Here is a 144,179-nt window from a genome sequence, read left to right as displayed (position 1 = left end):
CTTCTATGCCTGCCCCATCATCCCTATTCTGGTGTGCATGGCCCCTTCATCCCTATCTTGGCAGGAATGTTCACCCTCATCCCTATCCTAGTATGCATGGCCACATCCCTATCCTGGTATGTAGGGCCCCCATCTTGTCCAAATATGCATGGTGCCATCCCTATCCTGGTATTCAGGGCCCCATCTCATCTTAGTATGCATGGCTCCATCCCTATCCTGGTATGCAGGGCCCCCATCTCATCCTAGTATGCATGGCCCCCATCCTTATGCTAGTATGCAGGGCCCCAATCTCTTCCTAGTATGTATGGCCCCATCCCTATACTGGTATGATTGGCCCCATCCCGCTCCTGGTATGCATGGCTCCATCCCTATCCTGGTATGCAGGGACCCATTTCATCCTAGTATGCATGGCCCCCATCCTTATGCTGGTATGCAGGGCCCCCATCTCTTCCTAGTATGTATGGCCCCATCCCTATACTGGTATGATTGGCCCCATCCTGCTCCTGGTATGCATGGCCCCATCCCTATCCTGGTATGCAGGGCCCCCATCATGCATGGCCCCATCCCTAACCTGGTATGAATGACCCCCATCTCCTCCTAGTATGCATGGCCCCATCCCTATGCTGGTATGCAGAGCCCCCATCTCCTCCTAGTATGCATGGCCCCATTCCTATCCCGGTAAGAAGGGCCCCATCTCATCATAGTACGCATGGCCCCATCCCTATCCTGGTATGCAGGGACCCCATCTCGTCCTAGCATGCATGGCCCCATCCCTATTCTGGCATCATTGGCCCCCACCCACATTCTGGTATGCATGGCCCCATCCTTATAACTGGCCCTCACCCCCATCCTGGTATGCATGGCCCCATCTGAAAACATTAAAAGAAAAACAATTACACTTACCTTCCCGGTGCTCCCTCGCAGCATCCTGCTCCGATGTCAGCAGCTGCTTAATGCTTGTAAGCAGCTTATGGCAGTGATGTCATGCGCTGCTCACAAGCAGAGCACAGCTGCCGCAATACTTTGCGTGCAGAGAGCAGTGAGTATTCGTTGCTTTTCTAAGATAGTTGTGTGTAATAATGATATGGAATGGAAGGCGGCCATGGCTGTAAGGGATCATGTAATCGTTACCATGACTATGAAAATGCAGGGCAAAGCTTTACACCATGTTCCAAATTATTATGCAAATAATATTTTTTTCAGATTTTCCTAATTGGTCGGTGCAAATGACAGTCATCTAATAAAAATCATCACCCGTTAGAGTATACATCAAATTTTATTGAAGAAACCTCCCAACGATAACAGTATAATCTCCAAAATGAATAAAATGAATAAAAACTCAAAATGCACTGTTCCAAATTATTAGGCACAGTAGAATTTCTGAACATTTGATATGTTTTAAAGAACTGAAAATGCTCATTTGTGGAATTTGCAGCATTAGGAGGTCACATTCACTGAACAAGAAAGCTATTTAACTCCAAAACATCCAAGCAGGCCAAGTTACATGCTAACATAGGAACCCTTCTTTGATATCACCTTCACAATTCTTGCATCCATAGAACCTGTGAGTTTTTGGAGAGTTCTGGTTGTATTTCTTTGCATGAAGTCAGAATAGCCTCCCAGAGCTGCTGTTTTGATGTCAACTGCCTCCCACCCTCTTTTGCTTGATGATACTCCTAAGGTTCTCTATAGGGTTGAGGTCAGGGGAAGATGGTGGCCACACCATGAGTTTATCTCCTTTAATGCCCATAGCAGCTAATGACTCAGAGGTATTCTTTGCAGCATGAGATGGTGCATTGTCATGCATGAAGATGATTTTGAGGGCACGATTCTGCCTTTTATACCATGGAAGAAAATTGTCAGAAACTCTATATACTTTGCAGAGGTCATTTTCACACCTTCAGGAACATTAAAGGGCCCTTGTAATGGCTTTTTAGCAGCTGCTCTCTTAATCCGATGAACTTGCCTGGCAGAAACCTTCCTCATTATGCCTTTATCAGCACGAACACGTCTGTGCTTAGATTCAGCATATTATATTTCGGGAAATATCTAATGTTTTCATCCCTTGACCAAGGCATTGCACTATTTGATGCTTTTCGGCAGCAGAGAGATCCTTTGTCTTTCCCATGTTACTTAAAAACTGTGGCGTGCTTAATAATTTGGAACATCATTTTTAAGTAGTTTTCCTTTAATTAGAATCACCTGGAAAAATAATTACCACATGTGTTTAAGATTGATTTCAGTGATCCATTGAGCCCTGAGACACAATACCATCCATGAGTTTATTTGAAAAACAAAACAATTAAATCTTTATGACACTTAAATCCAATTTGCATAATAATTTGGAACACGGTGTATAATGCAGCAGTTGCCTCTGCTATGAATTGCGCCATTATGTATATAGTAGTAGCACGCACTGTAGGATCCTTACTAGTATCATCTCTGTAGCCCATGTTTGAGATTCTCACAGGTTCGGCTGGAGCTTGAGGTGTTCTCAGCACCTTGAGAAAATATGCTGAGCTCTTGCATTCCTTCTGCGCCCATCCCTGGGGGCCCAGCCCAGGCATGCAGCAATCTGTCAGCCAAATACATCCTAACACACCCTGATCCCCGGGGCAAATTCCACTTACATAGTGCTAGCTACACAAAAACATGACATGTTTATACCAAGCACGAACAACTGCCGTGTACAACACATAATCCACTGTACAAATATGCTATTCCCTATATTTTACCAATGTATAGTCTGACAGAAATCCATTATTACTGTCAGAGATAGCAGTGTATTTCCTGCCCGAAAATGATTGATAGGAATAATCCCTCATTATTTTCAATAAAGAAGATCTGCATCAGCTACAGGATTTATTATAGTGTTCTGCAGCATCTGAGATGTATAATGGTGTTCTCCAGCAGCAGAAGTTTGTACAATGATGTTCTGTAGCAGCTGGAGTGAGGAGTACTTTATAATACACACCATGGCTGCTGAAGAGCTTCTTCCTAAAGAGAGACAGAGGACTACATGTCAGTCGATCAGTAGTTCTCACAGGCGTGAAAAACGATTATTAAAAGCAACAGCTATAAAAATTAAAGATCTCTTTCAGAACGAGAAAACATTTTCTATAAAAATTTGACTGATGGAAAAAAATGTTTGCGCCTCACCACTTAACTGGCAATAATTAATGGACTTTACCACCGTCACCCACTCACACTTTATATGATATGCTAACTTGTATGAAGCTACATGTTATCAAAAGGACATAGCATTCATTACAATACTAAACCACTTTGATGTTGCATGAACATTTCCATCATTAAAAACATACAAAATCGACCACTGATTTCTCCCATTTTTTGCATTACTATATATTTGATATGACGATGATGGAAACAGTCAGAATATACACTGCTCAAAAAAAAAATAAAGGGAACACAAACAACAGAATATAACTCCAAGTAAATCAAACTTCTGTGAAATCAAACTGTCCATTTAGGAAGCAACACTGTTTGACAATCAATTTCACATGCTGTTGTGCAAATGGAATAGACAACAGATGGAAATTATTGGCAATTATCAAGACACCCCCTATAAAGGAGTGGTTCTGCAGGTGGGGACCACAGACCACATCTCAGTACCAATGCTTTCTGGCTGATGTTTTAGTCACTTTTGAATGTTGGTTGTGCTTTCCCATTCGTGGTAGCATGAGACGGAGTCTACAACCCACACAAGTGGTTCAGGTAGTACAGCTCATCCAGGATGGCACATCAATGTGAGCTGTGGCAAGAAGGTTTGTTGTGTCTGTCAGCATAGTGTCCAGAGGCTGGAGGTGCTACCAGGAGACAGGTTAGTACACCAGGAGACGTGGAGGGCAACAACCCAGCAGCAAGACCGCTACCTCAGCCTTTGTGCAAGGAGGAAAAGGAGGAGCCCTGCCAGAGCCCTGCAAAATGACCTCCAGCAGGCCACAAATGTGTATGTGTCTGCACAAACGGTGAGAAACCAACTCCATGAGGATGGTCTGAGTGCCCGACATCCACAGATGGGGGTTGTGCTCACAGTCCAACAACGTGCAGGACGCTTGACATTTGCCACAGAACACCAGGATTGGCAAATTCGCCACTGGCGCCCTGTGCTCTTCACAGATGAAAACAGGTGCACACTGAGCACATGTGACAGAGTCTGGAGACGCCATGGAGCGCGATCTGCTGCCTGCAACATCCTTCAGCATGACCGGTTTGGCAGTGGGTCAGTAATTGTGTGTGGTGGCATTTCTTTGGAGGACTACACAGCCCTCCATGTGCTCGCCAGAGATAGCCTAACTGCCATTAGGTACCGAGATGAGATGCTTAGACCCCCTGTGAGACCATATGCTGGTGCGGTTGGCCCTGGGTTCCTCCTGATGCAGGACAATGCCATACCTCATGTGGCTGGAGTGTGTCAGCAGTTCCTGCAAGATGAAGGCATTAAAGCTACGGATTGGCCCACCCGTTCCCCAGACCTGAATCCGATTAAAAACATCTAGGACATCATGTCTTGCACCATCCACCAACGTCACGTTGCACCACAGACTGTCCAGGAGTTGGCGGATGCTTTAGTCCAGGTCTAGGAGGAGATCCCTCAGGAGACTATCCGCTGCCTCATCAGGAGCATGCCCAGGCAATGTAGGGAGGTCATACAGGCACTTGGTGGTCACACACACTTCTGAGCATCATTTCCTTGTCTTGAGGCATTTCCACTGAAGTTGGATCAGCCTGCAATTTGATTTTCCACTTGATTTTGAGTATCATTCCTAATTCAGACCTCCATGGGATATTCATTTTGATTTACATTGATCATTTTTATGTTTTATTCTTCTCAACACATTCCACTATATACTGAATAAAGATTTGCAACTGGAATATTTAATTCAGTGATATCTAGGAAGTGGGATTTTAGTGTTCCCTTTATGTTTTTGAGCAGTGTATTTATCACTTGGGTAAACAGAAAGGAATGATACGCTGTTATATTCCAGTCATTAAGCTGAATGGAGATGAGCATGATATGGGGACTTAAGAACACCTTGTGTCATGCCCACTCAGAACCTTCAGTTTTTTGGAGAAAGCCCATACAACTACAGTCTTCAAGAATATATTGCCCTGATTATTTCCAAAGCTTTGACGTCAGTACAATATGGTAGCACTGCTTCTGAGCAGCTATGACAAGACTTTGTCATGAATGTATTGTGAGAGCATTTATACCTCTTGGGCATCCGAGACAGGCTGGCCTCACACATCCATGTTTCGTGGTCCAAGTACAGAACATAATAATAATAATAATAATAATCTTTATTTATGTAGTGCCAACATATTCCACAGCGCTTTACAGTTTAACAGTTTCAAACGCAAGTCATAAGTAACAACGTTAACAATACAATAATTAAAGCACAACACAATGTTTGGACAGGCCATTGGTCTCCTGACCCAAATTCAACAGCTTAATCTATGCCTATGAGGCTGTCAATTTTAGGTCAGAAGACCCATGTCTGGTCCATATATCACAGTCTGTGTTTGGGCCATGAAATATGGATGTGTGAAATCAGCCCAATGCCACCAGTCATATTCACCGCATTTAAACTACATGAAGATGTGATCTCTGATGCTTAACTTGGACCTCAAGGCAAAATCTGTGATGGATCCTCCACCTACTATGTCACATTTATAATACTGGTGGCTTCTATGCATAACTTGGTCATTGAGCCCCCTAAAGATACCGAGGTCCATATGTAACCGATATCACTGCATCTCTAGAACTCGCTCTATGTGACCTCAATGAAATGAGCAGTTTACAGCATACGCAGAGCCATATTGTCTACATAGTCTTGTAAGATACAGAAACACTTTTGGAAAGAGTTAATACCTACTACTTTACTCTCCCTTTTGGCTCCCAAGCCTCTGACTCATGGTGCAAATAACTCCCACATTAAACAGGTTTCTGCAGGTCAGCCAGGTCCTCCTCCCAGCATACCACATATAGGGGAGGAGGTGTGAGAACTCGTGCATACAGCAGAAAACATCCATGCCTAAGCTCACATTTTGGTTCAAAATTTTATTAAAATTTTACATTTTTGTTATGGGAGATAGTGATGTGCAAGATCCTTTTATCATTCATTGTAACGATCTCCACTTTAAACTGTAGTCCAATATTTATCATATGTCACTAAAGTCGCAAAATGTGTTGCAGCGTGTTCTGACTCTGGTCCTCGTATTCTTTGGTAACAGTTACATGGGACCCTGGTGTCATTATAGAAGGATACAGAGGCAGAAGTTGAATCAAGACACTGATGAAGCTATAGGAAGGTACAGTCGGTAGCAGTATTTATTTCCTGGACCCTGGTGCAGCTATAGGTGGGTACAGAGGTAGTAGTAGTCACAAGACCCTGGTGAAGCTATAGGAGGGTAATCTCAGTAGTAGTTGCTCCCAGATCCTGGTGCAGCTATAGGAGGGTACAGAGGTAGCAGTTGCTCCTGGGCTCTAGTAGACAGTACAATTTTTTTAAGGACGCAAAGTTTCACTTTCTAAAGCCTGAATCCCACATATAGAATTTCCAACAGTTATCTGTGTGCTTGCCACCCTTCGCACACTTTAACCTAGGACCCAGCAATTACCAATAACTAAGCCAACAAACAAATTGACAATAATAATAATAATCTTTATTTATATAGCGCCAACATATTCCGCAGCGCTTTACAGTTTAACAGCTTCAAACACAACAGTCATAAGTAACAATGTTAACAATACAATAATTAAAGCAAAATAAAAAGACCCTGCTCATGAGAGCTTGCAATGAGGTGGGGGAGATACAAAGTACAGGTGTGTATTTACAATGATGGTCTAGCAATCTTGAGGGAGTGGGGGATAGGTGGAGCTAGTGAATGGGCTACCCACACACACTTACACATAAAATGACTTAAAATGTGTTTTGAGGGAGCGCCTAAAACTATGCAAGTTGTTGCAGTCCTAATATATTGGGGTAGAGCATTCCAGAGGATTGGCGCAGCACGGGACAAGTCTTGGAGTTGGGAGTGGGAGGTTTGGATTTGTGCAGAGGTTAGCCGAAAGTCGTTTGCAGAGCGCAGCGGTCGGTTAGGCCGATAGACTGAAATGAGGGAGGAGATGTAAGGGTCCGCCGCACTGTGGAGAGCTTTGTGGGTGAGCACAAGTACTTTGAATTGGATCCTATAATGAATGGGCAGCCAGGGTAACGACTGGTGAAGAGCGGATGCATCCGAGTAACGATTAGCTAGATGGATGACCCTGGCTGTTGCATTAAGGATAGACTGGAGAGGGTAAAGTCGAGTGATGGGGAGGCCAATTAGTAGAGCGTAACAGTAGTCCAGGCGGGAGTGGATCAGGGCGACAGTGAGGTTTTTTGCTGTTTCCATTGTGAGAAAAGGGCAGATCCTAGAGATGTTCTTTAGGTGTAGGCGGCACGAGCGGGCAAGAGATTGTATATGGGAGGTGAAGGAGAGATCGGAGTCAAACATAACACCCAGACATCGAGCCTGCTGCAGGGATGTTATTATGGTGCCATCCAAGGAGAAAGAAATGTCAGGTTTAGGGAGGTTGGTAAACGGCGGGAGCAGAAGAAGTTCAGTTTCAGAAAGGTTGAGTTTCCGATAGAGGGCGGACATGATGTCGGATACTGCGGACAGACAGTCACTGGTGTTCTGTAGTACAGCGGGGGTAAGGTCAGGGGATGACGTATATAGTTGTGTGTCATCAGCATAAAGATGGTACTGAAAGCCAAATCTGCTGATGGTCTGTCCAATTGGGGCCATGTAGAGAGAGAGAAGGGGGCCAAGGACTGAGCCATGAGGTACCCCGACAGTTAGATGAAGAGGAGATGAAGTGGAGACAGCAAACAAAACACTAAAGGAGCGGTCAGAAAGATAGGAAGTGACCCAGGAGAAAGCAAGAAGTTCCCCATGTGACAAGTGGCTATTTTCTTGCACCCATGAGTAAACATTACCAATATTGTGGCCACCATAGTCTATCCAAGCCTGGATGGTGCTGTAATTCTTTGTATCATTCCATGCACAAACTCTGGGAGGTTCCATCAGAGGAAAAGGGATTATATTAATACTGGTCAACCTTTCAAATTCATTTTCCATGCCATCCTGCCATAACTCACAGCCAATGAATTGTGTTTTATTGCTTCCTATATGATAAAAGGATAACTCAGTGCATTGGACATGGGCTATGGTTAGATGCAATGGTTCCGCAATGCATGGCAAACAAATTTTATCATAGCGTGAATTAGAAGTGTTGTCCAATTGACAGAAAATCTAATTTAATACATGAAAGGAACCAATTCTAATTTGTGCCCTCTGTGTCCTTTTCAGGCCTGTATGGAGGATGTTCATCTGATGACTACAAAGGAAGAAAACATTTTGAAAAACAGAATGGTGGGTAAAAACGGCCTGTGTAGAAAGACTAGTACCTGTGTCCACAGTACCAAATAGCAAATCAAAAACAGTTCCAGGAGAAACAACTTGATTTACAGGTTGCAAAACCCTAAAAAAAACTGTTTATGGGATGCAGGATCTCCATATGTTTGACAAGTGTAATGCATTATAATGTTTTGTTTTTCTATCAAACCCAATGATCTTGGACTGAAGTCTTTGTGCTTGTACCGATTGGCACCATTGTGTGACACACGCATACATTTTTCCCATAAATAATCAGTAAATCTTAGGAATATACCCTAGCTGTAGTTGAAATGATGAGTAACGATAACGACCAATATGGATGCCATCACAGCTCCAACAAAGCTCCTGAATGGCTAGCTATGTAACACCTCCACTATGTACATATTGCTGGATGACAGTCGCAGTGAGGACTGTAATATCTGTCACCTTTGTTTCCTAAAATCAATTCTTTCTAAGAAAAATCTAAATATAATATTTACAAATCTGATAGAAACCGGAACTTTATGAATAGGATCACTCACCCTGTCATTACTATGGACAGTAATAAATCTTAGTAATTTTACCAAGGCATTCAGCTCCACCGGTTCATAACCCCAAATCCAGGTAAACTATTCCCCACCAATTCAACTCCCCCCACTGTTTTTACATTTGCAATTGCTTATTTTTTCATGAACTTATGAACTTTTGTCCTTTTTTCCAAAAATGTTTTATAGGGTCACATAAGTCTTGCATTGGTGACCTAACCCCTTTCATTGTTCATGCTTGTACGATGGAAGTAAAGCTGAACTTTGTGATCCTAAATGACGCAGCAACAAAAGCATAAAAAAAGCCAGCAAAACCTGATTTTTGTCTGCAGATCGTTTACTGTCAAGAGATCAGGTTATATCTGTCGAAAAAAACAGCAAAAAAGCAACGTGTGAACATAACCTTATACAAATCTTACCAAAGATTTTCTTTAAATGAAATATTTGTGGATGGTTTCCGTGCTGCTAGATCAACTGAGACGTATACTCCGGTATAATGAGTGAAAAGGTAGTGGTTTATTCGACGCGTTTCGCAGTACAAAATTACTTCTTCCTCAGGATGGACCACATACATGTGTTCACTGAACATTGCGGGTTTACCATATCCAATATATTCTATTGTGGAAATTGACATCCTATGGCTGGTAAACCCGCACCGCATGTGAGCTTGCGCAGCGGTAAATAGAAGCACAGTGGGCACGGGATTTCTATGAATTCCATCCACTGTGCCAATCTAGAACGCATTGTTTTGGACGCAGCACAGGTCAGCTGCGTCCAAAACGCTGCTTTTGCAGATCGTGGGCACATACCCTTAGGGTATGCTTCCACGTTCAGGAAACGCTGCGTTTTTGACGCTGCATTGAGCCGCAGCGTCAAAAACGCAGCGTTCAGATGTTACAGCATAGTGGAGGGGATGTAATAAAATCCCGTCTCCACTATGCATTAAAAGACGCATGCGGCATACCCGCGAAAACGCACATGCGGCGCATCTTTTAAGAACGCAGCATGTCCTTACATTGCAGAAAAACGCAAGGACAGCGCAGGTGACCTGCCAGTGACCTCAGATGCAGATTTGGTCAGGATTTTACCTGCATAAAATCCTGACAAAATCCTGACCAAATCCTGAAGCAATCCTGAACATGGACACATACCCTAACAGTGCTTTTCCTGAAGCGTCTTTTTGCTGACTTTGATTCCTCTTTTTGACGTTGCCATTTTTTTTTACTTATTTCTACAGAATATTTAGCAGTTTCCAAAAGGAAGGCTCCTGAAGAATGCTCCACTCACTTCTGATATCCACTTTGCATCTTTGCACACCTCAAATGGTTAAAAGAAGTTCCAAAGACTGAACATAGACACAGCGGGTCATTTTTACATTGCTGTGCATTTGTTCAACGTTTTTAATGTTTATTAAGATTTTTTTCAGAGGGTGTACAGAGCGTACCTGCCTGAGAAAGACAGATCTGGGCATGTTGCTGAAGTAAAAGGTTGTATGTTCCGAGTCCTATGTCCATATCTGTATTGAGAATAGAAGAATTAGAAAAGTGTCGCTCTGTTAACTATGTAGATTCAGCACCACACATGTGATGCCTTATATCCACTGCATTGTTCCAGCATGCTAGTTCAGACTGTACACAGAATACCCACAAGAAGGCGCTCTCGAGTGCAGTCTACAGTCCTTGGTGGAATAAAGTGTAGAACGATTCGCTCACATCTGCGTACAGAAACTCGCTGAGATTCTCAGCCGGAAGAGTTGGAGAGTGTTATGCGTTTTTCTTCTCACCTAGCATCCGTATGTTGTGCGAGTGTGTGCTTTTGTCCGTAAGGGCAGAGACAGACCGCCGTATTTCTCCTGTGAGAATCGCATTGTAAACCTCGTACTGGCTGTCGGCCCTCCTGACCTGAGCTTGACAGCTGCATAGTAATCCATCACGCTGTCTGGCTCAGGTCAGGAGAGGTGCCGGCCAGTGCGTGCAGTGCCGATGCGATTCTCACACGAGTTATACGGCAGTCTGTCTCTGCCCTATGACATTATTACGACATGTGTATGCAAACCATATACAATGCATTTGTAACATCAGCCAGCAGTGGGCCCCCTGCCTGTTATCGCAGGGTCAGCTGTACCGCCATTTAGCTGATACAGCTGACCGCAATGATGAGGGAAGAAGCGCTGCGCTCCTTCCCCCATCATCCCACTGTCAGCGTCTGACGCCGCTGACGCTGACAGAGGGCGCGATGAGTCACTGCCCGGCACCCGCTGTCAGGAGACAAGCGGGAGCTCAGAACAGCGCAGGAACCAGGAAGAAGAGGTGAGTATTTATTTATTTTTTCAAGGGGGGCTGTCTTATACTACAGAATCTGCCTATGGGGTGGGGGGTCTGCCTAATACTACAGGGTCTGTCTATGGGGGGTCTGCCTATGGGGGGCCTGCCTATGGGGGGTCTGCTTAATACTACAGGGTCTGCCTATGGGGGGTCTGCCTAATACTACAGGGTCTGCCAATAGGGGGGACTGCCTAATACTACAGGGTCTGCCTATGGGGGTCTGCTTAATACTACAGGGTCTGCCTATGGGGGGTCTGCCTAATACTACAGGGTCTGCCTATAGGGGGGACTGCCTAATACTGCGGGGTCTGCCTATGGGAGGGGTCTGCCTAATACTACAGGGTCTGCCTATGGGGGTCTGCTTAATACTGCAGGGTCTGCCTATGGGGGGTCTGCCTAATACTACAGGGTCTGCCTATAGGGGGGACTGCCTAATACTACAGGGTCTGCCTATGGGAGGGGTCTGCCTAATACTACAGGGTCTGCCTATGGGGGGTCTGCTTAATAATACAGGGTCTGCCTATGGGGGGTCTGCCTAATACTACAGGGTCTGCTTATGGGGGGTCTGCCTATTGCTACAGGGTCTGCCTAATACAACAGGGTCTGCCTATGTGGGGTCTGCCTTATACTACAGGGTCTGCCTTTGGGGGGTCTGCATATTATTACAGGGTCTGCCTATGGGGGGTCTGCCTTATACTACAGGGTCTGCCTATGGGGGAGTGCTGCCTTATTCTACAGGATCTGCCTATAGGGTACTGTCTTACACTACAGTGTCTGCCTATAGGGGAGCTGCCTTACAGTACAGGGTCTGCCTATGGGGGTGCTGCCTTATAGTACAGGGTCTGCCTATGGGGGTGCTGCCTTATACTACAGGGTCTGCCTATGGAGGGGCTTCCTAATACTACAGGGTCTGCCTATAGAGGTGCTGCCTTATAGTACAGGGTCTGCCTATAGGGGTGCTGTCTTATACTGCAGGGTCTGCCTATAGGGGTGCTGCCTTATAGTACAGGGTCTGACTGTAGGGGTGCTGCTTTGTACTACAGGGTCTGCATGTGGGGTGCTACCTTATACTACAGAGTCTGCCTATGGGTGCTGCCTTGTACTATAGAGTCTGCCTATGGGGGGTGCACTATACAGTATAGAGTAGGCCTATGGGGAGTGCATTATACTATACTGAGGACTATCTGGTACATTATACTATATTGAGGACTATCTGGTGCATTATACTATATTGAGGACGATCTGGTGCATTATACTATATGGAGGCTATCTAGAGGGGCATCATACAGTGTGGTGATTACAGTGTTGGAGCCATCAAACAGTTTGGTGGCTACTAAGTGGGCATTAGGCTAGGGTCACATTGCGTTAGTGCAATCCGTTTAGCGCTAGCGCTAGCGGATTGCGCTAACGCAATGTTTTTTATGGGGCTGCGGTCGGGGTCGCGGTAACGTCCCCGCTCTCGCAGATCCCCGATCTGCGAGAGCGGGGAACGGACCGCGGGCGCGCCTCGGACGCTGCAAGCAGCGTCCGCGGTGCGACAGGAATCACCGGCGCGTCGCTAGCGCGTGCCGAACATGGCACGCGCTAGTGAAGCACGTTCCCATTGCCTTCAATGGGCGCGTTAACGGCCGCGTTGCACGGCGTTAATTTCGCCGTGCAACGCTGTCCGTTTAACGCGGTCCCATAACGCAATGGGAACCCAGCCTTATACTGTGTATAAGAGAGCATCATGCTGTTTATAGGGGAGCTGTACAGGAGGCAGACTCGGGACATTATTAAATGTAAAGTGGGCACTTATTGTTATAGGAGAACTCAGGTTACTGTAACTATCAAAGGGGCACAGAGGGCAATATTACTTTCTGGGGGGCAAAATATGGGCACTGTTTTCTAGGGTACTTGCACCCGGCATAACTATAATATAGAGGGGTGCCTTAGAATTTAGAAGCCACACAGAACCACACAGCAGGGGCAGTAATAGGGACACATAGGGCAGCAGCGGCTCAGTATTGGGGTATCAGGGGCAGTAATAGGGACACATACGGCAGCAGCGGCTCAGTATTGGGGTTTCAGGTGCAGTAATAGGGACACATACAGCAGCAGCAGCTCAGTATTGGGGTATCAGGAGCAGAAATAGGGTCACATACAGCAGCAGCGGCTCAGTATTGGGGTATCAGAGGCAGTAATAGGGTCACATACGGCAGCAGCGGCTCAGTATTGGGGTATCAGGAGCAGTAATAGGGACACATATGGCAGCAGCGGCTCAGTATTGGGGTATGAGGTGCAGTAATAGGGTCACATACGGCAGCAGCGGCTCAGTATTGGGGTATCAGGTGCAGTAATAGGGACACATACAGCAGCAGCAGCTCAGTATTGGGGTATCAGGAGCAGAAATAGGGTCACATACGGCAGCAGCGGCTCAGTATTGGGGTATCAGAGGCAGTAATAGGGACACGTACGGCAGCAGCGGCTCAGTATTGGGGTATCAGGAGCAGTAATAGGGACACATATGGCAGCAGCGGCTCAGTATTGGGGTATCAGGTGCAGTAATAGGGTCACATACGGCAGCAGTGGCTCAGTATTGGGGTATCAGGTGCAGTAATAGGGACACATACAGCAGCAGTGGCTCAGTATTGGGGTATCAGGTGCAGTAATAGGGTCACATACGGCAGCAGCGGCTCAGTATTGGGGTATCAGGTGCAGTAATAGGGACACATACGGCAGCAGCGGCTCAGTATTGGGGTATCAGGTTCAGTAATAGGGACACATACGGCAGCAGAGGCTCAGTATTGGGGTATCAGGTGTAGTAATAGGGACACATACGGCAGCAGTGGCTCAGTATTGGGGTATCAGGTGCAGCAATAGGGACACATACGGCAGCAGCGGCTCAGTATTGGGGTATCAGGTGTAGTAATAGGAACACATACAGCAGCAGCGGGTCAGTATTGGGGTATCAGGTGCAGCAATAGGGACACATACGGCAGCAGCGGCTCAGTATTGGGGTATCAGGTGTAGTAATAGGGACACATACGGCAGCAGCGGCTCAGTATTGGGGTATCAGGTGCAGTAATAGGGACACATACGGCAGCAGCGGCTCAGTATTGGGGTATCAGGTGCAGTAATAGGGACACATACAGCAGCAGCGGGTCAGTATTGGGGTATCAGGTGCAGTAATAGGGACACATACAGCAGCAGCGGCTCAGTATTGGGGTATCAGGGGCAGTAATAGGGTCACATACGGCAGCAGAGGCTCAGTATTGGGGTATCAGGGGCAGTAATAGGGTCACATACGGCAGCAGAGGCTCAGTATTGGGGTATCAGGGGCAGTAATAGAGGCACATACGGCCCAAGCGGCTCAGTACTGGGGTACCAGAAGGATGAGGAGCTTGTGTAGGTTGGGAATAGATGGTGATGGAACTGGAATGTACGAAGAGAAACGTGTCTTTGTAGTAATCTTCACAGCCGAGTCCTGGCTGGAAGAAGTTGTCATGTCGGTCTGGGCCAGATGGAAAAGACGGGAAAAGTGACGACTCCATCATAAAGAACGTCAGCGGTAAGACATTATCTGTAACTGTGCTGTGATCTCTTATATGTTCTGTAGGACTGGTATCTACCACTGACCATATGGCGGTAATATCCATGTTGGTCGTTATATAGAGATTATCTTCAAGCGCGGTCATCTGCTGAGGTTCTCCTCCAGTATTAAGGTGCGTCACCGAGTTGTAATCAAGATTACCTGGTTAGGGACCCACTCAGAAGCTTCGCACCCCTGAGCCAAAACCCTAGCTATGCCTCTGGGGCCCATATACACTGGATCATCATATATGGGGCCATCATACACTGGAGCATCATATATGGGGCTCATTATATATTGAGCATTATATGGGCCCATCATACACTGGAGCATCATACAGTATATGGGGCCCATTATATATGGAGCATCATATGGGGCCGATTATATATGGAGCATCATATGGTTTCCATTATATATGGAGCATTATATGGGGACTATTCTGTATGGAGCATTATATGGGGCCCATTCTGTAAGGAGCAATATATGAGGCCCAACGTATACTGTATGGAACAATATATGGGGCTCATTATACTCTATGGGGCCCATCATATACTGTATGGAGCATTATATGGGGCCCATAATACTGTATGGAACAATATATGTGGCTCATTATACTGTATGGAGCATTACATGGGCCCATTATACTGTATGGAGCATTATATGTGGCTCATTATACTGTATAGAGCATTATATGGGGTCCATCATATATTGGAGCATTATATGGAGCCCATCATATACTGTATGGAATATTATATGGAAGCCATTATATATGGAGCAACATATGGGCTTCATTATTCTTTATGGAGCATTATGTGGGGCCCATTATACAGTATGGAACAATATATGGGGCTCATTATACTGTATGGAGCAATATATGTGGCCTAGTATACACTTTATGGAGCAATATATAGGGCTCATTATTCTGTATGGAGCAATATATCGGGCTCATTGTATCAAGCATTTCTGGACTCCATTATTCAGTATGGAGCAATATATGGGGCTCATTATTCTGTATGGAGCAATGTATGGTGCCCATAATACTGTATTGAACAATATATGTGGCTCATTATACTGTATGGAGCATTATATGGGGTCTATTATTCTGTATGGGGCAATATATGGGGCTCATTATTCTGTATGGAGCACTATGCGGTGCCTATAATACTGTATGGAGCAAAATGTGGTGCCCTTAATACTATATGGAGCAATATATGGGGCTCATTATTCTGTATGGAGCACTATGTGGTGCCTATTATACTGTATGGAGCACTATGTGGTGCCCATTATACTGTATAGAGGACTATACTGTCCGGTTTCTGAGCTAATGTAGAATGTACAATAGATATCGCTCATGTAATGTAAGAAGTAAGTGAAATCTTTGGCATTGTACTCTACCTTTATTTCTCTGCCGTATCTGTGCATCATGAATTGTGGTATGTGTTAAAGGAGCCCACTGAGACTCTTTTGCCCGAGGCCCATGAAAGCCGTGAGCCGGTCATGCTTTATTCCAGTCCCCCAATTGCAGAGTAAGCTGCCTAATATTGTCTGGCTGAAACACAGGATACACAGGATATTATGCTTTAGCAAATGTAGAATTTGTGAGACAGGTGTGGCAACAGGAACTTCTATCAGTCTTATGGCGTCACCTACTGGTGAAAAATATGTTCTACAAAAAAAACTGACTATTAGATGAATTTTTGTACTTTTGCTGCCATCTAAAGGCCACTTGTGGGGTAAAATATAGATTGGCATTATCGAAATTGATAAATGATGTGAAGAAATTTTGCATTGGGGATCAGGAGATTTAAGTTGGGCATCTAGTTTGCTGACACATTGTGCACCATAAACTCCTATTAGTAAATACAGCTGAAAAGTATGACTCAGCCATAGACAAAATATTATGTATGGCCCCCCAAGTCAAGTCTTATTTGTTGTAAAAAAAAAAAAAAAAAATGTCTGAAAATGTTGCTGTTTTCCAACTTTGACTTTTCATGCCCTTAAATCACAGAAATATGTCACACAAATTACTTAAGAAAGTAACATTTCCCACATGTCTACTTTACATCAGCACAAATTTGGAACCAACTTTTTTTTGGTTAGGAAGTTATAAGGGTTAAAAGTTGAGCAGCGATTTTTCATTTTTCCAGCAAAATTTACAAAACCATATTTTTAGGGACCACACCACATTTGAAGTCACTTTGAGGGGTCTATATGATAGAAGATACTCAAAAGTGACACCATTCTAAAAACTACACCCCTCAAAGTGCTGAAAACCACATTCAAAAAGTTTATTAACCCTTTAAGTGATTCACAGGAATTTTTTGAAAAAAAAATAACAGTTAACTTTTTCTTCACAAAAAATGTACTTCAGATCCAAATTTTTTTTATTTTGACAAGGGTAACAGGAAAAAGTGGACACCAACATTTGTTGTGTAATTTCTCCAGAGCATGCCGATACCCCATATGAGGGAGAAAACCACTGTTTTGGCGCAGGGCAGAGCTCGGAAGGGAAGGAGCTCTATTTGAATTTTTGAATGCAAAATTTTCTGGAGCAATTGGCAGATGTCATGTCGAGTTTGGAGAGCCTCTGATGTGCCTAAACAGCGAAAATCCCCCACAAGTGACACCATTTTGGAAACTAGAACTGATCTAGATGTGTGGTGAGCACATTGAACCCTTAGGTGCTTCACAGAAGTTTATAACGTTGAGCCATAAAAAAAATCAAATTTTTCCCACAAATATGTATTTAGCACAAAACATTGCATTTTTATAAGGATAACAAGAGAAATTGCACCATGCAGTTTGCAGTACAATTTCTCCTGAATATGCCGATACCCCATATGAGGGAGAAAACTACTGTTTGGGTGCATGACAGGGCTCAGAAGGGAAGGAGCACCATTTGACTTTCTGAATGTAAAATTTCCTGGAATCATTAGCGGATGTCATGTACCATTTGGAGAGCCCCTGAACTGCCTAAACAGCAGAAACCCCCATAAGTGACCCCATTTTGGAAACTAGAAACCGCAAGGAATGTACTTAGATGCGTAGTGAGCACTTTGAACCCCCAGATGAGCCGCAAAAATTACACATTTTCCCCACAAAAATGTTATTTTGGCCCCAATTTTTGCATTTTCATAAGGGTAACAGGAGAAATTGCATCATACAGCTTGTTGTGCAATTTCTCCTGAGTACGCCGATACCTCATATTTAGGGAAATACTTCTTTTGAGGCACAGTACAAAGCTCAGAAGGAATGAGGCGCAATACTGGAGTTCACATTTTGCTGGAATGGTTTGAGGGTGCTATGTCACATTTGCAGAGTCCCTGAGGTGCCGGAACAACAGAAACCCCCATATGTGAACTCATTTTTCCTGAGTGCGCCAATACCCTACATGTAATTGGGAAATATTTTTCAGCCACAGTACAAAGCTCAGAAGGCCAGAAGGCAAGGAGCGCCAGATGTTACTGTTATTGTTTGCAGGTGCCATGACCCACTGGGAGAGCCCATGAGGTGCCAGGGCAGCAGAGCCCCCATAAGTGACCCATTTTACGAACTACACCTCTCAATGAATTCAGCTAGGGGTGCAGTGATCATATTGACACCACGGGTGTGTCACTGAATTTTATACCATTGGGCAGTGAAGAAAAAAATAACTACATTTTTACCCCCAATATTTTGTTTTAGCTCCAGATTTTACATTTTCACACAAGAACTGGGTAAAAATGGCACCAAAACTTGTCCCACAATGTTTACTGACCATGGCAATACCCCATATGTGGCCTACAGTACTATTTAGCCACACGGCGAGACTCAGGAGGGACAGAGCGCTATTTGCAGATTTTCGTAGAATACGGTAGTTTGCGGACTCCATATACATAGCTCATAAGTGCTAGAAGTGCAGAATCCCTCTCTCAAGTGCCCCCATTTTGGAAATTATACCCTGTTAGGGTTGGGGGAACGCACCGAGTATATATATGTGTTATAATGGGTGCGTTCGCAACCCGGAGTCCACCGTGAGAAGAGAAACCTGCTGCTAGCAATTGTCGGCACTATATGGCGGTAAAAGCAAACTCTGTTATTTCACAGTATCACTAAGATAGGAAAACACAGAGGATCATAGCTACCTAACAGAGCAGAGAGCAAATAGTGGTCATGCAGTCAGCATAGCACACGAACAACTCCTCTCCGGAGGAGCCAGAATTCTAGTGGCTAAAAGCCAGCCCTGAATTCGTAGACACAAAACTCCTCACCGGAAGTGCCGGTATTCTAGGGGCTTATTTCAGCCAACCCTGACTACATGCAAACATGACCACAAAGTAGCAAAGCTCATGACATAGGTTGATACTAGCGCATGGCCGTGCGGCCATGCAAACCTTTTATAGCCACAATTTGTACAGAACGTGGCAATACCCCATGTGTGGCTGTACAGTACTGCTTAGCCATACGGAGAGACTCTTAAGGAATGGAGCGCTATTTGCCTCCTGGAGCGCAGATTTTCCTACAACAGTTTGCAGACTCCATATGCAGAGCTGCTAATTGCTAGAAGAGCAGAATCCCCCCTCAAGTGACCCCATTTTGGAAACTATACCACATGGGGAATATATCTACAGGTGTAGTGATTATTTTGACTCCATGGGTATTTTCCAGAAACAAGCAGCAATAAATGTTGCTGAGTGAAAATTGCAAACTGCCGTTGTAGTGACCAGTACATTGCAGGCACCAGTACGTTATGACCAGCCCGTACATCTGGAGGCCTGGAGGCATGCACCCGTAAGTTAGGCTGGCTCTCATCGCTTCAGAAATGCCAAAACATATGGACGCTAGATGTGGATGGCGATTCCACTCGCAGCTGTTAGGGGCACATGTCAGCTGTTCAAAACAGCTGACATGTGCCAGGAAAGATATGGGCTCACCACCGGAGCCCATATCAAAGGGAGAGACACGACAAGTGCTGTACTAGTACGGCGCATGTTGTGAAGGGTTAAAGGTGTTGATTCTTCTTCTGTCTTATTTCTTTTAGGGTCACTACTCCAAATAATGGCCAACCTTCACCAGTGACCATCGACTGAGCCTCAAGTGACCTGATGACTCTCAATTTCAGTGGGAATGTTGCGTGGTTCGTTTAAAGTTTTGTTTCAGTTCCCACAGTTTACCAGTTATATCTGTCGCACTTCATATATGAACCGTATATATTAATTCAATACGTTTCACCAGTAGGTACCACATTCACACTGGTGTGACACATATCTCACTGTGACTGAAATTCAGGCAGACAGCTACGCCTGGATATAGCACACGTAATTGTAATACAACACTGCCACCTAGTGCACGAACGAATATCACACCATGAAGATCCTGCATTTGTAGAACAAAGTCACTTTATGGTATTATGTGCTTGATATGTTTTCAGTAAAATTTCTCCCTTTCATGAGCTATAGGTCCGTGTAATGGAACTCGAGCATTGACTGTGGACTTCCCAAAACATGGCATAGGTCCACATCACTGAGGAGTGTGACTAGTGGGAATACAGAGGTAAGAGTATCACTGAAGTCCTGGTGCCTGGGGGAGTACAAAAAAACCTCAGCCAAAAACAGACAGGTAGTATTAGGCTCTGTTCACACAGCATGCTCAGTACATCTTTATAGTATGCACAGGGGAAGTCTGTGTGCACGTCAGCCTTCTCCAATGGTCCTCGTTGACTAGCGAGAGGTGAAAGGTTGTCCATTCTGCCTCTGTCAGGTTTTATTATGTTCCACACCTTTCTTTCTGTGCAATACAGCATATTTGGTGCAATTTTCCTGGAGCAGAAAGGAGTAAATAAGTTTATCTTTTGGTTTATGGGCACCTGTGAGAAGTGTTGGACTGGCGAGCCAAGGGCCCACCAGTAACATTGACTCTGGGGGCCCACTGTTCTACTATATGCAGTTATTACATTATCCTCATGCACAGGCTTGCCTCTGCTTCTATATATTAACCCCTTAAGGACCAGGGCCATTTTACCTTTTTGCATCTCTGTTTTTCACTCCCCTTCTTCCCAGACCCATAACTTTTTTATTTTTCCATCAATATGGCCATGTGAGGGCTTGTTTTTTGCGGGATGAGCTCTATTTTTGAACGAACCCATTGGTTTTGCCATACAGTTGTAAGGAGTGTACCAGGACTGACGTGTACCCCACCCCTCTGTAATGATCTGTAATGGACATAACTGTATATAAAGTGTTGTACAATATTATGCTGTAGTTTAGGGTAAGTGCAATACCTCAAGGTGGACACTAGATTCGGGTACACTAGTGACATAGTTTGCATAGGAGGAGTATACTGTGGGTAAGCCAGGAGTATTTCCTGATTATAGTTAGTAGGGCCAGGGAGCCCAGATAGCCCGTGACAGCACAGTGACCCCGCAACATTCACAAGATGAAAGCCCGGCCGTCCAAAGTCAGCAGGCCAGAGATTGCAGCAGCCTAAGAATGCAGGTGGCTCCATTATGTGGCCGCTTACTGCGTGGGCAGAAGCCCTTATGTCTGGGCAAAACGGACAAGGGAACTCCTAAAAGTAGTGAAGCTGGACAGGGAGTATGCTGCGGTCCTGGACAAGACACGACAAGGGTACACATTGAAGGACATGAGGGAGAGCACAGGGAAAGAGAAGAATATCAGCTGTGTCGATATGTCGATGCTGTAATGGATTTGGACGTGCTGCATATGGAATCAAGTAAAGTTGTCTATTTTAAGTTGAACTTGGACTCTGTCTCTTTATGCGTAACAACGCCAGCAGCAGAATTTCAGCAGCCCCGATGGGACCCATGTGACGGGAGACCAGGGCGCACGTAAACAGATATTCTCAACCACGACTACGGCCCTGTCTCCCTTAACACAGTGTACTGGAAACAGGAAAAATGTTATTTTACCATGTTCACTAAATGCTAAAACTGACCTGCTATCATGATTCTCCAGGTCACTACAGTTTCGTAGATAGCAAACATGTCTAGGTTCCAGAGGCGTAGCTAGAGTTTTGGTCCAGGGGGGGGCGAAGCTTCTGAGTGGGCCCCTAACCAGGTAACCTTGATTACAACTCGATGACTACCCCTAATAGTGGAGGAGATCCTCAGCAGATGACCATGCTGTTACTGAACCAACATGGATATATATGGTCAGTGGTAGATACCAGTCCTACAGAACATATAAGAGATCACAGCACAGTTATAGATAATGACTTACCATTGACGTTCTTTATGATGGAATCGTCACTTTTACTATTTTTCCATCTGGCCCAGACCGACATGACAACTTCTTCCAGCTACAACTCATCTGCAGAGAAAACAACAAAGACACATTTCACTTCTCCCATCACCATCTATTCCCAACCTGCACAAACCCCTCATCCTGCTGATACCCCAAGACTGAGCCGCTGCTGCTGTATGTGTCCCTATTACTGCCCCTGATACCCCAATACTGAGCCGCTGCTGCCGTATGTGACCCTATTACTGCACCTGATACCCCAATACTGAGCCGCTGCTGCCGTATGTGTCCCTATTACTGCACCTGATACCCCAACACTGAGCCTCTGCTGTATGTGTCCCTATTGCTGCACCTGATACCCCAATACTGAGCCGCTACTGCCGTATGTGTCCCTATTACTGCACCTGATATCCCAATACTGAGCCGCTGCTGCCATATGTGACCCTATTACTGCACCTGATACCCCAACACTGAGCCTCTGCTGCCGTATGTGTCCCTATTACTGCACCTGATATCCCAATACTGAGCCGCTGCTGCCGTATGTGTCCCTATTACTGCCCCTGATACCCCAATACTGAGCCGCTGCTGCCGTATGTGTCCCTATTACTGCACCTGATACCCCAATACTGAGCCGCTGCTGCCGTATGTGTCCCTATTACTGCCCCTGATACCCCAATACTGAGCCGCTGCTGCCGTATGTGTCCCTATTACTGCACCTGATACCCCAATACTGAGCCGATGCTGCCATATGTGTCCCTATTACTGCACCTGATAGCCCAATACTGAGCCGCTGCTGCCGTATGTGTCCCTATTACTGCCCCTGATACCCCAATACTGAGCCGCTGCTGCCATATGTGTCCCTATTACTGCACCTGATACCCCAATACTGAGCAGATGCTGCCATATGTGTCCCTATTACTGCACCTGATACCCCAATACTGAGCCGCTGCTGCCGTATGTGACCCTATTACTGCACCTGATACCCCAATACTGAGCCGCTGCTGCCGTATGTGTCCCTATTACTGCACATGATACCCCAACACTGAGCCTCTGCTGTATGTGTCCCTATTGCTGCACCTGATACCCCAATACTGAGCTGCTGCTGCCGTATGTGTCCCTATTACTGCACCTGATATCCCAATACTGAGCCGCTGCTGCCGTATGTGACCCTATTACTGCACCTGATACCCCAACACTGAGCCTCTGCTGCCTTCTGTGTCCCTATTACTGCACCTGATATCCCAATACTGAGCCGCTGCTGCCGTATGTGTCCCTATTACTGCCCCTGATACCCCAATACTGAGCCGCTGCTGCCGTATGTGTCCCTATTACTGCCCCTGATACCCCAATACTGAGCCGCTGCTGCCGTATGTGTCCCTATTACTGCACCTGATACCCCAATACTGAGCCGCTGCTGCCGTATGTGTCCCTATTACTGCACCTGATACCCCAATACTGAGCCGCTGCTGCTGTATGTGTCCCTATTACTGCACCTGATACCCCAATACTGAGCCGCTGCTGCCGTATGTGTCCCTATTACTACACCTGATACCCCAATACTGAGCCGCTGCTGCTGTATGTGACCCTATTGCTGCACCTGATACCCCAATACTGAGCCTCTGCCATATGTGTCCCTATTACTGCACCTGATACCCCAATACTGATCCACAGCTGCCGTATGTGTCCCTATTACTGCACCTGATACTCCAAAACTGAGCCGCTGCTGCCGTATGTGACCCCATTACTGCACCTGATACCTCAATACTGAGCCGCTGTTGCCGTATGTGACCCTATTACTCCACCTGATACCCCCAATACTGAGCCGCTGCTGCCATATGTGTCCCTATTACTGCACCTGATACCCCAATACTGAGCCGCTGCTGCCATATGTGTCCCTATTACTGCACCTGATACCCCAATACTGAGCCGATGCTGCCATGTGTCCCTATTACTGCACCTGATACCCCAATACTGAGCCGCTGCTGCCATATGTGACCCTATTACTACACCTGATACCCCAATACTGAGCCGCTGCTGGCATATGTGTCCCTATTACTGCCCGATACCCCAATACTGAGACGCTACTGCCGTATGCGTCTCTATTACTGCACCTGTTACCCCAATACTGAGCCGCTGCTGCCATATGTGTCCTTATTACTGCACCTGATATCCCAATACTGAGCCGCTGCTGCCGTATGTGACCCTATTACTGCACCTGATACCCCAACACTGAGCCTCTGCTGCCGTATGTGTCCCTATTACTGCCCCTGATACCCCAATACTGAGCCGCTGCTGCCGTATGTGTCCCTATTACTGCACCTGATACCCCAATACTGAGCCGCTGCTGCCGTATGTGTCCCTATTACTGCCCCTGATACCCCAATACTGAGCCGCTGCTGCCGTATGTGTCCCTATTACTGCACCTGATTGTTATGACCTGGTGGTTAGGAGCACCCGGAATGACCTGATAGTTAAACCTCATACAGGACGAGCTCTGGGATGTGGGAGCTCTGCTGACCGCAAGCCCTAATCCTATCACACACACTAAAAATAGCCGTGGAGCGCTCCTGACCAGACCTAGGCGCCTCGTCACAGCCTAAGAACTATCTAGCCCTAGAGATAGAAAATAAAGCCTACCTTGCCTCAGAGAAATTCCCCAAAGGTAAAGGAAGCCCCCCACATATATTGACTGTGAGAAAAGATGAAAGTCACAAACGCAGAAATGAAACAGGTTTCAGCAAAGGGAGGCCAGACTTACTAAATAGACAGAGGATAGGAAAGGTAACTTTGCGATCAGCACAAAAACCTACAAAAGACCACGCAGAGTGTGCAAAAAAGACCTCCGCACCGACTCACGGTGCGGAGGGGCCACTCTGCATCCCAGAGCTTCCAGCTAGCAAGACAAAATCATGAAAACCAGCTGGACAAGAAAACAGTGAACAAATAATGACTATCAGGAACTTAGCTTCTGCAGGAGAAGGTCAAAGTCACCAGAGAAATCCAGGAGCGAACTGAACCAATGCAAAAACATTGACAGCTGGCATGGAGTAACGATCTGAGAGGAGTTAAATAGAGCAGTCAACCAAAGGATAAACCACGTCACCTATGTAAGGAACCTCAGAAGCAGCAGCTTCACTCACAGCCACCAGAGGGAGCCCATAGACAGAACTCGCCGAAGTACCATTCACGACCACAGGAGGGAGTTCGACAACAGAATTCACAACAGTACCCCCCCCTTGAGGAGGGGTCACCAAACCCTCACCAGAGCCCCCAGGCCGATCAGGATGAGCCAAATGAAAGGCACGAACAAGATCGGCAGCATGAACATCAGAGGCAAAAACCCAGGAATTATCTTCCTGACCATAACCCTTCCACTTGATCAGGTACTGGAGTTTCCGTCTCGAAACACGAGAATCCAAAATCTTCTCCACCACATACTCCAACTCCCCCTCGACCAACACCGGGGCAGGAGGATCAACGGAGGGAACCATAGGCGCCACGTATCTCAGCAACAACGACCTATGGAACACATTATGGATGGCAAAAGAAGCTAGAAGATCCAAACGAAATGACACAGGATTAAGAACTTCAGAAATGTTATATGGTCCAATGAAACGAGACTTAAACTTAGAAGAGGAAACCTTCATAGGAACGTGACGAGATGACAACCAAACCAAATCCACAACACGAAGTCGGGGACCAACACAACGCCGGCGGTTAGCGAAACGTTGAGCCTTCTCCTGGGACAATGTCAAATTGTCCACCACATGAGTCCAAATCTGCTTCAACCTATCCACCACCGCATCCACACCAGGACAGTCCGAAGGCTCAACCTGCCCTGAAGAAAAACGAGGATGGAAACCAGAATTACAGAAAAAAGGAGAAACTAAAGTAGTCGAGCTGGCCCAATTATTAAGGGCGAACTCAGCCAAAGGCAAGAAAGACACCCAATCATCCTGATCAGCAGAAACAAAGCATCTCAGATATGTCTCCAAAGTCTGATTAGTTCGTTCGGTTTGGCCATTAGTCTGAGGATGGAAAGCCGAAGAAAAAGACAAATCAATGCCCATCTTAGCGCAAAAGGACCGCCAAAACCTCGAAACAAACTGGGAACCTCTGTCCGAGACGATGTTCTCTGGAATGCCATGCAAACGAACCACATGCTGGAAAAACAATGGCACCAAATCAGAGGAGGAAGGCAGTTTAGATAAGGGTACCAAATGGACCATCTTAGAGAAGCGATCACAAACCACCCAAATGACCGACATCTTTTGAGAAACAGGGAGATCAAAAATAAAATCCATGGAAATATGCGTCCAGGGCCTCTTCGGGATCGGCAAGGGCAAAAGCAACCCACTGGCACGAGAACAGCAGGGCTTAGCCCGAGCACAAATCCCACAGGACTGCACAAAAGAACGCACATCCCGTGACAAAGAAGGCCACCAAAAGGATCTGGCCACCAAATCTCTGGTACCAAAGATTCCAGGATGACCAGCCAATACTGAACAATGAATCTCCGAGATAACTCTACTAGTCCATCTATCAGGGACATACAGTTTCTCCGTAGGACAACGGTCAGGTCTATCAGCCTGAAACTTTTGCAGCACACGCCGCAAATCAGGGGAAATGGCAGACAAAATTACCCCTTCTTTAAGAATACCCGCCGGCTCCGGAACACCCGGAGAGTCAGGCACAAAACTCCTTGACAGGGCGTCAGCCTTCACATTCTTAGATCCCGGAAAGTATGAAACCACAAAATCAAAACGGGAGAAAAAGAGCGACCATCGAGCCTGTCTAGGATTCAACCGTTTGGCAGACTCGAGATAAGTCAAATTCTTGTGATCCGTCAAGACCACCACGCGATGTTTAGCTCCTTCAAGCCAATGTCGCCACTCCTCGAATGCCCACTTCATGGCCAACAACTCCCGATTGCCCACATCATAATTGCGCTCAGCAGGCGAGAATTTTCTAGAAAAGAAGGCACAGGGTTTCATCACCGAGCCATCAGAACTTCTTTGTGACAAAACAGCCCCTGCTCCAATTTCAGAAGCATCAACCTCCACCTGAAAAGGGAGCGAAACATCTGGCTGGCACAACACAGGGGCAGAAGCAAAACGACGCTTCAACTCCTGAAAAGCCTCTACAGCCGCAGAGGACCAATTGACCACATCAGCACCTTTCTTGGTCAAATCAGTCAACGGCTTAGCAACACTGGAAAAGTTAGCGATGAAGCGACGATAAAAATTAGCAAAGCCCAGGAACTTCTGCAAGCTCTTCACAGATGTCGGCTGAGTCCAATCATAAATGGCCTGAACTTTAACAGGGTCCATCTCGATAGTAGAAGGGGAAAAAATGAAACCCAAAAATGAAACCTTCTGAACTCCAAAGAGACACTTTGACCCCTTCACAAACAAGGAATTCGCACGAAGGACCTGAAACACCATTCTGACCTGCTTCACATGAGATTCCCAATCATCCGAAAAGACCAAAATGTCATCCAAATATACAATCATGAATCTATCCAGGTACTCTCGGAAGATGTCATGCATAAAGGACTGAAACACAGATGGAGCATTAGAAAGCCCGAATGGCATAACCAGGTACTCAAAATGGCCCTCGGACGTATTAAATGCTGTCTTCAATTCATCACCCTGTTTAATTCACACAAGATTATACGCAACACGAAGATCTATCTTGGTGAACCAACTAGCCCCCTTAATCCGAGCAAATAAATCAGACAGCAGCGGCAAAGGATACTGAAATTTGACTGTGATCTTATTAAGAAGGCGGTAATCAATACAAGGTCTCAAAGAACCATCCTTCTTGGCCACAAAAAAGAACCCTGCTCCCAATGGTGACGACGACGGACGAATATGACCCTTCTCCAAGGATTTCTTTATATAACTCCGCATAGCAGCGTGCTCTGGCACAGATAAATTAAACAGTCGGCCCTTAGGAAACTTACTACCGGGAATCAAATTAATAGCACAGTCGCAATCCCTATGAGGAGGTAAGGCACCAGATTTGGGCTCTTCAAATACATCCCGGTAATCTGATAAAAACTCAGGGACTTCAGAAGGAGTGGAAGGCGAAATTGACAGCAATGGAACATCACCATGTACCCCCTGACAACCCCAGCTGGACACAGACATAGATTTCCAATCCAACACTGGATTATGGACCTGTAGCCATGGCAACCCCAAAACGACGACATCATGCAGATTATGCAACACCAAAAAGCGAATATCCTCCTGATGTGCAAGAGCCAAGCACATGGTCAATTGAGTCCAGTACTGAGGCTTATTCTTGGCCAAAGGCGTAGCATCAATTCCTCTCAATGGAATAGGATACTGCAAGGGCTCCAAGAAAAAACCACAGCGCCTGGCAAACTCCAAGTCCATCAAATTCAGGGTAGCGCCTGAATCCACAAATGCCATTACAGAATAGGACGACAGAGAGCAAATCAGAGTAACGGACAAAAGAAATTTAGACTGTACCGTACCAATGGTGGCAGACCTAGCGAACCGCTTAGTGCGCTTAGGACAATCGGAGATAGCATGAGTGGATTCACCACAGTAAAAACACAGCCCATTCCGACGTCTGTGTTCTTGCCGTTCAGCTCTGGTCAAAGTCCTATCACACTGCATAGGCTCAGGCCTATGCTCAGAGAATACCGCCAGATGGTGCACAGCTTTGCGCTCACGCATGCGCCGATCGATCTGAATGGCCAAGGACATAGACTCATTCAGACCAGCAGGCGTTGGAAATCCCAACATGGCATCCTTAAGGGCTTCAGAAAGACCCTTTCTGAAAATTGCCGCCAGGGCACATTCATTCCACTGAGTAAGCACAGACCACTTTCTAAACTTCTGACAGTACACCTCCGCTTCATCCTGACCCTGACACAAAGCCAGCAAGATTTTCTCTGCCTGATCCACTGAATTTGGTTCATCATAAAGTAATCCAAGCGCCAGAAAAAACGCATCAACATCACGCAATGCCGGATCTCCTGGCGCAAGGGAAAATGCCCAGTCTTGAGGGTCACCACGCAACAAAGAAATAATGATTTTTACCTGTTGAACGGGGTCACCAGAGGAGCGCGGTTTCAAAGCTAGAAACAGTTTACAATTATTTTTGAAATTCAAGAACCTAGATCTATCCCCAGAAAATAAGTCAGGAATAGGAATTTTAGGCTCTAACATAGGATTCTGAACCACAAAATCTTGAATGTTTTGTACCCTTGCAGAGAGATGATCCATACAAGAGGACAGACCTTGAATGTCCATATCTACACCTGTGTCCTGAACCACCCAAAGGTCTAGGGGAAAAGAAAGACAAAACACAGTGCAAAGAAAAAAAAATGGCCTCAGAAGTTCTCTTATCCCTCTATTGAGATGCATTAATACTTTGGGCCAGCTGTACTGTTATGACCTGGTGGTTAGGAGCACCCGGAATGACCTGATAGTTAAACCTCATACAGGACGAGCTCTGGGATGTGGGAGCTCTGCTGACCGCAAGCCCTAATCCTATCACACACACTAAAAATAGCCGTGGAGCGCTCCTGACCAGACCTAGGCGCCTCGTCACAGCCTAAGAACTATCTAGCCCTAGAGATAGAAAATAAAGCCTACCTTGCCTCAGAGAAATTCCCCAAAGGTAAAGGAAGCCCCCCACATATATTGACTGTGAGTAAAGATGAAAGTCACAAACGCAGAAATGAAACAGGTTTCAGCAAAGGGAGGCCAGACTTACTAAATAGACAGAGGATAGGAAAGGTAACTTTGCGATCAGCACAAAAACCAACAAAAGACCACGCAGAGGGTGCAAAAAAGACCTCCGCACTGATTCACGGTGCGGAGGGGCCACTCTGCATCCCAGAGCTTCCAGCTAGCAAGACAAAATCATGAAAACCAGCTGGACAAGAAAACAGTGAACAAATAATGACTATCAGGAACTTAGCTTCTGCAGGAGAAGGCAGGTCACCAGAGAAATCCAGGAGCGAACTGAACCAATGCAAAAACATTGACAGCTGGCATGGAGTAACGATCTGAGAGGAGTTAAATAGAGCAGTCAACCAAAGGATAAACCACGTCACCTGTGTAAGGAACCTCAGAAGCAGCAGCTTCACTCACAGCCACCAGAGGGAGCCCATAGACAGAACTCGCCGAAGTACCATTCACGACCACAGGAGGGAGTTCGACAACAGAATTCACAACACCTGATACCCCAATACTGAGCCGCTGCTGCCGTATGTGTCCCTATTACTGCCCCTGATACCCCAATACTGAGCCGCTGCTGCCGTATGTGTCCCTATTACTGCACCTGATACCCCAATACTGAGCCGCTGCTGCCATATGTGTCCCTATTACTGCACCTGATACCCCAATACTGAGCCGCTGCTGCCATATGTGTCCCTATTACTGCACCTGATACCCCAATACTGAGCCGCTGCTGCCGTATGTGTCCCTATTACTACACCTGATACCCCAATACTGAGCTGCTGCTGCTGTATGTGACCCTATTGCTGCACCTGATACCCCAATACTGAGCCGCTGCTGCTGTATGTGTCCCTATTACTGCACCTGATACACCAATACTGAGCCGCTGCTGCCGTATGTGTCCCTATTACTGCACCTGATACCCCAATACTGAGCCGAGGCTGCCGTATGTGTCCCTATTACTGCACCTGATACCCCAAAACTGAGCCGTTGCTGCCGTATGTGACCCCATTACTGCACCTGATACCTCAATACTGAGCTGCTGCTGCCGTTTGTGACCCTATTACTCCACCTGATACCCCGATACTGAGCCGCTGCTGCCGTATGTGTCCCTATTACTGCACCTGATACCCCGATACTGAGCCGCTGCTGCTGTATGTGTCCCTATTACTGCACCTGATACCCCCAATACTGAGCCGCTGCTGCCATATGTGTCCCTATTACTGCACCTGATACCCCAATACTGAGCCGCTACTGCCGTATGTGTCCCTATTACTCCACCTGATACCCCGATACTGAGCCTCTGCTGCCGTATGTGACCCTATTACTGCACCTACTCTGTGGTTCTCTGTACCCTCTAAATTCTAAAGCACCCCTCTATAATATAGTAATGCCGGGTGCAAGTGCCCTAGAAAACAGAGCCCACATTTTGTCCCCTAGAAAGTAATAATGCCCTCTGTGTGTCCCTTTCATAGTCACAGTAACCTGAGTTCCCCTATTACAATAGGTGCCCACTTTACATTTAATAATGTCCCGAGTCTCCCCCTCCCCCGTACAGCTCCCCTATACACAGTATAATGCCCCCTAACTGTATAATACCACCCACAGTATACTGACCCCTTAGTAGCCTTCAAACTGTTTGATGGCTCCAACACTGTAATCCCCACACTGTATGATGGCCCCATATAGATAACCACCATATAGTATAATGTGCCAGATAGTCAATATAGCACAAGGCAGCACCCCTATAGGCAGACCCTGTAGTTTAAAGCACCCCCCATAGGCAGATCATGTAGTATAAGGCAGCACCCCCCATAGGCAGATCTTGTAGAATAAGGCAGCACTCCCCCCATAGGCAGATCCTGTAGAATAAGGCAGCACTCCCCCCCTATAGGCAGATCCTGTATATAAGGCAGCACTCCCCCCCATAGGCAGATCCTGTATATAAGGCAGCACTCCCCCATAGGCAGATCCTGTAGAATAAGGAAGCACTCCCCCATAGGCAGATCCTGTAGAATAAGGCAGCACTCCCCCCATAGGCAGATCCTGTATATAAGGCAGCACTCCCCCCCATAGGCAGATCCTGTATATAAGGCAGCAATCCCTCCCCTATAGGAAGATCCTGTATATAAGGCAGCACTCCCTCCCCTATAGACAGATCCTGTATATAAGGCAGCACTCCCTCCCCTATAGGCAGATCCTGTATATAAGGCAGCACTCCATCCCCTATAGGCTGATCCTGTATTTAAGGCAGCACTCCCCCCCATAGGCATGCTCCAGCTCATCTGACAGCGGGCGCTAGGCAGTGACGTCATCGCACCCGCTGTCAGGCGTTGTGGGGGATGATGGGGGAAGGAGCGCAGCGCTCTTTCCCTCATCACTGCGTTGAGCTGTATTGGCTAGATGCCGATACAGCTCACCATGCGATGACAGGCAAGGGGCCCACTGCTGGCACCGGCCCCCCCCCCCCCCCCACCTGCTCAGGGGCCCCATAGCGGAAGAGCAGAGAGATCGATTCTCCCTGCTCTGCCGGTGATGTCATCGCACATCCGCAGCGGCACTGTCAGAGGCAGAGTGGGGAATGATGGGAGAGGGAGCGTCAGGTGATGTTCTCTCCTCCATCATTGGCTTTGAACTTTACCAGCAGACGCCAGTATAGTTCAATGCAGCGGCGGGGGAGTTGGTGCTGGCGACAGGCAGGCCCCCCTGCCTCATAGAGGCCCATAGCTGCTGCGTGATGTGCAGCTAGCTGAGGGCCCCTGGGGGAGCGGGTGCCCTAGGCAGCTGCCTGTCCCTAACACCGGCCCTGAATGGGCCCCCCTGTCTCGCCAGGGCCCCGCCACTTGCCCAGGTACGCCGGGTGCTGACGCCGGCCCTGCAAATACGTATGTGGTTATGTCTGTGGACCACCTTTACATACTTTCTGTGGATACCCCTATACTTTTAAGAAGCAGATTGGACTGATCATAAAATACAATTCTGCATCACGTCCCTTCAGATGGAGTCGGTACAATACAGAAGTATTCTGCCCCACAACTGCACCTCCTAGTGGACAGTGATGAAAACTACATCTAAGTATTTTCCAGTCATTTTCCTTCTTCTGTGCCAATCACTAATTGATAGACATGAAGTAACGTAAAGTGTAATAGGGTCTACCAGGGAATACATCCTGAGTAATGATGCGTAAGTGTAGTCCTTGCTTGGGTGACCTCCGAGTATTTATGACTGCTCGGAGATTTACTTTTCATCGTGGCAGCTGAATGATTTACAGCTACAAGCCTGCTTGATTACATGTGGGGATTCCCTAGCAACCAGGCAACCCCCACATATACTCAGCCTTGCTAGTAGCTGTAAATCATTCAGCTGTCGCGATGAAAACTAAATCTCCGAGCACTAACAAATACTCGGAGGTCACCCAAGCAACTAGTACACTCGCTCATCACTAGTCCTGAGAACTGGGTGGCAACAAGCCAAGTTTTCAATACACAAGGCTAGGACACCTTTGCTGTCCATCAAAGCAAACCTTTCATCATCCCCGGTGTATGTGGTACAGTTCTGTACCCCAGCTGCTGCAGAACCTCATAATGCACGCCGTAGCTGCTACAGATCTGGTGGAGCAGGATCTGTAACCGGCAGCTATATTACCACACAGACAAGTGCAGAGTAATTACCACTGAACAGGATAATCTTAAAACATCCGAGCAGCAAAAACCGTCCCCACAGGCTTCACATTGACAGCAAGATTCCAGGCACGTGCCATGAAGATTTACAGAACCACTGCAGGCTGCAGAAACTAAAGAAAAGCCGGAGTAGCAGTCTGTGCCCAGAGAAGTCCTGAGGGGCAGATGCCAGGCTTTGTGCATGTGGCACCATCATGCGCGTTATCACATTAGTGGCCTGGGAACGCAGAGTCATCACAGTAATTTAATAAAGTGTAAAGAAAAAATATATTAAATCTATTATTTTAAGCATTCATTGACCCTTGCCTTCCTTCCAGTGTGGAAGGGTTAGGGGTTAGACTGCTTTATCTCTGACCTAAAAGTAGCTTATTGCAGAGGAAACCGTCTGGCACTACCCTGTCTGCAATGGAAGACAAGTCAAGGTCTGTACATCTCCTCACTAGTGAGGGGCTGTGATAACCCCTCTCCCCAGGAGTCACAAGTGGGTCTGTGATAGATACGGAATCCACATCCCCTTATGCATAATGTGCCAGCCGGGCTCTACATTAACAGGTTTCAATGATTTGCCTCCCTGATGTGGAAAAATACAATAGATCTGTACCGTTTGACCCTTAAAGCACATCTATCATCAGTTCTGCCCACCAAGTCTGATTGACAGCTCCTCAGGGTCCCTCCTCCCTGAAGCTTCTGAGATCTCACACATCTCAGTACAAGCTGCAGCAGTCAGTCAGGCTGGGAGGGCAGAAGCTGAATAAACTTGCACTCTGGAACTATTTAATTCTATAGCTAGACTTAATAAAAAGCTTCAAATGAGGATTACACAGCTATTCTGACAAGGTTTTAAAAATGTACACCAGTCTCATCAGGTCGATGAGATCTATTAAAAAATGAACACAGTTTGTATTGTGATATCTGGTGACTGATCCGCTTAACCCCTTACCGGCATCGGACGTACTATACCGTCCGATGCCGGCTCCCCTGCTTTGATGCAGGGCTCCGCGGTGAGCCCGCATCAAAGCCGGGACATTTCAGCTGTTTTGAACAGCTGACATGTGCCCGCAATAGGTGCGGGCAGAATCGCGATCTGCCCGCACCTATTAACTAGTTAAATGCCGCTGTCAAACGCAGACAGCGGCATTTAACTACCACATCCGGCCGGGCGGCCGGAAATGACGTCATCGCTGACCCCCGTCACATGATCGGGGGTCGGCGATGCTTGTATATTGTAGCCATAGAGGTCCCAGAGACCTCTATGGTTACTGATGAGCGGTGGCTGTGAGCGCCGCCCTGTGGTCAGCGCTCACAGCACACCTCCATTTCTGCTACATAGCAGCGATCAGCAGATCGCTGCTATGTAGCAGAGCCGATCGCGTTGTGCCTGCTTCTAGCCTCCCATGGAGGCTATTGAAGCATGGCAAAAGTTAAGAAAAAAAGTTTAAAAAAATGTGAAAAAAATAAAAAAAACATAAAAGTTTAAATCACCCCCCTTTCGCCCCAATCAAAATAAATCAATAAAAAAAAAATCAAATCTACGCATATTTGGTATCGCCGCGCTCAGAATCGCCCGATCTATCAATTAAAAAAAAGTATTAACCTGATCGCTAAACAGCGTAGCGGGGAAAAAATTCAAAACGCCAGAATTACGTTTTTTTGGTCGCCACGACATTGCATTAAAATGCAATAACGGGCGATCAAAAGAACGTATCTGCACCAAAATGCTATCATTAAAAACGTCATCTCGGCACGCAAAAAATAAGCCCTCAACCGACCCCAGATCATGAAAAATGGAGACGCTACGAGTATCGGAAAATGGCGCAATTTTATTTATTTATTTTTTTTAGCAAAGTTTGGAATTTTTTTTCACCACTTAGATAAAAAATAACCTAGTCATGTTAGGTGTCTATGAACTCGTACTGACCTGGAGAATCATAATGGCAGGTCATTTTTAGCATTTAGTGAACCTAGCAAAAAAGCCAAACAAAAAACCAATGTGGGATTGCACTTTTTTTGCAATTTCACCGCACTTGGAATTTTTTTCCCGTTTTCTAGTACACGACATGCTAAAACCAATGATGTCGTTCAAAAGTACAACTCGTCCCGCAAAAAATAAGCCCTCACATGGCTAAATTGACGAAAAAAAGTTATGGCTCTGGGAAGGAGGGGAGCGAAAAACGAACACGGAAAAACGAAAAATCCCCCGGTCATGAAGGGGTTAAACATTCATGAGCGGCCATTTTGTCAAGTATACTCTTAGTAATATCTTCCTAGGTGTGCACTATCCAGAGTGTGAAGTCAGCATTATGTCTAGCGCAGACCCTTCTCTTACTCCTAGGGGGCAGGATTATCACGCCCCCGAATAGTCATGAGATGCACTGCTACTGCCATGGCAGAAGACATTCTTGGGAGATTATTCCTGCATGGAAAGCTATGGAGTGGCAGCTGTCTGACACAGATGGTCAGGAGGAAGAGGAGGAACATGTTTCACGCTCTGTAACTATTTGTGACCCAGTAATCTACAATCTATTAAAGAACACACAGAGAATAGACAGGGATGCAGAGCAGAGACTTTATTGAATACACCACAATGTAGACCGAAGCTCTCATCCTTGGAGCCTTTAGTTTTTGACCTCAGACGTCTCTTGCAAACTAGTTGAGGACACCACTTTTCCATCTACCATTTCCTCGACAACTGTCCTCACCTTCTTGATTGTGGTTGTGCTGGAACTTTTGGCTTGTTCCTTGCTGATAATTTTGACACCTGAAGAAAGATAAATTTAGGGTCACAATGGGATGATCCAGGATGATAATTACCAAAGGGTGACAGCAGGATCATCATCCTTTCATTTAAAGGGGTTGTCCAAGTTTGGGATGTTACAGTCTGCGTGTCTATAGACTTTTGAATCCTAACAGCATATGCACCACACACTGTCAGGATTCTCCAATGCCGGAGGTGAAAGCAGGCGGTCACTTGACCGTAAGTATGCGATTTGCATGTATGCAGTCACGTGCTGACTACATGTGTGTAGAGTCGCTCCAATCACTACATTGACTTCTAGTCAAATATGGCAGGGATTCACTTTAAGGCCACCTTCATGTGTTCAGTATTTTACCTCAGTATTTGTAAGCCAAAACCAAGAGTGGATGATAAATACAGAAGTGGTGACATGTTTCTATTATACTTTTCCTCTGATTGTTCCACTACTAGGTTTGGCTGAAACATACTGAGGTAAAACACTGACCAAATACTGATAGTGTGAACGTGGCCCAAATTACCACTCTGGGGATAGAAGTAGAGAGACAGCCATGTTGGATTAGTTGGGCCAACCTCCACCATAGGCGATCTCTCCCTCTATGACATTCATACGGCCTGTTTGGACATCTCCAAGGGTTGTCCTGATCATCTCCTATATGATATACACATCATACTTGATGGCAGTGAATACTTACTTTTCTGTGTTTCCAACTGTGAAGATCCTAAAATGCTTTAAAAAGAAAAAAAAAGCTATCAATAATGATTCTTTTGTGGCCATGTCGTAATATACAATTATAAACAACATTTTTGAATTATTTCAACAATTGATTCAGGCACTTAAAGGGAATCTGTCAGCAGCTTTTGTTATGAAATCCGAGATCACCATAATGTAGGAGTAGAGACCATGATTACAGGGATGTGTCACTTACTGGGCTCTGTGTTGCTGTTTGAAAACAGCCAGCGTTTTATCAGCAGGAGATAATCACTACAGGACGGCTTGGCACGTGCAGCTTAGTCCAACCTCACCCCCAGCACTGATTATCAGATCTCTGTCACTATTCAATGTACACAGAAAGCTGTGGTGTGTGTGGGGTTATGCACAGCTCGACAACTGAGCTCTGCTGGATCTGCAGAAGAGAAAACTGTGACTGTATCGTAACTGCTGCACCCAGTATACTAAGTGATACATCACTGGAATAAGGGTCTCTGTCCCTACCTCATGCTGCTGTCAGATTACAAAGCAAAAACCTGCTGACAGATTCCCTTTAATAACAAAAATACACCGTGCTTGTCCTGACCCCTTACCTAATGTCCTCCCCTTCTAACAGTCTCCTGTAGGTGGCAATTTCCTGCTCCAGTCTTATTTTGATATTCAGCAGTCTCGTGTACTCCACCGAATGATTCTCATAGTCGGATCTCACTTGCTGGAGGTCAAGTTCAATTTGGGAGATCAGATTCTGAATTTGGGCAAGTTCTGCTCCATATCGACCTTCTGTCTCAGCAAGCGTGCCCTCCAGAGCTCGTTTCTGGAATACAGAAAAAGAGAAGCAATATTAAAACCAGAACATAACACCAGTGCCTTGAATGGAAGGGTTTGAGCCCTTTAAAGTTTTAGTAACAAGTTTGTGACTCATGTACTGTGTCCTATCTTCCAGGTTTTGGACTGTTGATTGTCATTGTACAATCACAGCCAAAAAAATGGAGGCTCTTAAGGAGCAAGTGTCATTTAAGACATCGTTGGGGCTTTTAGCTTCTGGAAACCTACCAAAGTAATTTGTCTAAATGAGACCTTTTAAAACGGGTAACTGGTATAGAAAACCCACTATTAAGTAGCAAATAGAATGTCATCACTTGTTGAGACACCACATTTCTTGGCCAGACTAAAGAGTGGCAAAAGAGCATCCCTGTCTCTAAAGGACCTCTGCTGCCTTGTATTAAACAGAAAGTGCATTGATTTTAATGAATAATATGTAATGCTAAATTTCTCCTGTGGAGGCGCTGCAGGGAAATCAAACCCCGTATCTAGGTGCCCTACAGAGTACAACTGATTGCTGGGGGGAGCAGTAGAAAAACAAGGTTGGTTCTGCTTGTTTTCATTGAATCTTCTAACAAGTATGGATTGTCCATAGTAGAGAACCTCTAGAATAACTAGGATCATCTAACATGGCAATTTAATACTAAATGGTCTACTGCCCAGGCAGAAACCTCATGGACAGTTGTACATATATGGATGTATAAATGTATGAATTGAGACCTCCAGACTCACCATGTTCAGCAGGGATTGTAGCTCAAGCTCCAGGCTCTGGAACCTACGTTTCGATTCCGTGATCTCTGTCTTAGAAGACTCAAAACTGTGTTTGCATACGGCAACTTCCTTCCTGAGGTTTTCACTCTGTTGGAAAAAAGTATCAGGAATCAGGGAGACTGAGGTAGGTTTACTTCGAGACCTCTGACATTTCATCTAAATGAAAATCAGCCTACCTGTGTTCGGTACCAGGTCTCCACCTCCTGACGGTTCTTCTCCACCACCTCTTCATACTGCTCTCTCACTTCTGCAAGGATCTTGGACAAGTCAACTGGTGGAGCAGAGTCTAATTCTACATTGACCTTTCCTCCAATCTGTCCCTTAAGAACAGACAGTTCCTATAAAAGAATAAGTCATATATATAGAAGTGCAACCAACTATTTTCAGGCGCTTAGGTAACTCTACTCAGAATGTCTCCAAAAGAAAATGTCACGCAAGAAAAAAGCTGATAAAATATTAACAGTAAAATTTAAGGAAGGTTGATGGAAAACCTATCCTGAATTTGACCATAGATAGTAATACCTCCTCGTGGTTCCTCTTTAGGAAGATCAGCTCCTCTTTCAGGCTTTCAATCTCCAGCTCCAGATCAGATCGGTTGATAGTCAGCTCATCAAGGGCCTTACGTAGTCCAGTTATATCACCATCTACTCCAACCCTAATGGCCAGTTCTGTCTCAAATCTGAAGGACAAAAAGGGCAGACATTAGAAGAATTGTCCATCTTCATCAAACAACAGCCCCAATATGTGATAATGCGCCTTGTCTACTGGTCTAAAAGCATCACAGAAATACATATATTAGTGGTTAAACGGGAAATACACCTTCAACAACTGTTGATAAATCAATAGCACAGGCAAATCTAAAAACTATATACCGTATATATTTTAGAAATCAGTTTCCTTGTTGACTTATTTGCCCCTTCTTTCCATCCACCTGCATCTGGAAGTCCCCATCCATTCTGAAAAACCCAACTCATCTTCCTGCAGCTCAAGACAAGGGAGACTGACAGCACAGTGAGGAGTCAGGTTACACCTCCTGTTGTACTCTATTGAGAGGGAAGGAAAGTAAAGAAACCCTTTAATGTCTCTTACTTAATTTTGAAGTCATCAGCAGCCAGTTTTGCATTATCAATCTGCAGAATCAGCCTGGCATTATCGGTGGTGGCATTTAGGATCTAGGATTAAAGGAGGTAAACATTGATAAATTAGCCTAAATAAATCTAAGAAGTGGTAAAAAAAATATAGTGCAATCTAAAGAATGAAATCATAATAAATAATACTATGATAGTGCTGCCTAGTAGTAACATTTGGTAGAACAACATCTATGAAGACACATTACTATATAGGTAAAAGCAATATTACCTGAGCCCGTAATTTGCTAATGGTCTCATAAAATCCACTTGGGTCAAACGCGCTGATGGCAGACTTTCTCTCATAGAACTCACGGATTTTAACTTCCAGATCGTTGTTAACTTGTTCCAAAGAGCGAACCTGAGAAACAAAAAGATAAGAATGAGAGCAAAATCAGTAATCCTAAATATATAGATAATAATTGTAGATTGTGAGCCCTCGCGGGCAGGGTCCTCTCTCCTCCTGTACCAGTCGTGACTTGGATTGTTTAAGATTATTGTACTTGTTTTTATTATGTAGACCCCTTTTCACATGTAAAGCGCCATGGAATAAATGGCGCTATAATAATAAATAATAATAATATATTATGGACACCTCATATGCAGGCCACACCCAACATCAGCAGAATGGACTCCCACCGTACACCGTTGTACTTACCCGTTCCAGGTATGTAGCCAGACGGTCGTTCAAGTTGTTCATGGTCTCCTTGCTATTGTTACCAAAGGAACCAGCATCTAGACCCCCACTAAACACTGGGCCCCCCATACTAGCCATAGTGGCACTTGCAGAGGACATCCTAATGCTACCAGCACCTCCCGCCACACTGCGTGCCCTCTGTATGCCAGCACCACTAAATCGGCCAGACTGGGAGATATTATGGCTGGAGAAACTCATCATTTTCTTTCTTTTTAAGATACTGGACTTGTAGAGAATGTGCAGGAAAATGAGCTGAATCACTGGCCCCTCTACCCTGACTTATATACCCAGTGAGGGGGATGGGAGACTTCTCAACAGCACAGACGACCTGCATGACAACATGTACACAAAAGAGCATTCCTGTAGTTATACGGGCGTGACGTGATGTCAAGATTCCCAGAAATTCCTGCAAAACTAGATTTGAAGCCCTCAAAACTTCAGCGTATTTGCCAAAGAAAATGATTTATTTCAAAATCATTGTATTAATCTTGTGTCACAAGAGGTTCTGCAGCAGCTGTCAAGGCTGATTGGAGCTATATAACTGTTTTGTAATTACCGTATGTAAAAATGTTACTAATTAATTTATTTTATGGGCCTCTATCACAGTTACTGTAGTCCCCCGCCACCCGAAGCGCAATTTGTAATGCAACTGTCGTCCTGCGACAGAAAATCCAACACATTTGGAGACATTTGTCCCTCTGTGCCGCAGGTGCAGCATGACGCAGGTCACATTGTGACACCATAGGAGACCATTGCATCCAATTTTGCAATGTGTTGCTGTGATTTCAGTGTCACATGACAACGTGGCTCTTGGCTACATGGCGACAATTTTACCACTATATTAAAGGGGGTGTCCACTACTTTAAAAACTAAGGTGGAAACATATATTAGACCTGGCCTGAGAAAGACATCCGTCGGATGTTGAAACGCGTAGCCCTGTAATCGTTTAATAAATTCTTATCTGGATATTAGCGGCCTGTCAGTCACACTCAGCAGCGCTTAGCTCACCCCTTTTTTATTTTAATTTTTAAACTATTAATCTGATACCTGGTGGTTCCTGCACCAGACCATCACTTGGGACAAGCTGTAGCTGATACATCCCATATTTGCCTTTGCACATCCCTCCAAGGTGAGCGTGCTACCATATGCCCTGTCTGCCCCTACCACCTCCACTTTATTAGGATTTCGGCACTATGGAGCGCCTTGCCATTTTCTTCTTTTTGTAGGTTCGATACACATTAGGCTAGGGTCACATTGCGTTATGTGAACCCGTTTAACGGACTACGTTACACCGCGGCATAACGCCGTGTAACGTAGTCCGTTAATGCCGCCATTGTTTGTAATGGTGAACGCATCGCTAGTGCACGCCCACATTGGGCGTGCGCTAGCGATGTGCCGTCATTTGAGTGACGGACCGCGAACGCTGCTTGCAGCGTTCGCGGTCCGTTCCTCACTAGCGCAGATCGGGATTGGCAAACGCGATCCCTTTTGGGACATTGCATTAGCGCAGTCCGTAGCACTATGCGCTAAACGGACTGCCCTAACGCAATGTGACCCTAGCCTTAGATACCTGAAACCTTAAGGGTATGTGCACACGTTGCGGATTCCATTGCCGATTTTTCCACGCGGATTCTGCAGAATCCGCAGGTAAATTGACTTGAGTTTTACCTGCGCATTCCCTGCAGGTTTACTGCAGGTTTTGTGCAGATTTTGTGCGGATTTCACCTGCGGTTTTACACCTGCGGATTCCTATTATGGAATAAAATGCTGCGGATTCCGCACACAGAACTGACATGCTGCGGAAAATAAACTGCTGTGTTTCTGCGCTGAGTTTTCCGCAGCATGAGCACAGCGGATTTGGTTTTCCATAGGTTTACATGGTACTGTACGACGCATGGAAAACTGCTGCGGATCCGCAGTCAAATCTGCAACGTGTGCACTTACCCTAAATCAGCAGATAACTCCCCTAGACACATGAGCGCTCACCTGAGGGCTGAAAACAAAAAGGATCAGGGTTGAAATTCCAACTACCTGATCCTTATCTACCCTCTTCTTCAGTCTCCTGCAAAAATTGTCAGGTTCAGCTGACTTTCATTTAATTTGTATGGGCACGTTGTGAATAAGTCCAATGTGGGGTACCAAATAAAAAAATACTCATATTCACGTCCCAGACCGACCGGTGTCAATCCGCCATAATTTCTGATCTACAGGTCACGTAGCATTTGAGAAGCAGTTACTGTAATATGGTAAGTTTCAATGTAATATTCAATAAAAGATTAAAAAGGAGAAATGCAAAAACCTTGAACTTTGGGAAAGTTGATTTCAAGAAATTAAGGGAAGATCTTAATCGTGTAGGCTGGGACCATCTCATGGTAAGTGGGGATCAGGGCCGTATTTAGAGTTTCTGCGGCCCTAGGCACTTTTAGTGCTGCTTCCCCCATTGGTGAGTATGACACTATCGGCACAGACTTTGGCAAGAATCGCTGATGTGAAAGTCGCCTTTTGCAGCAGATCCGGCAGTTTTTCTGCATCTGCCGTGTAACGGATCACTTACAGCCACACTGCATTCGGACTCATTCATTCCCTATGGGATTTGTGGCACTTGCCGTGAACTGGCAAATGTGGTACCATACCTCCCAACTTTTGAAGAAGGGAAAGAGGTATAAAGTTTTCGGCGCACATAGTGCGTCGCGGCAAATTTTAGGCCACACCTCTGACCACACCCATTTCACAACTAGTCACACCCATATCCACATCCCAACCACACCCATTTAGCACTGCTGATCACACTGTTTCATATACAATAATTATAAACAATAATAAATATAGCCACACAGTGCTCCATACTATATAATGGCCACACATGATGCTCCATACTGTATAATGGCCACACATAATGCTCTATACTGTATAATGGCCACACATGATGCTCCATACTGTAAAATGGCCACACATGATGCGCCATACTGTATAATGACCCCACATGATGTTCAATACTGTATAATGGCCCCACATGATGCTCAATACTGTATAATGGCCTCACATGATGCTCCATACTGTATAACGGCCACACATGATGCTCCATACGTTATAATGGCCACACATGATGCTCAATACTGTATAATGGCCACACATGATGCTATATACTGTATAATGGCCACATATGATGCTCCATACTGTATAATGATCCCACATGATGCTCAATACTCTATAATGCCCCCCTCCCATCTTGTATGCATGGCTCATCTCCCTCCCATCCCATATGCATGGCTCATATTCCCCCCCTCCTCCTGTATGCATGGCTCATATTCCCCCCCTCCTGTATGCATGGCTCATATCCCCCCTCCTGTATGCATGGCTCATAATCCCCCCCTCCTGTATGCATGGCTCATATTCCACCCCCCCCTCTTGTATGCATGGCTCATAATTCCCCCCCCCCACCTCCTGTATGCATGGCTCATATTCCTCCACCGTCCCCCTCCTGTATGCATGGCTAATATTCCACCACCGTCCCCCTCCTGTATGCATGGCTCATAATTCCCCCCTGTATGCATGGCTCATAATTCCCCCCCTGTATGCATGGCTCATATCCCCCCCTCCTGTATGCATGGCTCATAATTCCCCCCCCCCACCTCTTGTATGCATGGCTCATAATCCCCCGTATGCATGGCTCATCTCTCCACCCCCCGCTCCTTCTCCCATGGCTCTGCTCTGGGCTCCCCATCCTCTTTCTTCCCCCTGTCCCTCATACTCACCTGTCCGACACCGCGCGGCCGCGCCGACATCCCTCTGGCTCTGTCCCGACTCCCAGCTCAGCACCTTCTTCCTGAGTGAGCGGTCATATGGTACCGCTCATTAAGGTCATGAATATGCGCACTCAGGACGCGCTACAGACGCTGAGACCAGGCATCGCTGGAGCAGGGTGAGTATCTTCTTCAAGGAGGGTGGGAGACAGGCAGGCAGGCGGGGGGAGGGGGAGGCGAGGGGAGGGGGGCGGTAGGTCGGGAGGTGACCCAGGACTTTTAAAAAAAAAAAAAACCTTGCTCAGGTGCCGCCCCCCCGCATTGTCCCCGCCCTAGGCACGTGCCCTCAAGTGCCTAGTGGCAAATACGGCCCTGCTGGGGATACCGACCATAAATGGGGCATGTTTAAGGAAATACTACTAGAATCCGTTGTAGAAAACTTATACCCTTGGGTATAAAATGTCCAGTAATAAAAGAAACCATTATCTACTATATAATTGTCTAAGGGTCACTTCCGTCTGTCTGTCTGTCCCGGATATTCATTGGTCGCGGCCTCTGTCGGTCATGGAATCCAAGTCGCTGATTGGTCTTGCCAGCTACCTGTCATGGCTGCCGAGACCAATCACGACGGCCACAGTCCGATTAGTCCCTCCCTACTCCCCTGCAGTCAGTGCCCGACACCCGCTCCATACTCCCCGCAGTCACCGCTCACACAGGGTTAATGCCAGTGGTAACGGACCGCGTTATGCCGCGGGTAACTCACTCCGTCACCGCCGCTATTAACCATGTGTGACCAAGTTTTTACTATTGATGCTGCCTATGCAGCGTCAATAGTAAAAGGATCTAATGTTAAAAATAATAAAAAAATAAAAAATCATTATATACTCACCTTTTGCCGCCTTTCCCGCTCCTTGCGACGCTCTGGTAACCGTTCCATGCAAGCGGCAGGTTCCGGTGGCAAGGATGGTATGCAACAAGGACCTGCCATGACATCACGGTCATGTGACCGCGACCTCATCACAGGTCCTGCGCGCCTGTGCAAGAAGGACCTGCTATGACGTCACGGTCATTTGACCGCGACGTCATCACGGGTCCTGCGCTACCAACCCTAGGACCAGAAGCTGCCGAGTGCACCGCACACAGGCGACATGACTACAAGGGCTCCCTCGGAAGGTGAGTATATGTTTATTTTTTATTTTTTAACCTGTGACATACGTAGCTGGGCAATATACTACGTGACTGGCCAATATACTACGTGGCTGGGCAATATACTACGTGGTTCTGTGCTGTATACTACGTCACTGGGCAATATACTACGTAACTGGGCAATATACTACGTGGCTGGGCAATATACTACGTGGCTGGGCAACATACTACGTGGCTGGGCAATATACTACGTGACTGGGCAATATACTACGTGGCTGGGCAATATACCACGTGGCTGGGCAATATACTATGTGACTGGGCAATATACTACGTGGTTGAGCAATATACTACGTGGCTGGGCAATATACTACGTGGACATGCATATTCTAGAATACCTGATGCGTTAGAATCGGGCAATCATCTAGTGAATAAATAAGACAAAAAGTATAATAAGACAAAAACAAAGGGCATTCAATATCTTGAAGGTTGAGAATACTGAAATAGCATTTCAGGAGTATAAAGATCTAAATAAGAAATGTAAAAAGAAATCAAGATAGCAAAGTTATCTACAGAGAAACAAATCGCCAGCGACATTAAAATAAATTCCAAAATTCCAAAATTTTTATCAATACATCAATGCCAAAAGAAAAAAAAAACATGGTATTAAAAGATTACAATATAATTATAGCGGACAAAGAAAAGGCTGAGATATTAAAGTCACTTTTCATCCGTGTTCACCAATGAACTGACTGTTCCAGAGATCAATCAACAAGGCAAAAATCAAAATTCACCACCTGATATAACTAGTTCAACACAAAAAGAAGTACGACTGTGGAGCGCCCCCGTTAGGACAGTGGGGTACTCAGAGTCGGGCCCTTCGGTTCTCAAGGGGATGTCACAGTGGCTGACCCTGTCCGTGGCTCTAGGGGCATCCATTGATAAAATGGGGGAAAGGTCTTTAAAGCGATAGTGTTCGTGACGCCACCTGTGGTATTCGGTCAGGGTGACCGACGCTACTTAGGGGTCCGCTGGGGTGATGTTATGGCAGCTAGATGGTATACCTTCCCACAGGTGAAGTATGTCCCCAGGGCTTCCCAGTGTGTGTCGATGATGGATGGTGAAAGGCGCAGTGAAGAACGAGGACACAAGGTTGCAGTCTCTTTACCTTTTTACTGAAGGCTTCAGCGTCCTCAGTCCAGAGCACCAGATCACAGGGTAGGCAGAGTCCGGCCGGTCTGAAGGCAAATCTAGAGTTCCCTTATCCAGGTGGAAATCAGTAGCCTTCCTCTAGCGCCTGATTGTTGTAGTCCCTCCCTGCTGAGCTTCTCAGTAAGGTCCTCACAACTGTTGTAGATGTTACGTCTCTTTCTCTCTGTCCCCCTGATGGCAACAATAGGACAAACCCATATAATTGATGGCCTGAGGCTTTTTACAGGGACACTATCACGCCCCAGCCCCCACAAGTTGCCACCGTGCCTCCTGGGTGTAGGGTCGGGCAACTAATATGGAACTAGCTGTCCTGCCGGTCTCTGGAGCCAGGCTTGGAGACGATGACTCCCTCGGTGTTCCGGCTACCGGCTTCTGCACCTCTGAAAGAGGCAGGCTTTTACAGGGCAGAACTCCTTCTGGTTTCCTCTCCTTTTGCTATGACTTCATTTCTCACTCTCAGCAACGCAATTCCCTTCAATGTCTCTCTCCTTGGATGCTGCCGCAAGTGGGGCAGGAGCAGCTCCGTGGCCTTCTATCTAGGTCCCTTACAGGATCCCACCTCTGTCAGGGACCCACTACCTGAGAGGAGCTCAGATAGCAGCTCACTGGGTCAAGCCCAGCTTACTTCTCTCTAACTTCCTGTCCAGACTACCAGTTTTACCTAATTGTGAGGAGGGCCCTAATAGATAGAAGCATGGCTCCCCCTGGCGGCCTTGAGTGTGAAGTGTGTTGTGTGGTTTGTGATGCCTGGTAAGGTGATCTCTTTTATTGCCTTCAGACGTAACATCACTCCCCCTGGTGGAAGAACGACATTACTGCAATGTCCAGGACCCTGGGGCGCTGCAACTGCATCTGAGCAAATTAAACATTGACAAACCCCCAGAACAGATGGCATTCATCTATGGATACTAAGGGAATTAAGCTCAGTAATTGACCAATGTAACTCATAATCTTAGACTCTCTTGTAACGGGGTGGTGCTACTGGATTAGAGGATGGCTGATGTGGTACCGAAATTTAAAAAAGGTAAGAAGGTGGATCCAGGCAACTACGGTCTGGTAAGCCTGACATCAGTAGTGTGCAAAGTTTTTGAGGGCATTATAAGAGATAACCTGCAGAGATATTTTGCAGAGAATAATATAATAAATGTCAACCAGCATGGATTCATGAAAAATAAGTCATGTATAACCAACATGTTGGGTTTCTATGAGACCTTTACTGGCCAGCCACGCTGTGGAGTAGTTGGAGGCATGTGAAGGAGCATTGTCCTGCATGAAAATCATGTTTTTCTTAAACGATACCGACTGTACCACTGCTTGAAGAAGTTGTCTTCCAGAAACTGGCAGTAGGGCTGGGAGTTGAGCTTCACTCCATTCTCAACCCGAAAAGGTCCCACAAGTTCATCTTTGATCATACCAGCTCATACCAGTACCCCACCTCCACCTTGCTAGCCTCTGAGTCGGAGTGGAGCTCTCTGCCCTTTACTGATCCAACATCTGGCCCATCCATCTGGCACATTAAGGCTATGTGCACACGTCAGGATTTCTTGCGGAAATTTCCTGAACAAAACCGGACATTTTCTGCAAGAAATCTGCATGCCTTTTTTTGCGTTTTTCTCACGTTTTTTGCGCTTTTTTTGCGTTTTTTTCCCAATGCAATAATATAATGGAAAATCCGCAAAAAATCCGCAAAATTAACATATGCACAAAAATTGCAGAATGCATTATAAATGATGGGATGCATATGTATGTGTTTTTTAAGCGTTTTTATAGCAAAAAAAACGCGAAAAAAATGCGAAAAATCCTGAACGTGTGCACACAGCCTAAGAGTCACTCTCATTTCATCAGTCCATAAAACCTTTGAAAAGTCAGTCTTAAGATATTTCTTGGCCCAGTCTTGACATTTTATCTTATGTTTCTTGTTCAAAGGTGGTCGTTTTTCAGCCTTCCTTACCTTGGTCATATCCCTGAGTATCGCACACCTTGTGCTTTTTGTTACTCCAGTAACGTTGCAGCTCTGAAATATGGCAAAACTGGTGGCAATGGCATCTTGGCAGCTTCACGCTTGATTTTCCTCAATTGATGGGCAGTTATTTTGCACCTTTTTTGCCCAACACGCTTCTTGCGACCTGTTGGCTATTTGCCATGAAACGCTTGATTGTTCGGTGATCACACTTCAAAAGTTTGGCAATTTCAAGACTGCTGTATCCCTCTGCAAGACATCTCACAATTTTGGACTTTTCAGAGCCCGTCAAATCTCTCTTCTGACCCATTTTGCCAAAGGAAAGGAAGTTGCCTAATAATTAAGCACACCTTATATAGGGTGTTGACGTGTTAGACAACACCCCTCCTCATTACAGAGATGCACATCACCTGATTTACTTAATTGGTAGTTGGCTCTCAAACCTGAACAGCTTGGAGTAGGACAACATGTATAAAAAGTATCAAGCGATCAAAATACAACTTGCCTAATAATTCTGCACACAGTGTACATTATTTTCTACATTTTTGCCAAGCTTTTGTTACGTATTTTTCCCCATTAGTACTGGAGAAATACGCTGCAATAATTGAGATTATGCAGATTTTAATCTGCTGCAAATCTGCAAGAAAAAAATAAGTAATGTGTGCATGAGACTTCAGTGATCTCATTCACTTGTCCTGCACTGTAAAACCTTGCGTACTTTCTGTGTGCACATAGTTACAGTACAGTTACCGTATTTTTCAGACTATAAGACACATTTTTCCCCCCAAAAAATGTGAGGAAAATGGGGGGTGCGTCTTATAGTTCGAATGCAGGCTTACCAGCAGTGGTGTGGCGGCGGCAGAGATGCGGGGATGATGAGGCATGGTGAGCGGTATGGCGTGAGCAGGGTCCCTTCCACAGGTGAGGTGACGCCGTGGCCCGGTATCCAAGGCAAGCAGCAGAGCCGGGTGAATCACGGCTTTCTCAGTGACGGCGGTCATCCTCCTGAGGCCGCGTATGCGCAGGTTGAGTTCTCTGCTCCCCGGGGCTTCAGGAACATGGCCGCGGGTGGCCGCGCATGCGCAGATTGAGATTGCAGTGGCCATTTTCCTGAAGCCGAGTTTGTAGATTGAGATCTCGGCTTCAGGAAAATGGCTGCCACGATCTCCATCTGCGCACGCATGGCCTCCCGCAGCCATTTTCCTGAAGCCCCAGGAAGCAGAGCACTCAATCTGCGCACGCTTGGCCTCAGGAAGATGGCAGCCACCACTGAGAAACCGGTGATTAACCCAGCTCTGCTGCTCACCTTGGATACCGGGCCCTCACCTGAGGAGATGACCGCGCCTCTGCCGCCGCCACAGCACTGCCGGACTTTTTTTCTGCAATTTTTCACCCCAAATTTGGGGTGCGTCTTATGGTCCAGTGCGTCTTATAGTCCAAAAAATACGGTAATTGGGGAGAGTCACAGATTGAATAGTTTATATTATTGGCGGCAGAGATTATAGTTAATGGGGGTCACAGTGCTGCTTATTACTTTAAATTACTTTATATGTTTAATGGTGTGTGGCTAATAGTATACTAATTTAGGGGTACATATCTGTATTCAGGGGGGAGATACATGTATGTATACAATGCATGTGACCTTGCTATTCTCGGCTGCGATGATCATTGTGATAAGACGAGTCATGGCTGGGAGATGTCGACATGAAGGTCTGACCAGATGGACAAGAAACAGGAGAAAATGTCTCTAATCACATGAGACGTCAGCAGTAAGTGCTTGGATGTATTATTCTGTATCTGCACTGTGTGACGTGGAGTGACAATGTTTTTTTGTAAATTTCTTTATTCTACATTCTCACATTTGTGTGAAATGTCCATGTGCTTCCACATTTTTTTATCGGATGGCACATGGACTCATAGAGTTTTATAGGTTCATTCACACATATATGAAAATCACGGATCTGAGAATGAGATCCATGAGGGTCAGAGAATGTTTTGTTCTGATGCAATTTTGAGTATCAGAATAGGACATGCTCAATGTGTCTGTAAAAGCGGACAGCACACCGACACTGCACACGGATACAGCAATGTAGCCTTATTATGTAAAGCATAGTCCTTTAGTATATAGTGTACTCACTTATTATGTCTAACACAGTCTCTTAGTATATAGTGTACTCACTTATTATGTATAGCACAGTCCCTTAGTATATAGTGTACTCACGATTTTGTATTTATTTTCTGAAAAGGAGAAATAGTCAAAATATCAAAAAAAGCATCAGGCTAGGTTCACATTGCGTTCAGTGTCTACGTTTAACGGACCACGTTACACCGCAGCATAACGCAGAACAGCATGAGGAACAGGGGAATTGGTGTGGACACAGTATGAGGAGCAGTGGGTGGATTGTTGCTGTGGACACAGTATGAGTGGGGGATTGGTGCTGTGAAGGAGCGGGAAAGATTGGTGCTGCGGACACAGTATAAGGAGCATGGTGGATTGGTGTGAACAAAGTATGAGGAATGGGGGGATTGGCACTGTGGACACAGTATGAGGAGCAGTGGGGGGATTGGAGTGGACACAGAATAAGGAGCGTTGGGGATTGGTGCTGTGGACATAGTATAAGGAGCCAGAAAGTTTGGTGCTGCAGATAACATGAGGCATGGGGGGATTGATGTGGACACAGTATGAGGACTGTAGTGTAGAGCAGATATTTTTAGCACTATAATCACGCTTCTGTTTTTAAGATCACCAGGTCGAGATGTGCTGCAGTAGACAGGAGAAGATGGAAGTCTGCAGAGATGAGCTGTAGATGTGAAAAGTCATCATGGCACCTGAAAAAGATGAAGACGAAATAGAATGACTCCAATCAGACTGGCTGCCACCTATAAGGTACCTGAATGTAAATGTTTATTTGTGATACTGAGAGTGAATTTGCTGTCATCAGTACTGTGGTCCCAATTTGATCTGACAATGACTGGTAACAACTGCCAGTATCACCTTACCATTGTTAAGGACATACTGGGAGTTTTATATTCATGTAATACAATTGTATATCGGGCTGACCTGACATTACAATTGATTGCTACACTAAGATTGGTGATGTATTTATGTACTGATGGTAATTCTGGTGATATATTCATGTACTAATGGTGGTTCTTCTGATGTATTTCTGTACCGTTGGTGGTTTTGCTGATGTATTTCTGTACCGTTGGTGGTTCTAGTAATGTACTTCTGTACTGATGGTGGTTATATTGATATGTTCATGTACTCATACCTCCCAACTTTTAAAGAACAGAATTAGGGACAGATTATGCAGCACATCTAGCATCCCGTAGAAAATTTTGGCAATGCTGCTGGCCCCACCTCAATCCATGCTCATTTACCATTTCTTTCTTTCCCGGCAGTATGAGATGTGAGACAGATGCTGGTATTGAGGGACATTCAGCAGACGCAAGAGACTGCAGGGCATAGACATAAATCCAGGACTGTCCTCTGTATCCAGGACAGTTGGGAATAGAGATGAGAGGATCGATTCACGAGTCTCTGGTCAAGCATCCAGGTCAATGGTACCGGGCAGCTGGATGGGAGGTCACAAATCTCTAACCTTCCAGCGTTCCCAGCACAGCTTTTGATTAGTCAGCGATGCCGTGACATCATCTGTGCGCCATTCTCATCTGTAGTTGGGACCTATGGCTTTATCATTTTGTTCATTCACGGTCGGATCCCCCAGAACTTTCTAATCTTTATGTATCTTCACTATACACCATCTGGCTTTTTTGTGTCTGTAGGCCGTCTTGACATGTTGCAGAAATACTGTGCTTTTTGCTTTTTGTTTTCTACAGGAGTGTGTACCAAACTGCCCAATAACAATCTTCTCCAACTTATTTGATGTGTTTCTGGTGCAGGTGTGAAGCTGCTTTTTTTAATGTGTTTTTTCATAGAAGAGAAAAGCTTTGACTCTGCACTTAAAAAAGTAACTGCAGTTTTTTAAATGCATTTTTTAGGCTCCACATGTAAGACAAGAGAGGAAAAAAGCACTAAAACCACAAAGTTCTACAGTTTCTGTAGACCACAGAGGAGAAAAGTTTTCAGTAAATCACATCCACTTTCTTTGGACAGTTAAACACAGCAGAATTTTTGTGCAAACAAAGCAGCAGAAAATACGCAGCATTTACTCTACATGTAGACAAGGTTTAAATTTCGAAGCAAAATGGACTTGATTCTATGAAATCTCCGCCCTCGGTGCATCTAAAGACGCTGCTGAACACTGTGGTCTTGGTGCATTTTTTTCTCTATAGGCTTCTTCTGAACAAAAAACGCTTGAAAAAAAAACACTTGCGTTTGCACCAAAATCACATCATGTAAGGGGGAAAATGCATAAAAGAAACACAGCAAACACGCATTAATCAGAGAAGATTGTTATTGTGTGGTGTGTTCAGGACACCTGCAGAACAAAAAAGCAGTAGAAAGCATTTACGCAACATGTGAACACGGCCTCAGAGTAACAGTTTTATTAAGTTTTTTATGAGTTCAATAGAGGAAAAAAATGCATTTTTTTAACGACATTTACCGATCTCCATAAAAAAATCTGACCTCTGTGTTGGGTGGCTTGTCACAATTAAAGGGACATCAAATAAGTCTGTTATTTGCTGATTTGTGATGCTTATTATTTTTAAAAAACACATCAAAATGACACAATGTTTTTCAGTATTATTAGTGTTTTTCATTATTATTTTTTAAGAAATTTTATAGGATGAAAAAAATCTGTTATTCGCCCTCTAGAAAACAAATACATATACCGTATAAACTCGTGTATAAGCCGAGTTTTTCAGCACTTTTTTTGTGCTGAAAACGCCCCCTCGGCTTATACACGAGTCACGGTCCCAGAAAGCCGGTGGGGGAGGCGGAGCAGCGGTTTAGAGAGGTCGAAGCTGGCAGCTGTGGCTAAAGCCTGTGCCGCTGCTGTAATAGCGCACAGTGCCAGCCGCAGCTGCCGTCTTCCAGCACTGATCATACTCACCTATGGCGCACTCTCCATGCTGGCACAGCATCTCATTCTGGCCGCCGGCACCTGCAGCTCTTCCAGCCGAGCGATCACATTGCCCCGCTCATTAAGGTAATGAAAATGCACACCTGTCCACTCCAATAGGGTGTTATGTTTGACACCAATCTCTCCTTCACCTCCCATATATAATCTCTTGCCCTCTCTTGCAGCTTACACATAAAGAACATCTCTAGAATTGGCCCTATGCTCACTGTCGCCCTGATCCACTCCCGCCTGGACTACTGTAACGCTCTATTAATTGGCCTTCCCCTCACTCGACTTTCCCCTCTCCAGACCATCCTTAATACAGCAGCAAGAGTCGTCCACCTGGCTAATTGTTACTCGGACATGTCCGCTCTTCGCCAGTCATTACACTGGCTACCCATTCATTATAGGATCCAATACAAAGTACTTGTTCTCACCCACAAAGCTCTCCACAGTGCGGCACCCCCTTACATCTCCTCCGTCATTTCTATCTATTGGCCTAGCCGATCACAGCGCTCTCCAAACGACTTTTGACTCTGCACTAATCCGTACCTCCCACTCCCGACTCCAACAGCCATGCATACCAAGATAGGGATGAGGGGACAATGCATACCTGGGTTATACTCAAGTCAATAAGCATACCCAGTTTTTCATGGCAAAAGTAGGTGCCTCGGCTTATAATCGGGTCGGCTTATACTTGAGTATATACGATAAATCCACTGCTGTGCACAATTTATCAGTACAATCTGCCTGTGGAGTGAGAGCCTGCAATACTGATCAAGTGCACAGAATTCTCCTTATTACATCATCAGATGTGAAATGTTACATAGAGAGAACAGGAAAAGCAGCTCATCGGCACGTGACTGTGTATGCAAATCACATTTAAGTGGTCACATGACAACTACTAAAACAGTTTGAGTGGGGGAGGAGTGAGGGGAGTGTCAAATTGGATTCTTGCCCCGAGTGCTGAAAAACTGGCTAGATACACCTGTGTGTAATGTAACACACTGAAATCTGAAAGACAGATTTCCACTGGTCAGAAATTATTGTTTGGGACATGGGATGTCCAAGCTCATTCACACTATGGAAAATTAATTAAATTTTGTCTTACTTGCAAATCAAAGGACAATTTAAGGTTACTTACAGGTGCAAGCTGTATTTTAAGCATAATTTTGATGTGGACCCATAGTATCTGGCCTTAACATCCCTATACATATTTGGCAGCTGTCGGCCAAACGATCATTCTTCTGACAACTATCTCCCTGTCTTCTCCATACACAGGAATGCTCAGCTTGGTCTGTGTCTGTGTCCTGTTATGTATGAGACTCCTCTGGAAGCAGTTATCTCCTGGAGAACAAATGGGTCGGACCTTGGAATTCCAGCTTGCCGATCCTTCTCTCCTCCAGCATCATGTCTGAGGAGAGTCAAAAGAGTTGAATATACAGACTTCTGGCTGATCCCAACTATATCGGCCAGTACAGCTGAGTTTAGTCTTATATGTATAATGGCCTTTAAGCAAGTTTATCAGAGACTGGTCACTATGCGATCAGTGGGGGCAGCACAATTAGTAGTCCCTTGACTGCATTACTGTCCACATTGACATTCATAGGTGTTACAGATGTGTCAGGTACTCTGCTTAGCATTATTCACCACTCATGTGACCACCACTGGTGACAAATTGTGGGTAATAATTATAAATATGGTAGACAAATTCACAAGATGAAGAGTTCAATCTTATATAAACCAAAAAATAACACAATAAATCAGCAGAAATCCTAATTACTTCCATTGTATCCTGGAATGCTGGCTTTTAACAGGACATTACAAAGGAATTTGGAGTGTTGTCCTTACATTCTAGAAATGAAACAGGTTAGACCATCCAAGCAAAACAATAAAGGTATGAATTAGCCCCTATAATGAAGGGTCTAAGATAAAGAAGATGATGTCCTCTTAAGTGAAGGCTTCAGATAACAGGAACTGGTTCAACCTGAACGCATCTCAGAGACATCTGAAGGACACTCATAAATGGGTTAGCAGATTGGAATAATTTAGGGTATGTCATGATCCGTTCCAGAGTTTAGTTCTGTCTGCCTTTTCTCTGGGTGGATCATGTCAAGGGTTAACTTTGATCTGCCTCATTCTGGACTCGGGTTTGCTATTTAGCTCCCAGGTATCCTGAGGGTGGTGTCAGCTATAGCTCTGTCTTTGGCGTGTGAACCTGACTCTGGAAGCCCTTGATTTGTCCTACTGAACCCTGACATGTCCTGTGTCTGTTATCCCCCCGCCTGCCCTTTCCCAGTGTCTCTTTGTCTGTTTATCTGCTTGACTCCCTGGTTATGATATCTTGGCTTGGCTCTTTGACTCTGTTTCAGTTTATCCCTTTGGTACCGTATTTTGCCCGTCCTGGTTTATTGATCCCTTGCTATATCCTGACTATCCGTTCTGTCTGAATCCGTTTGTACTGTTGTGCTCTGACTTGGTTTTCCTGACCTTGCTCTCGCCACTAGGTGGCGTCTGTTCAGTTGCTCTGTGTGTGCAGTCTGGCTTCACTACCAGGCTCCCCCTGGTGGAGGTTGCGCTGTACTGCACTGCAGCTGCATGACAGGGTACATGAGTTTCATAACTGGAATCTCCCAATTGGGATCCCATTCTTGCTGCCCATGCACTTACATGGAATTGTGTAAGGTCGTTGTTCAAGACAACCCTCTTTGATAGATTAGTGTTTGGTTTTGAATCTTTCATAAGACTGGCCATAGGCTTGTCTATCCACAAATGATCCCTTATTGACCAGAATTCACCACATTAGAGGCAAATCCTCCAGCAATAACCAATGAGAACACATATTACAAGAGCTTGCCTTTTGAAAGCTTCCCCTCCTGTATGAGACAAAGTAGGAAACCTATAAAAAGAGCCATTTTGACAGAATTGATCAATGTATTGCATGGCTGGCTATTAATTTGAATGACTGACTCTTGTTGTGGTGGCAGTGATAACTAGGGTACTTGCCTAAGTCATTCTTAGCATCCATGATCTCTTACATAAGGGTTCGCTCACTCCACTGTATAAATCAGATGAGTGTTATCCGATTTCCTATCAGATAATACACTAACCATATTATTCAATGAGGGAATGCAGACGGGTTTTTTTTCACTGACAATCTGTCTGTGAAAAATACCGCAGCATGTGATTTAACTCTTAAAATTGGATTAGACTCACCCATTCAAGTCTGGGTGCGAGAAAAAAAATCGGATGCTACAATATGGCACCCGATTTGTACTGATACATTGCAATTCAAGAACTTAGGAAACTGCACATGGACCTGTAAATTATTAATAGGTGCAACTGTAAATAAACGGACTGAATACGGATGACAAGTGAGAAAAAAAATTGCCGCACTTTTCTGGATGAGAAAGGGACCGATTTTTTTTTTTTTTTTTTTTTATACTGTCGTGTGACCCTAGCCTAAATAGATCTTTGATGTTGTAACCTATACAAAATATACAGTATAAAGCACACTGTTGTGGGGTCACCTAAGAAGGTGGACTCTCTATGCCATAAGTAAGGGTGAGCAAAATGGAACAAAGGCGATGGTACGGAGGGCAGAACCCCCCAGACAGCATTAGGATCAGTGAAGATCAGGTATGCAGGACAGCAGGCAGGCAAGTGGAGCAGGAAACTTCAGAAGACACCAAGCCAGGAATGTGGATACACACAGGAACTCTGGATGCAGGGGTTCCCAACCTGTAGCTCGGCAGCCACACGTGGCTGTCTGCCAGCTTAGGCCATTAGCTCCTGTTCTATCTTTGAGGAGCATCTCTAAATGGTGAATTTTGTGAATCGCCTGCACAGAAGAGCAGATCAGAGTGCACATACATTGGTCTTAGGGGTTTAGAGAGAACATAAGACTGGTATGCTGGAGACTGGATGATGCCACCCGTAAAGAATGCGCATGATACTGGACACGACAGTGTGGTGGTAGTGCTAGATGGAAGAATAGTGAATGGGGGGATTGTGCGAATGCCAGGATCTGGGTATATTGCTTCAGGGTGATTTCTGAGGAAAAGCCTTGGCTATCATTTTATCCATAATGGGGGCTTTGGTTGCCACTATGGTGAGGGGGGCAGGAGCTAGATATGGCTCGCGACCCTTTCTCAGATCAGGATTTGGGTCGAGACCCTCTCAAGGAGCTGAATGTTGCTCTCAAGGTCAGAAAGGTTGGAGACCACTGTTTGGATGCATAGTCAGTCCAGGAATTGCAGCAATCAGATGGTTAATGGCAGCCACGGACAACTGGCATGGCTGTTTAACCAGGGTGTTACTAATTGATTCACTAATCCCTAATACAAACCTATGGACTGTGAACGGACTGTAGGCGATGTATGCAGTAGTCTCTTTTATAATACTTGTACTCAGTTCCAACCATTATCTACTTACGTAACGACTTATCACAAAAGTAAGAAGAGTGCTCAGCAGTTACCATCAGTGCCATAGATTTGGACTGGAGTGTGCCTGGCACATGCTCGACCATGGCTTCATTCAAACTCCTCTTGGCAGAGGCCTTGCGGCTGAGCAGGTTGGGATAGCCGGGGTGTGATTGGTGGAGGTTCTGGGGAGAAATGCTTCTGAGTGGGAAAGCCATCCAAGACATGATTGCTCGTGGAACGCCTACCAGGGCCGTGGGGTACTCGATACCGGGTCTGGTCTTAAAGTGGATGTCACGGTGTCTGCGACCTGGGGCATCCTGGTCCGTGGTCCTGGGTGCCCAATTAAAGGGGAAAGGTCTTTTAAAGGGTATTGTGGAAAAAGTCTATTGTTCGTGACGCCACCTTTGGTGTTCGGTCAGTTGGGACTGACGCCGCTTAAAGGGGTCCTCTGGGGAGATGGTATGGCAGCTATATGGTGACACTTCCCATAGGTGAAGCAGGATCCCCTGGGGTTCCAGGTGTAAGTCACAAATGGTGTGGTGGATGGTATGGCAAAGAACGAGGACACAGGTTTGCAGTCTTTACCTGGTTTACTGATGAGAGCAGTCCTCGGTCCAGGGTACCAAGTGCAGGGTAGCTGTGGTCCGGCCGGCTTGGAGGCAATAGGGGATCCCTCTCCCAGGTGAGGTCCGTAAGCCTTTCCTACTTGCACTGATTTAGTTGGCAAGGTCCCTGCCGCTTGAAGCTTGGTTGCAAAGTCCCCTCTCTCCTGTCCTAAGACAGATGTCTGTACGATAGGCAGTGCGAGCCTGTTCATAGGGTCTCTATCATGACCCAGGCTCTCAGGTTACTGCTTCACCTCAAACTTGATGCGGGCAATTGACATACAGTCCTATGCCCTCCGGTTCTGTCGCGCGTCCTGGAGAACAACACGACCTCGGGCCCCTGGTACCCGGTATCTGCACTCTGGCTGCTAGGGTGTCCTTCCACTGTTCCTCTCCTGAGCCTCTTCCTCCTCTGTGCTTCTTCCCTATAAGCTCCTCCACTATTCAACTCCTTCAAGTTCTCACTCTTTCCAGGGGTTGCAGCTCCTTTGTGGCTGCTCAGCCCCTATGTCTGCTCTAGATGTCCTACTCCTCTCCTCACTCCTCTGCTACTCTCTACAACTGGCTGACTCCTCCTCCAGACCAGGATACATAAAGTCTAAGGAAGATCCCCTGAATCTGGGTCCTGAGCTCCCCCTACTGGCCTAGATTCAGATGTGTTGAATGTGTGCGCCTTACCTGATAGAAAGAATCTCCCTTGCCTCCAAGCATGACATCACCCTCCCCGAAAGGAAGGCAACATCACTGCAACAGCCGGTTACCTGGGGAGTTGCACTCCCCACCCTTCCCCGTTAACTCCTGTACTCCCGGACTGGGAAAAAGAAAACATAAACAGCAGGTTACAATAAGACATGCAAAAACATTTTTGGAATGCTTAAGAGCAGGTATAACAAATTAATATGAACTTTGACTTCACTTGTCAGGAGGAAATGATTACTTTAACATTGCAAACATATTTTAACCAATATATTAAATTTCAAAAATATGAACGTACTATCACAGACTATGCATTGCAATTACCCTCGAAAGGTATACTATCTTCACAATTAGAGTGCTCCATTTCATGTAACCAACAACTACCTTTTCAGGTATGCTACATCACATATATATTTTATTCAAAAGTGCAACGCTTTAACTGGTCAAAAAAGTGCATAGTTTAATCTACAAAACTCTCTAGCATATCAAAATTAATTCTAACTTTCTAACTTTTCTCAACTCTGAGGTAGTGCAATTGTGTTATTTAAATTAATATTCAAGTCCGTCAATCACATTCTTGAACAGCAGCAACGATGCGAGGGACCCGTTATCAACCTTGGGCTGGCTACAAGGCGTAACCAGACCCAATGTTCTGCCGCGCCAACGGGTTTTGCTTCAGGTCTTTATGTAAACAATCAACAATTAAAGGCAACTTTGGTACCGTCCTTTTAAGGGTTCCACGTAAAACCAGTAGAAAGCACCTAAGGAGGTGCCAACTATTTACAGTACAGTCTGTGAACCATTTACCGTCCATGATTCTATTGTCTTTCAAGCAAACGAACTGAACTTTAATGTAGAAACCTTTGCCAGGTTAAATGAACTTTCAAACTGTTAACTATTCACAGTCATATTCAAACACGCAGATTTAATCCTTCTTTTTCCATGGCTGCTCAGGATGGCTGCTACTTCCTGAACGGGAAAACTGAGGGTCATATCTTTCCATAGGTACTGCACAGCAAGGTCTGCTAGCTGGTTCCACTACTGGTGTCTAAGTGGATTGATCACATTTGGGTGTTGGCCTGGGCTGTTACGTTTACAGGGAATGAGGGTGGTATATGTATTTTGCAGTCCAATACATACCACCCCTTCTCTCCAATTTGGCAGGTATAAGTCACACGGTCGCCAGCATTTAGGTCCCTGTCAGGATGTCCTTCCAGTAGATGGGACTCCACATCCCTCCAGTTAATAAAGATTTAATTTATCATTCTGGCTTCCTTAAAGGAATCCCCAGCCTCTCTGCTTATTGAAAATCACTACTTCCCCCAGCCACTGTGGTCCTCTTTCTGCCCTTGGGATTTTACACATTTGGACCTTCCCTGCCAGATTTCTTTCCTCGAATGCCGCTTCACGGCCCAGGGACTCCTGTCTCTCCCTCTCCTCCCGGCGCCTGCAGTGCTCCCTCCAGGTAATCATAGGGATCTCACCCTGGAGCGCGATCATGTCCTCCTCCATGGGTCCATCTGCAAATATCATGGGCTCTGGGAAGATAGCCTGGGGCCCACTAACGGTAATTAGCGGAGCTGTCATCTGCTTCAGGCCGCTTGTGTTCCGCCGTAGCCGGTGACATGTCTGTCTCGGTGGTGGTGCTGCTGGGATCGGGAAGGGGCCTAGCAATGTGTCATTGGGCCCAGAGGTTGGTGTCGAGCTAGCGGCCGGAATACCCTCGAGGTGCAGTGGCGTGTTATCGAGGGCCTCATAACCCTGGTCGGGTGTATACAGCCGCGGAGGTGAGTCGGGAACATCTCCTGGGCCTTCCACCGTCGGGGTTGTCAGGGTCATGCCCCTTACCTCTGCCTCTGGAGCACCGTAACTCCTCTTCAGCTCCGGACCAGTCAGGGTAGTTAGCGGTCGTCCGGCAAGATTTCCCATCAAGGCCTCTCTCCACCCGGTTATGGTTTCCTGCTGTAACTGCATGAGTTGTCGGGTCAGTTCCTCCACTTCTCTCCGCAGGAGGTCCAGGTTCATCATCGGTGAAGGGTGCAGTTCTTGCAGGTCCCGGCTGGGAGAGTCCTCTGGCTCCATCCCACGCTCCGGGGTCCCGCTCACCTCCCTCCGCCATGTTGGTTACCGGTTCTGCCTCCTCAGTGTTTCTCGCAGTTTTGCTGTACCACGCCTGTCTTCGTGGGCGGTTCCTTTTCTTCTCTCTGCCATCCCAGATCAGGAGGCAGGCCTCTCTAGTTGATGGGCATATTTCTCGGACATAGTAATACTGATGAGGGGCGTCCATAGTTTTCCTCCAGGTGCCTCCCATGACAATGCCCCCATTTCCTCCTGCACACCACATGGTGCTATAATCGTGGCAGTTTGGACACAATTTATAGTGCACAGTCTCTCAGCAAATCACAGTCTCTAAGGTGCACATGACCCGATTTTTCGGGTCGGTCCATCCTGTTCGTGATGCCAAAATGAGTCGCCCGCCAGGGCCGTGGGGTTGCTTGGTACCGGGTCCAGTCTTAAAGGGGATGTCAAGGTGGCTGCAACCCGGTCCGTGGCCCTGGGCACCCAATTAAAGGGGAAAGGTCTTTTAAAGGGTATTGTGGATAAACTTGTGGTGTTCGGTCAGTTGGGACTGACGCCGCTTAAAGGGGTCCTCTGGGGAGATGGTATGGCGGCTAGATGGTGACACTTCCCACAGGTGAAGCAAGGTCCCCAGGGCTTACCAGGTGTAAGTCACAGAGGGTGTGGTGGATGGTATGGAAAGATCGAAGACACAGGTTTACAGTCTTTACCTGGTTTACTGATGATAACAGTCCTCAGTCCAGGGTACCAAGTGCAGGGTAGCTGTGGTCCGGCCGGCTTGGAGGCAATAGGGGATCCCTCTCCCAGGTGAGGTCCGTAAGCCTTTCCTACTTGCGCTACTTTAGTTGGCGAGGTCCATGCCGCGTGAAGCTTGGTTGCAAAGTCCCCTTTCTCCTGTCCTAAGACAGATGTCTGTACGATAGGCAGTGCGAGCCGGTTTATAGGGTCTCTATCATAACCCAGACTCTCAGGTTACTGCTTCACCTCAGACTTGATGCGGGCAATTGACATACAATCCTATGACCTCCGGTTCTGTCGCGTGTCCTGGAGAACAACACGACCTCAGGCTCCCGGTACCCGGTTTCTGCACACTGGCTCCTATGATGTCCTTCTGCTGTTCCCCTCCTGAGCCTCTTCCTCCTCTGTGCTTCTTCCCTATAAGCTCCTCCACTATTCAACTCCTTCATGTTCTCACTCTTTCCAGGGGTTGCAGCTCCTTCGTGGCTGCTTGACCCCTATGTCTGCTCCAGACGTCCTACTTCTCTCCTCACTCCTCTGCTACTGTCTACAACTGGCTGACTCCTCCTCCAGACCAGGGTACATAAAGTCTAAGGAAGCTCCCCTGAATCCGGGTCCTGAGCTCCCCCTCCTGGCCTATATTCAGAATTGTTGAATGTGTGTGCCTAAAGGTACCGTCACACTAAGCGACGCTGCAGCGATACCGACAACGAACCGGATCGCTGCAGCGTCGCTGTTTGATCGCTGGAGAGCTGTCACACAGACAGCTCTCCAGCGACCAACAATCCCGAGGTCCCCGGTAACCAGGGTAAACATCGGGTTACTAAGCGCAGGGCCGCGCTTAGTAACCCGATGTTTACCCTGGTTACCATCCTAAAAGTAAAAAAACAAACGCTACATACTTACCTACCGCTGTCTGTCCTCGGCGCTCTGCTTCTCTGCTCTGGCTGTGAGCGCCGGGCAGCCGGAAAGCAGAGCGGTGACGTCACCGCTCTGCTTTACGGCCGCTGTGCTCACAGCCAGTGCAGGAGGAGTGCAGAGAAGCACAGCGCTGGGGACAGACAGCGGTAGGTAAGTATGTAGCATTTGTTTTTTTACTTTTAGGATGGTAACCAGGGTAAACATCGGGTTACTAAGCGCGGCCCTGCGCTTAGTAACCCGATGTTTACCCTGGTTACCAGCGAAGACATCGCTGAATCGGTGTCACACACGCCGATTCAGCGATGTCTGCGGGGAGTCCAGCGACGAAACAAAGTTCTGGACTTTCTTCCCCGACCAGCGACAGCACAGCAGGGGCCTGATCGCTGCTGCCTGTCACACTGGACGATATCGCTAGCCAGGACGCTGCAACGTCACGGATCGCTAGCGATATCGTCTAGTGTGACAGTACCTATACCTGAAAGGAAGGCAACATCACTGCAACAACCTGGGGTGTTGCACTAGGATCATATGACAACACTATAGTTGACCCTATCAAACCGCAACATACTAGACTTATTGAAAATTCCAGTTATACAGGTTGAGCTACAATACCAGAAGCATTACATGGAGTGACGCAGTTTTTTAAAAAAATAAATAATCCTGCACTTAACATGTAAACTATTAAATGAATTCATGCCAATGACCATCTTGTAGATTGCCATTAACTACACTCTGTGTGAGGAGCGGAAGGAGAAATGGATGGCATTATTACAGTTTAGCGGTAAACAGGACAATGATCTCCTCTCCAGAGCACAAGCGGATCCCATTACCTTTGGTATGTAATTTAAAGGGTCTACAAAAATCTCATTACGGTCCCATCCACCATATATTTCATCAGTGGCCTTGCTCCTGAGCACCAGCTACTTCTCATCTCTCCTTGCTAATAAACATCCAGCCCTCACCTACTCATCCTATTAACAGAGATTTAACCCTTCATTGTCTGCAACATGGAAGATATTTCCTGCTCTATAATCTTGTTTCCCTTTTCCTATGTGTATGGACAGATCTACTTATAGGTATATTCTTACTAAGTTATGATTGCTCTTAAAGGGAAATTCTCAAATTTGACATTTATGCCATTTTAACAAGATATACAATAGCTGTCTTCTAGATGTGGGTCTTACGTGAAGGATGGTTTCCTAGCTTGCCGGGCCGCTGCCTGCAGATGGAGAATTACGGTAATCATTGGAGAAGCAACTGAGCGAGCAGACACCTTACAAGGCTTGTTTGAGGAACACCTGCTCTTCATATACGTGTCTCGTAGAGATGGGACCCTGATATCTCATATATGCCATAAATATCTAATAGCAAAAACCTTTTAAAGGGGTATTACCTATAACTAACGGAAAATAATTACTATAGGGCCATGGTGTGAGGATTTCTGTTGATGAACTGCTTCATCTGATTGCTGTACCTCTTTCACAATGGGGACCTGCCACCTTCATTAAAGGGAATCACGTCAAAAGTTTTGTATCAATGGTCTTCAGCAGCCTGAAACCTCCCATCAACCACTGAAAATAAGTGGCAGAAACTCTCAGAGATTCTGCAGATCCAAGTAAGTGGAGCTTTTAGTAATACCAATGCCAGCTGTAGAAACTACCTGGATTAGCAGGATCACATATACCATTAGTAGAGTATCTTGATAGTCCTGCAGGCTGCCGACAAGGTGACCTCTGACAAGCAAGAGAATCTTGAATATTAACAGCTATCATGTTTCTCAGCTCATCCATCATATGACCCCATTACTATTACTGAATGCATCAGATATCAGCCAGACAATCTACAAGTCTTACGTACATCAGTACTGAATAAATCAGTAGAAATCTTAATTTTATATTATAGAACACTGTGTTTCTACTGAATTTGCCTGGAATTTTGCATGTTGACTCTACACTCTAGGAATGAAACAGGTCAGTGCAATACAAAAGGGTAGAAAAGTAATCTGTCACCAGCCCCCATGACTGAGATAAAGGTGATGTCCACCTAGGTGGAGGGTTTAGATAACAAGAACTGGATGAACCTGAACAACTCCCATCTCAATGATCTCAGAAGCATCTAAGGGCTAGGACAGGCACAACATAAGTTATATATAGGTTTTAATTTCTAGTCTCTGGGCTGCGGGGTGGAGGAGAGTGCTTTGTAAACTTAGGGTGCTTTTACTTTGCGTTTACTACACGCTCAGTTGGCTTGTCATGCCATACGATCGGGCCACCCCGTAAATATGTGCCGATGGAGCCATAGACTATAGTGTTGCCGGCAGAGCGAACACTTTATAGTCAATGGCTCCGTTGGCGTATACATCCAAATCCCCTTTTTACGGGAAGGGGTGAAAGGTTCGGACGTATGCCCTGACAGGGACGCCGAGAGTGTACTAAATGCAAATGTAATACAGCATTAGCATTCCTAGAGGTGAATGATTTAGGACTAGAGTTGTTGCGAATTGACTCACACAACCTGGTCCATCGGCCATGTCAGTATCTGAGTCTAAGAACACGTGTGTGTTTGAAACGCGTTCAGTTTAGACAGGCACTCTTCCTCCGGTACTCCCGGTTTTTTTATGTCTACAGCCTTTTCTTTTTAAAGTTCACTATTAAAGGATATTGATTTTATTCTCTTAGAGCTGGATTCTCTTCTTCTATTTGAGTATCTGTGGCCGCAGAACAGGGCTGTGAGAACCACTTTTACTTCACAGCATATGTGGCTCTACTTTTAATTTGCCACCTAGTCAAAAGAAGAGTCACGTATGCCATCAGGTAAGTGGTGGTTCTCACGGGTTCTGTCGTGCGGCCACAACTTACTGACGTGGCCGATGGACCAGGTTAAGGGAATCGAGGGCAGATGGATGTGACACAGGGTAGTCACCCAATTAGGATCCTTTTTATTAACTACAGCAAATAGTTTTTCCCACTTCAGTAAATTCAAAGCAAGATTTGCGACAAGTCCTTCAGCTTTTAAGGGGTTACCCATCTCTGGTGACAATTTAATTTTCTTATATTCATGTGTTTGGGGCTCAAAATCATTTTTGCAATTGGGATTCATTAGAATTTTTGCCCCATTTGATTCCTATAGCCTCACAATGATGGTGTGACAAACATGATTTTTTAACCCCAAATCCATGCATTCCAGCAAACAAAAATCAGTGTCCCTAAAGGTAATTTAACCAAAAAGACCTTTTGATATTATCTGTTCTGAAAACATGAGACTGCCCTTGGAAAGCCTCCTTACCTCCCAGGGCTGTAGGTGCTGTGACCAATGTCTCCCTGCTGCCCTCTACTGGGTACAATGCTAAATAACACAGAAAACTGAACAGAATAATCAACCCCAGGCTCGGACTGGCCCACAGGGTAACAGGGAAATCCCCCGGTGGTCCCCTATGTAGATCTGGGCCCCCAATCCCACTGTATGGGCAGTACTTGGCATAATTCACTTGATTCACTCTGTACAGAAAAAAGCAGCATCTCAACATTCATTAATCACGCTACCCAGTTTATTATTACACTGCTCAAAAAAATAAAGGGAACACTAAAATTCCACATCCTAGATATCACTGAATGAAATATTCCAGTTTTAAATCTTTATTCATTACATAGTGGAATGTGTTGAGAACAATAAAACATAAAAATGATCAACGTAAATCACAAATAATATCCCACGGAAGTCTTTGAATTGGAATGATGCTCAAAATCAAAGTGGAAAATGAAGTTACAGGCTGATCCAACTTCAGTGGAAATGCCTCAAGACAAGGAAATGATGCTCAGTAGTGTGTGTGGCCTCCACGTGCCTGTATGATCTACCTACAATTGCTGGCATGCTCCTAATGAGGAAATTTCATTTATTTTGCATCCAGATAAAAACAGAAGAAATAACTGAACGTTTTCGGTCTCACATTGGACCTTCATCAGAGTAACTTGCTGGTTGAGAAGGATAACACAGCATGCTTCAAATAAGCTTGAAGGATGATAAGAGGAAAATACCTGAATGCTATTTAAGGAGGCAAGATTAAATGTGGCTAAATCAAATGTAGCGCATCCATAAATGGTGACTGCCATCGCTGTGGTAGATTACTGCGTGTGTGGAGGTCCCAGAAGCTGGATGCTCAATTTGAGTGCCAAGTTTATTTTTGCTTAGATTACGGGTTGGATACCCTACTTGAGCACCATCCACAAGTAATTTTTTGTTGAGTGCCTTGTTGTTCTCTACTTTTCATGCTCCTGATGAGGTGGTGGATGGTGTCCTGAGGGATCTCCTCCCAGACCTGGACTAAAGCATCCACTAACTCCTGGACAGTCTGTGGTGCAACGTGACGTTGATGGATGGTGCGAGACCTGATGTTCCAGATGTATTCAATCAGATTCAGGTCTGGGGAATGGGCAGGCTAGTCCATAGCTTCAATGCTTTCATCTTGCAGGAACTGCTGATGCACTCCAGCCACATTGTCCTGCATTAGGAAGAACCCAGGGCCAACCGCACCAGCATATGGTCTCAAAAGGGGTCTGAGGATCTCATCTCGGTACCTAATGGCAGTCAGGCTACCTCTGGAGAGCACATGGAGGGCTGTGCGGCACTCCAAAGAAATGCCACCCCACAGCATTACTGACCCACTGCCAAACCGACAGGGCCGGCGTCAGCACCCCGTGCACCCGTGCAAGTGCCGTGGCCCTGGCGAGACAGGGGGCCATTCATGGTACGATACACTGAGGCTCCGGGGGACCCTTGCAGGCAGGGTCGGCATTAGAGGGAGCCCTCGCTCCCCCACGGGCCTTCAGCTGGCGGCACATCACGCAGCCGCTATGGGTCCCCTGTGAGGCAGGGGGGCCGCCTGCCACAAGTGCCTACTTCCCCCCCACCGCCGCATTGAACTATAATGGCGTCTGCCGGTACAGTTCAAAGCAATGATGGAGGAGAGAACGTCAGCTGACGCTCCCTCTCCCATCATTTCCCGCTCTGCCTCTGACACTGCGGGTGCGCGATGACGTCATCACGCACTCACTGTGTGCCAAGCAGTGCAGCCGCAGAGACAGGAGCAGCGAGCAGCGCGGCGTGGGCATGAGGAGAGGTGAGGAGTGTTTTTTTTGTTTTTTTTACTATAACAGTGAGTAATGGACTGTGGGGCCATTCTCGGGGGAGGGGGAGTGCAGCAGGCTGTACTATATGCTATGTGGGCTGTGTTATATACTATGTGGCTGTGCTATATGCTACGTGGGCTGTGTTATATGCTACGTGGGTGTGCTATATACTACGTGGCTGTGCTATATACTACGTGGGCTGTTATATACTACGTGGCTGTGCTATATGCTACGTGGGCTGTGTTATATACTATGTGGCTGTGCTATATACTACATGGGCTGTGTTATATACTACGTGAGCTGTGTATATGCTACGCAGGCTGTGTTATATACTACGTGACAGTGCTATATACTACATGACTGTGCTATATACTACGTAGCTGTGCTATATGCTACCCATTTTGCACTTTTACAAATGCTCTACTGTTATGATCTGGTGGCCTAGGAGCAGCATGTGACGTACTCTGGAGAAGGTGGTACCTGTACTGACCGCAGACCCTGAACTTAGCAGCGCAACTAGAAATAGCCGTGGGATGTACCTAACACTCCCTAGACACCTCGACACAGCCTAAGGACTAACTTCCCCTAGAGATAGAATCGGGAAAACTATCTTGCCTCAGAGAAAATCCCCAAAGGATAGACAGCCCCCCACAAATATTGACTGTGAGAGGAGAGGGAAATGACAAATGCAGACTGAAATCAGTATTAGCAAAGGAGGCCTTACTAGCTAAAAAGAAAGAATAGGACAGAGAACTATGCGGTCAGTATTAAAACACTAGAAAATATCCACCACAGAAAATACAAAACTCCACATCTGACTAAAGACATGGAGGGTATATCTGCATCTCCAGAGATACCGCTTGGCTGCAAAAAAATCCTTACACACACAAGCTGGACAAGACAAAACATGAAAATGCACTGAACTATAAAGCCCACAGCATGTGGACAGCAAAAACAAAGCCAGGACTTATCTTTGTTGAAAAGCACAGCAAACAGGAGAGACCAGTAAGGGATGTGAATCCTCCAAAAACAATGGACAACTGGCACTGACTAAAGGATCAAGCAGGACTAAATAGCTGAGTCCAAATTGCAAAAAGTGAACACACCTGATAAATGCTGCGATCCAAAGACAGCAGCACTACCACTCATAACCACCAGAGGGAGCCCAAGAGCAGAATTCACAACAGTACCCCCCCCCCCCTTGAGGAGGGGTCACCGAACCCTCACCAGAGCCCCCAGGCCGATCAGGACGAGCCAAATGAAAGGCACGAACCAAATCATCAGCATGAACATCGGAGGCAACAACCCAAGAATTATCCTCCTGGCCATAACCCTTCCATTTGACCAGATACTGAAGCTCCCGCCTCGAAAAACGAGAATCCAAAATCTTCTCAACCACATACTCCAACTCCCCATACGTCTGGAAAATTCTAAGTCCATTAAGTTCAGAGCGGCGCCTGAATCCACAAATGCCATGACAGAAAATGATGATATTATTATTATTATTATTATTTATATAGCACCATTGATTCCATGGTGCTGTACATGAGAAGGGGTTACATACAAGTTACAAAAATCACATACAGTAAACAAACTAACAATGACGGACTGATACAGAGGGGCGAGGACCCTGCCCTTGCGTGCTTACATTCTACAGGATTATGGGGAAGGAGACAGTAGGTTGAGGGTTGCAGGAGCTCCGGTGTTGGTGAGGCGGTAGCTCCGGTGTTGGTGAGGCGGTAGCTCCGGTGTTGGTGAGGCGGTAGCTTCGATAGTGATGAGGCAGCAGCGGTGTCAGTGCAGGCTGTAGGCTTTCCTGAAGAGATGAGTTTTCAGGTTCCGTCTGAAGGATCCGACTGTGGTTGATAGTCGGACGTGTTGGGGCAGAGAGTTCCAGAGGATGGGGGATATTCGGGAGAAGTCTTGGAGGCGATTGGATGAGGAGCGAATAAGTGTGGAGGAGAGAAGGAGGTCTTGGGAGGACCGGAGGTCACGCGAGGGAAGATATCGAGAGATTAGTTCAGAGATATATGGAGGAGACAGGTTGTGGATGGCTTTGTAGGTCAGTATTAGCAATTTGAACTGGATACTCTGAGGGAATGGGAGCCAGTGAAGAGATTTGCAGAGGGGGGAAGCGGAGGAGTAGCGAGGAGAGAGATGATAATGAGCAGATCAAGGTCACAGATAACAGAAATTTAGGTTGTACAGTACTGATGGTAACAGAACTAGCGATTCTCTTTCTACGCTTAGGGCAATCAGAAATAACATGAGCAGAATCGCCGCAGTAAAAACACAACCTATTCTGATGCCTGAATCCTTGACGTTCAACTCTAGGCAAAATCCTATCACACTGCATTGGCTCAGGGCTCCGCTCAGGGGACAACGCCACAGTGTGCACAACTCTGCGCTCGCGCAAGCGCCGATCAATCTGAATGGCCAGAGACATAGAATCACTCAGACCAGCAGGCGTGGGGAACCCCACCATAACATCTTTAACGGATTCAGAAAGACCCTTTCTGAAAACTGCCGCCAAGGCATCCTCATTCCATTTAGTCAGTACAGACCATTTTCTAAATTTCTGGCAATACGATTCTGCCGCTTCTTGACCCTGACACAGGGCCAACAAGATCTTCTCAGCTTCATCCACAGAATTAGGCTCATCATACAATAACCCCAATGCTTGAAAGAAAGAATCAACATTAAGCAAAGCAGGATTGCCAGTTTCCAGGGAAAATGCCCAATCCAGTGGGTCACCACGCAGCAGGTATATGATGATTTTAACCTGCTGAATGGGATTACCGGAGGACCGGGGTCTCAATGCAAAAAACAGTTTACAGTTATTTTTGAAACTCAAAAATTTGGATCTGTCACCAAAGAATAAATCAGGAGTGGGAATCTTAGGTTCTAAGGCAGGAGTCTGAACAATATAATCTGAAATACCCTGTACCCTAGCAGCAAGCTGATCCACATGAGAAACTAACTCCTGAACATTCATGTTATTACTAGGTTCCGCAGCCACCCAGAGATTAAGAGGGAGGAAAAGACAAAACAGGCTAAGGAAAAAAAATGGCTCAAAACCTTTCCTCCCTTCTTCTGAGATGCAATTAACTCATTGTTGGCCAGTTGTACTGTTATGATCTGGTGGCCTAGGAGCAGCATGTGACGTACTCTGGAGAAGGTGGTACTTGTACTGACCGCAGACCCTGAACTTAGCAGCGCAACTAGAAATAGCCGTGGGATGTACCTAACACTCCCTAGACACCTCGACACAGCCTAAGGACTAACTTCCCCTAAAGATAGAAACGGGAAAACTATCTTGCCTCAGAGAAAATCCCCAAAGGATAGACAGCCCCCCACAAATATTGACTGTGAGAGGAGAGGGAAATGACAAACGCAGACTGAAATCAGTATTAGCAAAGGAGGCCTTACTAGCTAAAAAGAAAGAATAGGACAGAGAACTATGCGGTCAGTATTAAAACACTAGAAAATATCCACCACAGAAAATACAAAACTCCACATCTGACTAAAGACATGGAGGGTATATCTGCATCTCCAGAGATACCGCTTGGCTGCAAAAAATCCTTACACAGACAAGCTGGACAAGACAAAACATGAAAATGCACTGAACTATAAAGCCCACAGCATGTGGACAGCAAAAACAAAGCCAGGACTTATCTTTGTTGAAAAGCACAGCAAACAGGAGAGACCAGTAAGGGATGTGAATCCTCCAAAAACAATGGACAACTGGCACTGACTAAAGGATCAAGCAGGACTAAATAGCTGAGTCCAAATTGCAAAAAGTGAACACACCTGATAAATGCTGCGATCCAAAGACAGCAGCACTACCACTCATAACCACCGGAGGGAGCCCAAGAGCAGAATTCACAACACTCTACATTAAAACTTTCTAATGTTTACTTTTAAAAGTTTTCCATTAGAAAATTGTCATATTCAATGTATGCAGTTTATTCTTTGCAGCAAGTTCAGCTAACAATAAAATGCCTACTGGTAACTGAGGAAGAGGGAGTAGGTCACAAAAATTGGCATATAAGGGGTTGACTTATATAAAGCCCCTCTGATGTATGGTATTGTAGAATTTACAATAGCTATCACTCATGTAAGAAGTGAAATCTGGCAATGTACTATACCTATATTTCTCTGCTGTATCTATGCATCATGAATCATGGTATGTGTTAAAGGGGGGCCCACCATGGACTCTTTTGCCCAGGGCCCTCAAAAACCTGGAGCCGGCCCTGCAAACCGGTCATGCTGAAGGATGTTGCAGGCAACAGATCGTTCTCCACTGCGTCTCCAGACTCTGTCACGTCTCTCACGTGCTCAGTGTGAACATGCTTTCATCTGTGAAGAGCACAGGAGCGCCAGTGGCAAATTTGTCAATCCTGGTGTTCTGTGGCAAATGCCAAGCATCCTGCACATCGTTGGGCTGTGAGCACAACCCCGATCTGTGGACATCGGGCACTCAGACCATCCTCATGGAGTCTGTTTATAACCATTTGTGCAGACACATACACATTTGTGGCCTGCTGGAGGTCATTCTGCAGGGCTCAGGGCTCCTCCTGTTCCTCCATGCACAAAGGCTGAGGTAGCATTCCTGCTGCTGGGTTGTTGCCCTCCTATGGCTCCCTCCACATCTCCTGGTGTACTGGCCTGTCTCCTAGTAGCGCCTCCAGCCTCTGGACACTATGTTGACAGACACAGCAAACCTTCTTGCCACAGCTCACATTGATGTGCCATCCTGTATGAGCTGCACTACCTGAGCCACTTGTGTGGGTTGTAGAGTACATCTCATGCTACCACGAGTGTGAAAGCACAATCGACATTCAAAAGTGACCAAAACATCAGCCAGAAAGCATTGGTACTGAGATGTGGTCTGTGGTGCCCACCTGCAGAACCTCTCCTTTATGGAGTGGGTCTTGATAATTGCCAATAATTTCAATCTGTTGTCTATTCCATTTGCACAACAGCCTGTGAAATTGATTGTCAAGCAGTGTTGCTTCCTAAGTGGGCAGTTTGATTTCACAGAAGTTTAATTTACTTGGAGCTATATTCTGTTGTTTAAGTGTTGCCCTTATTTTTTGAGCAGTGTATATTGCAATCATCATATTATATGGCACTGTGTACTTACAATTTCTAATTTTTCCCTTCTGCCCTTCATTTTTCCATTCTTCCCAGTAATTTTCTTTTCTATTAGGTTTTATGACATCACGTGAGTAAAAACAGACTAGCTGAATCCTTCTAAGCTCTATGTAGGAACAGGTAGCCTCTCTTCCCTGCATGAGTCATCATTAGAACTACAATTCTACATCACGTGAGATATAGCTAATGGAAAAGAGAAGAATTAGCTGGGTAGAAAAGCAAAATGAGCAATTGCAAGTATACAGTGATATACAATATGATTGCAATATACTATATTAAGAGGAAAAAACTTTCCAAAAAATTTCCTGAATAAATGAGATTCCATGCTGTCAACATGGCATTTTTCGGTGCCATTAGGACACTATGTAGGTATGTTACTGTTTTACAAATTGCATTTCTTGCATCAATGAAGTAACTCCGGATAGGTGCTTTATGTACCTGATTTAAATGCATGGAGTAATTGAATTCCCCTGTGCTACACCCTTCCCAATTTGCTGTCCAGGAAGGAGGTGCTGATGCCTCTTGCCCACAACCTGCAGTTACACAGACAACAGTCAGCAACCACGTCCAGTCCAGCGTTTTGTTGTCCCTTGTCAGCATATATGTCTGTTCAAAAATTGTTAGATAGGGCATATACTGTATATTCGTTAGCACTTTACATAGTCCGGTGCTGGACAAAGACCATTGCTGGCTTTTAGGTTCCTAAAGGAGACTTGTGTCTCTTTATTAAATTGTTACTTCCCTCAAATTGTCTAAATTTTGGTGGGAAAAAAATGGTGATGGGGTATTGGCCAGTTTCTGTACATTTTTTGCAGCTCTAAGAGTCTGGGTTAGCCACTAGAGGGGGGCATTATAGCACACTGATATTAGAGATAGGATCTCAGGAACAGTAAAAGTTAACTTAGGAGGGGCCAACTGTGGGTAAAGGTACCTTCACACTAAACGACACTGCAGCGATCCAGACAACGATCCGGATCGCTGCAGCGTCGCTGTTTGGTCGCTGGAGAGCTGTCACACAGACCGCTCTCCAGCGACCAACGATGCCGGTAACAAGGGTAAACATCGGGCTACTAAGCGCAGGGCCGCGCTTAGTAGCCCGATGTTTACCCTGGTTACCATCCTAAAAGTAAAAAAAACAAACGCTACATACTTACCTACCGCTGTCTGTCTCCGGCGCTTTGCTTCTCTGCTCTGGCTGTGAGCGCCGGGCAGCCGGAAAGTAGAGCAGTGACGTCACCGCTCTGCTTTCCGGCCGCTGTGCTCACAGTGAGTGCAGGAAAGCACAGCGCAGGAGGACAGAGAGCTGAAGGTAAGTATGAAGCGTTTGTTTTTTTTACTTTTAGGATGGTAACCAGGGTAAACATCGGGTTACTAAGCGCGGCCCTGCGCTTAGTAACCCGATGTTTACCCTGGTTACCAGCGAAGACATCGCTGAATCGGTGTCACACACGCCGATTCAGCGATGTCAGCGGGAGAGCCAGCGACCAAAGAAAGGTCTGGCCCTCTAGCCCCGACCAACGACATCACAGCAGGATTCTGATCGCTGCTGCGTGTCAAACTAAACGATATCGCTAGCCAGGACGCTGCAACGTCACAGATCGCTAGCGATATCGTTTAGTGTGAAAGTACCTTAAGACAGGAGGATTTCCTGGTTTTGGGTCAGTCAGGCTAGGGAGCCCAGGCAGGTCAGCTGGGCCTGGGGGCCCCCAGCTAAGCAGTTGGCCACGTAACGTTAAGTGTGAAGCCCAGTCGTCCAGGACAGCAGAAGTGAGAGCAGCAGGACAGCAAAAGTGAAAGCAGCAGGACAGCAAAAGTGAAAGCAGCAGGACAGCAAAAGTGAGAGCAGCAGAAACAGCAGAAGTGAGAGCAGAGGTGATAGCAGAAGTCACTGCAGAACAGAAACGCAGGTCGCTCCAAAATGTGGCAGCTTTCTACTTGGGCAGATACCCTTGTGTCTGGAGCGATACAGACAAGAGAACTCCTGGATAGGGTTGAGCGAAACGGGTCATTCATTTTCAAAAGTCGCCGACTTTTGGCAAAGTCGGGTTTCATGAAACCCGATCCGACCCCTGTGCGTGGTCGGCCATGTGGTACGCGACTTTCACGCCAAAGTCGCGTTTCAATGACGCGAAAAGCGCCATTTCTCAGCCAATGAAGGTGAACGCAGAGTGTGGGCAGCGTGATGACATAGGTCCTGGTCCCCACCATCTTAGAGAAGGGCATTGCAGTGATTGGCTTGCTGTCTGCGGCGTCACAGGGGCTATAAAGGGGCGTTCCCGCCGACCGCCATCTTACTGCTGCTGATCTGAGCTTAGGGAGAGGTTGCTGCCAAAGTCGCGTTTCAATGACGCGAAAAGCGCCATTTCTCAGCCAATGAAGGTGAACGCAGAGTGTGGGCAGCGTGATGACATAGGTCCTGGTCCCCACCATCTTAGAGAAGGGCATTGCAGTGATTGGCTTGCTGTCTGCGGCGTCACAGGGGCTATAAAGGGGCGTTCCCGCCGACCGCCATCTTACTGCTGCTGATCTGAGCTTAGGGAGAGGTTGCTGCCGCTTCGTCAGAAGCAGGGATAGCGTTAGGCAGGGTCCATTAACCACCAAACCGCTTGTGCTGTAGCGATTTCCACTGCCCAACATCACCTTCGGTGTGCAGGGACAGTGGAAGCCACATTTTTTTTTTCTCAGTGCTGTAGCTCATTGGGCTGCCCTAGAAGGCTCCCTGATAGCTGCATTGCTGTGTGTACGCCGCTGTGCAAACCAACTGCTTTTTTCAAAGCACAAATCCTGTTGTTCTGCACAGCTATCTTGTTTGTTTGTCCACACTTTTTATTTAATTTGTGCATCAGTCCACTCCTTATTGCTGCCTGCCATACCTGGCTGAGATTACTGCAGGGAGATAGTAATTGTAGGACAGTCCCTGTTTTTTTTTGTTTTTTTTGTGGGAGATTAAGATTGGCATTTCTGCTAGAGTGCCATCCCTGTGTGTGCCATCTCTCACTCAGTGGGCCATAGAAAGCCTATTTATTTTTTTGCTTGATTTGGGTTCTAAAATCTACCTGAAAAAATCACTACATCAATCAGTGGGAGAAAAATATTGGCCTCAGGGCTTGTGTGCCACTCCTGACTCCTGTGTGTGCCATCTCTCACTCAGTGGGCCATAGAAAGCCTATTTATTTTTTTGCTTGATTTGGGTTCTAAAATCTACCTGAAAAAATCACTACATCAATCAGTGGGAGAAAAATATTGGCCTCAGGGCTTGTGTGCCACTCCTGACTCCTGTGTGTGCCATCTCTCACTCAGTGGGCCATAGAAAGCCTATTGATTTTTTTGCTTGATCTGGGTTCTAAAATCTACCTGAAAAAATCACTACATCAATCAGTGGGAGAAAAATATTGGCCTCTGGGCTTGTGTGCCACTCCTGACTCCTGCGTGTGCCATCTCTCACTCAGTGGGGCATAGAAAGCCTTTTTTTGTTTTTTTATTTGGTTTCTAAATTGTCCTTGAAAAAATCATTTCATTTTATTTTGTTTCTAAAGTCTCCCTGAAAAAATAAATAAATAAATAAAACAGTGGGAGATTAATATTGCCCTTTCTGCTTGTGTGCCAGTCTTGACTCCTGTGTGTGCCACCTCTCACTCAGTGGGGCATAGAAAGCCTTTTTTTGTTTTTTTATTTGGTTTCTAAATTGGCCTTGAAAAAATCATTTTATTTTATTTGGCTTCTAAATTCTTCCTGAAAAAATCATTTTATTTTATTTTGTTTCTAAAGTCTCCCTGAAAAAAAAAAAAAAAAAAAGGTGGGAGATTAATATTGCCCTTTCTGCTTGTGTGCCAGTCTTGACTCCTGGGTGTGCCATCTCTCTCTCTCTCTCTCTCTCTCTCTCTCAAATTGTGGGCCATAGAAAGCCTATTTTTTTTTTGTTGCTTGATTTGGGTTCCAAAATGTACCTGAAAAAATCACTACATCAATCAGTGGGAGAAAAATATTGGCCTCTGGGCTTGTGTGCCACTCCTGACTCCTGTGTGTGCCATCTCTCACTCAGTGGGCCATAGAAAGCCTATTTATTTTTTTGCTTGATTTGGGTTCTAAAATCTACCTGAAAAAATCACTACATCAATCAGTGGGAGAAAAATATTGGCCTCAGGGCTTGTGTGCCACTCCTGATTCCTGTGTGTGCCATCTCTCACTCAGTGGGCCATAGAAAGCCTATTTATTTTTTTAGTTGATTTGGGTTCTAAAATCTACCTGAAAAAATCACTACATCAATCAGTGGGAGATAAATATTGGCCTCAGGGCTTGTGTGCCACTCCTGACTCCTGTGTGTGCCATCTCTCACTCAGTGGGCCATAGAAAGCCTATTGATTTTTTTGCTTGATCTGGGTTCTAAAATCTACCTGAAAAAATCACTACATCAATCAGTGGGAGAAAAATATTGGCCTCTGGGCTTGTGTGCCACTCCTGACTCCTGTGTGTGCCATCTCTCACTCAGTGGGGCATAGAAAGCCTTTTTTTGTTTTTTTATTTGGTTTCTAAATTGTCCTTGAAAAAATCATTTCATTTTATTTTGTTTCTAAAGTCTCCCTGAAAAAATAAATAAATAAATAAAACAGTGGGAGATTAATATTGCCCTTTCTGCTTGTGTGCCAGTCTTGACTCCTGTGTGTGCCACCTCTCACTCAGTGGGGCATAGAAAGCCTTTTTTTGTTTTTTTATTTGGTTTCTAAATTGGCCTTGAAAAAATCATTTTATTTTATTTTGTTTCTAAAGTCTCCCTGAAAAAAAAAAAAAAAGGTGGGAGATTAATATTGCCCTTTCTGCTTGTGTGCCAGTCTTGACTCCTGGGTGTGCCATCTCTCTCTCTCTCTCTCTCTCTCTCTCTCTCAAATTGTGGGCCATAGAAAGCCTTTTTTTTTTTTGTTGCTTGATTTGGGTTCCAAAATGTACCTGAAAAAATCACTACATCAATCAGTGGGAGAAAAATATTGGCCTCTGGGCTTGTGTGCCACTCCTGACTCCTGTGTGTGCCATCTCTCACTCAGTGGGCCATAGAAAGCCTTTTTTTGTTTTTTTATTTGGTTTCTAAATTCTTCCTGAAAAAATCATTTTTTTTAATTTTGTTTCTAAAGTCTCCCTGAAAAAAAAATAAATAAATAAAACAGTGGGAGATTAATATTGACATTTGTGCTTGAGTGACAGTCCTGCGTGTGTGGCATCTCTGTGATTTGGTGCCACAGAAAACAGAGTGTGTAACATTGTGCCTGATTTTTCTTGTTGTACTCACCAACCTGTAAAGGGATATTGAAATCATACTGAAGTTATAGGTCACCGTGTAAGTTGTTTGACAGCAACAAATAAAGTTACTTTGGTTAAGATTTTAAAACAATGAGGAATTCTGGTGCAAGAGGTCGTGGCCGTGGGCGTTCATTGTCAGCTGGTAATGATGGTAGTGGTAGTGGAGCATCAGGTGGTCGTGGGAAAAAAAATATTCCACCTAAGTCTGGAGCTGTGGAGCCAGGTTCGTCGTCTGGCTACACAAGGCCTCGAACGCTCTCTTTTCTGGGAGTAGGAAAACCGCTTTTAAAGCCGGAGCAGCAACAGCAAGTTTTGGCTTACCTTGCAGACTCAGCCTCTAGCTCTTTTGCCTCCTCTTCTGAAACTGGTAAATGTAAAAGCAGCGCGTCGCTTGTGGATGTTCACGGTCAGGGACAAGTCGCTTCCTTGTCCTTTTCAGCAAAAACAACAAGAGAGAAGGGTGCAGCAGGCGACACAACGGGTTACTCCATGGAGCTCTTTACACATACCGTCCCTGGCTTAGAAAGTGAAACACTTAACAGGCCATGCCCATTACAAGTAGATTCTGACATGGAGTGCACTGATGCACAGCCACAGCCTGACTACTATGCTGGTCCTTTGACTCAGACCACAACATTGCCCTCTCAGGGTACTGATCCACAATCAGACCCTGATGAGACTATGTTGCCCCGTCACGAACGCTATACCACCGACCGACACGGTGACACAGACGAAGTTGCACACGAGCTAGAAGAGGAGGTAATAGATGACCCAGTTGTTGACCCCGATTGGCAGCCATTGGGGGAACAGGGTGCAGGCGGCAGTAGTTCAGAAGCGGAGGTGGAGGAGGGGCCGCAGCAGGCATCAACATCGCAACAGGTTCCATCTGCCGGCCCCGTATCTGGCCCAAAACGCGTGTCAAAGCGAAAACATTTTGGAGGACAGCGTGGCCATCTGGTTAAAGCTCAGTCTGCAATCCCTGAAAAGGGATCCGATGCTAGGAAGAGTGCAGTCTGGCATTTTTTTAAACAACATCCAATTGATCAGCGCAAAGTCATCTGTCAAAAATGTTCAACTAGCTTAAGCAGAGGTCAGAATCTGAAAAGTCTCAATACAAGTTGCATGCATAGAAATTTAACCACCATGCATTTTCAAGCCTGGACTAACTACCAAACGCCCCTTAAGGTTGTAGCACCCTCGGCCAATGAAGCTAGTCAGCAACGCAACATCCCTTCCGTCACTGTAAGGCCACCATTTTCCGCACCACCGGCAGTATCTGTGCAGGTTTCTTTGCCAGCCAAAAGCAGTCAGGGTCAGGGAATCACCAGTCTTGTAGGAGGAAATATTGCATCTAGGGCACCGGCGGAAACAATACCGTCTCCAACCGTCTCTCAGTCTGCCATGTCCACCGGCACACCCGCTAGTTCCACGATCTCCAGCTCTCCAGTCCAGCTCACCCTACATGAGACTCTGGTTAGAAAAAGGAAGTACTTATCCTCGCATCCGCGTACACAGGGTTTTAACGCCCACATAGCTAGACTAATCTCGTTAGAGATGATGCCCTACCGGTTAGTTGAAAGTGAAGCTTTCAAAGCCCTGATGGACTACGCTGAACCACGCTACGAGCTACCCAGTCGACACTTTTTTTCCAGAAAAGCCATCCCAGCCCTGCACCAGCATGTTAAACAGCGCATCGTCCATGCACTCAGGCAATCTGTGAGTACAAAGGTGCACCTGACTACAGATGCATGGACCAGTAGGCATGGCCAGGGACGTTACGTGTCCATCACGGCACACTGGGTGAATGTGGTGGATGCAGGGTCCACAGGGGACATCAATTTCGGGACAGTTGTGCCTAGCCCACGGTCTAGGAAACAGTTGGCTGTAGGCGTTCGCACCCCCTCCTCCTCCTCCTCGTCCTCCTGCAGAAGCGACAGCTCTTCCACAGACCGCAGTCGGCCAACCACTCCATCGGCAGCTGACACTGTTGCACACCAGTTGTCCCATTATGGGCCAGCTACTGGCAAGCGTCAGCAGGCTGTATTGGCTATGAAGTGTTTGGGCGACAACAGACACACCGCGGAAGTTCTGTCCGAGTTCTTGCAACAAGAAACGCAGTCGTGGCTGGGCACAGTAGATCTTGAGGCAGGCAAGGTAGTGAGTGATAACGGAAGGAATTTCATGGCTGCCATCTCCCTTTCCCAACTGAAACACATTCCTTGCCTGGCTCACACCTTAAACCTGGTGGTGCAGTGCTTATTGAAAACTTATCCTGGGTTCTCCGACCTGCTCCTCAAAGTGCGTGGACTTTGCTCACATATCCGACGTTCGCCTGTACACTCCAGCCGTATGCAGACCTATCAGCGGTCTTTGAACCTACCCCAGCATCGCCTAATCATAGACGTTGCAACAAGGTGGAACTCAACACTGCACATGCTTCAGAGACTGTGCCAACAGAGGCGGGCTGTTATGTTTTTGTGGGAGGATACACATACACGGGTAGGCAGTAGGATGGCAGACATGGAGTTGTCAGGTGTGCAGTGGTCGAAGATACAAGACATGTGTCAAGTCCTTCAGTGTTTTGAGGAATGCACACGGCTGGTTAGTGCAGACAACGCCATAATAAGCATGAGCATCCCCCTAATGTGTCTGCTGATGCAAAGTTTGACGCACATAAAGGATCAGGCGTCTGCAGCTGAGGAAGAGGAAAGCCTTGATGACAGTCAGCCATTGTCTGGTCAGGGCAGTGTACAGGACGAGGTAGCGGGCGAAGAGGAGGATGATGGGGATGAGTATATTTTTAATGAGGAAGCTTTCCCGGGGGCACTGGAAATTGGTTGCGTGGCAAGGCCGGGTTCTGGTTTTTTGAGGGACACAAGTGACGTAGATTTGCCTGAAACTGCCCCTCAGCCAATCACAACCGCAGATTTGACAACTGGAACTTTGGCCCACATGGCGGATTATGCCTTACGTATCCTCAAAAGGGACACACGCATTACTAAAATGATGAACGATGATGATTACTGGTTGGCCTGCCTCCTTGATCCTCGCTATAAAGGCAAATTGCAAAATATTATGCCACATGAGAACTTGGAACTAATATTAGCAACCAAACAATCAACTCTTGTTGACCGTTTGCTTCAGGCATTCCCAGCACACAGCGCCCGTGATCGTTCTCACACGAGCTCCAGGGGGCAGCAGACCAGGAGTGTTAGGGGTGCACACATCAGAAGTGGCGTTGGACAGAGGGGTTTTCTGACCAGGTTGTGGAGTGATTTTGCTATGACCGCAGACAGGACAGGTACTGCTGCATCAATTGAAAGTGACAGGAGACAACATTTGTCCAGTATGGTTACTAACTATTTTTCATCCCTTATCGATGTTCTCCCTCAACCGTCATTCCCATTTGATTACTGGGCATCAAAATTAGACACCTGGCCAGAATTGGCAGAATATGCATTGCAGGAGCTTGCTTGCCCGGCAGCTAGTGTCCTATCAGAAAGAGTATTCAGTGCTGCAGGTTCAATATTAACCGAAAAAAGGACTCGTCTGGCTACCCAAAATGTTGATGATCTAACATTCATTAAAATGAACCACAACTGGATTTCGAATTCTTTTGCCGCACCTTGCCCGGCAGACACCTAGCTTTCCTACGAAAAGCTCTTGCCTGTGGACTACTGTGAATTACTTTTCGAATGTCTAATTTGCTGCAGCTGATTGTCCAGCATACGACATGTTTACACCTCCCTAAATGGCCAAACTCCCCACACGGGGCCGTGGTATCGCGACTTGGCGCAAGCACCCGTGAGAGTGCTGTTTGTCTGAAGAGGTGGGTGTGCCCGCTTTTGGTCGACGGCACTGCCACTGGGTCCCTCATAGTACAATAAAGTGTCTCTGGCGGTGGTGGTGCGCACCCAACGTCAGACACACTGTTGTAACATGAGGGGCCCTGGGCCTGTACCGCCGGCCACAAGAGAGTTCACCCAACCCCAGGTCAAACATTGCTCTACCACTTCCACAGTTATCTCTCACACTTCCACCAATGTTTAGTCTATGCGCTGACATCCTTCCATTCCTGCCACTGACAATACCATTGTGTTGACATGTATGATGGTACTTAACATAGTCAGGGGCAGTGTCCTCTATTTACCACAGTAAATACTTTGCGCTAAATTAGTAGGTCTGAAACTACGCAGAGGATCCCACCCCTTAACCTAATGATTGCACCCTTTAGTGTTTTCGTTTTGTTTTAATGCGAAACATTCACATTTATTTATTGTTTTGGACTACTAACTGGCAGACACTCATTACAATCGGCCTCCGCTGACCAGACCACTGCTGCCCGTCTACCCCTCGAACCAATTTTAAATTGCCTACAGCCAGCCCATTTTATTATGTTAGGCCTTCGAAGCCTGTCTGCGGCCCGTTCTTTCAACTACTACTACACTGACCTGTCTACTGCTGCCCGTGTACTCCTGGAACCAATTATAAAGTGCCTACAGCCTGCCCAATTTTTTTATGTTAGGCCTTCGAAGCCTGTCTGCGGTCCCTCCTTCCACTAGGACTAAACTGACCATTCTACTGCTGCCCGTGTACCCCTGGAACCAATTTTAAATTGCCTACAGCCCAATTTTTTTATGTTAGGCCTTTGAAGCCTGTCTGCGGTCCCTCCTTCCACTAGGCCTACACTGACCATTCTACTGCTGCCCGTGTACCCCTGGAACCAATTTTAAATTGCCTACAGCCAGCCCAATTTTTTTTATGTTAGGCCTTCGAAGCCTGTCTGCGGTCCCTCCTTCCACTAGGCCTCCACTGACCATTCTACTGCTGCCCGTGTACCCCTGGAACCAATTTTAAATGCCTACAGCAGGCCCAATTTTTTTTATGTTAGGCTTTTGAAGCCTGTCTGCGGTCCCTCCTTCCACTAGGCCTCCACTGACCATTCTACTGCTGCCCGTGTACCCCTGGAACCAATTTTAAATTGCCTACAGCCAGCCCAATTTTTTTTATGCTAGGCCTTTGAAGCCTGTCTGCGGTCCCTCCTTCCACTAGGCCTCCACTGACCATTCTACTGCTGCCCGTGTACCCCTGGAACCAATTTTAAATTGCCTACAGCCAGCCCAATTTTTTTTATGTTAGGCCTTCGAAGCCTGTCTGCGGTCCCTCCTTCCACTAGGCCTCCACTGACCATTCTACTGCTGCCCGTGTACCCCTGGAACCAATTTTAAATTGCCTACAGCCCAATTTTTTTATGTTAGGCCTTTGAAGCCTGTCTGCGGTCCCTCCTTCCACTAGGCCTCCACTGACCATTCTACTGCTGCCCGTGTACTCCTGGAACCAATTTTAAATTGCCTACAGCCAGGCCAATTTTTTTAATGTTAGGCCTTCGAAGCCTGTCTGCGGTCCCTCCTTCCACTAGGCCTCCACTGACCATTCTACTGCTGCCCGTGTACCCCTGGAACCAATTTTAAATTGCCAACAGCCCTATTTTGTTATGTTAGGCCTTCGAAGCCTGTCTGCGGTCCCTCCTTCCACAAGGCCTCCACTGACCATTCTACTGCTGCCCGTGTACCCCTGGAACCAATTTTAAATTGCCAACAGCCCTATTTTGTTATGTTAGGCCTTCGAAGCCTCTCTGCGGTCCCTTCTTTCTACTACTACTACTACACTGACCAGACCATTGCTGCCCGTGTACCCCTGGAACCAATTTTAAATTGCCAACAGCCCTATTTTGTTATGTTAGGCCTTAGAAGCCTGTCTGCGGTCCCTTCTTTCTACTACTCCTACACTGACCAGACCACTGCTGCCCGTGTACCCCTGGAACCTATTTTTTATTGCATAGAGCATCCTTTTTTTAATAGTAGGCGTACAAAGTCTGTCTGCGGTCCACTATTGAAATTGTCCTCCACTGCCCAGAGCAATGCTGCCTGTGTACCCCTGTAACCTTTTTTTAAGCTGCAGTGAGCCACAATTTTTGGTTTGAGGCCTACTACCTGTGTCTGTCTGCGCCACTTAATTCAGCTGTGTTCCTTTGAATAAAGCTGAGCGTCAATAGTCTTGTTTTCAGCCTCTAGGAATTTTAAAACTGCATTGGGGGTACAACTTTGGTAGGGCCTACTAACGGTGTCTGCCGCCCCAAGGTGTGCCCCAGGTTTCGTCCACATTGCTTCGGTCTTCCGACTCTCGTTTAGTAGTTGTAGAAAACTACACTGCATTAGGCCTACAAAATGGGTATGGGGTGTAGAGAGATGGTGTGTTCCACTCCAAGGTGTTCCCCAGGTTTCCTCGCCATTGCTTCGATCTTAATGCTCTCGTTTAGTAGTTGTTGGAAACTACACTGCATTAGGCCTACAAATTGGGTATGGGGTGTAGAGACGGTGTGTTCCACTCCAAGGTGTTCTCTAGGTTGCCTTCCCTGAGCTTCTATCTTCAGGCTCTCGTTTAGTAGTTGTTGGAAACTACACTGCATTAGGCCTACAAAATGGGTATGGGGTGTAGAGAGATGGTGTGTTCCACTCCAAGGTGTTCCCCAGGTTTCCTCGCCATTGCTTCGATCTTAATGCTCTCGTTTAGTAGTTGTTGGAAACTACGCTGCATTAGGCCTACAAATTGGGTATGGGGTGTAGAGAGATGGTGTGTTACACTCCAAGGTGTTCCCCAGGTTTCCTCTCCATTGCTTCGATCTTCTGGCTCTCGTTTAGTAGTTGTTGGAAACTACACTGCATTAGGCCTACAAATTGGGTATGGGGTGTAGAGAGATGGTGTGTTCCACTCCAAGGTGTTCCCCAGGTTTCCTCGCCATTGCTTCGATCTTAATGCTCTCGTTTAGTAGTTGTTGGAAACTACACTGCATTAGGCCTACAAATTGGGTATGGGGTGTAGAGACGGTGTGTTCCACTCCAAGGTGTTCTCCAGGTTGCCCTTCCTGAGCTTCTATCTTCAGGCTCTCGTTTAGTAGTTGTTGGAAACTACACTGCATTAGGCCTACAAAATGTGTATGGGGTGTAGAGAGATGGTGTGTTCCACTCCAAGGTGTTCCCCAGGTTTCCTCGCCATTGCTTCAATGTTAATGCTCTCGTTTAGTAGTTGTTGGAAACTACGCTGCATTAGGCTTACAAAATGGGTATGGGGTGTAGAGAGATGGTGTGTTCCACTCCAAGGTGTTCCCCAGGTTTCCTCGCCATTGCTTCGATCTTCTGGCTCTCGTTTAGTAGTTGTTGGAAACTACACTGCATTAGGCCTACAAAATGGGTATGGGGTGTAGAGAGATGGTGTGTTCCACTCCAAGGTGTTCCCCAGGTTTCCTCTCCATTGCTTCGATATTCTGGCTCTCGTTTAGTAGTTGTTGGAAACTACACTGCATTAGGCCTACAAATTGGGTATGGGGTGTAGAGACGGTGTGTTCCACTCCAAGGTGTTCCCCAGGTTTCCTCTCCATTGCTTCGATATTCTGGCTCTCGTTTAGTAGTTGTTGGAAACTACGCTGCATTAGGCCTACAAATTGGGTATGGGGTGTAGAGAGATGGTGTGTTACACTCCAAGGTGTTCCCCAGGTTTCCTCTCCATTGCTTCGATCTTCTGGCTCTCGTTTAGTAGTTGTTGGAAACTACACTGCATTAGGCCTACAAATTGGGTATGGGGTGTAGAGAGATGGTGTGTTCCACTCCAAGGTGTTCCCCAGGTTTCCTCTCCATTGCTTCGATATTCTGGCTCTCGTTTAGTAGTTGTTGGAAACTACGCTGCATTAGGCCTACAAATTGGGTATGGGGTGTAGAGAGATGGTGTGTTACACTCCAAGGTGTTCCCCAGGTTTCCTCTCCATTGCTTCGATCTTCTGGCTCTCGTTTAGTAGTTGTTGGAAACTACACTGCATTAGGCCTACAAATTGGGTATGGGGTGTAGAGAGATGGTGTGTTCCACTCCAAGGTGTTCCCCAGGTTTCCTCGCCATTGCTTCGATCTTAATGCTCTCGTTTAGTAGTTGTTGGAAACTACACTGCATTAGGCCTACAAATTGGGTATGGGGTGTAGAGACGGTGTGTTCCACTCCAAGGTGTTCTCCAGGTTGCCCTTCCTGAGCTTCTATCTTCAGGCTCTCGTTTAGTAGTTGTTGGAAACTACACTGCATTAGGCCTACAAAATGTGTATGGGGTGTAGAGAGATGGTGTGTTCCACTCCAAGGTGTTCCCCAGGTTTCCTCGCCATTGCTTCAATGTTAATGCTCTCGTTTAGTAGTTGTTGGAAACTACGCTGCATTAGGCTTACAAAATGGGTATGGGGTGTAGAGAGATGGTGTGTTCCACTCCAAGGTGTTCCCCAGGTTTCCTCGCCATTGCTTCGATCTTCTGGCTCTCGTTTAGTAGTTGTTGGAAACTACACTGCATTAGGCCTACAAAATGGGTATGGGGTGTAGAGAGATGGTGTGTTCCACTCCAAGGTGTTCCCCAGGTTTCCTCTCCATTGCTTCGATATTCTGGCTCTCGTTTAGTAGTTGTTGGAAACTACACTGCATTAGGCCTACAAATTGGGTATGGGGTGTAGAGACGGTGTGTTCCACTCCAAGGTGTTCTCCAGTTTGCCCTTCCTGAGCTTCTATCTTCAGGCTCTCGTTTAGTAGTTGTTGGAAACTACACTGCATTAGGCCTACAAAATGGGTATGGGGTGTAGAGAGATGGTGTGTTCCACTCCAAGGTGTTCCCCAGGTTTCCTCGCCATTGCTTCGATCTTAATGCTCTCGTTTAGTAGTTGTTGGAAACTACGCTGCATTAGGCCTACAAATTGGGTATGGGGTGTAGAGAGATGGTGTGTTACACTCCAAGGTGTTCCCCAGGTTTCCTCGCCATTGCTTCGGTCTTAATGCTCTCGTTTAGTAGTTGTTGGAAACTACACTGCATTAGGCCTACAAATTGTGTATGGGGTGTAGAGACGGTGTGTTCCACTCCAAGGTGTTCTCCAGGTTGCCTTTCCTGAGATTCTATCTTCAGGCTCTTGTTAAATAGTGGTTAAATGGAACAACTGCATTTGGCGTACTAGTTGGTTTGGGGCCTACTAACAGTGTCTGCCGCTCCTTGCTGTTCTCCTGGTTTCCTGTCCTGAAATTCCATTTTCAGGCTCTCGTTAAGTAGTTGTTAATGTTAGACTGCATTTGGCCTACTAGTTGGGTTGGGGCCTACTATCGGTGTCTGCCACTCCTTGCTGTTCTCCTCCACTGAACAAAGCTGTGCCGCCTGTTTACTACGGTTGCCAATTTTGAACAGCATTTCGACTACTTACTGATTTAGGCCTACTCTCTGTGTCAGCCTCTCATTCCAGTTGTCCTCCAATGCAATGCTCCCTGGTTAGTCCTGTGTTACCAATTTTGAACTGCATTTAGCCCACTTTATTCTTTGGGCCTATATCTGTGTTTCCTCCTCATCCTGCCCATTGCCCAGCCAGTGATAGATGAGTCTGCCCGTTACATTGACCCATAACGCAAAATTCCCCGTGCACGCTACACAGCAAGATTGTGACCCTGCTGAAAGTCAGGTTCCTCTTCCCGCATACCATACCACCTTACACGGGGACAAAGAGGAAGGTGCAGATGAAAGTGCAGGTTCCTTCATCAGGTGAGGGGAGGAATACTAGTTGGCGACGTCACTGGCACAGGGCCTCTCATAGTACGCAAAAGTGTTGCTGCCGGTGGGAGGTGCCCCCGCCGTGCAAACACACCGCTGTACTTTGATGGGCCCTGTGCCAGTGCCAATGCCAACGAGTGGGCCCCCCCTGCTTGCTCAGGATCTCAGCACTTGCAAAGTTGAAATACTTACCTCTCCCTGCTCCACTGCCGTGACGTGTTCCAGATTTCCTGGGCCCACTAATTACTTGAACCAGCCCTACCCCCCACAACTTTAGCCAAATGACCCCCAATTTCAAATGCCTTCCAATTATTATAAGGTAAATTACGATTGACAAGCTTCTGTAACAAGAATGGATGTTTTTGCCATTAAAATGGGCAGTGTAGGTGTTTTCCTGGCCTCCACTCACTGCCGACTATGCTCCCCCATTGACTTGCATTGGGTTTCGTGTTTCGGGCGATACCTGACTTTTCGCGATAATCGGCCGATTCCACTCGACTCGACTTCTAAGATAGTCGGGTTTCACGAAACACAGCTCGACTCTAAAAAGGTCAAGGTCACTCAACCCTACTCCTGAACATTGCAAAGCTAAACAGGGAGGACGCTGCAGTACCGGTCAAGACGGGACAAACCGGGTACAACCTAAAGGACATAGGGAAGAGCACAGGGAAAGCGAAGGATGTGAACTGTGCAGAAGTCTGTGTTGATGCTGTAACTGATGTGGACGTGCTGCGATTGGAAATAAGCAAAGTTCTACTTTTAAGTTGGAATTGAACTCTGTCTCTTTTTGTGAAGAAGTGTCCCTGCGTCTAAGGGAGGCCACTGAGAACCAGGCAAGTGAGACAGTGGGACTGTATATATGTGATGCGTGTGCTCAGGGGACGATAAAGCAGACACCTATGTGGGCCATGACTACGGCCTTGGCTGCCGCTCACAATACAGCGCTTATTCACATCCATGGATTGTCAGTTACTGCAGGGTATAACAGCCGTCCGGAAGCAAGAGCAAAACGTTCTCTGTAACCACACTGACCACGAGGATCACAGACAAAAGACACCCCTATATTCCTTAGTATTCTTCAAGATACCATATCAAAATGTTTTGTTTTGGGGTTTTTTGTGAACTTTTATCTTAGCTGGACAATCTCATAATTTAGACCACAAATTCTCTCCCATTGGCAGCAGACTTGTCTCTCATCTCCCGTCTCACAATCAGTGAAATTACCCTCTCAGGCAGTGTTCCCCAACTCTGGTCCTCAAGAGCCACCAACAGGTCATGTTTTGAGGATTTCCTTAGTATTGCACAGGTCATTGAATGCTTGCCTGTCCAGGTGATGCAATTATCACCTGTGCAATACTAAGGAAATCCTAAAAACATGATCTGTTGGTGGCTCTTGAGGACCGGACTTGGGGAACACTGCTCTAAGGCTATGTTTCTACGATGAGTATTTGGTGAGATTTTGACGCTGTATATTTCCTGCAGAATTTCATTCTTCAACTTGCCAGATTAGGTTATTTGTTTCTTCGCTGTCTTTTGAGTGTTTTTTACATGTTTTATTGCATTTGTTTTCAGTTTCGCTCTTGCTTCTTTTTGAATATAATTTTTTAATTAAAATTACTTTGTTTTGTAAACTTCTTGTTTGCTGTGAGCTTTGATAATACTTTATTGATAGTTATGTGTGCATGTGGATTACATCCATTTGCTCCTGAAATGTAATAAAAACCCATATGAATTTTTTTATATGCGAATATTTGGCATCTCATTAAAGTGTATGGGGAAATCCCGCAAATAAAACACATATAATTTGCAAGATTTCAAAAAGTCAACACACCTCAAGTTTTGTAGTATTAAAAAAAGTAATCAAGTCCAAGAACGGTAAAGGATCCAGCTTCCAGAGCATAATTTTTTTTATTTAATCCATTAAAAAAGTGAAAAAATATGCAAACTTTGCAAAAGGTTGAAGTGACCACTTTCTATAAAAACCAGCGCGTTTCAAACGTTACAATGTTCTTAGTCCTGGTTCGAAATGCGTTGGTTTTTATGAAGGGTATTCAGAAAGTGAAATCTCTGTTCCCCTGTACTTTACACACTCCCCTCTGCTCCAGGGCTGAATCTCTGGTGCCACCCATGGTATCTGTTATTGTCTGCAGCGCTGGCTTCACATCGACAGCGCTGCAGACAATTAGTGAGCTCAGCAGCTTATGATGTCAACTCAAGCAGAGTCACTGAGCTAAGTTACTGACTGCAGCGGTGTCATCGACGTAATGATGAAGTCAGAAAGATTTACAGCATTTTTTCATATTATTTTACAAATAATCAGTATTTGTTAACAGACTCTAGGAGTGGATCCAAAACACAGAAGAGGTGAAAGTCATTCAGTTATTATTTTTCTCAGTGTTTGCTCCTGTCTGTTTTTTTAGCTGACAAATACTGATGTAAAATACTCACTGTGTGAATGAGTCGAGGAATCTGCTTGCAATCCTGCTGTAATATAAGTCCTTAGGCTACTTTCACACTTGCGTCAGTACGGGCCCCTCGCTATGCGTCGGGCCGACGTTCCGACGCATGTTGTGAAAGAAATGCACAACGGGGGCAGCGTATGCAGTTTTTCAACGCATCCGCTGCCCCATTGTAATGTCCGGGGAGGAAGGGGCGCAGAGTCGGCCGTGCATGCGCGGTCGAAAATGGCGGACGCGACGCACAAAAAAGTTACATGTAACTTTATTTGTGCCGACTGTCCGCCAAAACACGACGCATCCGTCGCACGACGGATGTGACGTGTGGCCATACGTCGCAATGCATCGCTAATGCAAGTCTATGGAGAAAAAACGCATCCTGCGGGCAACTTTGCAGGATGCGTTTTTTCTCCAAAACGACGCATAGCGATGTCCGTCACACAACGCTAGTGTGAAAGTAGCCTAATTCCAATGATGAGTGCACACTTGCTTATCTTCTCTGCTCCATGATATTCAGCAGAGCAGGAGCAACACCTGGGGCAAAACTGTGGCCGGCAGATGTCCGGCCCTATGACACAGTGACATGTCATGGACCCCGACTGCCAAACAAAATTAAGCACACAGAGGCACACAAAATAAATATACGAAGCATTGTAATTAGGTGTCAAACGTTCTCAATTTTATTTACATTCACATGACACCAAAAATGGCACAACCCCAACTCACGAAGAGTCAACCTCCAGCACTCAGGAGAGGAAAAACCCCGTGGTGGAAACCTCTAGGAAACCATGGCTGGAGGATTGCCCTTCCCTTGGGCTTAGAGAGTTAGTGCCGATATACAACAGATGTAACAAGATTTAACATTTGTACATTTTACCAGATTTACAGAGAACATCATAAGAAATATAGACTATAAATGTGATAAACCCAATGTGGGATAGATCTGGCTGCGATATCGGTCACCACATTGGTTGTTAGAGCCAATTTAGTTGATCTGATTGCCCAGATGGAGGACCCATTTCTTCCTTACAGATCCCGGTCCACCTCTCATAAATTTAGACTTTCGGTAACAGGGATTGTTCATACTGGATAACCCCTAATAGGAGAAATACCCCCTCCCTCCTTCTCCCATCCCAATTTATCACCCATTAAAGTCATAGGTGCTTCCATGAACTCCCAAAGGAGAGCAGCTCTTTGTAGAAGGTAACAGAAGGGGATCCTGTGCTAGGGGCCCCTATCGGTTACCTTCCCATGCCCTGGTGGTGTCTAAAGCAGACAAACCCTTTTACTGCTAGAACCTCCAAATTTCATCAAGGTCAGCACATTACATGGGGTGGTCAAGCTCAACGTCCTCAGGCGCATCAGTAATGGCGCTGATCGTGGCAGTGCGGCCTTCTATTATGGAATCTTCTTTATCACACTTGTTTATGACCTCATAACAGTTGTCATGGTTACTGCAGGGGCTATTACTGATGCAGGACCCATGTATTAACCCTTTCATCATTGGTAATTCACTTAATTATAGAGGCAAATAACTGCACTTGTTACCAAGCAGGCGCCTATCATTATGGCTTCCCTTAGGCACCATAAGAAATACAGATTAAACGTGCAAATGTTTCAGGGGTATTTTGCACTTTTTAAATCCAGAGATTAGATTTATAACTAGCACTTTACACAGAAAAAATAAGGGGAAATTACTTGTAGAAAAATGTTATAGGCAATTACATTTAAAGAATTTTCCTATAATGTACAGTTCACATAATTACATAGGTTGAAAAAAAGACCTAGAACCATCACGTTCAATCTATCTTCAAAGTTATATATTTTATATTGCTAGATTATTTATAACTCACAATGTCAGGTTTTGTTGAAAAAAAGCATCCAGACCTTTTAAATGTTGTTATAGTAAGTGCCATTACTAGCTATTGTGGTCGGCGTTCCAGTCTGATTGCTCATACTGTAAAGAACCCTTTCCTATTTAGCTGCTATAATTGTCTTTCCTCCACGTGTAACCCCTTTGAAATCAAGTAGCTGAATAAAGCCAATCCCTTCAAAGTTGTCAGGTTCGGATTACTTTAGTGTAATGTATATGGCGCCTTTACATACAGCTGGCACCTTAAGGCCGGCGTCACACTGGCGTTTTAAACGGCCGAGTGCAATGCGATAAAAAAAAAAAAAAAAATCGCATTGCACTCGGACCAATGTTAAAGGGACTCTGTCACCTGAATTTGGCGGGACTGGTTTTGGGTCATATGGGCGGAGGTTTTGGGTGTTTGATTCACCCTTTCCTTACCCGCTGACTGCATGCTGGCTGCAATATTGGATTGAAGTTCATTCTCTGTCCTCCATAGTACACGCCTGCGCAAAGCAATCTTGCCTTGTGCAGGTGTGTACTATGGAGGACAGAGAATGACCTTCAATCCAATATTGCAGCCAGCATGCAGCCAGCAGGTAAGGAAAGGGTGAATCAAACACCCGAAAACTCCGCCCATATGACCCAAAACCAGTCCCGCCAAATTCAGATGACAGGTTCCCTTTAAACTAGGGGGCAGCTCCCAGCAGCCGACTTTTTGTCGGCCGTTTTCCTCGGTCCAAGACAATCGCAGCATGCTGCGATTGTCTCGGACCGAGGAAAACTCTCAGCTCACTCGCACCCATATAAGCCTATGGGTGCGAGTGAGACTGCGCACACCACTCGGATATCATCCGAGTGATGTGCATTATAAGCAGACCCCAGCAATGGAGGAGATGGAGAAATTCATTTATCCGCCTCCTCCGCAGCTGTGCTCCGATCCTCCCTGTGCGAGAGAATCGGAGCACAGACGCCTGACACTCGGCTCCTGTTCTGCTGCGAGCAGGAGCCGAGTGTCATTAGCATATTGCATCCGATGATCTCGCATCCGATACAATACGCCAGTGTGACGCCGGCTTAACACTCCTATTGGGCCATGGGCAATGCCACTGATAAGGACTTGACCTTGGGTTACCACTGATTTCTGGAATGAAAGGGCTCTATGGAGTCTTTATAGTATTAATGAGAGTTATATTCGTTAATTCCAGATTAATGACAGTAAGATAAAATGGAGAATGGGAGTGATCTATCGGCGCCGACTGCCCGGTACGCCTGCTTTCTATATTATGCTGAAGTAGTTCACGGAAGTGTATTTCCTTCTGTAGGACAGTCTTGGTGTACTCAGCATCTCCTCTGTTACATACATGCAGCACAATGGAGATTTTGGGATTAATTTATAACTTAATCTAACCCCATTATCTCCGATATTATCAGTTTTACAATCTAGTACAAAATTCAACGGAAAGAGTTATCTAGCTAAAAAATACTCTGGTGTACCAACCCCAGAGGCAGGCATGTCCATTCTGTGTAGCTATGGTGAAAGGTGGACCTGCCCCACTGAATGACTTCTCCCGCTTCCTAGCTTTTCCTGTAGTTGCCACTAGGGTGAGAGCACAGCTTAGATGTCAGATGACTGCTCTGAGTCTGAGCCAACTGAGTTCTCCATCCACACTGGTTGCTGGGCTTGTGCTCCTATTAAGCCCTTGTTACAGTCAGGATTTAGCAGAGTTTGTACACGGCAAAATCGGTTAGAAAAAGTAACAAAAGACTGAATATATGCAAAGTAATGTCATCATTTTCCAGCGCTTTTTCAGGCAAAATTTGCCTGAAACAGACGCTGTGTGCACATACTCAGTGCACATAAAGGAAAGTGTTCACACTGAGTTTTTATCAGGAGTTTTTGGAGAGGAAATTCTACAAATACCAAGAGCTTTGAAAGAAGATGGGGCTACATGCACACGGAGTCTTTTGCTGAGTTTTTGAAGCCTGAAGCAGTTCAAAGACGTGACATAGCAAGGCTGTTTTGACATTGCTTTGCATATGTTGATTTTAAGGGGCGATTTTTCAGGTGGATTCCAAGCAAAATCTGCCTGAAAAAGATGTCATGTGTACAAAGCCTTAGGTCGGCGTCACACTAGCAAGTTTTACGGACGTATGAGAGGTGCAGAAAATACGGATTGCACACGGTACAATGATTCTCTACGGCCCAGCTCCTATCTGCCGTATTTTACGGTCTTCTATGGCCGTAGAAAATCGCAGCATGCTGCGTTTGTCAGCGTACTGCGCAAAAAAAAAAAAATCGCCAATGAAAGTCTATGGGGGTGAGAAAAATACGAATTACACATGGACCAACAGTGTGACTTGCGAGAAATACGCAGCGGTGTTCTACAGAAAAGCCAGCAATTCAGTGTGGCGTACAGTAAAATCACACTGACAGGTTAGAATAGCTAAAATAAATGTCTACACATAATATAGGTGTATATACAGTACAGAGCAAAAGTTTGGACACACCTCATTTAAAGATTTTTCTGCATTTTCATGACTATGAAAATTGTACATTCACACTGAAGGCATCAAAACTATGAATTAACATATGTGGAATTATATACTTAAAAGTGTGAAACAACTGAAATTATATCTTATATTCTAGGTTCTTCAAAGTAGCCACCTTTTGCTTTGATGACTGCTTTACACACTCTTGGCATTCTCTTGATGAGCTTCAAGAGGTAGTCACCAGGAATGGTCTTCCAACAATCTTGAAGGAGTTCCCAGAGATGCTTAGCAATTGTTGGCCCTTTTGCCTTCACTCTGCGGTCCAACTCACCCCAAATCATCTCGATTGGGTTCAGGTCTGGCGTAGCACCCCATCACTCTCCTTCTTGGTCAAATAGCCCATACACAGCCTGGAGGTGTTTGGGGTCATTGTCCTGTTGAAAAATAAATGATGGTCCAACTAAACGCAAACCGGATGGAATAGCATGCCGCTGCAAGATGCTGTGGTAGCCATGCTGGTTCAGTATGCCTTCAATTTTGAATAAATCCCCAACAGTGTCACCAGCAAAGCACCCCCACACCATCACGCCTCCTCCTCCATGCTTCACGGTGGGAACCAGGCATGTAGAGTCCATCCGTTCACCTTTTCTGCATCGCACAAAGACACGGTGGTTGGAACCAAAGATCTCAAATTTGGACTCATCAGACCAAATCACAGATTTCCACTGGTCTAATGTCCATTCCTTGTGTTCTTTAGCCCAAACAAGTCTCTTCTGCTTGTTTCCTGTCCTTAGCAGTGAACCTAGCAGCTATTTTACCATGAAGGCCTGCTGCACAAAGTCTCCTCTTAACAGTTGTTGTAGAAATGTGTCTACTGCTAGATCTCTGTGTGGCATTGACCTGGTCTCTAATCTGAGCTGCTGTTAACCTGCGATTTCTGCGGCTGGTGACTCGGATAAACTTATCCTCAGAAGCAGAGGTGACTCTTGGTCTTCCTTTCCTGGGGCGGTCCTCATGTGAGCCAGTTTCTTTGTAGCGCTTGATGGTTTTTGCAACTGCACTTGGAGACACTTTCAAAGTGTTCCCAATTTTTCAGACTGACTGACCTTCATTTATTAAATTTATGATAGCCACTCGTTTTTCTTTACTTAGCTACTTTTTTCTTGCCATAATACAAATTCTAACAGTCTATTCAGTAAAACTATCAGCTGTGAATCCACCAGACTTCTGCACAACACAACTGATGGTCCCAACCCTATTTATAAAGCAAGAAATCCCACTTATTAGACCTGACAGGGCACACCTGTGAATTGAAAACCATTCCCAATGACTACCTCTTGAAGCTCATCACTAGAATGCCAACAGTGTGCAAAGCAGTCATCAAAGCAAAAGGTGGCTACTTTGTAGAACCTAGAATATAAGACATATTTTCAGCTGTTTCACACTTTTTTGTTAAGTATATAATTCCACATGTGTTAATTCATAGTTTTGATGCCTTCAGTGTGAATGTACAATTTTCATAGTCATGAAAATACAGAAAAATCTTTAAATGAGATGGTGTGTCCAAACTTTTGGTCTGTACTGATATATATATATGTTTTAACGAATATTTGAGCCCATGGATCCATTGTATGTCCGTTTTGCAAGCCTGCGAGAAAATCTCGCAGTACGGATGCCATACGGATTACATACGGAGGATGACATGCGCAAAATACGCTGACACACCCTGCCTATGGATGACATACGGATCACTATTTTGGGAACATTTCTGTGCATTACGGCCGTAAAAAACGGACCGTATTTTCATACGCTGAGTGTGATGCCGGCCTTAGGCCAAGTGCATACTTTCAGTATTTGGTCAGCATTTTACCTTAGTATTTGTAAGCCAAAACCAGGAGTGGGTGATAAATACAGAAGTGGTGCATATGTTTCTATTATACTTTTCCTCTGACTGTTCCTCTCCTGGTTTTGGGGTTTTGGCTTACATATAATGAGGTAAAAAAAACTCACCAAACCCTCAACGTGTGAACGTGACCTAAGGGTGTCTTTCTACAGTTAAAGATGCCAACAGAACCCCTGAGTTTTGGAAAAAACACTTCAGGAAACTGCAGATCATTCTCCTGAAGCATCTTCACAGGCAGCTTTTAAAGGAAACCTGTCACCCCCAAAATCTAAGGTGAGCTAAGCCCACCAGCATCAGGGGCTTATCTACAGTATTCTGTAGTGCTGTAGATAAACCCCTGATGTATCCTGAAAGAGGAGAAAAAGAGGTTAGATTATACTCACCCAGGGGCGGTCCCGGTCCGGTTCTGGTCCGATGGGCGCTGCGGTCCGGGGCCCTCCCATCTTCTTACAATGACGTCCTTTTCTTGTATTCACGCTGCGGCTCCAGCGCAGGCATACTTTGTCTGCCCTGTTGAGGGCAAAGTACTGCAGTGCGCAGGCGCTGGGCCTCCCTGACCTTTCCCGGCGCCTGCACACTGCAGTACTTTGCTCTGCCCTCAACAGGGCAGACAAAGTACGCCTGCGCCAAAACCAGTAGTGGGTGATAAATACAAAAGTGATACACATGTTTCTATTATACTTTTCCTCCGATTGTTCCTCTCCTGGTTTTGGCTTACAAATACTGAGGTAAAATACTGACCAAATACTGATAGTTTGATCGTGGCCTTAGTGGTCAAGTTCAGCTCAATTGAACTGTTAGGCTGGTTTCACACTTGCGTTTCAAAACGCATGTGTTTTAAAAAAAAAAACGCATGGTGAAAAAACGCATGTAAACGCGTGCAAACGCTGCGTTTTTTGACGCATGCGTTTTTGCATGTGGTGAAAAAACGCGGTGTTTTGACGCGTTTACATGCGTTTTTTCATGTGTTTGTATTTTTTAAACGCATGCAGATAAATGTGTGACAGCTGCCAATCATCAAAATAAAGTAAAAAACCCATTATAAACAGAAAGAGCTAGGGTTAGGGGTAGGGTTAGGGATCCTAACCCTAAAGGGATCCTAACCCTAACCCTACCCCTAAAGGGATCCTAACCCTACCCCTACCCTTAAAGAAATTAGGGGTAGGGTTAGGTTTAGGGATCCTAACCCTAAAGGGATCCTAACCCTAACCCTACCCCTAAAGGGATCCTAACCCTACCCCTACCCTTAAAGAAATTAGGGGTAGGGTTAGGTTTAGGGATCCTAACCCTAAAGGGATCCTAACCCTACCCCTAACCTTAAAAGGATTAGGGTTAGGGGTAGTGTTAGGGGTAGGGTTAGGTTTAGGGGTAGGGTTAGGGGTAGGATCCCTCTATCAATTTTATGGTGTGGGGGTGGTTTATCAGTTTTTTTTTTTTTTTTTTTAACGCATGCGTTTTTAACGCGTGCAAATGCATGTGGTTAAAAACGCATGCGTTTACATAGACAGCAATGCATTTTTTTGCCGCAAAAAAAGCATGCGGTTTTTTTTGCGGCAAAAAAAAAGCCGCTAAAAATACTACATGTTGCATTTCTGCAACACAACGCATGCAGAAAAAAACGCATGCGTTGCAAAAAGCGTCAAAACGCATACAAAAAACGCATGCGTTTTTAATGTTAAATATAGGGGGGAAAACACATGCGTTTTTTTGCGTTGTTTACCGTAAAAACGCAAAAAAAAACGCAAATGTGAAACCACCCTTAGGGTATGTGCACACGTCTGGAAAGTATGCAGAAATTTCCTGAGAAAATCCTGAGGTTTTCCGCAGGAGTTCTGCACGCGTTTTTCTCGTGTTTTTTGTGCGGATTTTTCACGTTTTTTCCGGAGGTTCCCAATGCAATAATATAGTGGGAAATCTGCATAAAATCCACAAAATTAATGAACATGCTGCTTATTTTTCCGCATGCTTTGTTTTTGCGTAAAAATACGCAACATGTGCACAAAAATTGCAGAAACCATTAAAAATGATGGGATGCTTAATGTTTGCGTTTTTTAAGCGTTTTTGCCTTTGAAAGCCGCAGAAAAAAACGCGCAAAAAGGTGAAAAATCCGCGAATAATCCGGAATGTGTGCACATACCCTTAGAGGGGGGCCAGGTCTTGCAACCATGACACAGACCCGGAACACCATCCGAATGTCTGGATAGACACCTGAGTTTAGGGTCCTGTCACCCCAGCCACCATTCAAGTTTACTGGGTCGGTGCTTGGGGTAGGGTGCTTTCACATTACGTCAGGCACCAGTTCAATGGCCCTGTCGGGGCTTAGGTACACACTAGATGGAGGCCCGATGCCATCGCATCAGGAGAGTGGTGACGTCCCGATGGGGGCAGGCTTTGCAGCACTGAGAATGTCTCGTCCCCAAGAGCTACGGCTGCCCGACGGGGATGGTACCCCGTGGTCTGGATCCGAGTGATGGGGAGGGGTCCTTGCGGCATGGGGTCCTTGCAGATTATATTCTGTATTATCGTCCCCCTCCTGTGCAGTGTGAGTCTCACTGTGTATTATGAGACACCCCCACCACCATGCAGTGACACCCCTGTGCAGTGAGACCTCCCATGCAGTGTGAGAACTCTTTTGAATTGTGACACCCCTTGTGCAGTATGAGACTCGTGTATTGTGAGCACCCCTCCCCTTGCAGTGAGCCTCCCTGTGTATTGAGTACCCCTTCCCTTGCAGTGTGAGACCCCCCTGTGTATTGTGAGACCCCCCCTGCCCTTGCAGTGTGAGCACCCCTCCCCTTGCAGAGTGAAACCCCGTGTATTGTGAGCACCCCTTTCCTTGCGTGAGACCCCCGTGTATTGTTAGACCTCCCCCTGTGCAGTGTGAGCTCCCTTGGGTACTGTGAGCACCCTTCCCTTGCAGTGTGAGACCCCTTCTGTATTGTCAGACCCACCATGTATTGTGAGCCCCCCCTTCCCTCGTGCAGTGTGAGCCCAGCTTGCGTGCGTGTCGCCAATGACAGGGCTGTGACAGGCTGAGGGCAGCGAGTCATGTGGGGACACGGGGGAATGTGCTTGGTGAGAGGGGAGGATGCGCAGAAGTGGTCTGTGCTCTCTTCAGCTCCTAACTACGGCTGCTGCCTCCTCCCTCGGAGCTCCCGCCGCCCCCTTCACAGCCCCCGTACAGTGATTACCTGCACATGGCTCCCACACGGTCCTCCTCCGCTGCCGGCCATGACAGGGATGTGACAGGCTGACGGCAGCGAGTCATGTGGAGACACGGGGGAGTGTGCTCAGTGAGAGGGGGAGGGTGCCGAGAAGTGGTAGCGGCAGCCGGGATCCCACAGGCGGCCTGGATCCCAGCGGCGGTTCCAATATGGCGGTCAGCGCACTTCCGATGCGGCGCGGTGGATTGTGGGATTCGAGGACGTCCAGACGGAAGCGGATGACAGACAATTTAAAGGGAACCTGTCACCCCGAAAATCGCGGGTGAGGTAAGCCCACCGGCATCAGGGGCTTATCTGCAGCATTCTGTAATGCTGTAGATAAGCCCCCGATGTTACCTGAAAGAGGAGAAAAAGACGTTATATTATAGTCACCCAGGGGCGGTCCCGCTGCTGGTCAGGTCGGATGGGTGTCTGGTCCGCTGCGGCGCCTCCTATCTTCATTACAAGACGTCCTCTTCTGATCTTCAGCCACGGGCCTCTGACCTTTCCGGCGCCTGCACACTGCAGTACTATCCTCTGCCCTCAAGAGGCAAATGTATAAATAGATTGCCCACAAAACAGAATCTGGACAGGACCATAGATTATAGCGCCGACAGGACCATAGATTATAAGGCTATATGCAAATGTTGCAGATTTGTCTGTGGAATTTTCTGTGCAGATTCTGCATTTCTTGGCAGAAAACTCAGGTCAGAATCTGTGCCTTTTTTTTGGTCTGTGAGTTGCAGGATACTCCGGTCACATGGGAGCGCACAGGACACAGATGAAAGGATTAAAAGTTTCTTTGTTTATTGAAATCCACAACGCGTTTTGACGGAACAGCTCCGTCTTCATCAGGTGGCGTCTGTGTCCTGTGCGCTCCCATGTGACCGGAGTATCCTGCAACTCACTGTTTATTCCTCTCCTGAAGCACCCGACAGGAGCTGCATCGGACTGTTGAGTCCTCTTCCGTCCCTGGCTTCCTGGATTGAGGAATCCAAGTAAATGACACGCAGCACAAAGGTTGTGTGTTCATAAACAGGGGTAGCCCCGGAGCACGCCTGCCTCACTGGGCGCTGCCCCTTCTTTATATAGTAAGAAGTTAGGCATTTACAGACATGCGCACAAGCGCTCATATTTCATAATCACTTACAAAGCAAATCTATACTAGTGAAAAGTTACAATATCTGGTATGTGGGTGAAAGGCTACAATATCAAGGAGAAATGCGCGCGTGATTACTTCTATAAAAGGAAATGTCAAGTTTGCTGTGCAGAAGCAGATTTCATCTGGGAGACAAAATGGATCCTTTGGTTCAGTCTGGTCTCCACAATTCCCCCCTTTGACATATTCTTTTATTATTTGTCATAAATTTTTGCATGAAGCTTGTGCATTTTCTTCTTTATGCGGCAGTATACTAAAATATAAAAGAAAATTAGTACGGCAATAATAAACTTTATACTCTTGCATCTATTACACAAAATTTATTTGTGCATACTGAGATACCCTTGAGTACAATCTTGAATAACACATATATGATTACAATAATCATAACTATATGTATTATGCTCTGCATAATCCCGGCAACCCACCCACCGATCCCTCTGAACCAGTTGGCTGGGTTAAGAAAAGAAAAGGTATCTGACCACCAGCTATCCTTATTCTGGTCATTGTCTTTGTCATACTGATCTCTGAGTCGTTGTACGTCCTTTAATTTAAATGTACTCATAGTACTATTCGGGTCTATATAATGACAGCAGGTGGGTCCAATGATTTGACACATACCCCCTTGTGAGGCAGTTAGGTAATCCAATACCAGGGTATGTTGGTTGACGACTATTTTAAGCTGATTCTGTACAGCTACACTAGTGTTTAGTATATCCAATATATCCCAGATCTGATCATCTAGATAATCCGTGGCTCTAACTAATTTATCCCACATTTGTGTTAACATAGGATAAATAAAAATGGTACTAGCAATTTTGTTGGGAATTCCCATGCCTCCGTTGAGGTTAACATTATTAACATCAATATCATGAGTTTTATACTGCTTTTTTGCAATGGCTTGCATGTATCCATGATGCCTTTCCTTCAAGCTTGACTGATGTAGGTGTTGTCAACAGGACTTGGAAGGGTCCGTCAAATCTTGGTTCAAGAGCCTTTCTGGTGTGTCTTTTTATATAGACTTGATCACCTGGTTCCAACTTGTGACTTCCTTCAGTGTTATCAGGATCTGGAAGGGAAGCAAAAACTTGTGCATGCACCTTAGTTAATTGTTTCTGAAGATTTTGCACATAGGAAGTCAGTGATTCAATATTTAACACAAGTTGCTGTGGAAAGTAACATCCTAAATTGGCAGTCCTGCCAAACAAAATTTCATATGGAGACAGTTTAGTCTTACCCCTTGGGGTATTGCGTATTGAGTAAAGGGCCAGTGAAAGGCATTCTGTCCAAGGCTTTCCTGTTTCAGCCATGGCTTTCTGTATTTTTAATTTTAAAGTTCCATTCATGCGTTCTACCTTACCAGAACTTTGAGGATGATACGGAGTGTGTAACTGACTTTCAACACCCAACATTTTTAGTACATTTTGAAATATTTCTCCAGTGAAATGAGTACCCCTATCTGACTCGATCACTTCAGGGAGACCATAACGGGGCACCAGTTCGGTAACTAGCTTTACAGCAGTGTTTTTAGCTGAAGCCTTCCGAACTGGATAGGCCTCTGGCCACCCCGAGAACATGTCCACACACACCAACACATACTCATACCCATTACTCTTTGGCAGCTGGATAAAGTCTATCTGTAACCGTTGAAACGGGTAGAGAGGTCGGACATGGTGCTTCATAGGGGTCTTTGCTGTCTGTCCGGGATTATGTGTCAGGCATATAGCGCATGCAGCACAATAGTCTCTTGCGTAGTTGCCAAAACCTGGAGCCAACCAGACTTGCTTTGCCAGTAGTGTCATTGCATTTACAGACACATGCGTAGGGTGATGTAATCCACCAACTACTATCGGGTACCAGGCTCTAGGTAGACATATTAGTCCATTTTTCTTCCAAATTCCCTCTTGTTCTTCTGCCCCTTCCTTTTTCCACCTGTCCCTCTCCTCTTCTCCTGCATCTTCCTGTGCTTGTCTCAGTCTATCTTCAGTATTTTCTGTGAGGTTTACAGTATGGACCTGTTGTAAGGGTTTGACTGCTGCTGCTTTGGCTGCTTTATCAGCCCTATCATTTCCCCTAGATTCCCTAGTGTCGAGTCTCACATGTGCAGCTACCTTGATTACTGCTACTTCTTTTGTTTCTTGTGCAGCCTCTAAGATCTGTTTGATCAGAGAAGCATGTTTTACAGGTTGTCCTGACGCTGTCATGTAACCTCTAGCTCTCCAGATTACTCCAAAATCAAACACAATACCATGTGCATACCTAGAATCAGTGTATATATTAGCTGTCTGATTCTCAGCTATTTTAGAGCTTCAATCAATGCTGTTAGTTCTGCTTCTTGTGCAGATTGTTTCGGTGGAAGCGGTTCTGCTTTGAGAGTTTCAGATCCTGACACAACTGCATACCCTGTATGGAAGTTACCTGTGTCATCTGCAAACCTACTACCATCTATAAACAGCTCTAAATCTGGATTTTGAAGTGGTGTTTCGGATACATTGGGTAAGCCTACCGTTTCTTGTAAAATGAGCTCTGTACAATCATGTGTGTCTGTAGGGAAAAAATTTGTGTATCAGTGTCCTTATTCCCCCCTTCAGACTCGAGAGGTAGCAGTGTAGCTAAATTGAGAGTCTGAAGCCTTGCAAATGTGATAGTGGAGGGTAGCAGCAAAGAACACTGAAGCCGCAAATGTCTGGCCATGGAGATGTGTTTTGGTTGGACCTGGTTTAATATCCCATAAACATCATGTGTAGTTTGAACTGTGAGTGGATGCTCTAGGACAATTTCTGATGCTTTGTCCAACAATAGTGAGACAGCAACAACTACACGTACACAGGTTGGCGCTGCTCTAGCTACGGGATCTAACCTTGCTGAAAGATATGCAATTGGTCTTTGTTTCCCTGCATGCTTCTGGGTAAGAACTCCTGTAGCATGGGAATCAACTTCTGCAGCCATAAGCTGAAATGGTTTGGTGTAGTCTGGTAGCCCTAACGCTGGAGCTGAAACAAGGGCATCTTTTAATTGTTGGAACGAAATCTGACCTTCTTTTGTCAACAAATAAGGTTCACTTTTTACACAGTCATACAGTGGTTGCATTAGTTGACTGGCATGTATAATCCATTGTCTACAATGAGACACTATTCCTAAAAATGCTCGTAGCTGTTTATGATTTCTAGGCTCATTCATCTGTCTTATTGCTTCAGTTCTTTGAGGTGTAAGATGCTTTTTACCTTGAGAAATGCAATGACCTAGAAAGACCACTTTGGTCTGACAAACTTGTAGCTTTTGTCTATTCACTTTACACCCTTCTTTTTCTAGGAAACATAGTAAACTCACAGTGGACCTTTCTGCAGTTTCTAGATCTGGGCAGCAAAGTAGTAGGTCATCCACATACTGCAAAATTACTACCTGTGGTTCGGGTTCAAACCTCTGAAGGACTGTTTGTAGGGCATTTGAATAAAGAGTAGGGGAGTGTATCATTCCCTGTGGAAGGCGTGTCCACGCCAACTGTTTGCCCTTAAATGTAAATGCAAACAAATGCCAACTGTCTTGGTGTAAAGGAACCGAGAAAAATGCATTTGAAAGATCTATTACAGTAAACACTTGAGAACTGGCTGGTATCTGTGATAGTAACGTATGAGGATTGGGTACAACTGGGGTGATTGGATCTAGAACTTTGTTTATTTCTCTTAGATCATGTACCATACGATATTTGGGCATAGAACCCTTATCAAGAGTTCTCTTCTTGACTGGATACAGAGGAGTGTTAGCAGGTGATTGTATCTCTACCAAAACCCCTTTCTCTCTATATCCCTCTATCTGTTTTGTAATCGCTAGTTCCTGCTGGGCACTCACAGGGTATTGTCTGAGCTGTGGGAGAACAGTTCCTGGTTGCACAGATAGTTTTACAGGAGAGATATGCAATAATCCCACATCAGTGTCACCCTGTGCCCACAGTGTTTCTGGGACTGTTGAGAGGTCTAGATCTGTGGTGTACTCTTTTTCTTCAGTATAATCCTCAAAAGCCTGAATTCTGACATATTGTTCTAATGTTTCTGCATCATCAGGGATAGTCAGCATGACTGTGCCATCTTCCCTAAAATTGATGTTAGCTTCTAATTTCTTCAAGACATCAGTTCCCAACAAACATGTTGGGGCACCTCTGGCATAAAAAAATCTGGATGCAAAACATTTAGGTCCTAAGGAGACCTCTAGGGGCACAGTGTATGGTAGTGTTTGAATTACCCCATCATAACCCTCAGCAAAAGTTGTTTGTTGTGAAATATCTTCCGGGTTTGGAAGAAAATCTTGATTCAAAATTGAGGAAGTTGCACCTGTATCTATTAAAAATGGAATCTCTCTTCCCCCCACATTCACCTGTATTATAGGTCTTCTAGCTGGTAGGGAAGTTTGTAACACATTGAGTCAATCTGAGTCTGGTATGGGACCATCCACTATGGATGTCTGTTGGATGTCTGAGGGCTTATTCTTTGGTACAAATTTTCCTGATTTTATGTCTGCCTGCTTCTTTCTACATTCTTTCTGGAAATGTCCTGGTTTCTTGCAGTAATGACAGGGAAAATTATGTCTTGCCCTTCCACCTGTTGTGTTTGCTTGCGCTATTCTGACAGGCTTATGATTTTCTCTTAAATCCAACTCTATCCCTACGGCTTTTTGCCTGGCCAAGTGTGGGTCTTCCAAGGTTCTCCAATCAGGAGTTGCAGCCTTAAGTTTTTCCTTTACTTTTGGAGACAATCCATCTATAAAGGTTTTTGTAATTAACCTCATCATTCCTGGAGCGGTTAGATCTATTCCTTCATCTCTAAAATTATTCTCTACCCCTAGATAATATTCATCTACCGATTGTCCAGGTCTCTGAGCCACCACTCCCGTTGTTCCTCTCTGCCTCTGTTTCTGCCTCATGAAAACTATTAAATGGTCTACAAATTGTGTTCCTGATTCTATCGTTTGTAAGGCACCTTGTCCCGCTTGTCCCTCTTGTAGCTCCTGTCCCACCTGTGGCCTGTGTCCCTGTAGATGTGTTAGCAGTTCCTGGAAGAGACCAGGAGTCATTTTCATTCTACATAATTCCTCTCCATCTGCCCAGACTCCTGCATGAGTCTGCATAATTTGCTGTATATACTGTGCGAATCTAACTGGGTACTGGGTAGGATCTGGTGCATTATGTAGAAGAGACATTCCTTCAGCGGGGGACCAAGGGAAGTATTGTCGGGTTTGGTGATATCTAGTTGCCATTGCTCCATCTACACCAGTTTCTCTGAAGGGTTTCGGTACTATCCTAACAGGAGCTAACAATTGATGACCTCTGGGGGCCCCACAGGCAGAACATTCAGTTCTCCAGTCTGGATTCTGCTGGCCACAATTTTTGCACACCCATCCTTCCACCCCATTTAACCCAGGATATAAATTTGGTATGGGTTTCCCTTCCTCTGTACCTCCTGAAGGTACAAATGGTTGAACATTCGGATCTAGATAAGGAGGAGGAACTGAATGAGTCGTAGCACAACATTTTCTCGTACCCATACTCCATTTGGAAGTGTCTGGATCATACTTCCAATTCTCCTCTTTAGCTGTTTTTGAGACCTTTATCATACAGTGTATGATTTCTTCCCACCCATTATCCCTGATAATTCCACCTCGTTCTTTACTCAATCTTTCCCATTCAGTGCTAAACATAAGTGCTTCTGAAATTCCCAATTTTTTTCTTACCCTTCTGATCTGCCTTCTGACTGTCTTTCCACATCTTTCCTGTATGATATCTTTTGCTTCTACTTGTCCTAAGACGGATTTTGTCTGTTTATTTCCCATTTTTCTTTTCAATAATAGCTACACTTATCCTAGGTGACGTTTGGACAATCACCTCACTAGAGTGATGTCTCGTTGTCTTCTTTCCTAGGGAGCTAAGATATTGAAGGGCTGATCTGCTCCGTTCTTTCTAATGTGCAGAATAAACTTGATTCCTACAATGCACGCAAACAGGATCAGCAACACCAAACAGATCACCAAACTCTCCGTCTCTGTTATCATACTTGTCCCAGGCTCATGGACTCGTGTCCTGGGCTCATTCTATCAAACTCTTATCCAAAAATCAGAAACAAAATCTCGGAAACAGATACCATTGCCAAATAAACAGTCCCGTCTGGATTACACGGGACCAATGGGGTAAATACCCTGAGATACTTCCACAAAGATCAAAAACCAGAAACATGAAGTATATCGACTCGAGAAGTACAGATAAAATTTAATATTTATTAATGCACATCTAGCAATATAAAATTGATTAGAAACAACAAATCCAGCTATATAATCACAATATATGGTACAGAAATACTTGAATATTGAAAATGGGTGCAGTAAAGACCATGTTGTATCATGGAAGTAGCAAAAAGAGGGAGGTATATGGAGGCTCAGTAGCACAAAATCAATAACTACCAATAGGGAAAAATAAAGTGCTCAGTGCTGAATAAATTCCCTAGCAGCTAAATGGGGTGCGAACATGCTATCAAGTAAAGGGTAAGTACCCTATAGTTCAGCCACCCCACATTAGTCCATATATAGGAGGATTAGTCCCTTATCCATATCTTACCCTTTTGCTTCTCCATGGTCCACAACACGCGCGTGTTGTGGACCATGGAGAAGCAAAAGGGTAAGATATGGATAAGGGACTAATCCTCCTATATATGGACTAATGTGGGGTGGCTGAACTATAGGGTACTTACCCTTTACTTGATAGCATGTTCGCACCCCATTTAGCTGCTAGGGAATTTATTCAGCACTGAGCACTTTATTTTTCCCTATTGGTAGTTATTGATTTTGTGCTACTGAGCCTCCATATACCTCCCCCTTTTTGCTACTTCCATGATACAACATGGTCTTTACTGCACCCATTTTCAATATTCAAGTATTTCTGTACCATATATTGTGATTATATAGCTGGATTTGTTGTTTCTAATCAATTTTATATTGCTAGATGTGCATTAATAAATATTAAATTTTATCTATACTTCTCAAGTCGATATACTTCATGTTTCTGGTTTTTGATCTTATCCAAAAATGAAGGAACAAGTTTCTCAAAGAGAGTCAAGCATGGGCGGAGGTCTCCCCGAAAGGACGCAACCACATGACCCAGTTAGGCTGACTTCACTAATAAGACTTGTCCTAACAATTTCGGCTTATTGTTCTACGTACTTTTATCCTTCTTTCATAACATGCCACAACCTTCACACTTGTTCACACACTGCCAGGGACAGGACTCATAAATCTATACAATATGGTAACCCGAGTTTTATAGGTATCTACTCACTACTAGACTAACCCATCGTGACACGGCTCGTAGAGATCTTTCGGATAATACAGGGCAGATAAAAGAGAACTAATAATGTCTCTTACCTGGCCAGGTTTTTCAATTAATTTGCCGTCCATTATCCCAGATCTCCGTTGTCCGTATCCGTAGGTGAATCTCGAGTAGACACTCTCGCCTCGGGTCCCTGTTTCGGGCGCCAAGAAATGTTGAGTCCTCTTCCGTCCCTGGCTTCCTGGATTGAGGAATCCAAGTAAATGACACACAGCACAAAGGTTGTGTGTTCATAAACAGGGGTAGCCCCGGAGCACGCCTGCCTCACTGGGCGCTGCCCCTTCTTTATATAGTAAGAAGTTAGGCATTTACAGACATGCGCACAAGCGCTCATATTTCATAATCACTTACAAAGCAAATCTATACTAGTGAAAAGTTACAATATCTGGTATGTGGGTGAAAGGCTACAATATCAAGGAGAAATGCGCGCGTGATTACTTCTATAAAAGGAAATGTCAAGTTTGCTGTGCAGAAGCAGATTTCATCTGGGAGACAAAATGGATCCTTTGGTTCAGTCTGGTCTCCACAGGACCTTTCTCAATCAACATCTCCCCTGACCGCCAACCTGGCGCTCCGTTAGCCTGTCTTCTCTGTATCTATTTTTTTGGTATGTGCACACGCTGCAGATTTTTGTTCGGATTTCTTCCTTTTTTAACCTCTGCAGATTTCGATTATGGAATGGGTGCAGAAACGCAGCAGATCTGCATAAAGAATTGACATGGTTCTATTTTGAGTCTGCTGCGTTTTCCGTGCAGATTTTTCTACACCATTAGCACAGCATTTTTTTGCAGACTAAGTCTACTACGTTTGGGTATCTGCCTCTTGAAAATGATGCACAGCAGATGGCACGTTGCCTCTGTCAGCACCAGTATAGTCTATGACACCATTGGCGCATTTGACCGACGTGGGGGTCCAAACGCATGCCCGATGGGGCCACCGAGCATGTCTCCAAGCACAATGTGAAAGCACCTGAGTGACAATTTCCCTGAGCCAGCGCTGTTGTGATCACATGACAATTAGGCTAGGTTCACATTGCGTTAAACCCGTCCGTTAGACGGACTACGTTACACCGCGGCATAACGCGGTGTAACGTAGTCCGTTAACGCCGCCATTGAATCCAATGTCGGGCACATCGCTAGTGCACGTCCACAATGGGCTTGCGCTAGTGATGTGCCGTCATTGAGTGACGGGCCCCGAGACACGGGCTGCAGCGTTTCCGGGTCTGGCACCGCTAGCGCAGATAGAGCTAGCAGAAGCTCCATCTGCGATAGCGCTGTGCCAAAGTCGGCACTTGCGTTAACAGCAGCCCGTTAGCGTATGTGCTGAACAGGCTGCTGTTAACGCAATGTGAACCCGGCCTTATAGTCACTGATCGCAGGTTCAAGTCCCCTAAAAACAGGAAAAAATAAAAGTTGAAATATATACAAATATATATATATATATATATATATATATATATATCTTATGAAGACGGATTCGAAAAAAAATGTAAAAGAAACCTAAACATTTAGTATTCACACCCCTATGAAAATATAAGAATTTAATCTGCAAATTAACCTCTTTCTGACCTCAGACGGGATAGTACGTCCGAGGTCAGAAGCCCCGCTTTGATGCGGGCTCCGGCGGTGTGCCCACATCAAAGCCGCGACATGTCAGCTGTTTTGAACAGCTGACATGTGCCCGCAATAGCTGCAATTGGATTCGCGATCCACCCACCGCTATTAACTAGTTAAATGCCACTGTCAAACACTGGCAGCGGCATTTAACTACCGCTTCAGGCCGTGCGGCCGGAAATGCGCGCATCGCCGATCCTGTCACATGATCGGGGGTCAGCGATGCGTCACCATAACCAGAGGTCTCCTTGAGACCTCTATGGTTGTTGATGCCGGCTTGCTGTGAGCGCCACCCTGTGGTCGGCGCTCATAGCAAGCCTGTAATTCAGCTACATAGGAGCGATCTGATGATCGCTCCTATGCAGCTGAGCCGATCCAATTGCACCAGATTCTAGTCTCCCATAGAGGCTATTGAAGCATGGCAAAAGTTAAAAAAAAAAAAAAGTTTAAAAAAATATGAAATAAAAAAAGTTTAATTCACCCCCCTTTCGCCCCGTTCAAAATAAAACAATAAAAATAAAATCAAATATACACATATTTGGTATCACCGCATTCAGAATCGCCCGATCTATCAATAAAAAAAAGGAATAACCTGATCACTAAACGGCGTAACGAGAAAAAAAATTAGAAGCGCCCGAATTACATTTTTTGGTCAATAAATGCAATAACGGCGATCAGAAGAACGTATCTGAACCAAAATGATATCATTAACCCCTTCCCGACCCATGACGCCACGTAGGCGTCATGAAAGTCGGTGCCAATCCGACCCATGACGCCTATGTGGCGTCATGGAAAGATCGCGTCCCTGCAGATCGGGTGAAAGGGTTAACTCCCATTTCACCCGATCTGCAGGGACAGGGGGAGTGGTAGTTTAGCCCAGGGGGGGTGGCTTCACCCCCCCCGTGGCTACGATCGCTCTGATTGGCTGTTGAAAGTGAAACTGCCAATCAGTGATGTGTAATATTTCACCTATTATAACTGGTGAAATATTACAATCCAGCCATGGCCGATGCTGCAATATCATCGGCCATGGCTGGAAACACTAATGTGCCCCCACCGATCGCCCCCCCCCCCCCAGCCCTCCGATCTGTCCGGTACACTGCTCCGGCTCCCCTCCGTCATGTGCTCCGCTCCCCCCGTGCTCTTGTCTGCTCCCCCCGTGCTCCAATCACCCCCCCATGCTCCAACCACCCCCCCCCTGCACTCCGATCCACCCCCCCTGCAGTCCGATCCACCCCCCCTGCAGTCCGATCCACCCCCCGATGCTCCAATGCATCCCCCCCCATGCTCCGTTCCACCCCTCCCGCGCTCCGATCCACCACCCCATGCTCCGATCCCCCCCGGGGTCCGTCCGTCTTCTCCCTGGGCGCCGCCATCTTCCAAAATGGCGGGCGCATGCGCAGTGCGCCCGCCGAATCTGCCGGCAGGCAGATTCGTTCCAAAGTGCATTTTGATCACTGAGATAGATTATATCTCAGTGATCAAAATAAAAAAAATAATAAATGACCCCCCCCCCCCCCTTTGTCACCCCCATAGGTAGGGACAATAAAAAAATAAAGAATTTTTTTTTCCACTGTTAGAATAGGGTTAGGGGTAGGGTTAGGGGTAGGGTTAGGGCTAGAGTTAGGGTTAGGGTTTTGGTATGTGCACACGTATTCTGGTCCTCTGCGGATTTGATAAATCCGCAGTGCTAAACCGCTGCGGATTTATGGCAGATTTACCGCGTTTTTTCTGCGCATTTCACTGCAGTTTTACAACTGCGATTTTCTATTTGAGCAGTTGTAAAACCGCTGCGGAATCCGCAGAAAGAAGTGACATGCTGCGGAATGTAAACCGCTGCGTTTCCGTGCAGTTTTTCCGCAGCATGTGTACAGCGATTTTTGTTTCCCATAGGTTTACATTGAACTGTAAACTCATGGGAAACTGCTGCGAATCCGCCCCGTTTTCTGCAGCGTGTGCACATACCTTTAGAATTAGGCTATGTGCACACGGTGCGGATTGGCCACTGCGGATTCGCAGCAGTGTTCCATCAGGTTTACAGTACCATGTAAACCTATGGAAAACCAAATCCGCTGTGCCCATGGTGCGGAAAATACCGCGTGGAAACGCTGCGTTGTATTTTCCGCAGCATGTCATTTCTTTGTGCGGATTCCGCAGCGTTTTACACCTGTTCCTCAATAGGAATCCGCAGGTGAAATCCGGACAAAAAACACTGGAAATCCGCGGAAAATCCGCAGGTAAAACGCAGTGCCTTTTACCCGTGGATTTTTCAAAAATGATGCTGAAAAATCTCACACGAATCCGCAACGTGGGCACATAGCCTTAGGGTTAGGGTTGGAATTAGGGTTGTGGTTAGGGTTAGGGTTAGGGGTGTGTTGGGGTTAGGGTTGTGGTTAGGGGTGTGTTGCGGTTAGGGTTGTGATTAGGGTTATGGCTACAGTTGGGATTAGGGTTAGGGGTGTGTTGGGGTTAGTGTTGGAGGTAGAATTGAGGGGTTTCCACTGTTTAGGCACATCAGGGGTCTCCAAACGCAACATGGCGCCACCATTGATTCCAGCCAATCTCGTATTCAAAAAGTCAAATGGTGCTCCCTCAATTCCGAGCCCCGACGTGTGCCCAAACAGTGGTTTACCCCCACATATGGGGTACCAGCATACTCAGGATAAACTGCGCAACAATTACTGGGGTCCAATTTCTCCTGTTACCCTTGTGAAAATAAAAAAATGCTTGCTAAAACATCATTTTTGAGGAAAGAAAAATGATTTTTTATTTTCATGGCTCTGCGTTGTAAACGTCTGTGAAGCACTTGGGGGTTCAAAGTGCTCACCACATATCTAGATAAGTTCCTTGGGGGGTCTAGTTTGTAAAATGGGGTCACTTGTGGGGGGTTTCTACTGTTTAGGCACACCAGGGGCTCTGCAAACGCAACGTGACGCCCGCAGACCATTTCATCAAAGTCTGCATTTCAAAAGTCACTACTTCCCTTCTGAGCCCCGACGTGTGCCCAAACAGTGGTTTACCTCCACATATGGGGTATCAGCGTACTCAAGAGAAACTGGACAACAACTTTTGGGGTCCAATTTCTCCTGTAACCCTTGGGAAAATAAAAAATTCTTGGCTAAATAATTATTTTTGAGGAAAGAAAACGTATTTATTATTTTCACGGTTCTGCATTATAAACTTCTATGAAGCACTTGGGGGTTCAAAGTGATCACCACACATCTAGATAAGTTCCTTTCGGGGTCTAGTTTCCAAAATGGGGTCACGTGAGGGGGGTTTCTACTGTTTAGGCACATCAGGGGCTCTGCAAACGCAACGTGACGCCCGCAGACCATTTCATCAAAGTCTGCATTTCAAAAGTCACTACTTCCCTTCTGAGCCCCGACGTGTGCCCAAACAGTGGTTTACCTCCACACATGGGGTATCAGCGCACTCAGGAGAAACTGGACAACAACTTTTGGGGTCAAATTTCTCCGGGTACCCTTGGGAAAATAAAAAATTGCAGGCTAAAAATCATTTTTGAGAAAATATTTTTTTATTTTTATTTTCATGGCTCTGCGTTATAAACTTCTGTGAAGCACTTGGGGTTCAAAGTCCTCACCACACATCTAGATTAGTTCCTTTGGGGGTCTAGTTTCCAAAATGGGGTCATTTCTGGGGGATCTCCAATGTTTAGGCACACAGGGGCTCTCCAAACGTGACATGGTGTCCGCTAATGATTGGAGCTAATTTTCCATTTAAAAAGCCAAATGGCGTGCCTTCCCTTCCGAGCCCTGCCGTGTGCCCAAACAGTGGTTTACCCCCACATATGAGGTATCGGCGTACTCGGGAGAAATTGCCCAACAAATTTTATGATCCATTTTATCCTATTTGCCCATGTGAAAATGAAAAAATTGAGGCGAAAAGAATTTTTTTGTGAAAAAAAGTACTTTTTCATTTTTACAGATAAATTTGTGAAGCACCTGGGGGTTCAAAGTGCTCACTATGCATCTAGATAAGTTCCTTGGGGCGTCTAGTTTCCAAAATGGGGTCACTTATGGGGGAGCTCCAATTTTTAGGCACATGGGGGCTCTCCAAACGTGACATGGTGTCCGCTAAAGAGTGGAGCCAATTTTTGATTCAAAAAGTCAAATGGCGCTCCTTCCCTTCCAAGCCCTGCCGTGCGCCCAAACAGTGGTTTACCCCCACATATGAGGTATCAGCGTACTCAGGACAAATTGGACAACAACTTTCGTGGTTCAGTTTCTCCTTTTACCATTGGGAAAATAAAAAAATTGTTGCTAAAAGATAATTTTTGTGACTAAAAAGTTAAATGTTCATTTTTTCCTTCCATGTTGCTTCTGCTGCTGTGAAGCGCCTGAAGGGTTAATAAACTTCTTGAATGTGGTTTTGAGTACCTTGAGGGGTGCAGTTTTTAGAATGGTGTCACTTTTGGGTATTTTCAGCCATATAGACCCCTCAAACTGACTTCAAATGTGAGGTGGTCCCTAAAAAATATGGTTTTGTAAATTTCGTTGTAAAAATGAGAAATCGCTGGTCAAATTTTAACCCTTATAACTTCCTAGCAAAAAATTGTGCTGATGTAAAGTAAACATGTGGGAAATGTTATTTATTAACTATTTTGTGTCACATAACTCTCTGGTTTAACAGAATAAAAATTCAAAATGTGAAAATTGCGAAATTTTCAAAATTTTCGCCAAATTTCCGTTTTTATCACAAATAAACGCAGAATTTATTGACCTAAATTTACCACTAACATGAAGCCCAATATGTCACGAAAAAACAATCTCAGAACCGCTAGGATCCGTTGAAGCGTTCCTGAGTTATTACCTCATAAAGGGACACTGGTCAGAATTGCAAAAAACGGCAAGGTCATTAAGGTCAAAATAGGCTGGGTCATGAAGGGGTTAAAAACGCCAGCTTGGCGTGCAAAAAATGAGCCCTCACCCAACCACAGATCATGAAAAATGGAGACGCTACGGGTATCGGAAAATGGCACTTTTTTTTTTTTTTAGCAAACCATGTTAGGTGTCTATGAACTCGTACTGACCTGGAGAATCATAATGGCAGCTCAGTTTTAGCATTTAGTGAACCTAGCAAAAAAGCCAAACAAAAACACTTGCATGGGATTGCACTTTTTTTGCAATTTCACCGCACTTGGAATTTTTTTCCCGTTTTCTAGTACACGACAAGGTAAAACCAATGATGTTTTTCAAAAGTACAACTCGTCCCGCAAAAAATAAGCCCTCACATGGCCATATTGACGAAAAAATAAAAAAGTTATGGCTCTGGGAAGGAGGGGAGCGAAAAACGAACACGGAAAAACGGTAAATCCCAAAGGTCATGAAAGGGTTAAAGTTGAAAAAGAAAAAAACCTGCATGGATATTTTTCCCCAGTTAAATGCAATAGAAAGGGATGAAAACTTCATCCCTGCCCCCAAAATGGAATCAAAAACTGCAGCGCACGGAAACGAGGAGCAACCTGTCACACAGCTCAACAGGCAGGAAAAGGGCAGAGCTCAGACAATGGAGACCCCAAAAACACATTTTCTTTTACAAAGTCCACAAAAGTTATGACTCCAGAACTGGAGATTCAAACAAGTGCAAAAGTCCTCAGGTCCTGAAAGGGTTAAGTAACCAGGTTGCTATGGGCAACGCTTACACCACGATAAACGTCAGGTATGGTAATTAGTAGGAGGCGCAGAACTGTCGCCCAACAGAAAAATGGCCACTCAGGCATCACGCCCAGAAATGGTGACGTCACCGATATGGGCGGAGCACGATACAAGCCGTCAACCCCGCTGGCTGCAGCTGTTCACTAGAGCACGTGTTGCACGGCGGGCGCCACCTACGGAATGTCCGCTCGCGACACCTAGCTTTCCGTGAGTAGCCGATGTTTTAACAGACTATTAAAATAAAGTGTTTGTCGTCCTCCGTTCTCATGGTTTCCCTTTCACTCGAGACTGTGGCCGATATCTGTCTCAGTCGCTGCAGATCTCTCGATAGCTGTGAATCGGGACAGTATGGAGGATATGAGTTGTTAGACATAAGAACGAGCTGGCCAGCATCTTCGTGACGATGTCGGGCTCAGGCAGCAGCGGCGGCGACAAAATGGCGGAACGCTCTTCCTTTACTTTGAAGTGTGCCTTCAGCTCGTCCTTTACGCCATGACGTAATGTGTGGCCACGCCCATTGTTTCCCGCGCGGCTTCCTGACAGGGATAGTTCTGTCACGTGACTGTGGCCGCCTTGTGGTGAGGCGGAGTAATTATGCTGGCTCATTACAGACTGTCTGTCTGAGGCAAAGTGAAAATGGCTGGTCACCGTGTGCGAGGAGCTCAGTGTGCCCCGCATAGTATTGGACCTTTAGTATTGCATTACTGTATGTTGGTTACCCCCTTAAGGAGGGGTGTACTGATGTGTGTGCTTTCATTTCTTCCCCTCATACCATAACTTCATTTTTCTGACCACTGAGCCGTGTCAGCCAGGTCTTGTTTATTGCTGGATCTGAATGGCATTATCCATTTTATCGTGTTCTGTCCATCTGCCACTTGGGCTACAGGTCTGCAGTCACACTGGCTGCAGACTTGTGAGTCCTCATTGGGCTGTGAGGATTCTCTGCTGCCGTTGTGACAACAAGGCTGCTATCTGCATACACCCCGGCACATACAAGACTGCTATCTGCATACACCCCGGCACATACAAGGCTGCTATATGCGTACACCCCGGCCACATACAAGACTGCTATATGCGGAAAACCCCGGCACATACAAGGCTGCTATCTACATACACCCCGGCACATACAAGGCTGCTATATGCGTACACCCCGGCCACATACAAGGCTGCTATATGCGTACACCCCGGCCACATACAAGACTGCTATATGCGGAAAACCCCGGCACATACAAGGCTGCTATCTGCATACACCCCGGCACATACAAGGCTGCTATCTGCATACACCCCGGCACATACAAGGCTGCTATCTACATACACCCCGGCACATACAAGGCTGCTATCTGCATACACCCCGGCACATACAAGACTGCTATATGCGGAAAACCCCGGCACATACAAGGCTGCTATCTGCATACACCCCGGCACATACAAGGCTGCTATCTGCATACACCCCAGCACATACAAGGCTGCTATATGCGTACACCCCGGCCACATACAAGGCTGCTATATGCGTACACCCCGGCCACATACAAGGCTGCTATCTGCATACACCCCAGCACATACAAGGCTGCTATCTGCATACACCCCAGCACATACAAGGCTGCTATATGCGTACACCCCGGCCACATACAAGGCTGCTATCTGCATGCACCCCAGCACATACAAGGCTGCTATCTGCATACACCCCAGCACATACAAGGCTGCTATCTGCGTACACCCCGGCACATACAAGGCTGCTATCTGCATACACCCCAGCACATACAAGGCTGCTATCTGCATACACCCCGGCACATACAAGGCTGCTATCTGCGTACACCCCGGCACATACAAGGCTGCTATATGCGTACACCCCGGCACATACAAGGCTGCTATATGCGTACACCCCGGCCACATACAAGGCTGCTATCTGCATACACCCGGCACATACAAGGCTGCTATATGCGTACACCCCGGCACATACAAGGCTGCTATATGCATACACCCCGGCACATACAAGGCTGCTATATGCGTACACCCCGGCCACATACAAGGCTGCTATCTGCATACACCCCGGCACATACAAGGCTGCTATCTGCATACACCCCGGCACATACAAGGCTGCTATCTGCACACACCCCGGCACATACAAGGCTGCTATCTGCATACACCCCGGCACATACAAGGCTGCTATCTGCATACACCCCGGCACATACAAGGCTGCTATCTGCACACACCCCGGCACATACAAGGCTGCTATCTGCATACACCCCGGCACATACAAGGCTGCTATCTGCATACACCCCGGCACATACAAGGCTGCTATCTGCACACACCCCGGCACATACAAGGCTGCTATCTGCATACACCCCGGCACATACAAGGCTGCTATCTGCATACACCCCGGCACATACAAGGCTGCTATCTGCATACACCCCGGCCACATACAAGGCTGCTATCTGCATACACCCCGGCACATACAAGGCTGCTATATGCGTACACCCCGGCACATACAAGGCTGTTATATGCGTACACCCCGGCCACATACAAGGCTGCTATATGCGTACACCCCGGCACATACAAGGCTGCTATATGCGTACACCCCGGCACATACAAGGCTGCTATCTGCATACACCCCGGCACATACAAGGCTGCTTTCTGCATACACCCGGCACATACAAGGCTGCTATATGCGTACACCCCGGCACATACAAGGCTGCTATATGCGTACACCCCGGCACATACAAGGCTGTTATATGCGTACACCCCGGCCACATACAAGGCTGCTATCTGCGTACACCCCGGCACATACAAGGCTGCTATATGCGTACACCCCGGCACATACAAGGCTGCTATATGCGTACACCCCGGCCACATACAAGGCTGCTATCTGCATACACCCCGGCACATACAAGGCTGCTATATGCGTACACCCCGGCACATACAAGGCTGCTATATGCGTACACCCCGGCCACATACAAGGCTGCTATCTGCTTACACCCGGCCACATACAAGGCTGCTATCTGCTTACACCCGGCCACATACAAGGCTGCTATATGCATACACCCCGGCACATACAAGGCTGCTATCTGCATACACCCGGCCACATACAAGGCTGCTACATGCATACACCCCGGCACATACAAGGCTGCTATATGCATACACCCGGCCACATACAAGGCTGCTATCTGCATACACCCCGGCACGTACAAGGCTGCTATATGTGTACACCCCGGCACGTACAAGGCTGCTATATGCATACACCCCGGCCACATACAAGGCTGCTATCTGCATACACCCGGCCACATACAAGGCTGCTATCTGCATACACCCGGCCACATACAAGGCTGCTATCTGCATACACCCCGGCACGTACAAGGCTGCTATCTGCATACACCCGGCCACATACAAGGCTGCTACATGCATACACCCGGCCACATACAAGGCTGCTACATGCATACACCCGGCCACATACAAGGCTGCTACATGCGTACACCCGGCCACATACAAGGCTGCTATATGCGTACACCCCGGCCACATACAAGGCTGCTATCTGCGTACACCCCGGCCACATACAAGGCTGCTATCTGCATACACCCGGCCACATACAAGGCTGCTATATGCATACACCCGGCCACATACAAGGCTGCTATCTGCATACACCCGGCCACATACAAGGCTGCTATCTGCATACACCCCGGCACATACAAGGCTGCTATATGCATACACCCCAGCACATACAAGGCTGCTATCTGCATACACCCCAGCACATACAAGGCTGCTATCTGCATACACCCCAGCACATACAAGGCTGCTATCTGCGTACACCCCGGCACATACAAGGCTGCTATCTGCATACACCCCAGCACATACAAGGCTGCTATCTGCATACACCCCGGCACATACAAGGCTGCTATCTGCGTACACCCCGGCACATACAAGGCTGCTATATGCGTACACCCCGGCCACATACAAGGCTGCTATCTGCGTACACCCCGGCACATACAAGGCTGCTATCTGCATACACCCCGGCACATACAAGGCTGCTATCTGCATACACCCCGGCACATACAAGGCTGCTACATGCATACACCCGGCACATACAAGGCTGCTATCTGCATACACCCGGCACATACAAGGCTGCTATCTGCATACACCCGACCACATACAAGGCTGCTATATGCGTACACCCCGGCACATACAAGGCTGCTATATGCGTACACCCCGGCACATACAAGGCTGCTATATGCGTACACCCCGGCCACATACAAGGCTGCTATCTGCATACACCCGGCACATACAAGGCTGCTATATGCGTACACCCCGGCACATACAAGGCTGCTATATGCGTACACCCCGGCACATACAAGGCTGCTATCTGCATACACCCCGGCACATACAAGGCTGCTATCTGCATACACCCGGCACATACAAGGCTGCTATCTGCATACACCCCGGCACATACAAGGCTGCTATCTGCACACACCCCGGCACATACAAGGCTGCTATCTGCATACACCCCGGCACATACAAGGCTGCTATCTGCATACACCCCGGCACATACAAGGCTGCTATCTGCATACACCCCGGCCACATACAAGGCTGCTATCTGCATACACCCCGGCACATACAAGGCTGCTATATGCGTACACCCCGGCACATACAAGGCTGTTATATGCGTACACCCCGGCCACATACAAGGCTGCTATATGCGTACACCCCGGCACATACAAGGCTGCTATATGCGTACACCCCGGCACATACAAGGCTGCTATCTGCATACACCCCGGCACATACAAGGCTGCTATCTGCATACACCCGGCACATACAAGGCTGCTATATGCGTACACCCCGGCACATACAAGGCTGCTATATGCGTACACCCCGGCACATACAAGGCTGTTATATGCGTACACCCCGGCCACATACAAGGCTGCTATCTGCGTACACCCCGGCACATACAAGGCTGCTATCTGCGTACACCCCGGCACATACAAGGCTGCTATATGCGTACACCCCGGCCACATACAAGGCTGCTATCTGCATACACCCCGGCACATACAAGGCTGCTATATGCGTACACCCCGGCACATACAAGGCTGCTATATGCGTACACCCCGGCCACATACAAGGCTGCTATCTGCTTACACCCGGCCACATACAAGGCTGCTATCTGCTTACACCCGGCCACATACAAGGCTGCTACATGCATACACCCCGGCACATACAAGGCTGCTATCTGCATACACCCGGCCACATACAAGGCTGCTACATGCATACACCCCGGCACATACAAGGCTGCTATATGCATACACCCGGCCACATACAAGGCTGCTATCTGCATACACCCCGGCACGTACAAGGCTGCTATATGTGTACACCCCGGCACGTACAAGGCTGCTATATGCATACACCCCGGCCACATACAAGGCTGCTATCTGCATACACCCGGCCACATACAAGGCTGCTATCTGCATACACCCGGCCACATACAAGGCTGCTATCTGCATACACCCCGGCACGTACAAGGCTGCTATCTGCATACACCCGACCACATACAAGGCTGCTATCTGCATACACCCGGCCACATACAAGGCTGCTATCTGCATACACCCGGCCACATACAAGGCTGCTATCTGCATACACCCCGGCACGTACAAGGCTGCTATCTGCATACACCCGGCCACATACAAGGCTGCTACATGCATACACCCGGCCACATACAAGACTGCTATCTGCATACACCCGGCCACATACAAGGCTGCTACATGCATACACCCCGGCCACATACAAGGCTGCTATCTGCATACACCCGGCCACATACAAGGCTGCTATCTGCATACACCCGGCCACATACAAGGCTGCTATCTGCATACACCCCGGCACGTACAAGGCTGCTATCTGCATACACCCGGCCACATACAAGGCTGCTACATGCATACACCCGGCCACATACAAGACTGCTATCTGCATACACCCGGCCACATACAAGGCTGCTACATGCATACACCCCGGCCACATACAAGGCTGCTACATGCATACACCCGGCCACATACAAGGCTGCTACATGCGTACACCCGGCCACATACAAGGCTGCTATATGCGTACACCCCGGCCACATACAAGGCTGCTATCTGCGTACACCCCGGCCACATACAAGGCTGCTATCTGCATACACCCGGCCACATACAAGGCTGCTATATGCATACACCCGGCCACATACAAGGCTGCTATCTGCATACACCCGGCCACATACAAGGCTGCTATCTGCATACACCCCGGCACATACAAGGCTGCTATATGCATACACCCCGGCCACATACAAGGCTGCTATCTGCATACACCCCAGCACATACAAGGCTGCTATCTGCATACACCCCGGCACATACAAGGCTGCTATATGCACACACCCCGGCACATACAAGGCTGCTATATGCATACACCCGGCCACATACAAGGCTGCTATCTGCATACACCCGGCCACATACAAGGCTGCTATATGCATACACCCCGGCACATACAAGGCTGCTATATGCATACACCCGACCACATACAAGGCTGCTATATGCGGAAAACCCCGGCACATACAAGGCTGCTATATGCATACACCCCGGCACATACAAGGCTGCTATCTGCATACACCCGGCCACATACAAGGCTGCTACATGCATACACCCCGGCACATACAAGGCTGCTATCTGCATACACCCGGCCACATACAAGGCTGCTATATGCGTACACCCCGGCACATACAAGGCTGCTATATGCGTACACCCCGGCACATACAAGGCTGCTGTATGCGTACACCCCGGCACATACAAGGCTGCTATATGCATACACCCGGCACATACAAGGCTGCTATCTGCATACACCCCGGCCACATACAAGGCTGCTACATGCATACACCCCGGCCACATACAAGGCTGCTATCTGCATACACCCCGGCACATACAAGGCTGCTATATGCGTACACCCCGGCACATACAAGGCTGCTATATGCGTACACCCCGGCACATACAAGGCTGCTATATGCATACACCCGGCACATACAAGGCTGCTATCTGCATACACCCCGGCCACATACAAGGCTGCTACATGCATACACCCCGGCACATACAAGGCTGCTACATGCATACACCCCGGCACATACAAGGCTGCTATCTGCATACACCCGGCCACATACAAGGCTGCTACATGCATACACCCCGGCACATACAAGGCTGCTACATGCATACACCCCGGCACATACAAGGCTGCTATATGCGGAAAACCCCGGCACATACAAGGCTGCTATATGCGTACACCCCGGCCACATACAAGGCTGCTATGTGCACACACCCCGGCACATACAAGGCTGCTATCTGCATACACCCGGCCACATACAAGGCTGCTATCTGCATACACCCGGCCACATACAAGGCTGCTACATGCATACACCCGGCCACATACAAGGCTGCTATATGCATACACCCGGCCACATACAAGGCTGCTATATGCGTACACCCGGCCACATACAAGGCTGCTATATGCGTACACCCGGCCACATACAAGGCTGCTTCATGCATACACCCGGCCACATACAAGGCTGCTATATGCATACACCCGGCCACATACAAGGCTGCTACATGCATACACCCCGGCCACATACAAGGCTGCTACATGCATACACCCCGGCCACATACAAGGCTGCTATCTGCATACACCCCGGCACATACAAGGCTGCTATATGCGTACACCCCGGCACATACAAGGCTGCTATATGCGTACACCCCGGCACATACAAGGCTGCTATATGCATACACCCGGCACATACAAGGCTGCTATCTGCATACACCCCGGCCACATACAAGGCTGCTACATGCATACACCCCGGCACATACAAGGCTGCTACATGCATACACCCCGGCACATACAAGGCTGCTATCTGCATACACCCGGCCACATACAAGGCTGCTACATGCATACACCCCGGCACATACAAGGCTGCTACATGCATACACCCCGGCACATACAAGGCTGCTATATGCGGAAAACCCCGGCACATACAAGGCTGCTATATGCGTACACCCCGGCCACATACAAGGCTGCTATGTGCACACACCCCGGCACATACAAGGCTGCTATCTGCATACACCCGGCCACATACAAGGCTGCTATCTGCATACACCCGGCCACATACAAGGCTGCTACATGCATACACCCGGCCACATACAAGGCTGCTATATGCATACACCCGGCCACATACAAGGCTGCTATATGCGTACACCCGGCCACATACAAGGCTGCTATATGCGTACACCCGGCCACATACAAGGCTGCTTCATGCATACACCCGGCCACATACAAGGCTGCTATATGCATACACCCGGCCACATACAAGGCTGCTACATGCATACACCCGGCCACATACAAGGCTGCTACCTGCGTACACCCGGCACATACAAGGCTGCTATCTGCATACACCCGGCCACATACAAGGCTGCTACCTGCGTACACCCGGCACATACAAGGCTGCTATATGCATACACCCGGCCACATACAAGGCTGCTATATGCATACACAAGGGCACATTCCCACTAGACGTACCTGGTCTCTCCCAATACAATTACATTGAGCGAGGTAGCTAATGTCTAGTCGGCACATGACCGCATGTATGCAAATCTCCTCTCTCAGCACTGGAGAATCATGGCAGCTCAGGATTCACAAATCTACAGTCACATTGACCCCAAGGCTAAGCAACCCCTTTAACTGGGCTGCTTGCCTGTCATGTGGCTTGCTGGGAATAACAGTGCCAACATGGCAGCACAGGTGAAGGGATATTGTTGATTCTTATTTTGAGGCACCGTAGTGATTAAGCAGGGTTTGTGCGGTAGTCGACATCCCCTTTAACTTCAAAAAGTCACAACTGGTAATGTATGTCGTATGTAATGCATGAAACTAGTGCATAGGGGCGGCACGGTGGCTCAGTGGTTAGCATAGCAGCCTTGCAGCGCTGGAGTCCTGGGTTCAAACCCCACCAAGGACAACATCTGCAAGGAGTTTGTATGTTCTCTCCGTGTTTGCGTGGGTTTCCTCCGGGTTCTCCGGTTTCCTCCCACATTCCAAAGACATACTGATAGGGAATTTAGATTGTGAGGTCCATTGGGGACAGCGATGATAATGTGTGCAACCTGTAGAGCGCTGCGGAATATGTTAGCGCTATATAAAAATAAAGATTATTATTATCTGTCTGAAGGTAAGGGTGCATTCCCACGATCAGGAACGGCGATGCTTTGGACGCAGTGCCTATGCGCTGCGTTGTATGGCACAAGTACAATTGGTGGGATTTACAGACCCCCCATGCCCACTGCTTCTGTTTGACGTGTTGTGAACTCACCCGAGGCGTGGGTTTACAAGCAGCAGCATGTCAATTTCTGTGGCTGAGACTATAGATATGTATTGGATGCGATCACGTACGGATTTACTTGCGTGATTTGGATGCGTTGCTGTATCCTGATCATGGGAACGTAGCCTAACACTTGTAATCCTCCTGCTTTCCTTCCAGGCTGGTATTGCTGAAGATGACAGACTGAAGGTCCGAGTGAGCAGTCTGAAAACAGGAGAAAATGGGCAAGCGTAAGGACCTGAGCGACTTTGACAAGGGCCAAATTGTAATGGCTAGACGACTGGGTCTCAGTATCTCCAAGACGGCAGAACTTGTGGGATGTTCTCGGTTTGCAGTGGTTAGTACCTACCAAAAATGGATGAAGGAAGGACAACCCGTGAACAGACGAAAAGGTCATGGGCGCCCACGGCTCATTGATGTGCATGGGGAGCAAATGCTAGCTGATCTTGTGCAGTCCAACAGCGGGGCTACTGTTGCACAAATTGCTGAAAAAATGAATGCTGGCTTTGATAAAAAGGTGTCGGAGCACACAGTACATCGCAGCTTGCTGCGTATGGGACTATGAGGCAGCAGGTGACACAGGCCGGGAACGCTTCTAAATTGAGTTGCTTCCTTTTTGGGAGCTCTATAGTTCTGTACGGAGTAATCGTCAGTGCTCTGTAGTGTGGAGGGTGTGTGGCGAATCGGTGCAGGTTGATGCACTGCAGACTGTGGCCCATCACAAGTGACAAGTCCTAGTTTCATTGTATACAAGTCTTATTGAAATGCTAAACTTTTTTATAACTTATAAAAGGGAGATGTGGAGAGGATGGTCCTAAATAGTGGGGCAATGCATTTATTTATTAAAGGTCTTGTTGAACGCTTCAAAAATAAAATTGATAGATTTCTGTGTTTTTACATTACAAGTGTAATTTTTTTTTATTAATAAAGGTATAATTTATTTGACCATATTTTCTTACCACTAAAGGGAATCTGTCAGCAAGTTTTTGCTATTTAATCTGAGATCAGCATAATAGAGCACAAGAACCTCCTTCCAGGGATGTCACTTATTAGGCTGTGTTCTTTAGTTTCAGTGCAAACAGTATTTTATCAGCAGGAGATTATCACTACAGGACTAAATCTCCTGTGCCAGGCAGTCAGACTTTATTCTGTGTAACCCTGGCCCCACTACTGCCTAGAAGCCTGATGACAATTCAGTGTACACAGTAAGCTGCCAGTCGGGTGTGGGTGGGTTATACACAGCCAAAAAAACAGGGCTGTGAAGTCGGAATCAAATGGGCTGACTCTTAAAAATGTACAGTAGTTTAATGCAGGATGTGCTGTACATTTTTTCATAAGAATTTGGGAACGTTATGAAACGTCCTATCAATGTCTATTAAATTCCTGATCTAAGGGTCCCTTTTAGGTGAGAGAAATCATTGCTGCACTGTATGTACATGCTCGGCAGTGACCAGTGCTGTGGAGTCTGAGTAAGGGACATTGCGTCGTTGGAGGCTTGGCTTTCCGACTCCACACCCTGCCCAAAAGTCTTGGCTCTGCTACATTGACACAAGACAAACAAGGATTCTGTTAACATTTTACTAATCCTTGTCATCACTTTCTGGGCATCCCTGAAACCTGGCTCACCCCCTCAGATACAGCCTTTCCAGCTGCACTTTCTTATGGTGTATTCCATCTTTCTCATACACCCGCTCCAGTGGAGGAGTTGGGTTTTCTCCCGTCAGATAACTGTTCCTTCGCCAAATTCCACTGTCTCCCTCTCTTACATACAGTGGACCTCAAGAGAAGGAAGAGTATCTACTCCCCCCTCCAACTGGCTGTCATTTAATATCCCATAGAGCCAGCCACCACCTTTTTTTTTTTTTTTGACCACTTCTCTACCTGGCTACTTCATTTCCTTTCTGCTGACATCCACACTATCATCATGGATTACTTCAATATCACCATTGATACTTCCCACTAAGCTATCTCTAAGCTTCTATTTCTCCCCACCTCCTTCGACCTGGCTCAATGGTCCCCTGCAACCACAAGCAAATATGGCTATATACTGGCCCTCATCTTCACCTGCCTCTGTTCCCTATCTAACCTCTAACTTCCCCTGTCTGACCACAACCTGCTCACATTCTCTTCCCTCTCCTGGTGCACAATTCTCACTTCCTACATTTGCACACCTGCGCAGAAATCTCATAACACCTTGATTTACCCTTGCTTTCTGAGTCGCTTCTCCCTCTTGCAGACATAGGTTCCTTACAAAATGCAGATGATGCCGCCTCTTTATATAACACCAAACCCGCTACAGCTCTTGAATCGATCGCCCCCCCATATACTAAAGCTTAATCAATAAACAACCCTGTCACACCAGCCTGACTAAAGACTTTTTAGGTGGGCTTCCAGGGTCTCTCCACAGAAATGGAATAGAACCCATTCCAATGAGCACTTCATCACATTCAAACAGTTCCTCACCACTTTAACCCCTTCACGACATGCACCGTACTAGTATTGCGCATGTCGTTTCTTCCCCTTTGATGTGGGCTCCGGCGCTGAGCCCACATCTTTCTGGCACATGTCAGCTGTTTTGAACAGCTGACATGTGTCCGAAACAGCTGTGGCTGGAATCATGATCCACCCGCGGCTATTAACCTGTTAAATGCTGCCGTCAAACTCTGACAGCGACAATTAACGTGCGCTTTCAATCATCGTGTCGGAAATCCGCCCATCGGTCATCCCCGTCACGTGATCGTGGGTCACCGATGGGTTGGCATGACAACTAGAGGTCTCCTGAAGACCTCTAAAGTTGTCACTGCCAGCCTGCTGTGAGCGCCGTCCAGTGGTCGGTGCTCATGGCAAGTGAGTAATTCTGCTACATACAGGCAATCTGATCATTGCCTGTATGTAGCAGAGCCGATCGGGTTATTGTCAGCTTCTAGTCTCCCATGGAGGCTATTGAAACATGCCAAAAGTAAAAAAAATTTAAAAAATATAAAAGTTTAAATCACCCCCCCCCCCTTTCGCCCAATTCAAAATAAAAAAAAACCCTCAAACATAAACACATTTGGTATCGCCGCGTTCAGAATCGCCTGATCTATCAATATAAAAAAAATGAATTAACCTGATCGCTAAACGGCGTAATGATAAAAAAAAGTCAAAATGCCAGAATTACGTTTGATTGGACGCCGCAACATTGCATTAAAATGCAATAACAGGTGATCAAAAGAATGTATCTACACTATAATGGTATCATTAAAAACGTCATCTCGGCACGCAAAAAATAAGCCCTCACCTGACCCCAGATCACGAAAAATGGAGACGCTACAGGCATCGGAAAATGGCCCAATTTTATTATTTTTTTTCACCATTTAAATAAAAAAGAACCTAGACATGTTTGGTGTCTATGAACTCATAACAATCCGGAGAATCATAATGGCAGGTCAATTTTAGCATTTGGTGAACTTGTTAAAAAAAAAATCCTAAAAACAGTTGTGGAATTGCACTCTTTTTGCAATTTCACCGCACTTGAAATTTTTTTTTTCCCGTTTTTGAGTACACGCTATGGTAAAACCAATGATGTCGTTTGAAAGTACAACTCGTTCCACAAAAAACAAGCCCTCACATTGCCATATTGACCGAAAGATAAAAGAAGTTTTGGCTCTGGGAAGAAGGGAAGCAAAAAAACAGAAACGCAAAAACGAAAATGGGCTCTCTCATGAAGGGGTTAAAACACTCATTGTTTTGAAACAGCTGCACACATCTAAATAAGTGACACATCACTGAAATCAGTGTTTTAGCCCCTATGTCGAGAGGCTGACATAACGCATAGAAAATCTTGCTAATGTAAGTACGTCAGCCCACTCTCCAGGGTGGCAGGTGGTGACACAACACACAAGTATTTTGACCCTCATTCAGATGTCTGTGTTGCACATAAGTGTTGTATCCATTTTTCTTTCACAAATAGAACACATTATAATTTCTAGTTCTCTTTACATGTTTCACGGATGAAAAGTGTTACACAAGTCTATGGATCCATGAAAAATACGGACAGCACCCGGGTAACATCTGTGTGCCATGTGTATTTCATATTGAAAACGATAGGAGAAGTGTGTAATTTATTTATCCATACGTAATAAACTGATGGAAAAAAACGGACTGTACACTGATGACACTGGTACCGTTAATTTACATACTTGTTCAAACACGGAAGTGTGAATGAGGCCTTAGTGGGCGTAAGAGATAACGGCAGAAAAGCAAGAGGAGGACTCTCGTAGCAGGCGCTATTCCTATGGTGGTCTTTCTAGACATCTGTACCAACATGCAATGAAGTAAATTCATTGATCCCACATGAACACACAAGTGCAGGGTCAAAATATTTCCATCCTTAGCTCTTGTAGCTTCAGATGCTTCCAGAACATTAATAGCATGCCCTTACCGCTAATAGCAGCAGATCATGCCGCCGCTATGGGGCCTGTGTGCCGGCGGTACCCCCGCTCGGCGTCACACTTTCAGCTGTAGCTGCATCCTTGATGTAGATATGGTTGAAATCAATGATGGAACAGACCTCCTCCATCCTTCTTCTGTGTCTGAGCTCTGACGTCTTAGCCCAGTGGGCACGATGACGCCACTACAGCATGCCCGCTGTGCAAAGCTTCAGACCACGCCGGAGCATCGGGGGAATGAGGAAAGGTGAGTGGTTGTGTTTTTTTTATATTAATGAGTACATGGAGGGGCCATTATAGTGTTTGGGAGGCTAGTGGGTGCAATTGGAGGGAGGGCTGTGTTGGGATTACGATTTTATGGAAGCCATGAAAGGGGTATCTTAGTGTGTGGGAAAACTAAATGGCTTACTTTGTAAGGGCTGCAAAGTTGTGGGATATGCTCTGTCCTGTGACCACCACCAAATTTTAACCTTTAGTTTTTTTTGGGGGTAGGGACCCCAATTAGGATGTCTCCCATGGGGCCCAATGATTTGTGTGTGCATCCTTGACTGGAAATGTTTCAGAGCTAGGAAGCCTGTGTGCAGGCGCTCCTTCGTGATTCTGCCCCTCACCGAGTCTCCCCAGATCCATCTATGGCGGAAAAATCTATTTTTTACATTGCAAGCATGCGCAGGGGGCAGTGTCATTTAGAGGAATAGACTAAACACTCAGAGATTTATAGGGGCTCTTTCACACTGCGTTCTTTGCCACGTTCAGTGGTCCCTATGGACCAGGGCAGCGGTTTAATTCTGCAGTACAGAGGATACATAGAGCAGTTTATATGGACAGATGAAACTATACCTAGAAATAAGAGGTGGCTATCTGGTATATGGAGATGAAGGTTACAAATAGTGAAGAGAGTCCTGGCCTAACTGTACATGCTAGTATAAATAACAGTATGGTGTACTGCCATCACAATCCAAAATAGGACTTATCATGGTTGGATGGGGTGGGCCACCACTCCATTATGGGTTGTTTCGGCAGTCTTTTCGAGCCTTTGGGCTATTTTTAATTGTTTTTTAACCTTTTGGCTTGTTAGAATTTTCAATAAACTATTTGCTATTTTTAGTAAAGTCCTCATTTTTTTGCGTACTTTTTTCTTTATTGTCATAGATAACTATGACTAATTAACTTTCCTGTAAAAAATAAAGTTGTCCCATAGTGGGAATACCGCTGCAAAGTTTAGACTGCAGGTGAAAAGTGATCCTCAGATGGAACATATTATCAGTAACCACGCTAGTGAGGATAAGGGGCCACAATGTTTACAGCCTGGAGACCCCGAGCTCTTCATGTGCCAAATGCTTAGCTAATAATGTATCAGATGGAGACAGAAAAGACCGTAAGATTCAGGGAAGAGTCTGAAATAAAATGTTAAAAAAAACAGACAATGTGATTTTCTGGATTTTTTTTCTCAGTTTGTCTCCCATAGTTGAGGTCTACCTATGATGTAAATTACAGACACCTCTCATCTTTTAAAGTGGTGGAACTTGCACTATTGCTGACTGACTAAATACTTTTTTGCCCCACTGTACATAGCCAGCAGCTTTTGTTTTGGCCAAAATATTTTTTTAATCCGCCACCATGACAAGGTAGACTCTTTTGGCCGGGCTCTACTGTTAATTATTAAACATCTGTTAAAATATCCAATACAATTTAGGTATATTTTTATTTATTTTTCAATTTTTAAAATGACCAATAATATCACGAAAAAGGAACAAATACTGCCGCACCATGACCAGACCACATACTACCACCACATGGTGACCAATAATACCACATAAAAGGAACAAAAACCACAGCACCATGACATACCACATATTACCACCACATAGTGACCGAATAATACTATATACAAGGAACAAATACAACCACACCATGGTCGGACCACATATTACCACCAAAGTGACCAAATACTACAGTACTGATCAGTAATTACAAAAACCCCACAATACTAATATTACCATAATTGCCATTATACACAGGAGATCTGTACTTTTTATACGGTGTCTGTGTACAGGCAACATATAGTTATCACCACAGTGTATAGTGTCAGTGTACAGGTAACACACTGACTCAATAGTGACGTCTTTAGTTGAAGTCCTTCATCTTTGCTTTTCATCTTCATCCAGCTCACACTACCATCACTTTTCCAGCCAGGACTCGTCTCTGCAGAAAATAACAGTTATCTAGAGCACATTCCACAATTTTCCCCAACCTCTATACTACGCCAGATGTAGAAAAAAGCCACCGTGTCGCCATGTCGCCCTGCACAGTAACAGGACCTCTCCTCCCCCACACTGAAAACAGTATCCTCAAAAATAATATCCTTTAATTATCCCCTACAGTAATAATATCCCGCATTCTCTACCCCATGTGTCCTCCCGTTCTGGACCCCATGTGTCCTCCTATTCTGCCTCAAGTCTCTCCATATTGCCCCCATAGTCATCCATAATAATATAATGCACCCCATAGTCATATATAGCAGTATAATGCAGTCCCATTGTGGTATAATGTACCTCATTGTCATATATGGTATAATGCACCTTCATAGCAGTATATTGCACCCTAAATGCTGCATAATGCACCCCCATAGCATTATAACGCACCCCATAGTATAATGCAGCCACTTTCCCTCCCCCCATAGCAGTATAACAAACCCTATAGTACTAGAATGAACCCTACAGTACTATAACGCACCCCCATAGTATAATGCACCCTATAGTACTGTATAGTAGTATTATAGTACTATAATGTACCTCCATAGTGTGATGCAGCCCCTTAGGTGTATTCTACAGCCCATTTCCCTCCTCCCCCCCCCCATACTGGTATAATATGCCCCGCACTGCAGCTTTACAAAAAAAAAAGTTTTTCCTTGCGATGCGCGCAGCATCGTTCCGGCATATGACAGTGACGTGCGCTCTGACGTCAGCTGCCGGCCTGTGATTAGCTGGCGGCTGTTAACTGTTGTTGTTACATAGTTACATAGTTATTACATAGTTATTAAGGTTGAAGGAAGACTATAAGTCCATCTAGTTCAACCCATAGCCTAACCTAACATGCCCTAATATGTTGTGCAGGAGGAATCTTCTGCACGGCAACAGATTTTAACTGATGGTGCGTTGGGGGATGCGCGATCAGTTACTGGGGCGTCAGAATCCTGCCGCTGAGGCCCGATGAGGCTGTGGGCCCCCTCTGCGCCAGTAAAGGCAGTGATGACCTGATGGCGGCCCTGGTTGTGCCGGTAATAACTAGAACGAATAAAATTGGCCTGCACTCACACGTAGAGTGGGATATTGTCCTAAGTGTCAGTAATAAGTGGTACTGGTTGTTGGGGGTCCCACCAATGCGGCTTTCACCAGTCACAAGAACAGTGATCTTGTTTCCCATGTTGGAGTGGAGCGGCGATCAAGGAGGTAAGGTACCAATACATACAAAGCCTATAGAACTAGCGGAGATCGTCGAGTGCTCAACCAAAAAAAATCAGTTCTGAAAGGGATGAGACCTTGACCGGTGACGGTAGAAACCAGGCCTGCTTCAGATTAGAAAATACATGCATATACTGTATATACAATTATTTTATAATATTCAGCCCAGTTATGTCTAATGAGTAGCCCTTTACTTCCAGCCTTTCCCTATTACTATATGAGGCTGCCCTATGAAATCTTCCTCATTTCCTGCCGTTTGACCAATTTCTCTCTTTTGCCTCCTGCTCAGAGGCCTAGCTAGGGTTTTGGTTCAGGGAGCGAAGCTACTGAGTGGGCCCCTAACCAGGTATCCTTGAGTACAACTGGATGACGCACCCTAATAGTGGAGGAGGACCTAAGCAGATGACTGCGTTGTTGCTGAAAATAATCTCTATGCAAAGGCCAACATAGATATTACTACCATATGGTCAGTGGTAGATACCAGTCCTACAGAACATATAAGATTACAGCACAGTTACAGATAATGACTTACCGCTGACGACCTTTCTGATGGAATCGTTCATTTTTGCCGTCTCTTCCATCTGGCCTAGACCGATTTGACAACTTCTTCCAGCCAGGACTCGGCTGCAGAATACAACAAAGACACATTTCACTTCTCATATTCCAGCCCCATCACCATCTATTCCCAACCTGCACAAACTCCTCATCCTGCTGATACCCCAATACTGAGCCGCTGCTGCCGTATGTGACCCTATTACTGCCCATGCTGTGTGGTTCTGTGTGCCTTCTAAATTCTAAAGCAACCCTCTATAATATAGTAATGCCGGGTGCAAGTGCCCTAGAAAACTGCCCACATTTTGCCCCTTAGACAGTAATAATGCCCTGTGTGCCGCTTTGATAGGCACAGTAACCTGAGTTCCCCTATACCAATAACTGCCCACTTTACATTTAATAATGTCCCGAGTCTCCCCCTGTACAGCTCCCCTATACACAGTGTGATGCTCTCTTATACACAGTATAATGCCCCCTCACTGTATAGTACCACCCACACAGCATACTGACCCCTTAGTAGCCCCAAAACTGTTTGATGGCTCCAACACTGTAAGATGACCACCTCACTGTAGTCTCCACACTGTATAATGGCCCCCTAGATAGCCTCCACATAGTATAATGCACCAGATAGTCCTCAATGTAATATAATGCACTCCCCATAGGCCCCCATATAGCATAATGCACTCCCGATAGGCCTACTCTATATTGTATAATGCACCCCCATAGGCAGACTCGATAGCATAAGGCAGCCCTCATACGCAGATTCTATAGCATAAGGCAGCCCCATAGGTAGATTCTATAGCATAAGGCAGCCCCCATAGGCAGACTCTATAGCATAAGGCAGCCCCCATAGGCAGACGCAATAGCACAAGGCAGCCCCCATAGGCAGACTCTATAGCACAAGGAAGCCCCCATAGGGAGACTATAGCACAAGGCAGCCCCCATAGGCAGACTCTATCACAAGGCAGCACCCATAGGCAGACTCTGTAGTATAAGGAAGTCCCCCATAGGCAGACTCTGTAGTATAAGGTAGCCCCCCATAGGCAGACTATGTAGTAAAAGGCAGACCCCCCATAGGAAGACTGTAGTATAAGGGAGAGCCCCCCAAAGGCAGACTCTGTAATAAGGCAGTCCCCCCATAGGCAGACTCTCCAATAAGGCAGCGCCCCATACGCAGACTCTAGTATAAGGCAGACCCCCATAGGCATACTGTGTAGTATAAGGCAGACCCCCCTACAGGCAGATTGAGTATAAGGCAGACCGCCCCATAGGCAGACTGTAGTATAACAAAATCAAATTAGTATCCTTAGCGGATGCGACACAAGATGGTAGGTCATTTCATAAAAATTTTTTTTTAGAAAAATACCCGCATCCAAAATACAGGACTAAATATATATATATATATATATATATATATATATATATATATATATATATATATAGTTCTACGTAATTGAATAGAAGCATATAAACAAAAAAACGTATGTTGAACAAGGTAGAAAATTTTATTGATAACAAGAACAAAAACAAAAAAATTCACATATTAAAGAATTAAAATGTAGCCAATGGTGCCTGAAAGGAGCCAAACAGATCTTGGTGGCACCACCCTGGGTAAGCAGGTAGAAAGGTAACAACTAAGTGGCATAAGATGGCGATGTTACATTAAGTGTCCGTATCAAAGACACATGCTTAGACCAAGAGGTTACTGGTCTATAGCATAATGTTAAGCAATTTGAGTCATGTGACCTATATAAATAACAACCAACTATGAATAGTAAGGCAACGCCAGAACTGCCAAACAAAAGGTTTCAAGAAACCCCTAACAACACATACAGAAACAACTTACCTAAACCCATATGGTGGTGCCACTTCCCCTACTCGCGTTTCGGTGGCGTGCCTTCGTCGGGGGGATCTGTTTGGCTCCTTTTTGGTTTTTCTTGTTATCAATAAAATGTTCTACCTTGTACAACATACGTTTTTTTGTTTATATGCTTCTAGACTGTAGTATAGAGCAGACCCACCCATAGACAGACTCTGTAGTATAAGGCAGACTCCCCCATAGGCAGACTCTATAGTATAAGGCAGACCCCTCCATAGGCAGATTCTGTAGAATAAGGCAGACTGTAGAAAAAGGCAGACTGTAGTATATGGCAGAGCCCCTAGGGCAGACTCTGTAGTATAAGGCAGACCCCCCATAGGCAGACTCTATAATAAGGCAGACCCCCCATAGGCAGACTCTGTAATAAGGCAGATCCCCCATAGGCAGACTCTGTAATAAGGCAGCCCTTCATAGGCAGACTCCGTAATAAGGCAGACCCACCCATAGGCAGACTCTAGTATAAGGCAGACCCCCATAGGCAGACTCTAGTATAAGGCAGACCCACCCATAGGCAGACTCTGTAGTAAGGCAGACCCACCCATAGGCAGACTCTGTAATCTAAGGCAGACCCCCCATAGGCAGACTCTAGTATAAAGCAGACCCCCCATAGGCAGATTGTAGTATAAGGCAGCCCCCATAAAAATAAATACCTCTCTTCTGCCTGGCTCCTCCGCTGCTCCCGCTCATCTCCTGACAGCGGGCGCCGGGTAGTGACGTCATCGCGCCCGCTGTCAGTGTCTGAGTCAGACACTGACAGGGGGATGATGGGAGAAGGAGCGTAATGCTCCTTCTCATCAATTCGATCAGCTGTATCGGCATCCAGCCGGTACAGCTAAACCTGTGATGACAGGCGGGGGGCCTGCTCAGGGGCCCCATAGCAGCTGATCAGCAGAGCATGGAGATCGATTCTCCCTGCTCTGCGCAGAATGTAACTATTGATGCGCTGTGCACACGCCGATACAGTTACAGTAGCGTAGCTCCGGGTGGGTCCCCTCAGAGGGCGGGGCCCATGGCGATAGCCTCTCTGCTCCCCGGTAGCTACGCAACTGCTCCTGCTGTTGATGCATTACACAGGAAACCGCACGTGTGGAAATATCCACGTGTGACATAAACCATTAATTGTGCTAATGAATTTACAATGACTGATTCATACTTGTAGGAATGATCAGATTACTTCTGGAAATTGTGTTACGCTCGTAGCTCTCTAAGTCCTAATTCAGTTGCCGTATTTTCATGTGTGTGTTCTATCAGCTTTTCATGTATGTAACATTTACCCATGACAGTCTAATGGGCTTTTCACATGTCTGTATCTTTTGCATACCAAGCATTCACAAAAAAAATAGACACATCTATTTTTGATCTGAGTCAAGGATCAAAATTACCCATACAAGTCTCTAGGTCTATAAAAATCACTGACAGCACACATTGTCATCCATGTACTACCCATGATTAGCACTGCCATGAATACGAGCTTTGCAAGTTATTTTTTTCATAGGAGAAAATCACTAAAGAAACACTGCTGGTAAAAATGGACCCTATGATCAACCACTGATGAACAACAGCTACAAAAACAGATCAGCAGTAACAAGCCGCCACCAGAGCGCACTGTTAGGGCTCGCTCACATGAGCATATTCCTGGGACGCTTGCCATCTGATACTTTATTGTATAGCACTCGGACCAATCCTATACTATGGGGCAGTGCAGATCTGGTTTTCTTTCTACAGGCTGAATCTGTGTCTTGCTGTACGTTGCTCCACAAATCGGATAAGCCACACCCATTTAAGTCTATGGGTGCGTGTAAAACATCGGACTGCACTCGGATGTCATCTGAATGCAGGCTTGATTTACGTAGACATGTCGGGTATTGTAACACTGCACACTGACAGTGCGCTCTGCTGCTGGCCTGTCACTGTTGATATGAGCCTGCAACCAAGAGTGCATTGTCATTGTGCACAGTAAGCAGGGACTAGCCTGGCCCCTGAAATGAGTATCACTGATGGTGCTTTGTTTTAGGGAGGGGGCAGAGGCCGGAGCAGTGAGCAGCCTCAGCCCCCTGATGATGCTTCATTTGAGTAACCCAGCATGTGCTGGGATTCTCAAACAACGCCTCATCAAAAAAGGAAGTAGTAAAAAAAAGAGAAGCAGTTAGCTAGTTAGGAAAGGATAGGAAATGTTTCAAGTATATTAGAAAATAGTTTACATTATGGTATTATGGATGAAAATTACTTTTTATGTCAGACCACCGTTTTTAGCTACAATTTTGTGGTAACTCTATGTGACAGCAGCCTTGTGAATCCTCATAGAGCGCAGGGGTATTTTCCAGAAGCGGCGAGCATGTGTCTGCAAATATGTAATTTTCTGGATTTTGTTTATTCTGCGTTCTAAAACAAAAAGTGATCAAAAATCACCGCAAAATGGTACCAATGAAACCTTCAACTGATCCCACAAAAAATCAAGACCTTATACAGATTGGTTGGTCAAAAATGTAAACAGTTATAGCTCTCAAAACATGGCAACAAAAAACTATTATTTATAAAAAAAAAAAGCATTTTTAGCATACAATAGTAGCAATACTTAAAAAAAAATTCTATGAATCTTATATATGTGTAATCCTATTGACCCAAAGAATAAAGCCGTCTTATCACTAACACCGCACGGTGAACGGCATAAAAAAAAATAATCCTCGAACTGCTGTTGATTGGCTCATTCTGCCTCCCTCCCAAAAAAATCACAATATGGGTCAGTTCACATTTATCCTGCCCTCTACGCTGAGCATTTAACTCAGGGTTTCTGTGTAAATACCCAAAATACTTTATTCAGACAAAACCCCTGATGGAAGCATTCACAATAATAAGGCAGATGGAGTAACTCTGGGCTCTGTTCTGGGAATGCCCGTGATTTCACAGCACAAAAGTGTGGTCGACCATAGTTGTGTGCATGACTAAAATGACAGAACAGACACCACGCATAGTCTAAAGGGACTCCATCTGCCTCATTACTGTGAGTGCTTCTGCGGGAGGTTTCACCCGAAATCTAGGCAGAAATCCAATGTAAGTGTTCTACTTAGAGCACAGGATAAATGTGAACCCAGCCTTACACTGAAAGCGATCAAAAATTGTTATCAACCCCAAAATGTTACCATGAAAGACTTCAACATAGCCATCAAAAGTTAAGCCCCTACTCAGGTTCATCATCTGTCACTAGAAATGTTGAGTATTTCCAGCAGATTTTTCCATTGCGAAAACAGTGTATTGGCAGGAAAAAGACTAAAATCTGTGCATTTTTGACACATTTTGATTCCTTTTTCTTGCGTTTTTTCCCCCATTCATTTGGATGGTTGAAAAATGCTGAAAGAGTGGACATACTGCAGACCAAAAAAAAAATTAGATAAGCATGAGATTTCAGAAATCTCTTTCACTTTGTTGGTAAAGTAAAATGCTGCGTTTTTTTACACTGGGAAAATGTGATGTGTCAACAAGGCACACGGCCGGATGGCCCGGAGATTAACCCCAGGTTTGGGACATCTTAATAGCGATTATGCATAGGTATGAATCAGCCTCTGGTTTTTTATCCTAAGGGTGGGGGCTATTTAATGACGTTGTGGTCAGTATAATCCCTATACCTGCAATCAGGCACAGCACGTATCTCTGATGTGATTCAAGCACACGGACTTTCATTTACCCATATGCCTCCTGAGGAACCATATCATGGGGGGGAAACGCGTAGAGGCGAGACCTGAACACAGATAAGTGTACCGGGCTTTTAATTGTTTTTTAGTACTTCACCATTTGTGGATTTATAACTGGGGTGTGTTTGTATCTGTGTACACCAGTGACTATTATGCACTTTAGAGTATAAGACCCACCTGAACTAGGTTAATGTGCGGCTATAAGTACATCTATATCTATGAATATTCATTTGGGGAGTGGAGGTGGTTATACCCACCCTATGTTTGGAAATAGTTGCAACTAAGTCTGTTGGGCTGTAAAAAGTACCCTAGTTTTTGACTATCGTGTATCTTTACAACTCTGGCTTGATTCATGGTCTGACTGAGCTATAGGGGTTTGTGGCTATGGTTCACTAGTGTAGCCCTTTAGGCACGATCTTATCTTGAGGATCCCCAATTTCTATAGGGATTCATTGAGGGTCAACAGGGACAGCCGCCGAGGAGCGGGGGCGCCATTTTGCGTCCAAGAGGGTGCTAACCTCCGCTGTCAGGCAGGGATGTCCGGTTAGGGACTCTGGAGGGTGTACTAGCCATTAGAGTAGGTCAGATTTACATATCTATAGGGCTTGGTATGGTCAGGCCGGGCCTTCCTGGCTGAGAAATTTTTTGGTGATTTACCACCTGGCATCGTTTTGGTGTTTGCAGTTTTTTAGGCCCTAAGGTGTGGGGTATTCAGGGTTACTATTAGTTATATAGCATTCCCATACAAATTTAGGGACTCATAGGGCTTATAGGGCTAGCCGTCGAGGAGCGGGGGCGCCGTATTGCGTTCAAGTTGGTGCCAACCTCCGCTGACAGGCAGGGAGCATTCCAGGGACGTGTAGAATTAACGGGCCAGGTTTTTATTTACCCATTCCCACTAAAAAGGGACTTGGGTGTTGTGCTAGTTTTTAATCCCATTATTGTTTGGTTTGAAATAAAGTTATTGTAAATATTAGTTTTGTTATATATTTTTGGTGAATACTAATTGGATCATCCAGTACTATACTTCTCGATGTGTCAACAAGCCCTACAACTGGTTGCTTAACATGTTCCTTGTAAAATGGAGGAGGGTAATGTGTTGTATTATCAGGGCAAGATAGCTGACAGACAATTAAAAGAGTAAAACTATGGTCACTTGTGACAGCTAGTTATTACACATAAAGTAGGCAACCATAGTGTCCCCCACATAGTCTAACTCTCCGTATCCCTAAACAGTGTTAGCCATTGCCAGCCATTGTCTGCTCAGCTCACAAAAAGCCCATCTCTCAGTGATAGTATTATTATTATTTATATAGCACCATTGATTCCACGGTGCTGTACATGAGAAGGGGTTACATACAAATTACAGATATCACTTACAGTAAGCAAACTAACAATTACAGACTGATACAGAGGGGTGATGACCCTACCCTTGTGGGCTTACATTCTACAGGATAGTGGGGAAGGAGACAATAGGTTCAGGGTTGCAGGAGCTCCGGTGTTGGTGAGGCGGTAGCTTCGGTAGAGGTGAGGAAGCAGCGGGGTCAGTGCAGGCTGTAGGCTTTCCTGAAGAGGTGGGTTTTCAGGTTCCGTCTGAAGGATCCGAATGTGGTTGATAGTCGGACGTGATGGGACAAAGAATTCCAGAGGATGGGGGATATATAGTGGTGAGGAGGCAGCGGGGTCAGTTCAGGCTGTAGGCTTTCCTGAAGAGGTGGGTTTTCAGGTTCCGTCTGAAGGATCCGAATGTGGTTGATAGTCAGACGTGATGGGGCAAGGAATTCCAGAGGATGGGGGATATATAGTGGTGAGGAGGCAGCGGGATCAGTGCAGGCTGTAGGCTTTCCTGAAGAGGTGGGTTTTCAGGTTCCGTCTGAAGGATCCGAATGTGGTTGATAGTCAGACGTGATGGGGCAAAGAATTCTAGAGGATGGGGGATATTCGGGAGAAGTCTTGGAGGTGGTTAGGTGAGGAGCGAATAAGTGTGGAGGAGCGAAGGAGGTCTTGGGAAGACTGGAGATTACGTGAGGGAAGATATTGGGAGATTAGTTCAGAGACATATGGAGGAGACAGGTTATGGATGGCTTTGTACGTTAGTATTAGTAATTTGAACTGGATACGCTGAGGGAATGGGAGCCAGTGAAGAGATTTGCAGAGGGGGAAGTGGAGGAGTAGCGAGGAGAGAGATGAATTAGTCAGGCAGCAGAGCTAAGGATGGACTGGAGAGGTGCAAGGGTGTTAGCAGGGAGGCCACAGAAAAGGATGTTACAGTAGTCAAGGCGGGAGATGAGGGCATGCCCAAGCATTTTAGTAGATTGACAGTTGAGGAAAGGAGGGATTCTGGAGATATTTTTGAGCTGGAGGCAACAGGAGGTGGAAAGAGCTTGGATGTGTGGTTTGAAGGACAGGGCAGAGTCAAGGGTTACTCTGAGGCAGCAGACTTCCAGTATGGGGGAAAGCGTAACGTCGTTAATTGTGTTAATTGGAATAGATAGGTCAGGTAATGAAGATCTATGAGATGGAGGAAAGATAATGAGTTCAGATTTGTCCACATTGAGTTTGAGGAAGCGAGAGGAGAAGAAGGAGGCTATGGCTGATAGACACTCCGGGATTCTGGACAGCAGAGGTGATGTCTGGGCCAGAAAGGTTGATCTGAGTGTCATCAGCATAAAGGTGGTACTGGAATCCATGGGACTTTATAAGTTGTCCCAGGCCAAGTGTGTAGATTGAGAAGAGTAGGGGTCCTAGAACAGAGCCTTGGGGGACTCCAACAGAGAGAGGGTGGGATGAGGAAGTATCCCCCTCATGCTTACAAAAATAATAGTCATGGTGGTGCCCCCATGAAAGTCTTCGTTGCGTACACAAGAACAGTACCCCACCAACTACTCACTGGAAACAGACATAGGGCTTGCTGACACGACTGTACAACTCTGACAAGAACTATTTGAGGAGGTGGAAATGCTGCCCCCATTCCACCTTCAAGACACATAGGGTGTTGTAATGTGTATTGTGAAATGCGTTATTAGAGATTATGTTGTAGTTCGCCCGACACTAGGAAGAGTTAGGATTTCATTATTGGGATTAGCCCAGAGTGGGAGGGGATGAAGTGAAGGCACAGAGATAGTTTCCAGTCAGTAAGTTAGATAGGTTGCAGCCTTCAGCAGAAGCAGACCTTTGGTCTGGTAAGAAAGCAGAGTTGCATGACGTGGGTGTCCTTGGAGTGAGTGGAGACCAAGGTAACAGCGAGATCCAGGAAAGAGGCAAGAGAAAGTGACAGAAGGTGTGAGTGGTTCTCCAGAGATGGCACCTTGGCCAGGAAACCTAGGAATGCAAAACCGAAATTGCAATCAAAGGAAGTAACGGCGAGTGCATTCGAATCGGACCATGCGCACTCATACAAGTCTATGGGTGCGTGTAAAACATCAGACTACACTTGGATATTATCTGAGTGCACTCTGATATAAGCGGACACAGAGACAATATAGAAATGAAGTTCTCCACCTTTTCCGCACCTGTGCTGCAATTCTCTTGCGAGAAAATTGGATCACAGTAAGATGACACTTGGATCACACTCTGAACAGAGTGTCATTAGCATAATCAGCGTGATTCTCTCACACAAGAGAATATACAGCCATCTGACCGCAGCCATAAAAGGAGCAGGGGCGGACATAACCATTGGGGCAACCTGTGAAGCCGCAGGGGCCCTCTTCTGTGTCCACTCCTGAGCAGAGGGAATGTGCTCTTAAGGATGTGTTTGGGGCTGATACAACACGGCCCCTGTCACTCAGTATATTGTGGGTTTTATTTTCGATCCACATAGAGGCCGTTTCTTTATAGATACCAAGAATGAATGAATTCAGCACAATCTGGCTGGAGAACAATTCTGGCCGAATAGGTCTGCCAGTGACGTGATGGGTTACACAATCCAGTCATGTGACGGGTACTGTCAGTGATGTTTCCTGTGTTCTCCACCCCTCTCATCCGAGAAAGTTATTTGGCTCTGGATGACAGTGACCTCATTGTCTTGTGATCCTCTCCTCCCACGCTAATAGGCTGCTGAGCGGACATTTTTAATAAGGGACAAGTTCTGTGAACAATCAGTCATCACAAGAAGCGGAATGTTAAAGAGTAACCGGTATTTTAATTTTTAGTCCATAAATCAATAGTACACATGAAAGTAAGAAACGTTGTAATATATTAGGGAAATACGGTTCTGTCTCTTCCTGGACTAATTGTTCACTCAATTCAATTCAGGGGTAAAATCTTTATTATCTGTACACTGCGTTCCAAGTTGTTACGCAAATTGGATTTATGTGTCAAATATGTAATTTCTTGTTTTTCTAATAAACTCATGGATGGTATTGTGTCTCGGGGTGATTGGATCATTGAAATCAGTCTCTAAAGGTACTGTCACACTAGACGATATCGCTAGCGATCCGTGACGTTGCAGCGTCCTCGCTAGCGATATCGTCCAGTGTGACAGGCAGCAGCGATCAGGCCCCTGCTGGGAGATCGCTGGTCGGGGAAGAAAGTCCAGAACTTTATTTCGTCGCTGGACTCCCCGTAGACATCGCTGAATCGGCGTGTGTGACACCGATTCAGCGATGTCTTTGCTGGTAACCAGGGTAAACATCGGGTAACTAAGCACAGGGCCGCGCTTAGTAACCCGATGTTTACCCTGGTTACCATCCTAAAAGTAAAAAAACAAACACTACATACTTACCTACAGCCGTCTGTCCTCCAGCGATGTGCTCTGCACTCCTCCTGCTCTGGCTGTGAGCGTCGGTCAGCCGGAAAGCAGAGTGGTGACGTCACCGCTCTGCTTTCTGGCTGCCCGGCGCTCACAGCCAGACCAGAAAAGCAGAGCGCCGAGGACAGACAGCAGAAGGTAAGTATGTAGCGTTTGTTTTTTTACTTTTTAGGATGGTAACCAGGGTAAACAT

General features: G+C 46.0%; 1 protein-coding gene and 1 long non-coding RNA gene across 4 annotated transcripts; one reads left to right on the top strand and one right to left on the bottom strand.

The window, feature by feature from the left end:
• Positions 1 to 36,067: 36,067 nt before the first annotated feature.
• On the bottom strand, positions 36,068 to 100,292 carry LOC138664657 (keratin, type I cytoskeletal 47 kDa-like). Of its 3 annotated transcripts, XM_069751551.1 has the most exons (10): positions 100,034 to 100,292; positions 51,208 to 51,289; positions 39,938 to 40,066; positions 39,668 to 39,750; positions 39,101 to 39,257; positions 38,755 to 38,916; positions 38,540 to 38,665; positions 37,579 to 37,799; positions 36,969 to 37,003; positions 36,068 to 36,279 (listed from the first exon to the last, which is right to left on the bottom strand). In XM_069751551.1, the coding sequence occupies exons 1-10, from the start codon at positions 100,108 to 100,110 to the stop codon at positions 36,137 to 36,139; spliced, it is 1,215 nt and encodes a 404-aa protein (XP_069607652.1). In that variant the 5' UTR covers positions 100,111 to 100,292; the 3' UTR covers positions 36,068 to 36,136. The 3 variants fall into 3 exon arrangements, with proteins under 3 accessions (XP_069607652.1, XP_069607654.1, XP_069607651.1); XM_069751553.1 differs by lacking the exon at positions 51,208 to 51,289 and having other exon boundaries at positions 100,034 to 100,289; XM_069751550.1 differs by lacking the exons at positions 51,208 to 51,289; positions 100,034 to 100,292 and adding an exon at positions 40,364 to 40,751.
• A 15,384-nt stretch (positions 100,293 to 115,676) lies between these two features.
• LOC138664658 (uncharacterized) lies at positions 115,677 to 126,119 on the top strand. The gene is made up of 2 exons (XR_011318375.1): positions 115,677 to 116,068; positions 125,382 to 126,119. It is a non-coding gene; the product is annotated as an uncharacterized lncRNA (long non-coding RNA).
• The last annotated feature ends 18,060 nt before the right edge of the window (positions 126,120 to 144,179 follow it).

This window comes from Ranitomeya imitator, chromosome 2 (assembly GCF_032444005.1).
Source record: "Ranitomeya imitator isolate aRanImi1 chromosome 2, aRanImi1.pri, whole genome shotgun sequence".
NCBI classification, from domain to species: Eukaryota; Metazoa; Chordata; class Amphibia; order Anura; family Dendrobatidae; genus Ranitomeya; species Ranitomeya imitator.
The sequence above is the reverse complement of the archived record's forward strand: the minus strand, read 5'-3'. Positions and strand labels throughout refer to the sequence as shown.

Bases quoted from the DNA above. Each gene is read 5' to 3' on its own strand.
- LOC138664657 (XM_069751550.1), bottom strand. From the start codon at position 40,603: ATGATGAGTTTCTCCAGCCATAATATCTCCCAGTCTGGCCGATTTAGT. The intron at 39,751-39,937 runs GTAATATTGCTT...CTTTAATCCTAG, and splicing joins TTAGCAAATTACGGGCTCAG to ATCCTAAATGCCACCACCGA. The intron at 37,800-38,539 runs GTGAGTCTGGAG...TCTGTATTCCAG, and splicing joins TACAATCCCTGCTGAACATG to AAACGAGCTCTGGAGGGCAC.